General features: G+C 33.3%; 7 protein-coding genes across 10 annotated transcripts in view; 5 read left to right on the top strand and 2 right to left on the bottom strand.

The window, feature by feature from the left end:
* The first annotated feature begins 21,664 nt into the window (after positions 1–21,664).
* On the top strand, positions 21,665–25,870 carry LOC133202801 (uncharacterized). The gene is made up of 2 exons (XM_061338679.1): positions 21,665–21,856; positions 22,176–25,870. The coding sequence occupies exon 2, from the start codon at positions 22,223–22,225 to the stop codon at positions 24,197–24,199; it is 1,977 nt and encodes a 658-aa protein (XP_061194663.1). The 5' UTR covers positions 21,665–21,856; positions 22,176–22,222; the 3' UTR covers positions 24,200–25,870.
* An 11,312-nt stretch (positions 25,871–37,182) lies between these two features.
* LOC133202711 (phospholipid scramblase 1-like) lies at positions 37,183–49,095 on the bottom strand. Its single transcript, XM_061338572.1, has 7 exons — positions 48,793–49,095; positions 46,337–46,408; positions 44,428–44,632; positions 41,970–42,081; positions 38,325–38,430; positions 37,976–38,034; positions 37,183–37,442 (listed from the first exon to the last, which is right to left on the bottom strand). The coding sequence occupies exons 1-7, from the start codon at positions 49,091–49,093 to the stop codon at positions 37,416–37,418; spliced, it is 882 nt and encodes a 293-aa protein (XP_061194556.1). The 5' UTR covers positions 49,094–49,095; the 3' UTR covers positions 37,183–37,415.
* Positions 49,096–51,115: 2,020 nt separating this feature from the next.
* On the top strand, positions 51,116–79,849 carry LOC133202808 (serine/threonine-protein kinase PAK 3-like). Of its 2 annotated transcripts, XM_061338683.1 has the most exons (16): positions 51,116–51,233; positions 58,878–59,012; positions 60,917–60,993; positions 62,628–62,737; positions 63,888–64,053; positions 64,255–64,316; positions 64,430–64,522; positions 68,592–68,767; positions 69,341–69,527; positions 71,390–71,482; positions 72,170–72,269; positions 72,616–72,712; positions 72,818–72,917; positions 73,284–73,421; positions 77,159–77,282; positions 77,591–79,849. In XM_061338683.1, the coding sequence occupies exons 2-15, from the start codon at positions 58,945–58,947 to the stop codon at positions 77,240–77,242; spliced, it is 1,551 nt and encodes a 516-aa protein (XP_061194667.1). In that variant the 5' UTR covers positions 51,116–51,233; positions 58,878–58,944; the 3' UTR covers positions 77,243–77,282; positions 77,591–79,849. The 2 variants fall into 2 exon arrangements, with proteins under 2 accessions (XP_061194667.1, XP_061194668.1); XM_061338684.1 differs by lacking the exons at positions 51,116–51,233; positions 58,878–59,012; positions 60,917–60,993 and adding an exon at positions 62,340–62,439.
* Positions 79,850–80,269: 420 nt separating this feature from the next.
* LOC133202809 (uncharacterized) lies at positions 80,270–82,948 on the bottom strand. The gene is made up of 2 exons (XM_061338686.1): positions 82,929–82,948; positions 80,270–82,548 (listed from the first exon to the last, which is right to left on the bottom strand). The coding sequence occupies exons 1-2, from the start codon at positions 82,946–82,948 to the stop codon at positions 80,499–80,501; spliced, it is 2,070 nt and encodes a 689-aa protein (XP_061194670.1). The 3' UTR covers positions 80,270–80,498.
* Positions 82,949–83,913: 965 nt separating this feature from the next.
* On the top strand, positions 83,914–107,877 carry LOC133202458 (uncharacterized). Of its 3 annotated transcripts, XM_061338283.1 has the most exons (32): positions 83,914–84,001; positions 86,573–86,845; positions 86,987–87,062; positions 87,206–87,302; positions 87,976–88,058; positions 91,196–91,373; positions 91,632–91,731; positions 92,444–92,532; positions 92,631–92,730; positions 92,979–93,077; positions 93,537–93,637; positions 94,120–94,332; positions 94,606–94,638; positions 96,488–96,644; positions 97,158–97,266; positions 97,702–97,841; positions 98,166–98,319; positions 98,968–99,056; positions 99,307–99,438; positions 99,908–100,062; positions 100,531–100,627; positions 101,855–101,939; positions 102,084–102,151; positions 102,397–102,519; positions 103,322–103,409; positions 103,597–103,721; positions 104,096–104,222; positions 104,863–104,886; positions 105,838–105,944; positions 106,077–106,162; positions 106,857–107,079; positions 107,301–107,877. In XM_061338283.1, the coding sequence occupies exons 2-32, from the start codon at positions 86,618–86,620 to the stop codon at positions 107,331–107,333; spliced, it is 3,519 nt and encodes a 1,172-aa protein (XP_061194267.1). In that variant the 5' UTR covers positions 83,914–84,001; positions 86,573–86,617; the 3' UTR covers positions 107,334–107,877. The 3 variants fall into 3 exon arrangements, with proteins under 3 accessions (XP_061194267.1, XP_061194270.1, XP_061194269.1); XM_061338286.1 differs by lacking the exon at positions 94,606–94,638; XM_061338285.1 differs by lacking the exon at positions 104,863–104,886.
* A 4,981-nt stretch (positions 107,878–112,858) lies between these two features.
* On the top strand, positions 112,859–117,187 carry LOC133202591 (inactive pancreatic lipase-related protein 1-like). The gene is made up of 9 exons (XM_061338429.1): positions 112,859–113,086; positions 113,292–113,431; positions 113,662–113,890; positions 114,376–114,495; positions 114,619–114,741; positions 115,007–115,243; positions 115,352–115,469; positions 116,707–116,889; positions 117,070–117,187. Exons 1-9 carry the CDS (start codon positions 112,885–112,887, stop codon positions 117,146–117,148), a joined length of 1,431 nt encoding a protein of 476 aa, XP_061194413.1. The 5' UTR covers positions 112,859–112,884; the 3' UTR covers positions 117,149–117,187.
* A 2,626-nt stretch (positions 117,188–119,813) lies between these two features.
* LOC133202966 (pancreatic lipase-related protein 2-like) overlaps positions 119,814–130,010 on the top strand; it is a 12,604-nt gene continuing 2,407 nt past the window's right edge. The window contains exons 1-3 of the mRNA XM_061338817.1: positions 119,814–119,966; positions 120,616–120,817; positions 120,899–121,038. Coding sequence (XP_061194801.1) covers positions 119,814–119,966; positions 120,616–120,817; positions 120,899–121,038 — 495 coding nt within the window. The remainder of the gene's footprint in view (positions 119,967–120,615; positions 120,818–120,898; positions 121,039–130,010) is intronic.

The raw sequence follows: 130,010 nt of genomic DNA, 5'->3' as shown, positions 1-130,010 counted from the left end.
GTAGGATTTTTTGTAAAATGACAATGTAGCTTGCATTTAGAGTAATTTGTATTTTTACAAAATATTAAAGGATACTACCATCATTGAAATGGTCACAGAGCACAGAATATCATCATTTAAACTACCGGGAACATTTTTTGGGCACTCAATATCATTTGACAGAAATATTATATATCAAGTGACTAGAAATTTCATATAGGGAAAAATGGCACAACTGTTGTATAATATCATATCACAGAGCTAAAACAACTCCTAAATAGACAAAAACAAGAAAAAGCTTTAAACACACATATCTCAAACTAATTGGCAAAATCTACAATAGTATTACAAGTAGAGAATTATTACTCACAAATAGCGCAAATTGAATTATTTCATTAACATGTTCATTGAACATTTTCACTGCTTTCTTAAATTGACAAACAATTTGACATTTTCAATGCACATCAATATATTCCAATTCTCGTGATTAAGCCAGTCTTAAAATTCATATCTTTTACTTTCATTTAAATGTATATTACATAATTCAATTTTCTTGATTTAGTTACCATTGAAATTCAACTCCTTGTCTTTCAAAATTTACATGCACGTATTATAATTCAATTTCCTTGATTTAGCCACTCTTGATATTCAGCACCCTGTCTTTTATGATCATTGATATGCACAATAAATATTTTAATTATCTTGATATAGCTACTCTTGAAATTCAACTTCTTGACTTTTAACTGAAATGAGCATTTTAAATGTCATTTCGTTGGTTTAGTCACTCTTGAAATAAATATAACTGCTTGACTTTAATTGATATGCACATTTTATACATCATTTCTCTCGGTTTAGCCTTTCTTGAAATTCAACTACTTCACTTTCATTGATACATGTATGCACTTTTGATATTTCAATTCTTTCGGCTTTTCAACTGAAGACTTCAAATCCATTACAATGACATGATATTGACTATTTACATGATCTGTCTATACTCTTGAATTAATTTGATTTCTTAATCTCTTCACATTTATACATGTAAATATGCATTTCACATTTAATTTATCAGTAACACCCGCTTAATTTTTTTGATTTCGTTTTTTTTCATTGCTTTCACGGTACTAATTCACTTTATCACATGGTCACCATCTGATAGCAAAACACAGCTGCACATATTAAAGGAAACCACTTTCCGGTGTAATGCCGACAATTAATGAGATAAGAATCACAGGCGTAGTAAGTGACCATTGCTGTATTTAACAGGTTGGAGAGAATACTCGAAATCGGGTATTATCCGTGAAATCGCGTATAGTCCCCGAAATCGGGGTATCGTTGTATCCGCGAAATCGGGTATAGGCGGTGTAATCACCTTATAAAACTTAAACAATGGGATGGCGCATTTTGCCGAGTCAACTTTCACCTAGAGACAAATGTTATCTAAAGGTATCACTAGCCAAAAAACAATTTGGAAGTCTGAATTAATGCGCATAGGACAACAAATACCCGTGCAGCTTAGTACATTTCATGATCTGCACCCAAGCAAACGTTCGTTCTGCTTTTATATTTTATATAATATTAAAAGTATTTGCATCTTCTTCATGTTCATACCCAACACAACAGAACTATTAAATATAAGAAGTCTGGAATTTGTAATATTTCCACACCAATACGACAAACATGAACATTTTGTAAATAATTCAATTTATACGGAAACACATTTCACACACAAAATAATCTGACATTTAAATAGGGGGTTTTCTATCGTATTTATTTATGCGTCATTAATTGCTTTAACATTCATCTTGTGCTTAAAAATAATTCCTTACAAAATGTATAAACTATTTAATGGTTAAAATGTTTCAAATTACGGCAAAAACTAATATATCGCGTAGATTATTTAGTATTTTTTCGGAGGGGGGGGGGTGTTATGAATCTGTTTTCATCAGTTGATTTTTTTGTCGTTGAATAGCATTCCTTACATACATCTTGTACCAGTACATATGTTTTATAAACAGAAAATGACAATTAAAGCTAATCCCCAGAAGTTATAAAAGGCGACATACTCTTTCTTATTTTTTTTTTTAATTATTAAAATTTCCTTTGGATTCAACATGCCTCCAACGTTTTAGCAAAGACAATGATGTTCTCAGCAACATAGCTTGTGAGAGAAAATAACTGTTGATCATTTAATTTCGCTGAGTCGGCAATATTTTACCATTTTTCGGCGACTTCAGGGGACGAAAGTGAATAGCTATAACGGTTGTTACTAGCTGCTTACATTAATTATTCCTTGTCCGGACTATCTCGGTCAAGCGAAAATTAACCTCGGATGTGTTATGCATGTGTCCAAGAGAAACATCCCTCCCCTTTCAAAATAATCAAATTAAATGTAAAATGTTATTCTAGAGTTTTGTGCTAAACGTCATTGAATGGTATATATTCATTGCATGATAAAGAGAGATCTATTCATCTAATAAAAATCATATTGATTCCCTATTTTGCCCTCTTGAGTGAATAGAATTCTTCATATCTCCAAAACATTCATGCAATAATTGTTTATAAGCCGAAACAATATCAGGTTAGAAATCTGTTATTTTCTACCACATTCGAAAAGTTTTAAAAATAACTAAACTTCATGTTTATTTTTTAACACATTTTTCACCATAGATGAATAATAACAAAAAGTGATAACCATGAGTAATAAGTATCACAGATTACAGAAAAGACAGGAAATTATGAAGTTTTAGTTCCCTGTCACGTGACGTACTGTCTAGAATCAATCAGATAACGTATTTTAGCATATTATAATGAGGATTAAAGCGATATAACCTAAAATAAACTACAGACTCTGAAGGGAAAATCTACCCTGTCTATCCAATACTATAATAATAATAGTAAAAGAACGTGTCTCCAATCTGTATGGATGATTAATTAAAAACAATGCAGCTCAAGACTTAAGCTAAGACGCGATTGAACACTCCACTTCAGTTTGTTCATCTATACTACTACATGTATATTAAAATAATAGACTCGAATTTTTGGCCTTTAATACCGATGAATCGGAAGAGTACTGTCTTTTGTTATATATATCTTAAACATAATTGATACTTGAAGATTACCAATTTGTTTTTATTTTTTCTCAATTAGCCTTCGCTAATTAATAATCAACGAAAATTCCACAAAAAATTCCGGAAATCATCTGAATTTTTTGGATTTTACAATCTTGCGCGTGCGCATTACATTCACGCTAAATCACGGTGTTCAAATCAGAGAAGACAAAAGAAGTACTAAGTAGATAATTATATATTTGTTATTTTATAATTTCTCTAATAAGAAATAAGAAAATAAGAAATCATAAATATATATAAGAAATCATAAATATATATGAACAGAATATATAGCGAATTTCCAATGAAAATTTACACGTATTTGTATTATCTTTCTGAGTTTATCCATACAAATGTGATATTGTGGCCACGTGGGTAATCATTCGCCATCTCGGAGACACATTTATTATGTTATTTATGTCTCTGGCCATCTCAACGGGGGCAAAAAGCTCATGATCGTAGGAGCAATATTAATGTAACTACCCGATTTTATTTTATCCTTCCTTTTATGCTTTTTTGAGGGGAAGGGATGGGGGTGGGGTGGGGGGGGGTGTTACAACTCCAGCTAGAATCACATCTTAGTGAAGTAAGCATTCTTTTTCCGCCAAAAATTACAAGAACATTATTTTCATTTCTTAACTTTGAAATAAATCGAAGTAATTAAATAACGTCAATATAACCGATATTTTCAATTTGAAATGTATCTAAATGATTGCAACTTGAATTTGTTCGCCATGTTTACTATTACCTTCACTGCTGAAATTTATAACGCGGTAAATATGAAACATAAACTAAGGGCAAAGAAATATTTGATTCCATGCAAAAAATTCACATTATATTTCTTAGAAGTGCAGTGAAATCAATAGCATTATTGTAGGTTTATAGCTTTGTTATGTAAATACATGTAATGACCTTTGACCCTGGTCTGTCAACAATACGGTGAACACCCCCTGCAATGCTTGCGCCGTGCATTTCCCACGTGAACCATCAAAGAAAGCATTTTATTGTTTATATCTAACTTCACCTCTAAAAATTTCTTTAACTTAAAAAAAAAAACAGTTGATGAAATAGGTAAATTATTGTTATTGATCTTCAGTACGTTATGTAGAAGGGACAGCCTGTTCTTCTAAATATGTAAAGGTTGTCATGGTAACTACGCTTTATAGGTATCAGCAGTGCTGAACTCTTTGTTGTTGTCATATTTTCAATGAATATCCATAATTTCTTTTATTAAATTTGTTTGGAAAGGTGAAATTTATGTAAGCCCCGGCGTGATTCTAACTCATGACTTGATTTATAGCTAACTGGTGGTCAAAGCCATTCTGCGCTACGCCGTTACGCAACAATTTTGCAAAAAAAAAAACAAAACAAAACAAAACAAAACAAAAAAAAAAAAAAACAACAACAAACAAACAAAAACAAAAAACAAAACAAAACAAAAACAAAAAAATCCCAGAATTATATTCACATTCATTGTTTATCTCAAAAGTACCTTACAATATCAATGTGTCGATGTATCTATTTTGTAAATGTCCGATATGCACATGGATGCATTCATAACAATGTCAACCCGTGCACGCACGGGTCAAAGTCTAGTATGTATAAAAAGTAAAAACAGTATAATATGTGAAAACTTTAATATATAATTCATATTTGAATATTAGCTCTATATTGAGAATATATAATAAGCACACGAAAAGATGTGCGAATTGGATTTTTTTTTATTTATTTACATGAACCAAGCCCCCCCCCCCCCCCCACCCCAGCTAAACGAAAATCCTTTTAACAAGACATCTCGTTCCCAATTTCCACACAAACACACACAGGTAAAATAACGTCGCTTGCATCAATCAAAATGCAACCAAAACATTGGCGGGTTCTTTGAATGAAAATTTTCATGGTAAACTGACATTAAAATATTTTCTTTAAAATATACGCACCCTCCTCCCTTTCCCCGCGGGAATTGCAGGACTGTATACATACACCATAGGAGGATCTCATGATTTTACAAAAGGTTCTTTACCTTTATCAATATACACTGTGTTAATTTTTAAAAATGTATTTAAGTTTACATGCATGTACACATGTAGATATTAAATTTATCTCATTTTATATCATTTTTCAACCTGCTTTCCCTTTGTTGTTTTTTTTTATGTTTGTTTGTTTGTTTTTATTTTATTTTTTTTCCTTTACGAAAACGTTGCTATTCTATATCGATGAGAAAAACATGTACTTACCAACTGAGGAATAATTTAAATTCAACGTGAAAGGGACACCATACATTTTTAAGTAAAAAATACATAACACAGCGTTAGTCGTTAAATTTCTTCAAAGTTTTACATTTTGTGAATAATGCACAGGTTAAGAAATTAAGCTTGGGGAGTAATTTATAGGGAAATAAACACAGACGACATGTAGTTACATGTATTTGTTTTTAGAACTTGTACTGAAAAATAATGACGCCACCGTGCCTTCTTTGCTACCCCAGCAGTGTTTGTCGTGTGATTTTAAACTTGTCAGACAAGCATTTAAATTGAGTTCAATAAAAATAAACTCCCAAGATACTGATGTACAAGTGACACTAACTGACACAATGCGCCGTTGCTTTATTTTTCTGCTTTTACAGAAAGTTGCACGGTATACCCGATTTCGCGGATTCAACGATACCCTGATATCGAGGACTATACGCGATTTCACGGATAATACCCGATTTTGAGTATTCTCTCCAACCTGTTTAAAGCTTGCTGTGAAACAGATCTAGATTGTGGAAGACGGGAATTTTCAACACTGTTTTTAACAAGGAAAAGTAAATTGGAACACAAAGTTGTCTCCTGCTGAAAAAATCTAACCCTTTAAGCAATCGAAATCTTTTGTTGCTTGCACAAGAAATCAGAACTTTAATTTCAATTTTTTTTTCAACTGGTACAGCTCATTTCTTCCGTTTGAGATAAGTAATTGGTTTACTTCGATCTTCTTTACTGCAAACTCCTCGCTTTGTTTACAAACATAGGCAGTGTTCTCTGTGTTGAACGATTCATCACTAGCGCGGGAAAACTGCTCTGTTCATTAGCATAACAGCGCAAGAATATTAATTTATTTATATACCACCAGCACGTCAATCTTGTAAAAATAACCTGGTTTGTACAATGTTCAATTTTGTAAATTTTCTTTAAAAATCTGTTTTCAAAATACTTCTTATTATATTAAACATTTATTGATTTATAAATCAAAACTTTGTTTGCACGATATGTCACTTTTGTTGACCGCATGTCCCTAACACTATTTTCTCTAGCGGATAGACACAAATTCCATTAAAATCAATAATAAATATATAAGTTTATAAACATTTCAAAGCATATCAGGAAACATATTCTTGTTCTGTAGATTACGAAAACTGTAAATAAACCAATATTATACAAGAACCCGTACGCAAAGTACTCAAACGAAAATGTGATTAGTTTCGATACATTGGGGAATCCATTACAAGTCACATAACATGAGTTGATCCCATCAACTCGTAATAAAAAAAAATTACATGTATAAAACTTAATTAAGGCCTATGCTGATCTATACGCTACATGTACGTATTTACATATTTTAAAACAGATGCATACAGAATTTATATTGCAGGACGCTGTTTAATCGTAAATCGAGTCGAATTCAAAACCTTTAAAATTGGTTGACATTATAATAATGATTTCTTTTCAAATATTTAATATAACTAAATATATTTAAGTTTATTCAAAGATTCCACTACTGAAGAAAGTATTCCGGAAATTAGCTTTACACATTAGGCATGTATCAAAGTACTGAAAAATATCAATTAAAGTATGGCGCCATCCGTGAACCATCACAAAACAAATGTATTATGAATCAACGTGTATTTATTTAACTGTGTTTAAAGTTTCATCGTGGTTCAAGGTTGGCACCTACAAAAATTCATTTAAAAAAGTCCAGAATTTCTGTGAGAATCGGTATTTTTGCAATACCATATCCGGTTTTGACGTTTATTATAATGCACGTACGTGCCATTCCCTTTCCAAAAGTCGAAACGGAATTTATAAGTCCAACATCTAATAAAGATTTGACCAAAGATTCGCTGCATAATAATGAAGTTTGATTTTCAGGAATTTACAGGGCCGAATTATGCAGATTTTGGCTTTAGTTCTTTGTTTATTTAATAGCGATTCTCTGTAACCACTTAAACTTCTTTGCCACGCATGGTCACCGATTTTGATGAAACTTTGCCCATTATTACAATTTGACACCAGAAACATATATCAAATAAAATTTCGTTGCTATGTGTCTTGGTTGCCATGGTAACAGCCAGAAAAGTTGAAAAAATTGAGATTTTCACTTTCTTTGAATCTTTATTAAGCCTTAATAAAGACTAAGAAAAACAAACAAACCATTCTCACAAAAACATGACACCTTGTTGCCACTTATGCTATAAAGAAACTATTTAGAATTTATCTCTAAGTAAGTGGTAACCATGGGTACATTTGTAATACATTTTAGATGCTGAATAATGCTGAAAAACGCTCAATATTCACTAGATATAGATGTTACATGATCAAACTCAATCAACAACCAAAGAAAAAACAGTAAAACTATTTGACCTTAAGTAATTAGGTATTGGCAATATTATTCTAAAAATAACTTTCATGGTTGCCATGGTAACACAGTGTAACCATGCAAAATCTATTGCTAAGATTGGGTTAATGCTATTATCTTGAGGAAAAACAATAAAATTCATGACTGGCACATATACATCCTTAGGATCTTGCAACACTGACAACATAAGAAAAATTGGGATTAATTGTTACTTTGCAGTGTAACGTACCAGTTGTTTAAAGTGATATTATTTTTGCTGCTTTAGGAATTTACTTCCCTTTTAATCAAGAAACATATTATTTTACTCACCTTGAATAGTACTTATCTGGTAGAACTAAAGTTGAATATTATATATTGATTAAGTTTGTTGAAAAATACAACACTGTTGTTATGGTTACCAAGAAGGGAAAATGTTCGATTTTGTTAATTTTATATCAATATTAAATCCTATGTGCCAGCTTTTTGCATCCAGTTAGAGACTGGGTTGTAGTCAAAATTGAAAGTCAGGTTAGTTGTTCATATACCGGTATATCAATCATAAAAGTTTTGGGAATCTACATGCAAGGGTACGTATCCAAGGAAACAGAATATTTTTCAGATTTTTATGCATATTTTTTCGGCTAATTTCCATAGCAACGCTTTATTAAAAGAATTTAATTTGAATTTTTTGAAATGTGAAAATTAGGGTCACACCAACGCCTTTAAAAAATGATCATCAGTTATATAGAAATATGCTTTTTAAAAACATAGGATAAGATTAAAACACTAAGAGAGTAAATTAAAAACCCCTTTGTGGTATTAAAACCATGGCAACCATTGCCAACCTATAAGAAATATCATATTTCGTCCTTGGTATATGTTACATGGATCTCCTGTCTATTATTGGCTTGCATTTCAACCTATAATTGTTTTTATTCTTAAGTGTATGACTTTATAAAATTAAACGAACAAAATTATTACTTTTGAATTATTTGTTTCCATAGTAACGTATGTAATAGATGATTTACTAAACATGTTTATCATGCATTTAAAACATTAGGCCTTCAACTTTCAGAAACAGTCATTGCCACTTATTTGCTTTGCTGCAAACTTTAACTGTGGGACTCTGAACATGTTGAAAAATGCCATTTCTCAAACTTTAGGACACGTTGCTATGGTAACCATGACATGTAGCAACCAATTTTTGCCTGATTTGAGTTTACGGTATCAAAGACTTTAATCATAGAGAGTTTGGAGAAATTCTGAGACTATGCGTGCCACAGCTCCTATATAAAAGTTCAAGTCATTCAGAGAATGGCTCTTAATATTTGAAAATGACTTCCAGATACGCCAAGCCCCAACAAAAGTGTACCTTTTCATTTTAAAAAATATGTCTTAGAGGAAGGGGGTAACCCTCCAAGATCTCCCCCCCCCTTTATTAGAAACCTGGCGACGGACCTGTTTAACAACTGGTATTTTTCTCATAAATTATCAATCTCAAAATCCAAGAACCAAGCACATCTCTGATATACGTAATTTGATCCACAAAATAAAACCTTCCTATCTTGAAAACTAAAGGAGGAGTTATCCGGACGAATGAGATACATTATATGCAATATACCAGATACACCATAATCCAACTGGTATTTTTCTCATAAATTATCAAGTATCAAAATCCAAGAATCATGCACATCTCTAATATTTGTACATTTGATCTGCAAAATCAGGGCTGTCCAGAACAGGTTGGGAACAGTCGCCCAAATGGGATATAATAACCCGTCTGGGATATAATATCCTAAATGGGATATAAATTTACAGTGCAAAAAAATGAAAATTTTATTTTGGCTATAAATATCATAAATCCGCATCAAAATACTTTGAAAGGAATAACTTTTGGCAAGCAAGTTTATCTGCAACCCTACGGGTTGTTAGATTGATCCCCAAGAAGTTTACGAACTTCCGAGGGATCAATCTCTTAAACAGTGGTCATACAGAAAAACTTGTTAACCAAAAGTTATTCCTTCATAAGTACCTTGATTCGGATTTATGATATTTATAGCCAAGATAAAAAATTTCATTTTTTGCATTGTAAATTTATATCCCATCTGGGATATTATATGCCAAACGGGCTGTTATATCTCATTTGGGCGATATGTCCCAACCTGTAGAACCCATAGGATTTTCAGCTTTAGGACAGATGTTGGTATATATTTGATGCAACTGTCAATGTATAAAGAAGAACTTGTAGTAAAGCTCAATTGTTGTTAATATTTGAAAAAGATTTATGTGAAAAAAAATTACAATTAACATTTTACCTTGACGATGCCCACAGTCCTTGTTATTATAAATAGATCAGTAGTCGAAAATTAACCGTCAGACTCATGGAAAATGCGTGCTACCAGTGTTTAAACCAGAGATATGATAAACTTTAAACAGCAATTCTCTGACACTCATGATCACTGATTTTGACAAATCTTTGCTACAGGAAACATAAATCAATCAAAATTTGGTTGCTATATGCCCTGGTTGCCATGCCAACAGACGGACAATTTTCAAAAATTCAGATTTTCATTTACTTTGCATCTTTATTTAGCCTTAACAAGGACTAAGAAAACCAAATTGACGACTAACACAAAAACATTATACCTAGTTGCGGTTAATGATGAAAAGAAATTCATTGGAATACATCTCTAAGTACATGTAACTGATAATCATGGCTACATTCCGCATACATTTAATATGCTGATAAATGCTAGTATTTACTTATCATAAGAGTTACACGGCCAAACTCAATCGTCAGTGGTAGAGAAATTATATAAAAATAAACAATAAAAATAGTTGACCTTATGTTAATAGGTTACAACAATATTATTCTAATTATAAATACCATGGTTTCCATGGTAACACAATGTAGCAAAACAATATATATATATATATATATATATATATATATATATATATATATATATATATATATATATATATATATATATATATATATATATATATATATATATATATATATATATATATATATATATATATATATATATATATATATATATATATATATATATATATTTCTGCCATCCATATCAATTCAAATTCCAATAATATCACTGAAATCTGAGTATATGATTTTCACAATATTAGTAAATTAATGGATCATGACAAATAATGATAATGAAATCAATTTTTCTGTTAGTTGTCTAGGATTTACGATGATTGGAATGTATTTAATCCCCATCCTTCACGACTCAGGGTGTTTAATCCACAAAATTCATAAATTCTCAAGCATCATCGTGGAAATAGACACGAAAGACACGTGGACACGAAAATCCGTGGCTTGTGACAGTCTAGAGAAACATTAAGGTATCATTCACTGACAAAAATTAAATGAAATGTTTGTTTCGTGCTAAAATTGTAGTATAAGAAACGTCCACACGGCAGCCAGATGACCTGTCATTACAATATATGTTGAGATGCTCAGGTGAGCATCAAGGCCAATGGGCACCTTGTTTTCGCTTGAATTTTACTATTGACAAGTGTCAAAAAATTCTGTTGATGCATATTTTCCCCCTTATTTGTTCCGCTCCTCTCAAGTGGAATGCCTACATTGGAAACAGATGGGTGTAACGTTACTTTCGTCCCAATTTCCTTTAATTATATTCGTCTATCCGTTTTCCTACTTTTATGGGGGTGTCAAATTCATCTATTCAAAACCTACAAAAATGAATAAATTACTAGCACGCAAGACACTAGCATACTTTTGTTGTCCTTTATTTTCATCTCAGTGCTGAGACAGTTCACTATAAAACTAGGGAATTTACTTCCTTTAAAATTCCTTAGCAAAATCGAGGTAGTGTGTAATTTCCTTATTCAGAAGGACCATTGAATGACAAAGAACATTGAGACCCCCATCACTTGCTCGTATTTTCCTATTTCCTTATGGACTTCCTGCTTCAGTTTATGTGGATTTCATTTATTTAATGAAATAAAAAAACTGAATGGTCACTTCAGCGTTCTCTGTAAAGTGCATATACAAATAAATTGTATATCATTATGTGCAGTCATTCTCTCACTCGAGGGCGCGTTATGCAAGCTTTACTTATACGTGGAAGTGAAGCTTGCGTAGTGCGCCCTCTGGTGAGAGAATGTCTGTGCAGTATAGAATTTCGTTGTTTCTACTTCCTGGATTTGAATTTTTCTATAGATGTTGATTATAAAACTTTTAAAAATTTATTTCTTTTGTTAAATTAATTTAATTTTTTTGCCAATAAGTTGTGAATTTTTTTATGTTTGAAGTAGTTTTTGCTTTTACGTCTTGGAAATGATGAAGTTTTTCAAATTTGATACGTTTCAACTTCTTAGGAGAATTTTTCAGAGACAATGCTCAAAACATCTTTACAAAAATTAGATACTTCTGTGTGCTTTCTGCATTTCCTAAAGCAAAAATGTATGCAAAATATTATTTAAAAGATTCATTTGAAATACCGGTAGATTGATTTAAAAATAGTTTAAATATTTATACCACATGATGACCTATATGTGCGCTGTAGATCAAAAGCGACAGTGACATTGTGTTATGCCTTATTTCAGGTTTATGACTTTTTACTGTTTACACGGTTTAATGACAGATGATCCAAATAAAAAACGGATGCCTGGATTGGTATATATTTTTTTTAATCTATTTTGGTTGTAAATGATTAGAATAATATATTTCTAAAATATTAAGAAATTGCAAAACTCTACGATGTTTAAATTCCACCTTTCTGCAACCACCCTTATTAATCTATACAAGTTTTCGTCACTTAAAAACAAATATTGTGAAACTTTGAAAGAGAATTGAAAATCTATGCGGTTTAACTTATTCAATTTACTTATATAAACATGACTTAAGTTGTTATTTTCAAGATTTTTGATAAAAATTTGTTTGTTTTCCTTAATTGTGCTTTGATTTCTACTCTATAAACCGAGGTTCCATGTCGTAATAGACGTTAGCACAAAAAAGGTCCATTACTGCTCGATGACCATACGTGCTGGGTATAGGCTACCTCTGGCGTCCCAGCATGGGTGAAAAATTGTAGTAGGGGACGCAAAGCAAACAAACAAGAAAACAACTACAATGTACTATATACATGTAGTATATCAGATGAGGAGTCTGCAGATTAGGGCTTTATCACACCTTTCAGAAAACCAGTAAAAGGCACTTAATTAAATAATTGGCAAGTAATTATTAGGCCAAATAAAAAAAAATATATGTGTGGTTCCAGTTACCCGACCGTCCCTATTTTATACCCCCGACCCTAAACTTTTTTTTTGGCAATTTTCATATTTTTTCCGGAATTTTCCCCAATTTCCATCAATGGCTCCGGTTTAAGTTTTAGTTTCAGCAATGACGGCCCCCTTGCACAACAAAGTGCAAGTGTTTATTAGTGTTAAATCCAAAGCAAGCTAGCATGTAGGTGTCCCCTACCAATATTGACTAGTATATTATCACACCACATCTAAATGTCATTTGCAAAGTAGTGATAAGTATTATTTAGAAAAATTAAGAAAATCATTTTGTTTAAAAAAAAAAATCCCTACCTACCTACCCTAATTCTTTTGGAGGTGTAACCGGAACCACACATATTTTTTTGTTTGGCCTTATTCATACTGTGTTTATTTTCCTGCTCGATGATCGGTTCTGATGTTTTTTTTTTAACTGCAAATTCCAATTCGATGTACAGCCAGGGTTCCGATCTCTTGGATTTTCACAATATGAGTACAGGAAACATTAAACACGAAACGTAACAAAATCATTAGTCTTCCAACTGTTCAAGAATGATGAAGACTTTTGAGGGCTGCAATATTTATGGTTCCTCGTCCTCATGTTTCAGGAATTTGATTCCACAATATTATACATTACGATTTTTGGGAGTTGATTTTATCAACTCCTCATTGTCAGCGCGCCAGAGGCGCATCAATACATACAAATGACAAACAGCTACCAAGGGGGTGCCCTCGATTAAATGCAGGATGTTGTGAAAATGGGAGAAATGTTGAAATTAGAATTTAACCTACAAATTGAGCAGGGTGTGAAGATTTAAAAATGCAATGTATAATCTCAGTAAACGGCAGGCCTAAATATTTATGTAAGAAAATAGATTTACAGATATTGCGAATAAGAAAATAGTGCATATATTCTAATTTTAAGATAGGAAACTCGCTCCTAATAGCTTAGATACGTCATTTTCATCAGTTTAGGGAAAGGCTGAAGGTATCCTCGTGATTATAACAATGCATAAACACCATGCTTCGACAATATGAATCCCATAATAACGGGATTAATAATCAGACATACGTTTAAATGCATGTCAGTTTATACAGAGAACACAAAATCAGATTGATACAGGCAACTGATGTAAACCCTATAATGTTTATGTACATATGCGAGCAAGACTGATTATCACAGCGGGCATTATGTGCCTCCAGTATCTCTAACATGTGTAAAGTTCTAAATCTCCAAACTGCAGCAGACGTGACCTACTTGACAAACTTATTTAGCAGCCTTTACTTTTGTGCCTGGAATGATAATTATTGATAGTATACACAGGATTAATTTTTATTAGATGTGTAATTGAGATGCCTTGTTTAATATTTTTATTTTTGCAGGAATATTAATGCTGTGCATGCATAATTGTCTCAACAATTAGTTCACTGTTGATAGAACGGAATTCGGAGTGGATCCAGAATTTTGCTAATTTTGGGCACATTGAGTATATTTGGAGTGGAGTGGGGTGTTGAAATAGCCCATTTCCTTCTAAAACAAAATCGTGTGATTCGTATACATTTGCGAACAAAGACCAAATATGTTGCTTTGTGGTTTAATATACCTGTAATGAAATATTTCATCTCGCTGCAATCTTAGTTAGATTCCAGCGAAAAGTAAAAATAAAAAATAAAAATGATACATTTAAAAATGAATTGTGCCACGCAATAAGGTTTAATTTATAAACAAACGAAATTTATTTATATGTAAATACACTGTTATGTCATATAGTGTATCTAAAACAAATATATACCTAAGTGTATTATTTCTCATGCTCTTATCGTTTCCTCAAAGTATATTAACTTTATCAAAAATATAAATAAATTAATTAATTTAAAAAAAAAAAAAAGGAAGAAAAATTCATAGTTTCAATAAATTTAGACATTAAAACCACTGTTCACTTTTTTGATCATTCAATTAACTCTATTTTAATTATTGTATGCAAATGAAATTTGGGTTTATTTTAATCCATTTACTACAAAAAAAAAACCATCCCTGGCGGTGCAATAAACAGGATGTTATCCAAATCTTTCTGTGATAAACTGAAATTTTGCAAATTAATACTTGATGTACATAAATATGCAACTAGTTTTGCTGTACTATCTGAATTTGGTAGATTTCCCCTACACTTCGACATCTTAAGATCAAAAATAAGCTATTGGTATAGACTTGAAAATCTGGTAAGTCTTTTCCACCCTTACAAGACTGAAGATGTATATTGTGAATCCAAGTCACTGTGAAAAAGGTGAAGATAACAGACAGTGATTGATCTAATAAAATCTATCAAACAATACAAATCTGGAAAGAGGGCATAAATTTGAGAAGAATCTCTATTTCTGGTATACATGTTGCTCCATTAATTTTCTCATCACCAATAAAGATGGTATTTGTCGTGATTTAACTTTGGTCAGAGTACATCACATGTTTAAATGTTGTACACCTTATTCATGAATTAATGACAACGTGACCGTTGCAAATGAATATTCATTATTTTTGTGATTTAAAAAAAAAAATAATAATAATGAATTAGCAATCTTTTAATAATGAAATATAAGTAATTATTTGATCGTATCCCTCATCGTATGACAATAATGAAGTTCAATATTTTCTCAGGTAAAAAAAAAAAACTAACCAAAAAACCCCTGCATTTTCCCCACTGGGAGTGTTTGTTAGGTTTTTCTGAATTCTGTCTAAAACGGGATTTTCAGTTTAAAAGAAAACAACATCTGATTACATGTATCTTAGAAACTGAAATTGCAAGTTTGACAACTTCACGCAGGATGAGAATGAAGTCGGAAAATGACAAATATTTATAAATTTGCTAGATAAAGACCTTGTAAGCTTGCTCTTTCATCACATTTTTTCTACATGAATATCATTGTAATGAAGCTTCGCTTTAGATTTTCGAAATGAACTTTCAACTTTTCGTCATTTTGTAAACGAAAGATTGCATTCCGATACAGGACACAATAAAAGATAGAATCAAATGACGAAGAAATTATTCCGAATTGATATTTTTTAATCTATGTTTTTTTTTCTTTTATAATGCATTGAACAAAAATCTGCCATATTGAAAACAATATGGCGCCTATGCAAATTAGAAAACGTACTCCATTTCTCTATATGTAAATTCAAATGTACACTTAAAAATCATTTATTCTAAGATTTTATATATACATGTATAGGAGCGGAATCTACAACTTGAATCACATTCTGACGAAAAAAAAGTCGCTCTGGCACTTTTAAACAAATTTTTGGTAAGGAAAATACCTTAAATTACTGAAAAATTTTGAGCAATGAAGAAGTCTTACACGTGTTTGCATATCATTCAAAAGTTATGGTCAAATCAAAACAAGCCCTCCTTTTTTGACTCCTTAGAATCGTGACATTTTTTTAGTCTTTTGATACTCGCATACCAAATTAAGAAGCAATAATGTTGTACATAATTTGAAAAGCTGTAAACAAGGTTAAAAACATAAATCGTCCTTAAAATCAACTCCCATCAGTACCTTCAGTACTTTGATTGTTTTTATTGCTCAAGACATACATCTTATAGCACTACTCAATATAACTAACGTACAGAACATACATCGAAACCGATTAAGATTAGTTGAGTGATTAATAAGGTACTTTAAAATATATAGCTGATATATTTTAAGGGCACGTGCTATAAACAAAATATTGGATGCATGGACTGGTGTATATTTTTGGACTTGGATTTTTGTTCGTATTGTCAATTCGGACGGTTATTATATGTAGTAATGGAAACCCTGGGTAAAAAATGGAACTAAATTTATTTATTTTATTTTATAAACATAGATTTAGTTGTTATTTGTATGATTTTTGAAGAAAAAGAAATTGTATCAAATGTCCTTAATGTTAATGGAAGAGACATGGACCATGACGTAATAAGGAACAGGCTGGCTATTGACTCGGGTTATTGTGGCACTTTGGATGATAATGAAAATAGAATCTCTATTTTAATATGAAAATAATTATGCTAACAAATAACTTGTATTAGCCGAATTTCTTGGCCGATATATAAAATATTTATATGCCATTTACTCTAAACCACACACAATTTAACATTCGCGTAATATAAAACATTGACCAAAAAAAAAAAGAAGAGTTTCTTTACCATAAACTCCTTTTGCTACTTATATAGGTATTCTTTTTCAAATTCCTTCAGATAAATTTTGTTCCAATTTTGAGACAGTAACTTTTTACTTATTTAAATTCTAACTTCTTATTTTTCAATTTCACCCTAAAATGTTTTTCTCTAGTTTCTTGATTTTCCAAATTAATCTTAACTAGGCTACAGCGGCCAGTGCCACTATTATTAAGAACCAATCAACTTGCATTAATCAAAAAAAGAAAACACTCAGAAATGGTATGCTTTGTAAGTGTATGTTCTGGGAAAATCTTTAATTGCTTTTTTCAACTGTTCGCACAAGACTTCCGTGTACGTTCAATATGTACGGAAGCATATATATAGTGCCCTTTTTGTCTTAATTTTGTTAAAGTTTCATCCGGGATACCCATTCTTACTTGTTTATTTTAACATTCTTATTTTTACTTTCTCTTTCTAATTTTCTAATTTTTACTTTCTTTTTTCCATCTTCAGTCCAAGACAACAAAACTGGAAGAAAACTCGGCATAAGTTGGGTTGAAGCTGAATGCCAAGCAGTGCAAAGTGATGAAGATAAACAACAAGAGTGAAACTAGCCTGGCAGTCGGAAATAGTGAAGCTTCACTTACCTCGGCGCCTATGTCACCAAGGATGGAGGAGGTACTGTTGACATCAGGAAGAGGATAGCACTGGCCGGTGCATCCTTCAGGAGGCTAGCCAACATCTGGAATACTACAGGCATCAGTAGAAAGATAAAAGTCTCCCTCTTTAAGAGCCTGGTCCTCTCTGTTATACGGATGTGAGACTTGGAAGCTTACCAAGACTGAGGAAAAGAAGATTGACATCTTTCAGACCAAGTGCCTCAGAAGGATTCTTAAGGTTAGATGGCAGCAGCATATCCCAAACAAGACACAGGTAGTGTAGATTCAAATTTGTTTAAATCATGACCCCCGGGGGTAGGGTGGGGCCACAATAGACAATCAAATTTGTAAATTTGAATCTACACTTCCATGTCAATATGACTAATTGCCATCAGTGTTCTGAAAAGATTTTTCAAGATTTCAAAAGTTTAATCACATAGTATGAACCCATTCTAACCTTGGGGGTCATGATTTGAACAAATTTGAATCTACACTTCCTGGAGATGCCTCCATGTCAATATGACCAATCATGCCTAGCAGTTCTTGAGAAGATTTTTAAAGATTTTTTTCCTATAAAATCTTATTGTGGTACCATCCTACGCTCGGGGATCATGATTTAAACAAACTTGAATCCTCATTATGTAATGAAGCTTCAAATAAGTTTCAACTTCTCCAGTCCAATGGTTCTTGAGAAGAAGATTTTTACAGATTTTTTACTGTATTTTCCTATATTATACTTTGATCGCTTATTGTGGATCACCCTACCCCTGGGGGTCATGATTTTAACAAATTTGAATCTACGCCAGGCAAGGAAGCCCCCACATAAGTGTCAACTCATCTGGCATAGTGGTTCTTGAGAAGATCGATTTTTAAAAGATGCCATTAATTTTTCACTAATTATAATCTCCCCTTGAAAAAGGTGTGGCCCTTCATTTGAACAAACTTCACCCAAGGATGCATTGTGGCAAGTTTTATCGAATTTGTACAGTGATTCTTGAGAAGAAGAAAATGTGACAAGTTTACAGACAGTCAGACGGAGGCCGGACAAAATGTGATCAGAAAAGCTCAGGTGAGCTAAAAAGAATTGTGGCATCCTTTCATAAGTAAAGACCCTTCATAAGTAAAGACGTTTAGAGAAGAGATTATAGATGTACGGATATTTAATAATAAGTAACAGAGGATAACATTATACCAAATAGATACTGCATATACGTATATATCTCTTTAATTTTTTTTATGAAAATGACATTAGTAACCTGGGTTTAAATTTAAGGTTTTGCGTATGCAATACATGCATACAAAGATTTCCAAATACCGCCTTATACTTGTGACCCCCCCCCCCCCTAAAAAAAAAACAAAAACAAAAAACAAAAAAAAGTATTACGAGTATTTATTTACTTTTCATAACGCTTTGTATAATTCGAATTATAGATTTTTTCCTTCGCCATATGTGCACAGATCAGAGAGATGCCAAGCTGCAGTATTGATTTTTTCCCCTTATAACAGCTGGTCAAAGACTACCTAAAATCTAACAAACACAGAAAGCACCACATATTTTAACAAAAAAAGCTTTCTTTGGACGTTAGTATGAGCTGTTGCAGAAAAATACATAACCCGCGTAAGCGGATTACATAAATGTTATTTCCCATACTAACAAACAAAAGAAGACATTTTATTGTTTATATTTATGTCTGTATAAATAATCATACAAAGTATGCAGGATTAAGTATGTTAAATGTTATGTAATTGATATATACGTCATTGTATGTTTCTTTGATGGAAGAGCCACTGCTCAAGAAATCTCTACAGGCGGCTTGATTAGCGGCATTAACTTATTGATAAATAACCGTGGTTTTTCTTAGAAATTAAGGAGATTAATATTCAGTGTATCATGTTGTAAATTTTGAATTAACTATGGGGAGGTAAATAATTTTGCATTTACCTCTCCCTAGTAAATTCAAAATTTACTACATGATAAGTGGATGCATTTATCCCGCTTCAAACAAATTTGTAGAACGGTGATTGGCTAAAACAGATCACGTGACTCCCTGAAATGGTCTTATACATGTTTTATGTGTATTAAAAATCGGACTCGAGATTCTCAATCTGATTAAAATCAGCTGTTTGTTTGGCTACGTTTACTACATACTACGCCACATGTGGCGTAGTGGGTAGTAAACGTGGCCAAACAAACAGCTGATTTTATTCAAATTGCGAGATTCTGTTTTACGTAATCTCTCGTAAAAAAAAATGGCGGCAAAAAAATGGGTTTTTTTCCGTTAAAATTCATAGTTCGTATCTTTATCTGTGATGGTGTAATACTGAGAATATAATTATGTTTAATGATACTTTGAATTTTTATTTGATGTATTACTGAACTCTTAACAAATTCTATGAAGGTCTTCAGCTTCCCTCGCCCAGTACGGATTTCCATTTCACACCCATAGGTGCTCGGTTTCAGGATGGTGTGTGTTTTGTGTATTGTGTTTTCCTATGTCTGTCTAAATACACTAATTAAAAACAAAAATAGAAAATCTCTAAAATTAGCAATTTTAACTTGGAAAATATGATATATATCTATAATGAAACCTCCGCTTCCGGAAGTATCAACCGGCTTGACCTGTGTTACGAAACAATTGCGCGCCCACTGGTATCTTTATTCTGTAATTTTTAGCCCACCTGAGCTGAAGGCTCAAGTGAGCTTTTCTTTTCTGAAAGAGTTGCAATAACCATGCTGACAAGGGGAAAATTTTTATTGGTGCTATAAAGAAAATCTTCAAGGAGGCTTCATTTAATTATGTTTTTCTTCTACTGGCTCTTTCAAACCTGCTAGCTATTATCCCAGTCCATGGCTCAAATCCATTATTCACACAATGCCGTCTGTGCCTGATAAAATATTCTCCACGTGCGCGTGTGCACCAGATGCCTGCTGAGTTAGGCAAGAGTAATGTTGTGTGTGTTTTCTCATAGTTGTGCATCATTTTGATTGGTTTAGAACCTATACCGGATTGTGAGTATAAATAAAAAGGAAAAAAATGCTAAACGAAAATTTTAAAGAAAACTCGCGTTCACCATTTATGTAAAAGATTTTGCAATTGTAACGCGATGCTAGCTTTTTACAGAATGAAGATTATTCTTTAATGGGAACTTACGTTGCAACGGCTTTAAAACCTTTTGAATGAACTCAGAGAACAATTAAATGCTTAAAATACAAGTAAACAAAGTAGGAATTAAAAATAAAACATACAAGCAAACAAAAACTTATCTACTAACCGGGCATCTTAACTTAACAAATGCTAAGACATGGACGGAAAACTAGTAGAAACATCAGTCTGGCCTTCCCTACATTACAGGTAACAATTTAAGACAGGTGACAAAGCTGAATTAAAAGTCAGGTAAGACAGGAAAAGGCAACGTGTTCAGTTTTATGTTCATTATCATGTGCTGACGGACATTTTGAAAATAAATAATTTGCAGGTGAAATCCTCTTAATGAACATGCATATTATATATACTTTATGTCAGAACATTAAGTTCAATTCCTCGTAGAAAAACATTGAAATGAAATTTTTGAGTTGCCAGCAACAGGTCTTTCTTAAAACTGATATTCCTGAGTATGGATTAACAGATCTGTAGGGCAAAGTACTGACAAAGTAGTATGTACCCACCCAGTTCTTGCATAATATGATTAGCGTTGTCTCCCAGATGTCATTATATAGTTTCTGCATTATCTTAACGCAACAATCCATTGTAAACAGCTCTTATCTCAATGCAAGATAAAAATAGTTGCTATTTTATGACCTCAAGCCGTACTGCCACGACACGTTTTAAAATAATTATTTATGTCGTTGATTTTGGACATCGTTTTACGCTAAACCGTATATAATGTATATATAATGTATATATTGTACTTGGCTTACTAATTTTTAGTCTGTGAGTATATATGGTTAGTACCCATTATCGATCAAGGCTGGTTTTCGGGGAAGTGTGAAAGTGTGTGTATGTGCATATCCATCAGTCAGGAGGAAGGAGGCGCGCGCTAACAGCTTAAATATGAGTGATGGCAGTGAATGAAGGTTATTCTTAGAACAAAGGTACTGTCAAAGTTTTCTATATATATATTTTTTGGTGAATTTGTATTATGTACTCTTCAAAGGATCTACATGTGTATCTCATTTGAAATGATAATTATACATTCAGGATAAAAATTATCAAGTCACATGTGTACAATAGTTGTGAAGTATGAATCATGTGTAACTTGAACAAGGAAAAAAATAAAAAGCTACGTCATACAGGCACTTCAGATTTAGTAAATGATAATTCTTAAAAACCTACGATATTTAGGGAAATCTACTTGAGATAACGTAATACTCAGAGACAGACATAATGATGCAAATCGATTCTTCTTTGCAGTGACCAGATTCGTTCCTTCTTCTTGGTGGTGGTAATCACGCTATTCCATGGGGTTGTACAGATGGTGCTTTTCTCGAGGATGGAGGCAGATACGTTATATTTCCCTCATGATCATTGTTATTCTATGTGTGTACATTTCACTTTGGATGACCTTAAAACATACCGGCAATCTAAAACAAGGAACTTCTCAGAAGACCATACTTAGAGACAATGCAGTGTTAAACAGTGTGCTCAAAAACTACTCCCTCAGTCGTGATCAGGCCTGTAACCACCCCAACTTAGACCCGTATCACCCTTCGGTAATGAAGTATTTTTACGATGTTGGTCCTCTGAAATGCGACGAAAATGAAAACTGGATAGAAGTGAACAACGGATCGTTTTGGATAAAAGACAGCGCCAAATCAAAACATGAAAAAATTTCGTGTGATTATTACCCTATTTATCGTAAAGACGAGTATAGTTTTAAGGTGGGTGACAAACACACATTTACTGACGGTGTCATAAAGGCACCAACTGATGTTATCAAAATTGCTTGCCAGTCGGGGCTTTTTGGACCTAAATACTCAAATATACACACTACAGTTGCTTTTGATAAAACGGTACATGACAGAGTTAACAAAGCCTCTTATGACGACCTTTATATGCCTTTAAATGTGCTTATGTTTGGATTCGATTCAGTATCCAGAAACACGTGGTTAAGGACATTACCAAAAACCCATAAACACTTCACAGAAGTGTTAGGAGGAATTCTTCTCAAGGGATACAATATCGTAGGTGACGGGACACCTCAAGCTCTGCTTCCAATTTTGACGGGACAAACGGAAATCGAACTACCGGAAGCTCGCCGTGGTAAGCCCGGAGCAAAAGTTGTCGACGGCCATCCCTGGGTTTGGAAAGATTTTAAAAAGGCTGGTTATATGACCCAGTGGGGAGAGGATATGTGTTGGATTGGGACCTTTAATTTAAGAATGTTGGGCTTTGATAAACAACCAGTTGATCATTTTTGGCGACCGTATTGTCAGGCTACACAAGAAATACACAAATATAGTAAACCATTTTGTCTCGGTTCAGAAAGACGACACAAAGTTATGATGGACTGGGTAAAAGATGCATTTCAAATGTATCAAAATCGGTTAAAATTTATTTTTGCGTTTCATTCCGAATATAGCCATGAGGATTCCAGCAAACTGAATTGGGCTGATGATGATTTGTTGGGCATGTTGAAATTTTTAGAGAACAAAAACTACTTGAACAAAACTGTGTTGATTCTGATGAGCGATCATGGTGCTCGATTCCACGCAGTCAGGGAGAGCATCCAGGGAAAGTACGAAGAGAGAATGCCCTATTTTGCTTTTCGTTTTCCAGAGTGGTTTTCTAAGAAATATCCGTCCGAATTTAAAGCATTCAAAGAAAATGCAGGTAGATTAACAACACCATTTGATATACATGAAACATTCCTTGATATGATGAAATTTAAGAAGACAGATACTAAAGCAGAGAAATTACCAAGAGGGATGAGTCTTTTCAGACCAATACCAAAACACCGTACTTGTAGCGATGCTGATATATCACCTCATTGGTGCGCATGCTTAGGATGGAACGTCACTTCCTCAGATGATCTCATCACACAGAAAGCAGCAAATTCAATTGTGAAATTTATGAACAATTTGACTACAAATTTTAGATCTAAATGCCATGAATTGTCATTGAAATCTATCAAAAATGCTATGGTTTTACAATCAAATCCATACATAGCGCGTTATTTGGGTAGTGCTGACACCGATGGGAGAGTTCCGAAGGAATCGAAGGATGCCATAGACAAAAGTGCTTTGTATCAAATCACTTTACAAACATCACCCGGTGATGGAATTTTTGAAACCACCGTGAAATACATCGCAAATGAGGATAAATTTATCATCAGTGCTCATGAAATCAGTAGAATTAACAAATATGGAAATGCTGCAAATTGTGTTTACATGGACGCACCGCATCTACGACAGTACTGCTACTGCAAGACAGTGTAATATGCGTGTAGGTACTTAATGCAATTTTTTTATATGGTTTATTGAGTCAGTACATCTACAAACTTATACAATACATACAATACAGCCCATCCATATGGAAAATTAACATATATAACATAAACAGTAACTACAACAATTAGGACTCTAAAGGAATAAAAAAAAAAATGGGCACCCCTAATTAAGTGTTCCATTCTTTTAAACCGGCAACAATTATTATCTATGAGCTTTCAATGATTCAAAATACAAAGTTAAGATCAATCTACAAATGTACTGGATTTGTAGTATAAGTCAGTTTAGAAACTGTTCAGCACTTTCACATCCAGTGTACTTTCTTTGCCGACAGTCGCCATGCTTTATAGTGTAAATACTACTAGTCATTGATATTTTTAGAGGGTTATTCACCTTTTGGTATTTTGAATGTGTTCGGTATTTTGGATATGATCGGAATTTTCACTATTCTGGATGTGTTCGGTATTTTGGATGTGTTCAATATTTGGATGTGGTCGGTATTTTGGATGTGTGCAGTATTTTTGGTGTGTTCGGTATTTTGGATGCGTTCGGTATTTTGGATGTGTACAGTATTTTCGGTGTGTTCGGTATTTTGCATGTGATCACTATTTTCGATGTGTTCGATTCCTTGGATGTGTGAAGTAGTTTTGGTATGTTCGGTATTTTGGATGCTTGCGGTATTTTGAATGATTGCAGCATTTTTGGACGTGTTCTAGTTTCACATAAATTTATGAAAAGGATAGAGAATGTGAGTAGTTGTGAATGACTGACTGTCATAGTTGCTAGTGTCTGCTTTGACTCCAGTTTTACACGAAACTATAGGGAACTTGTGCCCATCCCCATCCCCACCCCAGAATCCATGAAGAAATAGAAACGGGAATAAATGTATATTTACTTTTGAATGGAGTTTTCTCAAACCTTTCAAAAATAATTTTACCATTGTTATTTTTTTTCCTTTTTCTTGGCTAAGTTAGATTGGGAAGAAAGTAAATGCATTTAGAAAGTTATATCCTTTTCTGTAAAGAAACATGACGAATCTGTTGAATAAGACGAAAACAATTACTATGGATCATTTTTAAACATGTCTTATCAGCATGTTTTTGTATATTAAATCCCATTTTGAAGACATTCAATTCACAAAATGGCATTGCCTTCAAGTATACGGGGCTTACCTGAGTATGAAACTTTTTAACAAATTCAAAATACATTTATAACCTCTTTTATACATGACATTTGTTTAAATCATTCCTAACATGATAAAGTTAAGTAAATGTGCAAATGTATATGATTAATGGAGATGAAAGGCTTTGTATATACATAATGACGTCTACGTAAATTGAATTTTTATCAAACTTGGCTTTATTATGCATGAAGAAAGAATAGATCCATATTGATTTTTTTTCTTTCAGGAAATGGTTTTCACATAAATTTGTACAAATGTGTATTTTTTAATCTTATTTTGTTATCATGCTTGAGTGTTTTTTTTTTTGTGTGTGAAAAATTGAGATATTGTAAACAGTTATACAAGCCAGTTATACAAAACACTTTAAAAATGATGATAATAAAGCTTCTATTGAAATGTTTTTCGTATAGTATCATGAATGCATGAATACGATATATATGATTCAGTTGTAAACTGTGGATTACATTCTGTACAAAATATTACTGTCTTCAAATCATTTTTTAAATATATTTTTTTTTAAATTTGGTTTTAAGGTAATTGGTTTTTAAAGAATAAACTTGTCTTAGATATGAAATATGAACATGATGAATTATTAAATTCAATTATGTTCAATGAGTATCTATTTTCTCTGATTTACTATCTTTGAAGTTGATAGAGTAGCTGATATTTAAATGCAGTATTAAATAGTGTGCTCAAAAACTACTTCCTCCGTCGTGATCAGGCCTGTAACCACCTTAACTTAGACCCGTATCACCCTTCGGTAATGAAAAATTTCCACGATGTTGGTCCTCTTAAAATGGGACGAAAATTAAAACTGGATAGAAGTGAACAACGGATCGATTTGGATAAAAGAGAGCGCCAAATCAAAACATGAAAAAATTTCATGTGATTATTACCCTATTTATCGTAAAGACGAGTATAGTTTTAAGGTGGGTGACAAGCACACATTTACTGAAGGTGTTATAAAGGCATCAACTGATGTTATCGGGGCTTTTTGGACCTAAATACTCAAATATACACACTACAATTGCTTTTGATAAAACGGTACATGACAGAGTTAACAAAGCCTCTTATGACGACCTTTATATGCCCTTAAATGTGCTTATGTTTGGATTCGATTCAGTATCCAGAAACACGTGGTTAAGGACATTACCAAAAACCCATAAATACTTCACAGAAGTGTTAGGAGGAATTCTTCTCAAGGGATACAATATCGTAGGTGACGGGACACCTCAAGCTCTGCTTCCAATTTTGAAAGGACAACAAACGGAAATCAAACTACGCGTACCGGAAGCTCGCCTTGGTAAATCCGGAGCAAACACGGACCTCAAAATTTAGAGGTGGGATCAGGTGCCATGGAGGAGTAGCATTCCCTGCCGACCGGTCACACCCGCCGTGTGCTCCTTGTCATGATCGGGTAATAACGGAGAAATCCGTAGAGAGTTAAGTTAATAAATAATGGCTTAATGATTAGTATGAAAAACGTCAGTCAGCATTTGACTCGATAGGTTGTATGTGCTGACAATGTCATTGTATCGACCGTAAAACTTGCGAAAAGATGACTTCGAACGAGACTGTTGATATCCTTGTTTTAGCAACTTGTTTGTCAATAGCTTGCCTCGTTTTAGAAATTGCTCATACGTAAAGCATGCTCTTGCGTATCGAATCAACTGAGAGACATAAACCCTATATGCAGATGATAAGGGTATATTGCTACATAAGTAAGGGAAGTTGACGATTGAAAAGTTGAAGTCATCACCTTTATCATAAAGCTTTGTTGTTAGGTTCTTTGTTGTAAACTATTGGTTACATTACATACAAAATATTACTTTCATCAAATCATTTTTTTTTCATTTAGTTGTAAAGTAATTGGTTTTTAAAGAGTTAAACTGTCTTTGATATGAAATATGAACATGATAAATTAAATTCAGTTATGTTCAATGAGTATCCATTTTCACTGATTTACACAGGCTGCAGTTAATTCTACGTTTAACTTCACTTGGAAACTTCAAAAGCTACGAGGGAGGGAGAAAAAAATTAAACAAACAAAAATTTCAAACAAATAAGTAAGTTTTGAAGTTTTAAGGTGACTTTCACGTACTTTTTTTCACTCAGGTGACCTATTGCTATCTCTTTTCGTCAGGCGTCGTGCGTCGTCTGTTAACATTTGAACATTTTCAGCAAATTTCAACCAATGTTGGCATATAGCATCTACGAGTGAAGGGGAAGTAAAATTCTGAATTTCATGGTACCTGTCCTCCTAGGGTCAAAGGGGTGGGGCTAAAAACATCAAAATCATTGCAATCTTAAGAAATTCTCTTTAATCCTCTAAATCAAGCAGTCAAACTGTTAGCATGATTGTAATTTTAAATAAGCTTGACCCCTCTACTAAAATTATGAAATTCTTGGCCCCAGGGTCAGGGGTTCTGGAGTTAGGATGGGACAGTACGTACAGGCAAGTAAATACATTTATTTTTGAGTATCTGCTGAATATTAGATTAGCTATTTAGTTGATTCCTGATATCCTATTTCTATTGTTTTTGAGCAACGTATTTTCATCTATCAGTTTATTTTGTTTTATTATAAAATTACATTCTTAGTATACATAGAGGGCGCGTAATCAAGCTAACACTGTTAATGTGGGTAGCACGTGACCTGTGTGTGCACATTAATATGATTAAATAATTCCTGTTTCTCTGATTGGCTGAGATTTAACAATATTAGAAAAATACTACATTATATTCACCTTCACATAACCTTCCAGGTGAATATAAGGATTTATTTTTCACATTATGCTAAAAATACTAGCAGATTGGGAAATTCTAAATTGATAAAAATAGTTTTGGAAAGATACTTCACTTGCACGTGACTGATAAGTTAGAAAGTAATCATTTTTTCCCCAAATTTTTTGTCGTATTCATCATCAGTGTGACTGTATTAAAAAATTTGGTGCTTACCATATTGCGCCGTTCCTGCGTTTGGCCACCAAATGCAAATAAAGCAAAAAGTAGGTAAAAATAGCTACCTGGAGTAGGTTTAAATACCTAGCTAGCTATAAGTAGCTACGTAGGTAGCAATAGTCTTTTGACTGGACCTGTTTTGTGCCTTTTGTATTGCTTCTTGAACATGATATTAATACATGTCGTTGTTTAAACTCTTGTGCTCTAATGTTTGATTGCGCTTATCAGTTGAAGAGGACGATTGCGCTAAATTTTGAGTACGCTAATTTATGTACGTTTGTAAAACTTTGATCCCCAATTGTTGCCTCACCTTATCCCGGGGGTGGGGGCTATAATTTGAAAATATTAGAATCAAAACTATTTCAAAAAGGTTTTAAACATTAAGTTTCATCTTTTCTGATCGTCTCAGTGGATCTTTAAAAGAAGACTTTTAAAAATATTTCCTCTGCATTTACATGTAAAATTTTTGACCTCCTATTGTGACCCCACTCTGTCCCCAGGGGGCAATGATTTGAACAATTAAGAATCTACATTATGTTAAATGCTTCTACACATGTTTCATTTTTAGCTCACCTGGCCACAATAAGGAATCCAAGTTTTACATTGAAATATGTAGTAAAAATCTTCTTCTCAAGAACCACTGGGCCAGAAAAGCTGAAACTTATAAGGAAGCATCCTGGGGTAGTGTAGATTCTAAATTGATCAAATCATGACCTCCGGGGGTAGGGCGGGGCCACAATAAGGAATCCAAGTTTTACATTGAAATATATAGGAAAAATCTTCTTCTCAAGAACCACTGGGCCAGAAAAGCTGAAACTTATGTGAACGCATCCTGCGGTAGTGTAGATTCTAAATTGTTCATATCATGACCCCGGGGGGTAGGGCGGGGCTACAATAGGTATTACACGGTAGGAAATCAGGTGAAGAACAGCAAGGCCAAAGTTACTCAGGTGAGCGTTGTGACCCATGTGCCTCTTGTTTCTAATCCAGTGGTTCTGGAAAAGAAGATCTCAAAGGATGTTTCCTATATATTCACATGAACTATCGTGGCCCAATCCTATCTCCAGGGACCATGATGTCAACAATTTAGAAAAAGGACACTACATTGTATGTCAAGAAGCTTTAACATAAGTTTCATTTTTTTGACCGACTGGTTTTGAAGAAGATTTTTAAAGATATTTTACATGTAAAAAATTTGATCTCTATTGTGGCTTCACCTATTTGAACAGTTTATAATTTACACAATGTCAGAAAGTTCCATATAAGTGCCTTATTTTCTAACCAAGTAGTTCATGAGAAGATTTTTTAAGACCCCACTCTATTTTTTACCCTTTGAGTATCTCCCCTTTGAAGGGGGCATGGCCCTTCATTTGAATATTAATTAAAAATCCCAATTACCTAAGAATACTATTAGCCAAGTTTGGATGAAATTTAAGTGGCTATTGAGAAGTTGAAAAATGTGTAAAGTTTACAGACAGATAAACGGACACCGAACATCGGGTGATCAGAAAAGCTCCTTGAAGCTTACAACTCAGGTGCTAAAATATGGATCAGTGGGTCATGATTAGAAGATAACTATATAAATATGGGCACGTCTTTGGTTTGGGGCTTGGTTTGAATCTCCAACTACAAAAGTTAAAGAAAGTCTTCATATGTCTTGTCATAAGTACCCATATGGTTCTAAGGAAAACTTAAAAACAAACAAACTTAAAAAACTTTAGAAGTGATATTAAAAAGTTCTAAAGGTAATTAGACCTGAAATTTGTAGCTTATCTATTTTGAAACTTTGAAAACTACCCTTTCACACACGTACTTTTATTACCCCCAAATGATTTGCAGCATTGCAGAGATCAGGTTATTGTGTTGCGATCATTTCCTGGTATAGTTTGAGGACAGATCTATTCTCATGCGAGATGTAAAAATTTCAAATTTAATTTTTCCGGGAAACTGAAAACAATAAAACCTTAATGGTAGATTTTTTTTAATTATTAAGGCAAATTACTACACTGCAACACAACACCTAAAATACAAAAGCGTTTCTGCAGAAACAGAGTACATGTATCCGGAAAGAATAATGCAATAGGTGCTATAATTACTAGCTTTTATGTCTTGGTCTTTTGATGATGAGCTTCCTGTTCTCTGTAATGATGATTAATTACCATTCTGTATGACAAGAAGTGGATCATCACTGATATTCACAGTGTGATTTTCCGGATAATGCAGAAAAAGTCGGAGGACGAGGTGGATCAATACATTTTGCTTGCTTTGTCTTGATTTACTAGACAGACAACGTGGGAGTGCCGGATGGTATGATATTAACTGGTTGATCTGATAGAAACAACATTAGGGATGACTCAAGATGAGTACTTTTGTACTCTTACATTTGCACAGAAATCTAACCATAGCATAATAAATAGTTAAATTTTACCACTAATTGAATCGGTACTATATATTTTTATTGTCTAAAATCCAAATAATAAATCTGTAAAATAATATTTCAAAAGTTACATGATGTTCTTCTTCCTTTAGGTAAACAATTTTCGAATACTAGTTATAGACTCGTTTTTTAAATAATTTTTTTGAATTTCTTTTAAAGTCTTTCAAAAACGCTGTAATTTTTTGTAATTTTTCTTGTTTTATTCCTTTTTTAATCTAACAAGGGCCAAAAATTGACAACTCCACGAAATGTTTGATTAGAATCTTCCTTTTGCAAGAAGATTTGATGAAAAATTGAACATAGTAAATTAACAAAATGCACCATGAAGACTGCCATTAAAGGTTAAAATTTTATAAAGACACAAAGATCTATATAGCAAAGGTTACATTTTATCACATTTTACACGCTGTTTCATTTAAATGATGAAAACCAGACAGTGAAAATATCCCATCTCTCATTTCAAACCGGAAATCTTTACTTCAGCTGTATAATAGAAAATACATTTTAATGAACACTAGCAACTTTTTATCCAGTAAGTTAATATTGTTTGTTTAGCATTTTCACTAGACCGTTTTGTGCAACATAAAAAAATTGTCGAAAAATCTATAAACAATCTTGCTTTTATTATAGTGTCTATGGTAGCTTACTTAGTTTTAAATTTGCACATTTTTGGGTGTTGATGAAAAAGGTTAAACAAGTTTTCCTTTTATACTTGACATTTTAATAAAGGAATAATACTCATTTTCAAACTGAGAGTTATTTCTCTTTTCAGTGGGTCCATGCACCTTAATGGAAACGATGGGAAGCATATTACGTATTTACTTCTTCTCAAGGTTTTTAAAATAACGAAATGGCGTTGAATGTACAGAATCGTCAATAACTTCCTACTAGATTAACTTTTCCATTAACACTTTTCTTCCCAAAAGGGAAATGTGTTTTCTTAGTAAATAAACAAAGAGAAAGCCACAGAACATATATTTTTATAAACTGCATTAATGTTTGTATCAAAATGTAAATGCAATAAAATGCGACGATATTTCGGCGAGTTTGCCCACGGGTGATGAGTAAAAGACGCCCATTTGGCTTCCTTGATTTATATGAAAAGTCCAAAAATCTTATCGCACAGATTTACAGGACACCACCAATCGTATTCTATAAGAAGATTTTGGCTACTGCATAAAATGTAAGAGTTCTGAAAACATGGTTTTGTAGAAACGTCGTTTTCGACCAAAATGGTCCCAAGGACGAAAATGAAATCCGAAATCTTCCTTTATCATTATCTTTCTGAATAGGAGACGTTTAACTGATTTCTTATTGAAATCCGCTGTGTGGTCGCCATACTTGTACATTGAATCATAGCAGATTTATGAGAATACCAAAGTAAAGCATAACCTTCCATACAAATAAAGTTATCAATGTTTTTTAAACCGTTAAAACAAAACAAAATCGAAATCTTTATTAAAGTCTACAGTCACTGTTAAGTTGCCTTTGGACTCACTTTAATACTTTTCTCTCTTAAAATTAAGCAATTTTAAAAAATGGTTGACATTTTCGTATCAGCACAATAATGGCGCATGCTTGGTACCAGGCACGTAGTATCGGTTGGCAGGGGTTGGCCCCCCACATTTTTTCAAACATAACCTTTTACTGTTGAAAATGTTCATTAAATGGCTGGTCACCCTTCCCCACCTTTTGTTGCACTAGTCAAATCAGGGCAAAGGGGTAATGTATTAATAAAATTTGGGTTGCAAAAAAAGTTGAAACCTACCCCCCTACTAAATAGGACTTTCGAATTCGGACACTTCCCCCCCCCTTTTTTTTTGGGCTGCCCATCCTTCAAAAACGATACTACGTGACTGGTATGTGTCACGATTAGTTCTCCCAGATGGTGCAGTTGCGGCAGTCAAATTTCAAGTTGGTATCAATATGAAAAAGGAGACATCTCCGTTTACCTAGTTAAGCTACAATGGCATTTACAAAGAAAAAAATATTTTCTTAAAAAACACTGTCTAGTAATGACGTTTTAGAACTAAGGAATTCATGTTATTTTGCCACATAATCTATGTTTACTAAAACTGCAACTCCAAGTTAAATATGATAAACTGCATGAGAGAATAAAAATATAATACAACAAATACAACTTTGATAAATGTAACGAGAATACTAGTTACAGAATTAACAGATATGTACATCTGATGCTCAGAAACGCCCCTTGCATCTTGCAATACATGTACACGGACCCTTGCATCTTGCAAAACACGGACTCCGAGTACATGACTACTTCCTTCGTCGAAATGATAGTATGAAATCGCTAATTTTCATGGGGGTTAATTTTCGTCGTTTTCGTAGTATGAAGAGACCCACGAATTCATGTCTTCCACGGAATGTAAAAATGTTCAAATATATAACAACTCAGCACTTCTTTACCAATGAAATCAAATTCCCACGAACCTAAAAAATATGACCCCACGAAAATATTTGGTTTTACAGTACCCTGTCTTCCTCTGCCAAAGAATGATGCTAAGAGTAAAGACTATGATCTAACAACAAGCCATCTTGTTAGCTATTATGATTATCGTTGTTTTAAATGCAGTCAATTTGAAAAAGTTTTTCTTAAAACTAAAAGATGAACAAATTTTGAAAAAAAAAGTTTTGATGTTGATTTGATAATACAAAATTCAGAAGAAAAACTCCAGTTATGACTCATGAATTAAAGATAGATAACTAGCGAAAATACCACAACTGTTGTCTTTTCGTGATAAAACACACTTTTTGTCCCCAGCTTTCGCGAAAGCGAGGGGACATTAAAACTCATTCGTCTGTCTGTCCGTCTGTCAGTCTGTCACAAAAACTTTAACCTCGGTCATAACTTTTGAATGAGAAGAGATTAGGCTTTCATATTTCACATGTACATTACCTGTGACAAGACCTTTCCAAACATACTATGGTTTTTGACCCCGTGACCTTGACCTTGAAGTTTGACCTACTTTTCAAAAATCTAAACATTACTTTAATTGGTCATAACTTTTGAATGAGAAAAGATGGGGCTTTCTTATTATATATGTATTTAACCTATGAAAAGACCTTTTCAAATATAGTATGATTTTTGACGCTGTGACCTTGACCTTAAAGTTTGACTTACTTTTAAAAAAAAAATTATCTTTGCTTATAACTTTGATTTGATTGAGAAAAGATAGGGCTTTTATATTTGACATGTGCATTACCTGTGACAAGAACTTTCCAAATATTCTATGATTGTTTACCCCTAGACCTTGACCTTCATGTTTGACCTAATTTTCAAAAATTTTAAATTTGGTGATTACTTTTGAATGACATATGATAGGGCTTTCATATTTGACAAGCGCATTACCTGTGTCAAAATGTTTCCGAACATGCTATATTTGACCCTGTGACCTTGGCCTTCAAGTTTGACCTATTTTTCAAACAATTAATCAGTGTTCCTAACTTTTAAAGGAGTAAAGATAGGGCAATCACATTTGACACGTACATTACCTGTGACAAGCATTTCCAAATGTACTATGATTTTTAATTACATAACCTTGACCTTGAATTTTGACCTATTTTTCAAAAAATTTAACATTGCTAATAACTTTTGATTAAGAATATATGGCATTTACATTTGACATGTGCATTACCTGTTTCAAGAACTTTCCGATTGTGTAATCTGGTTTTTGATATTTATTTCACATGTGCATTACTTGTGACAAAACCTTTCGGAATTTATTATGATATTTGACCTCATTACCTTGATTTTGAAGTTTGATTTTGTTTTTAGAAGCTATAATCTTTGCCATAACTGTTATTAAATCAATAATTTATATCTTTTTGAATAATGCACAGACAAGACAGGACACACAAACAAGACAATTACAATATGCAATATATAATGGCATCCCATTCACTAAGACACCGAGAGCGGGGGACCACAATTCTTTGAATTTGCTTGTTTTATCGAATACGTCACAATGATACTACACGGAAATAGATAGCCGAATTCCTTGTTACAATTGCGCAAGATAGGATAGTGCGCGCAAGATTAGATAATCGGATAATGCAACACCAAGCAAGGCCAGGTGAACTTTAGATTGATAAGTATGGTTTCAAAATGTAGGGGATATCAGCATGTAGACAATAAAGGGTTTTTTACACCTGCTGTATGAAATTCCTTGCCAAGCGTTATGTAGCGCTAGCTAGCCAGCTATTGATTTTTTCTGTGACAATCTATAATCGAAAAGTGAGTAGTGGTATTTCAAAGGTTATTCGCCCCTTCAACTTAATTTTCGCGGACACTAGTAGTATTCATCTACTCCTTTCTAGACTTGTAATCTTTGAATACTTCTTGAAATATATACAGAAATAAAAATAATAAAACCCGAGGGTTTTATGATGCGCTTTAGTAGACATATCAATACATTGATAAAGCATAGTCATTAAAAAAATCAAGACTAGAGGTACCCACTTGACAAGAAACAGACTATACACGAGGTGATGGAAAATGTGTATTCTTGGACAAAGATAAATCCAACAGATTTTAAAATAAATCCAGAAAAATGTAGGAACTAAGCTATTCCTTATCGTGTTTATACATGCATGTATCTTATAAGTACAAGCCGAACAAGTTTTCATCAAGAACATCTAGGTACTTATGTAAGCTGCAGCTTGAAAAAAAGCACTATGTGAGTGTCGTTCGTTCACTCTCATTCATCTGTTTTCGCATAAATACATTACAAGAAGGAGAAAGGCCAAAAACTGTCCATTCTGTGAGAGAAAGAAGTTTTAGGGCCGTGGTAAGCCCGAGATGTTTTTTTTTCTCACACTGACAGAATGGACATGCGGTTTGAGTTCTCCTTCGAATTGTGCTCAATACGGGGAGGACAGGTACTTTTGCATTACTTACTAACTTACTATTCGACATTTAGATATATATTATGGACGTTTTGTCAATTAACAATATTCATTTTGATTCCAACGTTGATTCGATATATCCCATTGAACTCGAAACAAAAGACAGTTCAGTCTGACACGTTTATTTCATATTTGGATGTTTTACTAGAGAAAGACCTTGATGGGAAAATAACTTTTCTATCGTTAACTTCCCTTATTTATGTAGCAATATACCATTATCATCCAAGATGATTCGATACGCAAGAGCATATTATACGTACGAATAACTTCTAAAACGAGGCAGGATACTGGCAAATAAGTTGCTGATACAAGGAAATCATTAATCTAATTTATAGTCAACATTTGGCAAATTCTTTGGTCGTTATAGAATGACCTTGTTTGCCCATACAATATACAGTTAGGTTGAATGTCGACTAATGTCTTTCATTTCTTTGTTAAACTTAGTTTCTTGGTACTGATCTTTAGTCCTAGCCTTTTCCCAGTCTCGTCCAACTCGTTGAGGGTTTATTCCCACCTAGCCAAAATTTTGAATTTCTTATTCCCATCTAGCCAAATTTGGGATTTCACACCTGGGTGGTCACCCGTGTATAGTAAGGGGTAGACCTTCATAGGAGAAACCAACAGCCGAAAGAAGCTATTGAAAAAAGTTCTTTGCATCATTTAACTTCAAGAGAAAGCCTGCAAGGTGATGGCAAGTTTTTACACATTTTTACAGTAGAAATATTTTTGCAATTGAGGCGAGTAAATTTGAAGAGAATTTGACGTGTCTCCATATTTGAACACTTCCGATCAAGTTATTTTAAGGAAGTTTCACAAAACGTCATCAACAGGTAGGTAATATGCCACATATTTGTCAATTGTGTGCAAGGAGATGTAAAGGAGGAAAATACTGAAATAGCTTATTTAAATTTATGAAATAAAATTTTTAATTTACATCATTAAATTAAATTAGAATTAGAACAAGATCCCTTGTGGAAACGACCTGGTCTCAAGAATTATTTTTCATTAAATCTACACTTCATTGTGAAGCTTTTTCATAAGTCATTGCTGGCCCTAGAACTCTAAGAATATTAATCTTGCAAACTTTATAATTTCTGAAGTTATATTTCATTACAAGTATATTTTTTAATTGTAAACATGACTATTTATACCAAATGTTTGATATTAATAATATATGTAAAAATGAAGTTTAGAAAATGTGCGATAGTTCAATTGAATTAGTTTACAAGAATTCGGTTTTATAATTAAAGGCTAATGGAACAGCAATGAATCTTTTAACAAAAATGAAAAATTAAGATGCGGCGCAGAACGACTCTACGCATGTCTACATATATTATTATCATATGACAGAAGAAAATCATTCTTGTAACAAAAGACAAACAAGATGTTCGAAACTTGAAAATTTAATTTATTAACTGTCGAGAAAGATAACTACAAACTTAATCTGAAGTAAATTACAAGTGCATTTATTAAAAGTCTGACACAAACGTGTTACACAAACTAAAAGAAATATAAATTTTGATTTTTTATGCAATGATCTACTTTAATTTCAAATAAATTCAACTTTCAAATTCATAACACTGTATTTATTACAGCCATTTAGAAAGGTCTACTCTCTCTCTCTCCACACTAAATGAACTACTATACTATTGTCGGTGTGTATACTTCCACGCGGGGACTGTAGATAGCCTCCCCATTTAGTTATGACATTTCAAAGTACATGTAATCCTACAAAACAAAAATAAATAAATAAAATGCACACGATACAGATAAATTTACACTGACATGCCATTTTCTCATTTTATATTTTTATTGCAACAATTAATTATATATAATTTGTAAACTAGTATGGGTTTTCCCAATCAATTGAAGCTTATAGCAAAGTAATTTTCTTTTCCCTTGGCTTCAAAATATATTGCTAACTTAACGAATATAACGAATAACGTTTATAACGAAGCAAAATCGTCAGTCCCTGGCACTTTGTTATATGCGTGTTTTACTGTAATTCGTTTGATTTCCAATGTGGGCACGTCTTCAAAGAAATTTGCACTACCAAAATAGTGGAAATTTTTCGAAGATACGCCCTATGATTTCATTCATCACATTGAGGAACAAAAGACCCTGATTACAAGTACCTATGTACAAGTGTTTAATAAAAATCTTAAATTACTATCAATAGTAAAATAAATAGTTCACGAGCCTTAACATGCTTATATGCATTCTCTTTTTGTAAAGTTCTTGAATTTTATCTATCTACTCACGATAAGAAATGCACCACCAATAATTAACATTTTCTCTATGGGATCCATTTTTTCTGGAACTGAAATAAAAAACAAGAAGTCGTTTGGATTTCTGGCATTCGGTTGTGCACAGTATGTCAGGTGAGTAATATATTTAATACAACTACCGAAATTCATATGCGTGCATCGAATAAAATTTTATTTTTCTCCCAAATAAATGAATAAGAAGGTTTTGAAGGTTATTTTGTTTCAGACACCATACTCATAACTTGCATGCATGTCGTACACTCCACCCATTAAACGTATAGGAAATACCAAGAGCTTTCAAGGGCATTGTTTGATGCACAAAATAGGAATTACATGTACTTACAATTAATATCAAAGTACTCGTGGTCTACGTTGACTCCGTCTTCTTGTTCGCCTTCCCATTTCTTGTTTATAGATCCTAATTTTTCCTCTCCTATCTTATCCCAAATCTTAAAAAAAGAAAGGTAAAAATAAAAGAAAATACAAACAAAAAGAAAATATGATAAAAACTTCTCCACTACCATCACACAACACCAGAGAAAAGTTGCATTTTGTTATGCAGATATTTGAAGTCAAATGAAGTGTATGTCGTTTTTTTTCTTTACAAAAAATTTCCATAAAGTGGGGCTGAAGTGTATACACTGATAATTTTAAGTGACCTCTAATACAAGCCCAGGAAAGCTTATAACAAGAATTTTAAAAAAAGGTACCATTTTAGTAAGTTCTGGTGCATTCGGAAGTTTTTTTTCTTCAAATATTTGAGAGACAAATTCTATAGCAGCATTACTTTTTAAAAAAAATGACATTTCTGAGGTGCAGCGATCGTACCCTTTGTGCACATGCAAAGAAAATTTTGAAATGGCAGCTAAAAATTTGCATGGAGATATAACTATGAAACAGTGCATTTTTTGCATGCAATAAATATACACCTTTTGAATGTATGGATCTGTATCTCTCTAGTCGCCCATTCTAACTTCTCTGGGGAGAGTCTGAAAGGAGTACCCATATTCTAAGGCCTAAGTCAGATTTTTTTACCAATTGAGTATCATTTTGGACATCGTAGCATGCCACCAGTTTTCTAATACATTCATTAGAAAAACAAAGTTAAGCAGTATTACTAAAACAGATGAATAAGGATCGTTTTGTTCAAAATTATATTTTCGAGGGTTTTTTTTAAGGATGTGGGATTGCACCCAACGCAACCCCCTTCGGACATGGCCTTGAGTATGTTAGGAACATTTTAAGGCGGCAGCTTAAGGTATTAGAGGTGTAATACGCCATTTCCGGTAAAAATGACGGCATTTACCGAGGTGTCTGACATCGGCAGTTTTCGGAACACTGTACTTCGTAAACAAAAATGGCGATTCGTCAAGACGGCCTAGGACGCTAACATAAAACATACACCAAAGAAAAGGAATATAACTTAGCGGAGGAGAGAATAAATATGATATTACGTAGAAAACACGTTAATATATTTTGTTAGACAAAATATGCAGTCAAAACGATGATACCTTCAAATACACACTTCATGGGTTTTTCCAACTTCTAAAAATAGCACCATTTTCGAAGAACGAACGAAGTATACCTTTCTTCAAAACTTTACATTCGCATCGCGATTACTTGTGATTCTGTCAATATCAGCAAACCGTTTGAGGGGAAAAAATGTACGTACATGTAATAGGTAGCATTGCGTGCATTGTAGAATCTGCAATTCATAAGTGACGTTCAATGTCCATACGTAAAATATCTGAGATGTTCAAAATATATCAGTAAAAAATAGAATGTAAATATGTTTACAACATTAAAGAAAATAAATTAATATTAGATATGGGAATAAATGATTTATTCTGGGTTGGGTTAGGGTGATTTTTGTTATTTTATTTACATTAATTAATTTTTTTTATTTTTACATAAGTTTACTGTTTAGAAGGGGGGGGGTGAATATTTTTTATTGATATTTTTTTATATACATGTGGGGAACAAATTAGTTTTTTTTTACCTTTTGGTTATGTTTCTGTCAGTATATATTTTAGTCTACATTGTATAGTAATGTTTTGATCTGTAAAGAACTTCATGCACATAGAAGCTGCAAAAATGTAGGTCATTTTGCAAATCTTTGTCTGGGTCAAGGTCACTGTGACGAGGTCAATCTTCTGAACAAATGAATCTGACTAAAGTGAAGTGTATTCAATATGACAACAACCTGTTGTTTATATATGCTCATCATTTCATTAATCATCACATATCCCATGACATTTACAAAAAACAAGCATTCTGAGAGTATTGCATGAGCAATACTAGTCCCCTACCGGCAGGTGTAATCTGGTTCTGTTCCCGTTAAGAATTGAAAATGCCATAATTCCGTCAAAAATTAATGAAGCGGGACGAAATGCAAACTTGACCTATAACTAATCAAGGTAAAGCCACATACCAAAAATCAGCTCAATATCTACAGGCGTTTAGAAGAAAATTGCGGAAAACCCGTAAAAATTGAAAAGGCCGTAATTCCGTCAAAAATCAATGAAGCGGAACGAAATGCAAACTTGGTCTGTAACTCATCAAGATACACTCACATACCAAAAATCAGCTCAATATCTGCAAGCGTTTAGGGAAAAAGTGCGGAAAACCAAGTGGGACAGACTGACAGACAGACAGAGGGACAGACAGACAGACAGACGGACAGACAGACAGACAGACAGACGGACGGACAGACGGACGGACAGACTCAGAGGAAACCTATAGTCCCCTCCGGTTTCACCGGTAGGGGACTAATAATATCTTAAAATTTTAGGGGTACATCGCTATGATACAGAATAAAGATAAATATTGTGGATGGAATAAATTTTTTTTTTTGTTATATTATCACTAACACACCTTACACAAAATTGATATTGTTCTTTTATTGATCTTTCCTACCATATTTTTCTTTGACAGAATATTACAAACGGTTTTATGAAAAAAAATCGCCAAAATTGTCACTAAAAGTAGACAAGTTCTCTCGATTACAAGTATTCATATATCATACCTGATGAATTTGAACTAAAAAGAATGCATATATGCAATCTGTACTGCTTAGTGCTGCAGCTGAATACATGAAACATTCAACTGTTTGCGACTAACTAGAGTAGAGGTAAAAATTACATCTGTACCTTTTGTCTATTAAAGGTGCACCAGTGGTTAGAGGGTACAGGCATGAAAATAAGTATAGAAAAATTATGTTTGGACAGAATTGCATGAAACTTTGGGAAATATTGCCTGAAGTGTTGTCCATTATAACTAAACTGAATTTAGTCATATTCAAGGTCATGACCATTACACCCCTAATACCTTAAAAATGCAGTCATATTAGCTCTTTTTGGTGCACAATGTATTTACACTCTTTTAATTTTTTGCAGATGTGGCTTTCTGTGGTCCTTTTCATAAAAATCTTACGACTGAGATAAAATTTTGACAACTTTATAAATTTTTGTTTAGAAAATTTTTTTCTTAAATATTATTTGTAATTGTAATCTAATGTAATAGAAATATAAGCTTTTTGTGATCTACTACAGCTTAGATACTTGTTAGAGCAAAGGAAAAATTTTGTCTCAGTCGCAAGATTTCTGTGAAAAGAACCAGTGGTTGTCTATCCCAATTTTTTCAGACAAGTGAGTACATTTAAGAGGGATTCCAAACACGTTAAGAAGTTTTTCGGGATACAAGCAAAACCATGCATGTACAGACGTACAAAGGCAGTGTTTATTGAATAAAATGTAAAAGCTGATTTTGAAAACTTTTTTTGAATATTTAGTTTAAACAGATTATTGCTTAAAAATGCATCATTTAAGCTGAATACATTAATTTAATCTTTTTTTTTAAGTTTTACTTCGATCATACTGATATAAAAACATTAAAAGTTCAAATAACTTTCAAATCAGTGAACAGTGTGGGCTGAGAATTCTATTGTTAGCTGGAAAATATTGACGGATTCTTCGTATTTTACACGAACCTCGAAAGTAATCTCTGTACAGCATCGAAAGATACAGCAAGGTCCAAATATTTTGGCGACGGTTTCACCATCATTGTCCAGAACTTCAAAATTTCCCTGACAAACTCCAAATCTGCAAATAAGACAGAAAGATTAAAAAGGACAGAATTCTATTTTTTTTTATTTTTGGTCAAATTAAAGTTGACTTCCTATGTGGTCTGTCCCACCTGAGCGCTTCGAACCTCATTTGATGGTAACAAATAAAATCTGACTTAACTTGAAAAATATATATCAATATACATAAAGTTTTGTCATTTCCAAATCATTTTTCACTCAAATGTAAAAGGTAAAGATAACGAACAGTGATCGATCTCAAAAAATCTACAGACAATACAAATATGTGAAGAGGGTATAAAACACGGACCCCTGGAAATTCCACAGGTGGGATCAGGTGCCTAGGAGGAGTAAACAATCCCTGTTGACCGGTCACTCCCGCCGTGAGCCGTATGTATTGATCAGGTAGACGGAACTATCCGTAGTCAATTCAGAACAAAAACAAAGGCCTAACAATTGGTATGAAACAAGTCAGCCAAAATACGACCCAATGATAGGTTAAATTTGTTAACAAGGTCATTATAACGACCATAAAATATACGAAATGCTTACTTTAAATGAGGCTGTTGAAATCCCTGTAACATCAACTTATCAGTGAGTAGTCTGCCTCGCTTTAAAGATTGATCGTACTCAGAGCAAGCTCTTGGGTAGCGAATAAGTTGGGAGACATAAACACCTTAAGCAGGTGATAGTGGAATATTACTACATAAATAAGGAAAGTTGACGATAGAGAAGCTAAAGTCATCTCATTTGTCATACAATTTAGTTGTTAATTGGCCTTTACCGTCTATAGTCAGTAAAATATTTAAATATGAAACAGATGTGGCAGACTCTGTGGTGTCTTTTATTTCAAGTTCACTGGGATATATCGAGTCGAAACATAAATGAAAATAACTTATTGTTAATTGATAAAACATCGTCGATATATCTGAATGTCGAATTGGCCACAGCTAGTGTTTTCCTCTTCTCGTGTAGAAGTTGCTAAATAAATTCTGCTTCATAGGAATATAAAAACAGGTCAGCTAATAAAGGAGCACAATTAGTGTCCATCGGAATTCCAACAGTTTGTTGGAAAACTTGGTCTCCGAAGACTATATAAATGTTGTCAATGAGGAACTCAATGGATATATACAACTTGAACCAAATCATTCAAAGCTTACGAAAGTTTTCAAAAATTAATTTCGGCCATGGCTAGGAAGTTACACGAGGAAGTAGTTAAAGGCGAGATTTTTTACCGGGTGGTAAATTCCACGTGAGGGAGGGGCTTATTTTGTACAGGTGTGAATGCCTTGAGGGCTAGCAGTCTACCTGTGGTCCTAATCCCTATACAAAGGAAGTGATTTAATACACAGTACGGTACCCAAGAAGTCAATCTTTACCTGTACGTGTTGGGATTTTGAGATGATTTTGAATTAGAAATAAAAAGTTGTAAATAAAGTTTAATCTCAATAATTTTTATTAATTTTAATTGAATGTGTGTCAAAGCATCCCCACCCAATAAAAAAAATATTATTCAAAGTATTTGTTCAGCTTTGACAAAAAATTATACCAAATTTTGATATATATTATCATAAAGAATATCCTAATTATTTCAAATACTAAAGGTGTGTGTATATATATCATCAAGCTAAAAATTCCATAGTAATCATGGTAATACATATTCTCTATTGTTTATACCATGTGTAGTAAATATCAAAGGATCAAAAGCTAATTTGAAGGTCACCACGAATGCCAAACAAGGTGTACAGGGTATACACAGGGACTGGTAAGTAAATGTCAATCAAGTTCTAGCACCCAGTGATGTACCTTAATGCACTTGATTGACAGGGGTACACAGACCAGGTATTTTTGAAGGCGGTGCTTAAAATCTCTGCCTTTAAGTTATTTTTAGAGATCATCTTCCATCTTAATCCCGAACGTGTTCTGGTTATTAAGTCATAAGAAACTCTTTGCAGACGGGAGGACTGTTATAGTGCCAAGACCGTTATGGACTTGCTTGGTATGTCATCTTGCAAGTTTTTGATCATTCGGAATTTAACAATCTACACGATAATTTTGATACATTCACGGCATTGAACGTGAAAATTACGGGATAATTCAAGTAAGGTCTCTAAAAGAGCTGGGGTCGGCGTGAAAACTGGAAAGCGTGAGATAACGAGAAATATATTGATTCACTAATAGTAATCACATCCATAAATGGTTTCGTCTCGGTATGGACGAATATTCCTCAAGGGACGTGAACCAAGACGTAATCAATTTATTATTCATTGGATAAATTCTCTGTTTTAATCATTCAGCATTTACAGTAATTAATAGGATTGTGGGAGCTGTTTACTATACAATCATTAAAGATCACCAAACGTACTTCTGTTTAATGGATCCCAGTGTTCTGTTAAGGCAGTCTACGACATAAACTTTGTGGTTACACAAAACACAGTCCAAGCAGCAGCACCAGTCACATCGACAGGACTTCCGGTACAGAGTGAAAACGAGGTCGTCCTGAGGTGTGAAGAAATCCAGTCGAAATTGTCGATTTGGACCACAAAACCAGCGACAAATACAACTGGCGTCTGATAAAAAGAATATTTATATAACTCTGATGCATGATCTAGAGATTTATGAAAGATAAAAAGATATCAAGAATAATAAGGTGAAAGACCTTGGGTCAAGGTCAAAATTAAACATTCAAAATTATCTGGCTAAAACTTTTATGATCGTAAAGATATTTAAACACGCGTGAAGTGTTCATAATTCGATGAATTTATTGCTGGAATACTTTTCAGGTCCAGTCATGCTGACCTGGGTCAATTTCAAATTTTAGCTCAGAAAACTGCAACGTTTGATTCATTTTTTAAGTCTAATATGAACTCTTAACCACTACATTGCAAGAAATTACTACAACTCATTATCGCTACTTTTCACCTAGATTTCAGGTGTGCATTACCGCTTCATTTCATCAATAAGATTGGTAATATCAACTCATTACCGCTACATACACAAATCTACCTGCGAGGTATATCATAAAAGGACCCATCACAAGTACACATGAAACAGAACATGAGTTCTGTTCAATATAATTCACTCACAATGTAGTCGAAGTAGAATTGAATATGACAAATATTCATTAAACTTGTAGTAGAATGTACAATTATTATATATAGAGTCGGTTGAACCAAATGGCTTACATTGAAAAGTTTGTTACAAATCGCGGAAATGCAGTTTAATCATTGAAGGTTATGAATTTTTGTATAAAACTGAGAAAAATTTATTAAGCCATGTACATGTGTAGAAAGTCGCTCCAAAACAGACTTACATGTACATATTGTGATATCTCTATATGCATAAGGAGCTGGCCAGCGGAGTTGCATAGTATCTGTAATGTTTACATATACATGTAAATGTAGCAGTAATGTATGAAATGTATGGAGAAAACGAACAGTATTAAAGCTCCGAAGTCCATTAAACAATACAAATTTTGGAGCATAGCAAACACGGACATCTAAAACATCAGAGGTGGGATCAGGTGCCATGGAGGAGTGAGCATCCCCTTCAAACCGGTCACAACCGCAGTGTGCTCCTTGTCATGATCGAGAAATAACTGAAAAATCGGTAGACAATTCAGTGGGTAAATAATTGATTAATAAGTAGTATGAAAAACATCATACAGCATTTGACTTAATGATAAATTGTATTTGCTGACAAGGTCATTGTATCGACCATAGAACATACGAAATGACGACTGCTGATATTCTTGTATCATTAACTTGTTTGTCAATAACTTACCTTGTTTTAGAAATTGTTCATCTTGCGTATCGAATCAACTGAGAGATATAAACCCCGTATACTGTTTTGTAGCGGTAACGAGTATAAAGCAGAAATGACAATTGTGAACATGTAATGCACCCGCTTATAAAGCCTGCAATTTGCCAGAGTGTATTAGTTTTGCTTTTTATAAGATACATATAATTTCCTTCGGAAAACTTCACACGGTGGACTCTGTTTTCGTATGACAGCTCTTGCTTGGCTTGCCTTGAATACTTCTTTCCTTACAATGGTAGTTTGTGTACATTCTTGTCTCAGAATAATAGTGTAAATACATTCAATATGCCTGATATTGTTATCTATATAATGTGAGCACACCTTTGCCTTTTAAGGAGATTGAACACAGTTTTACTTCATAGACAAATAAACACCACTCGGCACACCTCATCTAATGATGTAGGCGACGGAATCATCCAAGGTTTGCCGAATAAAATAAACACATGTATTCTAACCTTCCAGTACGTAGAATAATTCCTCCTCTCTTTCGTTCCAGATCTTGTATGTGTTTGTTGCCCCACAACCTCCTGACAAGGGGAAGAAAAAAACTTCAATATATATGATATTATTCGGATAGAAGGTTTACTTGACTGTTAATATGAACATGGTTGAAATTACTTTTACAGGAATTATCCTGAAACAAAAATTATTTGAATCTGTAAAGTCATCCTAACAACGTCAGGAGTCCTGAGTCCAAACGTGGCCGTGGGACCCACGTGTGCACTCAAGCACCCTGACGTAAAGTCAGGTTTCAAAAGTGGGAGGGGGGGGGTTCCAAAAAAAATCTGACAAGCAAAAAAAAAAAACCTAAACTGACCAAAGGGGGGGGGGGCAACTTCCCAAATTTATCTGACAAGAAAAAAAAAATATTTTACTGTCCAAATCCTGGAATTTGTCAGTGCTCGACCTTACAACAATAAAAAGTGGGGGTCCAACCAGCATGTAAAAGAAAATTTACTATAGCAAAATACAATACTCAGAAACAAGTGGGGGATGGGGGGGGGGGCTCCCCCGCGTTCTACGGGCCTGAAAGTTAAGTAAAATAATTGAAAACATGGTTTGCAAGAGCGGTTTTTGTCCATTAATTAATACTTCCGAATTGTGTTCGAACATTTTTCCTGGAGAAATATGAAGGACCCTTTTGATATTTACTGCACTTAAGTGATATCACCTATTCGAATATTCAGTTGTACATGTATTCAGTTGGTGATATCACATATTCAGCTTTTGAATATTTGATATCACCAATTTGATATGAATTGGTGATATCACCTACTAGTATTCGAATAGGTGATATTACTTATTTGATTTGAATTGGTGATATCTTCTATTCAAATCAAATAGGGGATATCACCAATTCGTAAAGGTGATCATCTATTCAAACTATTTATGAAATTACAACTGCTCCCAAGACTATACATGTACTGAATATACATTTACTCTTTACAGGAAGTACATGTATAAACATTTCAGTTCCTTTATACATTGACCGGTGTATACCCCGAATTTGTAAATTGAGTTGTTCTATGAACCCTTTTTTAATACCTTACGAACAGTGCCCCTCCCCTATTTTCTCCCTTTGTGCCCAAAATGTAATATCTTACAGCGCATCTTGAGTTTATTTGATGATTGCAATGCCGAAATAGTAGAGGATGTGGCTTAAATTAAGTTCAAAAAGTCAAGAGAAATTTTATAATATTTTTTTAAAAAGTTTGTTTAAGAGTAACGGAGTCAATATCATCAATTTTGAATCAATTCTAGGAAAATGAAATTGCTCATTTTTAATTTCATCCCATACTTTACATTGAAGCTAGATTGTCTTGAGGAAAGGATCGTCTATTATTAATGGTGTGAGAAATGGAATAGGTGATATCACCAGTTCGAACTGGTGATATCAGTTCGAACTGGTGATATCACGAAACGAATAGGTGATAATTATTTATTTCGAATAGGTGATATCACCAATTCGAGAAGGTGAAATCACTTTTTCGAATAAGTGACATCAACTATTCAATTTGAATATCACTAAATGGCAAGAAATACCAAAACGGTGTCTCATACAGGTATCCCAAGTTTAAAATGTATATATAATGAGTTTATCCAGTGCACTTTCGATTACTTCATCTTGGTCTAGAATAATATTAGGAATATTCTAATCTATTTCACATTATGTTCCCTTTATACATTATATATATTTGTACAATTTTTCTTCAGAGCAGATCACTCTATATGCATAAAACTCATGAATTTAAGTTGAACTCTTCATTGTATATACTGAGTTTATCCAGTGCACTTTCAATTACTTCATCTTGGTCTAGAATTCTAATCTATTTCAAATTATGTTCCCTTTATACTGTACAATTTTTCTTCGGAGCAGATCACTCTAACTGCATAAAAGTGATAAAACTATCATGAATTTGAACTCTTCATTGAGCAGTGTTTGGAGATCCTTTAAGTTACATTTAAAGACAATATTAAAACTGACGTGATTCGCGATATGATTTGTATCTCGTTGTCATTTCTCTTTGACCTTGGATTAAAACAAACTTGATTATTGTAAAACTCTAATATACTAGTAATTAGTATAGACCATGGGTATTAAAGGGTAGTTGCCGCGATTTTGAGACGTGAAATTTGCGGTGGCACTCAATTTTACAATACTAGTATGCTATTCATTGAAAATCCAAGATCTGTGATTTTGCAAAATTTTCATGAAACATGGTAATTTTGAAATAATAACGAATTAGAAAAGAAAAAATTTGGTTTTTTTTTTAAAGTATTATTACATTTAGATTTCGTTGCATAGTCATTCAAATTGATGTTGGCTATTTAACAAATGACGGATTGTCTTACAATAAAAATTCAATGCAGTCCTTAGAAGTGAGTGTAATTTAAGTATGAAAAGGTTCACCTCTTAAGTCGGACTCCATCTGTTGCCTTATATAAATGAAGCCCTTATCAGTAAGTCCCTCCAAACCGGGTGGCGGATCTAGACGGGGATTAATAGACTTCCTTCGGAGGGACTTGACAGACATCTTTCTCCTCTGCATCTCGGTTAGCGAGTCCGAGGATGGCGATACTCCCCGGGACGCGACGGACCCCCTGGGCTGCTGGAAAATCACCGACTGTCGAGCAGCCTGCTCAGTCATCAGCGACAGTCGACGTCTGTCCTGCTGCATTAAAGTCGACAGTCGAGATAATTCTGGTTCCATTTTCCCCAATTTGTTTAAGAGTAATTATTTCTTCGCTTGCGATTTTTGGATGTGTGGATATTTTGGACTATTTCCTACCAGCAGAATGTAGATAATGATACTGAGGCGACATCGCCAGGGTTTACGTAGTTGATGTTGAAAAATTCATTCAAGTTTATTGAACGAAGAATAATAAAATACAGATTATGCCTTTTCAAGCCTGAAGAATCCTTTATGGGGAGGATTTCCCACCATTAAAAAGAGCAAAATCTAATCTGACATATTACCTTTTGTGTCTAGATATTTTTATACTGGATTATTTTTTTTTTCATGGGCACCTTCTGCAGTTTTTACGGGGTTGGGGTGGTCACAGGCATTTGCTTCTGTAACACAAGTTTTAATAGTTACATTATTATACTAAGAGGTAAACCTTTATTGAAGAAACTATGGGCCTAGTGCCGTTCATGAAATTGGACATGTACATGACTTCGTTGTTCAAAGATCGATAACTCTTTAACAGTGCAACATTTTATTTATTGTTGCTTGTGATTATGTTATTGACATGCAATGAAAATAACTCCTTTAGGAAAAAAAAGGTGGGGGGAGGCTACACATTTCTATAGTACTGCCAGATTGAAATTTAGAACAATACATGTCTGTGCAATATATATTTGGGGGGGGGGCACAGCCATACATTTTCAGTTGGGGGGGGGGGGGCACTATCAAATACAAAAAATTCCTTGACAAGCAAAAAAATAAAAGGGTCATCAGACGTTTTTATTGAGGGGACACAATCTAGTAGTAGTATATTTTCTATAGTAACACAAGCTAGTAGTAGTATATTTTTTATAGTGATCTATATATCGGCAAAATTATTGGGGGGCACGCCCCCCACCCCGGTTCCTACGGCCGTGATCAAGAATTATCATATTAAATTAAACAAAAATTTTCCACCAACAAATCTGTCATTGTGCATAGTTACATGTTTATTTAAAAATAGACAACTAAACAAGAAACAAAATATTTTGTTGACTACATGCATATAAAAAGTATAGGGGCTTGTCTTCCGCATTGTTAAATGTAAAGTAATTTAAGTCACTATGCTTAAAAAGGGGGAAAAGGAAGAGAACTTTTAATTCTCTTTTTATTAATTCCTGTTATCATGTTATAAATTTTCATATATATGAACTTATTATTTTTTTTTTTAACTGAATTTCATTTTCGACCCTCGCATAAGTACAGCCTTTTATTTTACTACCTACACGTGTACTCCTTGAAAATATATTTATTTTACTACCTACAATTAATTCAATTCAATTCAATTAGTTTATTTACCAATTAAGGACCCTCATGGGGCAAAAAGAAAGTACATTGTAAATTGACATTTATATATAGTCATATACATGTAATACAATATACATACACACAAGAGAGAAAGAGTTGCATGATTGATATAAAAAGAAGGATTAAACCAGATAGTTTTTATACATACATGTATACATGTACATAAAATCTGCACAAATAATATCATACATCATATATATGGAAATTTACATATTTATATCATACAGATATTAAAGTACATATTTTTTTTTAATGTTTGGAATATCAAGAATTCTTAGTAATTTTTCTATTGAGGAATACGAAGTTGTTCTTTTGGCGAGATGGAGTTCCTTACTACATATGAATGCATCTTTTAATAAAGGAAAATCTGATGTTAAATTTTCTAGTCTGTAGCAGTATTTAAGTAATCTATTGACAATATCATAATGTAAAGGATATCTACCCAGTTCTGAAAGAGAAGCATGGCCGGTTCACACTTTTCCTATTCAGACCTAATGTAGTTTTACATGTACTCTTTGAAAATATATTTGATTTCATCAAATTTATGATCATATAACAAAAAAATGTAGTTTTTATTGATTTCTTTTTTTTAAAAAATATTAATTATATGTTTGTAAGACCTCATCAAGAATGGAAACAATTTCAGATTTTGACATTTTCCCTAAAAGCAGTTTTATTTATTCTGACACCTTCCCCCATATCGCGATCTCGCAGAAGCGAGACTTTGGTGCCATCTTGATTAAAGAAGAAAAGAGGCAGAGGAAATGTCGGTGAACTTGTTCAACTTCTAGTAATTAGTCATACACTTGAGAAGTAAGTAAGTACGATCTTGTTACTATTGATGTACGGTATTATGATGTTTTATTTGGTTTAGTAATATGACCAGAAAATCGTTATTTGAACACAGTGTCAGAAAGGAAGATGTTTAAAAATTTAACGTTTATAAATAGAAAGTATTCAGGTGTTTGTTTCCGTTAATTTGAAATGAGGTAGTTATATTTGATTTGTCTTTTGAGGAAATACCTAGAGCTCAGTGTGATTGAGTTGCAGTAGATTTTCAAATCTGACTGTGACAATGATTTGAATTTGGCATCTTTTGTGGGTGTGGATGAATCATGTGCACCCCACTGTCATTGGCTCGCTGAGCATGAAACAAAATAGATCTATAGTTTATAGCATTATATAGTTTATATATGTTGTTTATGGAAACAGAACATCTCACTTTCATTGTCATTGGAAGAAAAGCAATGATTTCTTTTCCAAACTTAAAAAATACAATACAGTTGTTTTAGTTTTTTAAAACTAATTAAAAGTTAATTGTTTCTAAAGTTGTAAGATTAAGGTAGATCTTAAGATTATCATAAGATATGAAAGTTTTGTGAAACACCTATTTTGCAATCTTACAATAATTTTTGGTCTTAAGACAGATCTTAGTCATAAGATTTGTGAAATGGGCCCCTGGTCAATACGCTAGTTTCGAGATTGTAACTCTCCTACAAAAAGTATCAATATCAGCATGGAAGTGGGACAGGTTGTTAATGTATACAAACGTGCATAAATAAATGAACGTTGGCTATGGCTTTTAAAGTTCATTAAATGTTATAGAAATTTGATATTGCTAAGCAATGATCATTTTGATGGTTTTATAAAGTTCTACTATACGTTTTTAGCTCACCTGAGCCGAAGGGGGTCGGTTGGGGCCACAATGGGCGATCAAAGTTTTAGATAGGAATATATAGGAAAAATCATTAAAAATCTTCTTCTCAAGAACAGCAAAGCCATGATTGGTCATATTTACATGGAAGCATCCTCAGATAGTGTAGATTCAAGTTTGTTCAAATCATGACCCCCGGGGTCAGGTGGGGCCACAATGGGTGATCAAAGTTTTAAATAGGAATATATAGGAAAAATCTTTAAAAATCTTCTTCTCAAGAACAGCAAAGCCATGATTGGTCATATTTATATGGAAGCATCCTCAGATAGTGTACATTCAAATTTGTTCAACTCATGACTCCCGGGGGTCAGGTGGGGCCACAATGGGTGATCAAAGTTTTACATAGGAATATATAGGAAAAATCAAGAACCACTGTGCTTGAAAATATGAAACTTATGTGGAAGCATCCTCAGGTAGTGTAGATTAAAGTTTGTTCAAATCATGACCCCCGGGGGTCGGGTGGGGCCACAACAGGCGATCAAAGTTTTATATAGGAATATATAGGAAAAATCTTTGAAAATCTTCTTCTCAAGAACAGCAAAGCCATGATTGGTCATATTTATATGGTAGCATCCTCAGATAGTGTAGATTCAAGTTTGTTCAAATCATGACCCCCGGGGGTCGGGTGGGGCCACAATGGGTGATCGAAGTTTTACATAGGAATATATAGGAAAAATCTTTAAAAATCTTCTTCTCAAGAACAGCAAAGCCATGATTGGTCATATTTATATGGTAGCATCCTCAGATAGTGTAGATTCAAGTTTGTTCAACTCATGACTCCCGGGGGTCGGGTGGGGCCACAATGGGTGATCAAAGTTTTAGATAGGAATATATAGGAAAAATCTTTAAAAATCTTCTTCTCAAGAACAGCAAAGCCATGATTGGTCATATTTATATGGTAGCATCCTCAGATAGTGTAAATTCAAGTTTGTTCAATTCATGACCCCCGGGGGTCGGGTGGGGCCACAATGGGCGATCAAAGTTTTAGATAGGAATATATAGGAAAAATCATTAAAAATCTTCTTCTCAAGAACAGCAAAGCCATGATTGGTCATATTTACATGGAAGCATCCTCAGATAGTGTAGATTCAAGTTTGTTCAAATCATGAACCCCGGGGGTCGGTTGGGGCCACAATGGGCGATCAAAGTTTTAGATAGGAATATATAGGAAAAATCATTAAAAATCTTCTTCTCAAGAACAGCAAAGCCATGATTGGTCATATTTACATGGAAGCATCCTCAGATAGTGTAGATTCAAGTTTGTTCAAATCATGACCCCCGGGGTCAGGTGGGGCCACAATGGGTGATCAAAGTTTTAAATAGGAATATATAGGAAAAATCTTTAAAAATCTTCTTCTCAAGAACAGCAAAGCCATGATTGGTCATATTTATATGGAAGCATCCTCAGATAGTGTACATTCAAATTTGTTCAACTCATGACTCCCGGGGGTCAGGTGGGGCCACAATGGGCGATCAAAGTTTTACATAGGAATATATAGGAAAAATCTTTAAAAATCTACTTCTCAAGAACAGCAAAGCCATGATTGGTCATATTTATATGGTAGCATCCTCAGATAGTGTAGATTCAAGTTTGTTCAACTCATGACCCCCGGGGGTCGGGTGGGGCCACAATGGGTGATCAAAGTTTTACATAGGAATATATAGGAAACATCTTTAAAAATCTTCTTCTCAAGAACAGCAAAGCCATGATTGGTCATATTTATATGGTAGCATCCTCAGATAGTGTAGATTCAAGTTTGTTCAATTTATGACCCCCGGGGGTCGGGTGGGGCCACAATGGGCGATCAAAGTTTTAAATAGGAATATATAGGAAAAATCATTAAAAATCTTCTTCTCAAGAACAACAAAGCCATGATTGGTCATATTTATATGGAAGCATCCTCAGATAGTGTACATTCAAATTTGTTCAACTCATGACTCCCGGGGGTCAGGTGGGGCCATAATGGGCGATCAAAGTTTTACATAGGAATATATAGGAAAAATCTTTAAAAATCTACTTTTCAAGAACAGCAAAGCCATGATTGGTCATATTTACATGGTAGCATCCTCAGATAGTGTAGATTCAAGTTTGTTCAAATCATGACTCCCGGGGGTCAGGTGGGGCCACAATGGGCGATCAAAGTTTTACATAGGAATATATAGGAAAAATCTTTAAAAATTCTTCTTCTCAAGAACAGCAAAGCCATGATTGGTCATATTAACATGGTAGCATCCTCAGGTAGTGTAGATTCAAGTTTGTTCAAATCATGACCCCCAAGGGTCAGGTGGGGCCACAATGGGTGATCAAAGTTTTACATAGGAATATATAGGAAAAATCTTTAAAAATTCTTCTTCTCAAGAACAGCAAAGCCATGATTGGTCATATTTACATGGTAGCATCCTCAGGTAGTGTAGATTCAAGTTTGTTCAAATCATGACCCCCGGGGGTCAGGTGGGGCCACAATGGGCGATCAAAGTTTTAGATAGGAATATATAGGAAAAATCTTTAAAAATTCTTCTTCTCAAGAACAGCAAAGCCATGATTGGTCATATTTACATGGTAGCATCCTCAGGTAGTGTAGATTCAAGTTTGTTCAAATCATGACCCCCGGGGGTCAGGTGGGGCCACAATGGGTGATCAAAGTTTTAGATAGGAATATATAGGAAAAATCTTTAAAAATTCTTCTTCTCAAGAACAGCAAAGCCATGATTGGTCATATTTAAATGGAAGCATCCTCAGATAATGTAGATTCCAATTTGTTCAATTCATAACCCCCCTCCCCCCCCCCACCCCCCACCCAACCACTTTTATATTTAAACTTTTCAACCTTTCAAGACTGAACTGATTTCTGCTTTACCTAGCCATAGTGCTCAGGTGAGCGATGTGGCCCCTGGGCCTCTTGTTACAAAATTTACTTTCATTTAAGATACTAGAAAACGAAAGAACCGTCATAGTCTTTGTAAGAAAAATAATTCTTTGATTGTACAAACCTTTTCTAAAAAGTTATTGGGATCTTTGAAGTTATTATAAGGGAAAGAGTCATTCAGAATGCCAACGTACAATGATCACATGCGTGTTTATTTATTAGAGATCCATATCTCTTCCCTCATTTGATAAGTTCTTATCCACTGATATTTTCTTTTGTTCCGATTTTTATTTTGTTTTGGTGCAATTTTTTGTTCATAGAAAAAATTGTCGCCTTACTTTAATTCGGTAATGTTCGAATTAAAGAGTGCATCCCGACAATCACTTATGATGGTATATTGATGATGTAATGTATACATAACTGTCCCACCTGCCTGCTTATGCAGGCACAAAACTCCCCTCCTTAATGAAAGAGCGCACCAAGGGAGATAATCTCGAAACTTGCGTATTGTCTCAAATTCAAGCATGCTCATTCAGTCTATCCCAAAAGCACCTGACTGTCAAATAAAATACAGAGAAGAACAATTTGATCCAATGTTCAAGTTAATGTATTCTGTGAACTTGGTCCAGATGTCTGAAGGCCGCTCGGTTCAGATATGGTTAGCCTTAGGGGTACATTGTAGTTATTATGGATCTTCGTAAAAATAATTAAAGTGATACATTCCCAAGAAACTTCCAGTATGTGTTCTAAGATTTCATCATTTATATTAAACAAGTTACTAGGTTAAGGATCAAATAATAATGAAAAAAATATTTGATGCAAATTATTATATGATAGCTAGCAAAATACCAGTGAATAACTTCATTTGGAAGTCTGCATTAAACCTTTAAAAACCCATAATTGTAATCATGTAATGTTTAATAAAAGTTTGAAGAATGTGATAACTTTAAGCTGTAGGTCATTGAGGTATCCCATTTTCAATCCCTCTTGTACAGTGCTATCTAGATATTTCACACATATTGTAATTAAAATTAATTTATTATACTATATTACCCATTTCATATTAGCAACTTTCACAACCCCAATAGCCATACTACTAGAAATTATCAGAATTATTTTATTACTTGGTAGTTCATCCAAACGGGAAAGGGGAAAGAACATCAACATAAGAACAGATGTTTTAATTATTTTTATTTAAAGTCTACATTGTTGTTCCCTTGAAATTATATTTAACATAACTTTTACCACACATCTGTTCTTTCATATTATTTTGTTAGACTTTGAAACATATGCTAGGAAAAACAGTAGGTTGCTGCTCACAACATATAGAGATCATTTAGATGTTTGATTAACTTGCATGATTTCAGAAGATGAAAGGCATGCATTTGATTGTACTGAGTGGAGATATTGTCAATAGCTAAATAAGCAAATACTGGTTTCAGTTTGATGTCACAATTCTAAGTAACCATTGAAGGGGAAATTGCCTGTTAAACATATTAGATCATAGATAGTGTGTACCACTTTGTTCCTGATGCAATTACCCTTACAATTTAGATATATTATATTCTAACTTTTTAATTAGTATTATCAAAGCAGAAATGATACACACGCAATAATGTAGCTTTACCTCTTGCCTAACAACTTATGTGAGTTTAATGGCTTAGAATTTAGCACATTTACAGGTAAATCATAAGTTATTGAAGGAAAAAAGGCTTTTCCTTATATGACATTAATTGCTTAAAATTTAGTAAAATACAGATAATTAAATCATAACTTATTGAAGGAAAAGAGATTATCCATGATAAAAAAGCAAAGATGAGAATTGATGAGAATTGCTTTTATTTTGAGTGAAAATATGAATAAATGCTGCATGTATGTAGTATATATACATTTACATGCCTGCTACTGCACCTGTTGTGATATATTTTCTGGAGATTGAAAGCAGAACTCCCCCCACCCCACATTTTAATCATCAGATTAGATTTTAGTATGTGGTGGTAATTTGTGTATTAGATGTTGATTTACACTCGTGCATGAGAAAAGAATCTGATATGTCTGTTTTTCCTAGATATACATGCATATATATACCCACCTGTTTCTTATACTTTTTGTATTTTTATTAAAATTACACTTTATGTGAATCATATGAAATACTTTTCTCCCTGTCTATTAAAAATTTAAATCTGTGCAACAGTGCTGCATGAATGGTGAAAAAAAAATATCTGTGACAGTGTATAGTTTACTACTTTGTAAGGGTTTAAACTTCTTAATTAAAGATGATATTCAAGATAATGAAAGAGAATGTTTGAGATTGTATCTAAAGATGCTTTCAATAAGATTCATGCAGAACTTTTCATATGTGTCCTTCATAGAGCAGTTTTTGTACACAATGCAGCATGTAATCTGGGGGTTTAGCTCAATGGCTTTCTGCAGAAGCAGAGATGAGTCATTTCTATTGATCAGATTTCCTTCGATTGGAAACTGTGCCATCAGACAAACGATAACCTCTATGTAGCTAATTACATAATAGGAGGGGAAATCTTCACTTCCTTTCTCGGTCTGTCATGTCATAAACGTCCGCATAGGGACTGTCATAAAATCCATTGAGATTTATGAGTTTGTTGAAAATGTCAAATATCAACATGAAATAAAAATCAATTAACCGTTTGATTATTTTATGAAAACTTTTTTAAAGCTTAAAGATCTGAATTTGTATTGGTGTTAAATTAAGCATACCACTTTAGCAAAATTGGTTTTATCTGTTGTCGTTGTAAAAGTATACAGTGTATATGGCTTTTAATTACAGATTATAAAAGTAAAAACAGGAATTAATATAGTCAGACAGCAAAAAAAATTAAATGTCATTCGTTAATGAGGTTTTCCTTTGACATCACTTGTTTACGTGGGATTGTGTCCTTTTGTTTTTTGGCCTAATCTCCACCTTCATCAAAATTTTTCTTAAGGATTTAGGGAGTAAATCCTGAAGCATGCTACCTCTACCAGATCAATGATAACAAGTCATCAATAATATGCACTGCTCCAGAGAGAGAGAGAGAGATGAGTCATTCTCTTAGCTTTTTTTATATAGAGCTGATCTTATTTACATTGGCAAAGAGCTTATAAAACTGCACACAAAAGTGAAGGAAGGAATGCCGGGTCAAGGGGTTTGACCAGGGGCATAGAAAACATTTAAGCTTGTTAATTCTACCTGTATTGTTGTAAGTCTTCCTGTTTTTTTCTGTGCATTGGAGTACAAGTGCATAAAATTCTTGATTTCAATACCTTGGAATTTTAACACCGTAGGTTTTTTTCCCTTGTGTGTATGGATGATATAAGGATGGGCAGTTATTGTGTAATGGTGCTCTAGACTCGTTAAAAGCAGAAAGGTCTAATTGACATTATTCCTGTGGTAGTCCATTAACATTCCAAAATTTTCCCCCAGTAGCAGACAAAACATTTCAGGTTTGTTTTTCTCCTCTTCCGATTAGCAGTGATTTGCTGTGTTGGGATACAATATGAGTTTTAACAAGAAAATTTTCTTTCAGAGCTGTGTGCTATAACAAATTGCCAATAATGGCAGTTTTGTTTGTTTTTTTTAGGATGTAAAACTTTCTGAATGTAGTAATGAGTGAGTGATCTGGTTAAAGACATGAATCATACTATTGATTCTTGTGTAGTAAAGTATTTAAGGCCTCATTATAAAGAACTATTTTTTTTAATGATTTTTTGGGGGATTTTTGTTTTTTTGGAGACAGTGTTTGACACAATATGGAATCAATATAAAAGATTGCATGGGGGATTGAATGTTGCCTGCTGGTTATTGAGGATGACATGTTGTCTGATAATTGGTCATTGAAACTGAGTCATGTTGATTTTTCAGAGGCCTGCATTCTGAGCCTGTTGATGACTAGCAAGTATTGATGAATGCTGAGTAAGCCAGCCTGACCATGTCGGACAGCTTTGATGAGGGGGAGAAACCCCCTGCCCCTCCCGTGAGGCATACTAGTACTATGAGGTGAGTAATTTTTATACACAGAAGTTTTTTGTACATGTAGACTAAGGAGGTATCACATTTTTATTACAGTAAATGACATAGGCTTCCATAATTAATTGTTACCCAGTGTGCACAACAAAAGTTTCAGTGTTCTTGAGAACAGTCATACCTCGTTATCTCGAACTCGATGGTACCAAGGAAAAACTTTGGGATATCCAAGGGTACAAGATATTGGGGTTAAAATACAAAGAGGAAAGGTGATAGGGACTTGATGACTTAACATATCCATAAGGTTTGAGATATCAGTGTTTGAGAAACTGAAATTCAGCTGTAATTTCTTTAGCCTAAGAGTGTAGGAAGAGGAAACAACAAAAGAATATCTATACTAGTGTTTAACCCCTCCTTAGTGTCATGATAATAAAGAAACTCCCTAGTGAACTGCCACTTATAGCTCTTCAATGGGGATACTCTCATATAAAGTTCATAAAACATCTCTTAGCATACATAGTAACTAGCCAATGAGGAATTCATAGTGGTTAACCTTGCTTGATGCCAACTAATGGTAAACATTGGCTCTCACAGATGTAATTATGTAGAACTTCTAGTTAGTACTTGTACAGAGTACTTGTTATTTGTGGATGTGTTGCTTTAAACTCGGTAACCTCCCCATGCAGACATGTAGATATTGACTCAAAATGAATCACTTCTTTTGGATTAACATTGTTAGTGAGGGTTAATGGGTTATTTTCAATTCATATTTCTCTATCGATAAACTAACACATATCTAGAAGGCCATGTCTAAAATATGCTGATTAACCTAGATTTAAAAAGATGGCAGACTTAAATGGGTACAAGGGGGCAGACATTGTTTGCTTTCTGTTGGAATATATAAAACATTTGTGAATGTTATCTGACCCAATGATCAACGGGCATGAAAGTTAAAGCAAGGAATTTCAGATTTAAGTTTACAAACATTATTTCAATGAGAAATTTTAAAGTGTAACACTAATAACAGCATGATGTGTTTATGTTTCAGCTGAATTGACTTTATAGGTCACTTGGTTTTATAATTTTTGAACATGATATGTATTACATAGATATATTATGTCATGTACAAAGAAAACATTGTACACCCAACAAGTGAAGGCGTTGTTTATCTCAACCAAGGAAATATGATTTTTTTTTTTTTTTTTTTTTTTAACAATTGCTTAATAGATACTGTCTTACTGGGGATTTCTAATGCAGCTATGTCAGGAATGCGGTGTGTTTAGAACAGATGCTGCACACTCAACAGTTAGGGAACCCCTACAGACATCTTGATAAAACTAATTGCTCAGAAAATCAAGTGCTGTCTTGAATTATGGGAAGTCATTTTCACTGCAGGCCGAGGCATTATTGTTCTGTGTTTTACAGATAATACTTCAGCTGTTGTATGAATGTACATAAATCTTCACCATATCTATATACTGTACCTTGCATGGAAATGAAACTGTACATACACACGTTATACCCACACCAATCACTTCTGTTACATGCCCTGATTAGCAACATTACATCCCAAATTTCTTTTTTTTAAAGACGTATATGCACAGTATCTCATCTTGAACTCGATTGGACTGAAAAAAAGATCAAGATATCCAAGGGTTTGAGATACTGAGGTTTAAATACATAAAGAAAAAGTGGAGGGGACTTCCAACTCGCTTCGGCATATATATATGGTTTTTGAGACATAGATGTTCAAGATACCAAAGTGTGACTGTATAATTATCTGGTGAAATAATGGTTTAGGAGAGAATGAAAACATCAGTGTATTAAAATATTTATGCCAGTTGAAGTATCTTTTTTGTCAGACAGCTCTGTTTGAAGTGGTTTGGTATTATTTATAAACATTAGGTGTTAATGGTGTGGTTTCGTTTGTTTTTCAGGGATGGAAATTTGCCACAAGAACATAAACCACTGCCAAAAGAACCCGACGAAAGGAAAAAGACAAAAACTCCCAAAAGTATGTCTTTGTCTTAATGTTTTATTTATATGTATTGTACTTCTACAGGTAATTTTTTAATGACTGTGCATTGGTTTCAGTGAAATAAATTTGCTGACTAAATACATGTACTAAGTTCAGGGATTGGGGGGGAGGGGGGTGTCCATAGATTAGATGAGATTTTGATTTCATTCTTTAATTGGATTTGAAAAATACAAGAAAATACTGTTAGATCTCCTTGTGTATATGCACAAATTGTACAGAATCAAAAATTCACATGGAATTACACCTGTCAATACTGCACAATACTGAATCATTTAATCTTGGCACGCGCAGGGTTTGTATTTTTTTTTTCCTGGATGTTTTTTTTTTGCTTTGGAACTATGATACATGTTTTTGCTGCATGTGAATGAACTTTACGGCTTTTTCTGATGTAGAGATATCAATTTGTACAGAGAACTTTGGCCTCTGCAAATCAGCAGCTGAAGTAAAACAGACATTTATACTGAATTTAAGTTTTTAAAGGGCAAAACTCAAGTACATATGTTTCATTCATATCTATTGCAAATTCCATTGCTTCATCCATTTTTCCTTAGATACAACAAAATGATTACTTTGAATACTTTATTAACATATCAGTCAAAGTTATAGGTTCAAGTCAGTCATGTGGGCAAAGGTTTTGATGTTTCTTGATATTTGTTTAATATGTAAAAAGGCTATCTTAATTATGTCACATACATCTGGGCATAGTACACTTTGCTAAGTCATGAGAAGCATTCTTTCCTCTTTGAGATGATTGATGCCATGTAAACACATATGAGAGTGCTGTGGGTGACAAATGTCTGTGCACCAGAAAAACAGGAACCAGAATCTTAGGAATGTTGAAGTGTTTGATATATTGTCTGCATCCAATATTGTTTACAATCCACAGTAAGAAGCAGTCATAGAAGTTTCAATATTAATGTATTTAGAAGTGTGTTGAAGATGTTTCTGTTTCTTTTCCTCCAAAAATTGATGGAAGACATAATTCAAGATTGAAACTTCGTGGAGAGTTTCAGAATGACCATGCAGGGGAAAAAAAAACCCTGATGAAGTGTGTTTTTATTTACACAATGTGATGCTGTCTGTTGACGTGTTCACAACACTCTTAATGGGATAATCATTGTATTGCGACAGTAATTCTGCCCCTGTCAATTGCTCCTCGTTTTCTGTAGTGCAGTAATCGCATAGTCCTCTTCCTGTAGTGCCGAGGTATATTTAGTGTTAACTTTGACGGTAGAAGGTGTGTTAGAGGAATTTTTTTGGAGATGTGATGCCAGTTTGTGAGCAATTCTGCTGATTTTTTTAATGTATATTTTTGGTTCTGTTGGATTTTATGTAATATGAGTGAGAAAAAGAGATCAAGTTGGTCCCATGTTTTTATTACTCTTCAGAGAAGAATGAGTGGAGGATCCAATAGGCTTTCAGGTTGGGAATTTTTAAGAAAGATGTACATGTATCCTCAGTATATTTACAGGGCATGCTTGAATGAAAATGAAATATATTTTAGTTCATATTGCATGGCATAGAGATATAGATCAAATTAGTTAAAGTTTTTTTTCTCATATATATGGTTAATAATGTCATAAACATCATATTTATATATTTATTTACAGGTTTAAATTCCAAAAAGTTGAAAGAAAATGAGAAGCCAATTATTTCAAATCCCTCCAACTTTGAGCACACAGTCCATGTGGGCTTCGATCCCCATACCGGAGAATTCACGGTGTGTAAAAGATGTCTTTCATTCGAAATAAAAAAGAGTTATACTCTTTAATATTTTAAGGAAAGTAAAGAATGTTATTTAAAATTCTGTCATGTAAACAAGGTAGTCCTCCACTTACTTTTCTTATGTTCCCGTAATATAGCTCTATAAGTATGAATCCTTGCCATATTATGTAACTATAAACTGTAGGTCCAATTTTAGAGCCATTTATACCACATAACATTCTTATGAAAGTACTCTTGCACTTCAAAAGATCAGAATGTCAATATATTAGCTGTTGTGGTTATAAGGAGGTGGGAGGGGTGTTACCCAAGTGTGGCAGAGTATGTGTGTCAAGAGCTGAAAACATGGTAGACTTGTGTCTTTGTTTTTCAAGAGGGATATCAGTGATTAGCTGATAAAGAGTTGGATTAAAGGCTAGAAGAATGTCATAATTGGCTTGGTAGTAAATGGGGGGCTCTTGATTAAAAAAAAAAGAAAAACATTGCATATACAATTATACATACAACATGTAATGTTGATGTTTGTGTTAAGAAATCCAACGTCTAATGTGTGAACTTGTCTCACTTGATTCATGACTTTTGGTTCCTTAATAATGTTTACATTTTCCTAATGAAATGCACGAAGCCTGCAAAATTTCCTTTCTGTTCTAAAAAAACAAGTATATCCTCATACACATGATGTGATGCAAAAAGAGTGTAACCAGTTTAAACATGATATAAATGCACCGAATTGATGTAGATACAAGCTGTAAATTACAAAGGTACATACTCATTTTTGAACTTGATATACAAATTTTTTTTTAAAATGTTTAATTTCCTTGTTTGTTTCTTCCCATTTCTATCATCTCCTGCCAAACACAGTCAATATAGGGAAAAAATGTATTATTTGTGACACTCATTTTTAAGTATAATTGGGAAGTTACTTCACCATATTCAGTAGAATAAAGAAAACCCAATCAGAACTCTTGACAAATGGGGATAGGGTAGGGTGGGGGACTCTTATAAATGGTGGGAAACCTCTTTCATGTTCAAAGAAAGAAATAAATTTGGCCTGGATGTGGGGAATAGTTGTTTGAAGATTTTCATAACCCTTCAGTGTGAGACCTTAAATTTCTTAAAAATAAATGTTCAATGGTTTTCTATCACAGGGGATGCCTGAGTCGTGGGCCAAACTTCTTTCTCAGTCTAACATCTCTAAGATGGAGCAGAAGAAGAATCCACAGGCTGTTCTGGATGTCCTCAATTATTATGATGCTACAAACAAAGAGCAGCAGGAACCCAAAATGAAGTATATGACCAATATCAAACCACCTAGTAAGTAGTCAGCCTTGTTTGGCCATAGCATAAATAATGTTAGCCCCTTGAAATATAATTCTGAAGCAACTGTTTTGTAAAATGCATTTTGATTGGCTAATGCACTGATGTTTGAGACATTTAAATGAGCAGTTAAGGAGAATTTTGTTTATTAATTAAGATATCAGTTTGACATAACTAATTTGGAGGTTTTGTACCTAGGTGCTGATTCCATGCGTCCCACACTCTCTGACAAATTCTCCAACAATGTTGTTATATCACCTGTAAGTATTTATTTTGGTGAAAATCAGAAATGATGGAATCATTTTTCATTAAAAATTGCTTTATTAAGTCAACAATTCACAGGTATATTCAATTTTATCATTACATTTGACAGCAAAAGGTTGAACAAGCAACACATGCCTCTGAAGAAGAGGAAGAAGAAGCTCCCCCTCCTGTTGCCACTCGACCCGACAAAACAAAGTCTATTGTAAGTTACCTGACAGCAAACCCAACAAAATAAAGTATTGTAAATTACAAAACAACAAACCCAACAAAACAAAGTCTGTTGTAAGTTACTTAACAGCAGACCCAACAAAACAAAGTCTATTGTAAGTGACTTAACAGCAAGACCAACAAAACAAAGTCTATTGTAAGTTACTTAACAGCAAGCCCAATAAAACAAAGTCTATTGTAAGTTACTTAACAGCAGACCCAACAAAACAAAGTATATTGTAAGTTACTTACAGACCCTAAAACGTGCTACTACACCTCAGAAACGAACCGTACCGTTCCGTGCAAGAAGTGTACTGTACCGTGCAAGAAGCGTACCGTACCGTACACAAAGCGAACCGTACCGTGCAAGAAGCGTACCGTACCGTGCACAAAGCGAACCGTACCGTACACAAAACGAACCGTTCCGTACAAGAAGCGTATCGTACCGTGCAAAGAGCGAACCGTACTGTTCATGAATAATTTTTGAAATAATTATGCAAGCCACGCCCCGATCTTACGATGACCAATTACAGTAAGTATTTTTTTTTTATTTCTTTCGACGCAGCGCCCGTTAAAGAAGGATGGAAAATAACTTAGAGATTCAAAATATTATTATTTAGTACCATGCATCTGGACTTACATCTTTTAATATAAGGAAACTACTCAAAACTAATTACGACTTCAAAACAACTCGACAGAGTGTGAGGCGATTCCTTATTCGCTATGCATGATCGGGTTGTGCTTGACTAACTTTTTTTCATATTAAATGCAGCATCGTAATATTTTCGTGTACAATTTATAATAAATAAAAGTGAATTAAGTACTTTATCATTTATTTCTATAGCTTTACTCTACCCTATTCTTGTCTCTATGGACGTTCTCGGAAACCAAGACAAATTGAAAAATGTATTAGGATTCTGTGCTATTTTCCGAAATCAAGCCCTTTGTTTCATTTTTTATTCATGTAAGTAATAGTTTTAGGGAGAAATGATTACAAAAAAAAAAAATTACGAAACTAAATTGTCAATTTGAAACCGGACATGTTCAAATGTAAACGCCTCTCAATCAATAGAAAAAAATAAAAGTGATGTATATATAAATAACTGTGTTGGTTTACACTCTTCTGACCAACCTAAGATGTTATCGCCAATATAACATACTGTCAAAAGGTTCGATCGCCACATTTTCGCATGGAATTTTCAGTTTAATACAGGTAATCAAAAAAAAAAAAAAAAAAAAAATGGATATATGTCAGAATTAATTTTTATTTAAAGTATTTTCCCATTTCATTTGCTTTATTCACTGAAACCTGCAGGTAAAATATGTTACCTGGAATTTACACGTAAAGCCAAGATTAATCTTTTTTTTTAATGATTCGTCCGTGCATGCATGTTCATCCATTTTTTTTTTTAAGAAACACTGTACATTTCTTGACATGGTATTGTTATCTAGACTGACGTCTTTCCATACTTTCGTTATTTACTCTAAAACATTTGAAAATTTCGATCAAGTACTGTCATCACACGTGCACAGGTAAAAACTTAAACTGTGTATATTGAACCGTATCTAATCCCGTTAGTCCAAATATGCCTACATTCACACGTGTATCAACAGTTTGCTGTCTTATACAGTAAGTCTACAACAATGAACCCACCAGTTTTAATCAGCAGATAAGTAGGATTTCATGTGCAGACAGCTTTTTTTCTAGATCTTCAATACAAAAGTTTGAGTTTGACAAGGAAACAAAGGGGGGGGGGGGGGTAGCACCCGGCATGGGCAAGTTATTCATTTTCAAAGTTTTTAAGGACATACATGGCTGCATATTATTTATTTTCTAGGTAATTAAAAACGGACTATTTATTTCTAACATTTTGACATATTATTTATTTCGGAAATCTTTCTTTGCAGTCAATATATATTAATATACATTTATACATTGTAGATGGAATTGAAGCTGTCTTAACCGTTTTCTCGATTGTAACTTCCCTTTAAAAAGCATTTTTACACATTGATGGAAAACTTATGTAAAAAGGAAAACAATTACGCGCGCAAAAATTAAGTTATATTTTGCACTAATTGTGTGCACTTCTACCGATTACTTTTCAATGTATTTTTCCTAGTGAGCCAAACACCTAAGCAATCTATGTAAAAAAAATGATAAAATAAAATTCCTCACAAATAAATATGAAAACAATAACTTATTTTTTAATTGTTTCTTTGATCATTCGGTCAAGAGAAAATTTTTGTTGTTGTTGTTGTTTTTTTTTTTTTAATGAAGCAACAGCGGCAAGAATGTAAAAAGAATGGTAGACGAAATGAGAGCATGAGGGATGTATAAAATCAAACTCATTTGTTTCAAAGTGTGATAAGTGAATATTTAAACTAATAACTGTATTCTATTAGGAAAATTGAAAGGAAATAAAAAATATATCTACGATTATTCTTAAAAAAAATTACAGAAAGGCCTTCATGGCGACGCAACCAAAATGTTTTTTTTCATCCTTGTTATGCAGTGTTTGTTGATATGTTCGATCTATTTCAAAGTTACTGAACCATAAGGAGATGGTGTACAAAATGATAATAACCTGACAGCTAAAATTATTCATTTCAAAAATTGAAAGTAGTTCGAATACAGAAAGTAAATTAAAAGAGATACAGTTAATAAGACGACTAGTTACATGTAATAATGAAAACACAGCTGTAAAAAGGAAATATTTATAACAGCTTTGACTAATTAAAAACAACTTATTAAAAATGCTTGCGATACCGTCCTTCCATTTATATAAAATAAAGAGATTATAATAAAGAAATAAACGACTTTATGAAGTAGCCAATCATAAACTAAAGCGTACAGGCTCCGCCCACTTAATTTACATACCGTTCACTAAAGCGTACCGTTCACAAAACGAACCGTTCCGTGCAAGAAGCGTACCGTACCGTGCACAAAACGAACCGTACCGTACACAAAACGAACCGTTCCGTACAAGAAGCGTACCGTACCGTGCACAAAGCGAACCGTACCGTTCACAAAGCGTACCGTTCCGTGCAAGAAGCGTACCGTACACAAATCGAAACGAACCAAACCGTGCAAGTGGTGTAGTAGCACGTTTTAGGGTCTGTAACAGCAAGCCCAATAAAACAAAGTCTATTGTAAGTTACTTAACAGCAGACCCAACAAAACAAAGTCTATTGTAAGTTACTTAACAGCAAGCCCAATAAAACAAAGGCTATTGTAAGTTACTTAACAGCAAGCCCAACAAAACAAAGTCTATTGTAAGTTTCTTAACAGCAAGCCCGACAAAACAAAGTTTGTTGTAAGTTACTTAAAAGCAGACCCAACAAAACAAAGTCTATTGTAAGTTACTTAACAGCAGACCCAACAAAACAAAGTCTATTGTAAATTACTTAACAGCAAGGCCAACAAAAAAAGTCTATTGTAAATTACCTAATAGCAGACCCAGTAAAACAAAGTCTGTTGTAAGTTACTTAAAAGCAGACCCCACAAAACAATGTCTATTGTAAGTTACTTAACAGCAGACCCAACAAAACAAAGTCTATTGTAAGTTACTTAACAGCAAGGCCAACAAAACAAAGTCTATTGTAAGTTACCTAATAGCAGACCCAGTAAAACAAAGTCTATTGTAAGTTACAAACAAAGTTTATTGTAAGTTAAAACAGTTGTTAGTTACAAAGTGAGATATAGTTCATAGTGATTGTAAGTTACATAACGGCAAATATGGCAAAATAAAGTCAATGATAAGTTGTATAATACCAAACTGAACAAAACAAAGTCTATTAACGTACAAAGCAACAGTCCTGACAGATCTATGTCTTTTATATCCTCACAGACAATGTTAGATTTTTTTAAGAGTATCATAACCTAGAGGGGAGAAAATTATGAAACCATATTCAGATATACAGATTTAAAAATAATTCTGGAAGTCTTTTGAAGCTAAAGGATCAGAAAAACAGAATAATGTTCTGTATTAAAGGTGACCAAATAATATATTAGATAAATATTACAATGAGAATAGTATTCGAATCATGTCTGGTTTATTTTCCAGTATACAAAGCCAATTGAACCTGAAGAAAAAGCTAATGGTGCTATCGCTACAAGTAAAAATGATAAACCCAAGAAACGTAAAATGACAGATGAAGAAATTCTAGAAAAATTACGCACAATTGTGACCATTGGTGATCCAAATAGGAAATATACAAAAATGGAAAAGATTGGCCAAGGGTAAGGATTAAGAATATATATATAAGAAGTTTTTTTTTTTAAGAAAACTGTACTCAGCTTAAAATTAAAAAACCATACCATTGATTACTACATGTATTTAAGAAAGAGAAATGTTAACGTAATCTGCACAAAAATCTCTTTTGAACAATGATATTCTTCAATAGATTTATATGTTGTGTGCTACTTTGAATCTGGGTCTCTTGAGTGTTCTTTTATGCCCCATGATGGAAAATCTGGTAAACCAAAAAACTTTTGAACTATTAATGAGAAGGCTTTCAGAGATCAAAGCATTATGCAATGTCAAGGTCATATTTCAAATGAACTTGCCACTGTTGAGGACATTGATCTTTGCAAACACATTCTACTTTGTGTAGAATCTACCCTACTTTAAATTCTTGAATTGGAGTCAAAATTTGATAGATTTCCAATAGATATTTTGATAACTTTTGTCATACATGTATTTTGCTACAGTTTTAAATTGGCATTTTTATTTTGATGTTCTGAAATTAGAACTATGAGTGTGTGCACATTTTTCAGAAGTTGTTAAATTTGTGCATTTTCTGACATTTTCAGTGCATCAGGAACTGTGTATATTGCAATAGAAGTGGCTACCGGAAGGGAGGTGGCCATTAAAACAATGAACTTGTCTCAACAACCAAAGAAAGAACTTATTATCAATGAAATTTTAGTGATGCGGGAAAATCAGAATCCCAATATTGTGAATTATCTGGATAGTTATTTGGTCGGGGAGGAATTATGGGTAAGTAAAAAACAACTGAGCTCAGGTTTCAATAAAAAAAAATTGTAGTACTGTGCTGTGTTCAAGATCGTGGCTTTGTAGTTCTAGATGGCACTATGAAGTTGAGCAAACATCTGCTAGCCCTATATAGAGATAACAAGCATTTATTCCTACTCTGCGTTCAGTAGATTGACATAGATATCTAATTTAACAGTAAGGCTAGTTGCTACTATCTTGAATGCAACCCATTTTAGGTCATTTTCACAAATTGGTCTACGATACCATTCAATAGTCATTAGTCAAGTCAAGATGAATTGTTGCTCAAAGTCTACAGAAAATTATCAGACTACCCAGTATACTGTGGTGGATTGTCAAGCTATAGGATGTACTGAATATAGTTCAGTGTGCACAGGTCATTTATTAAAAAGATAAGATTGCACTTAACGAGGTTGGATCCTGATATTTAAAGTCTTAAACTTTTTTTGTCAAGTATATTTTTAGTTTCTACATACATAGCTTAATTAAAATTCAAAACAAAAAATGGGGGTCAATATCCTTTTTTTGGCGCTACAGTACATTTAATATGACCTTTATGCACTGAAATTTGTGTCTTAATCAAGAATCACGTCTTCGACATTTTCCCTCCTAGATTTTTATCCAAATGAATCCTGGGATAAAGTAAACTATTAGTCTGTTTAAAAAAAGACACATTAAAATTGTGACTCGGAAAAGTTTCAAATTACCTCGCATAATCAATTATTTGACCTTTCTGCACTCACAAAATGTGATTTTTCTGGCATTAAAAATTCAACAAGCAAGAAAATTATTTTAAAGTCTTAAACTTTTGTTGAATTTAAGCAGATTGGTTAAAGTTATCTTATATGTTCAGAAAAGAAAATCAAAAGTGGGGGTCTATGATGTAAATTTTTAGATATTACTAAAAAGGTGTAAATTTTATGTTAAAATTGGCTCAATTTTTTCCTGGACTTTCAGAATATATTTACTATATTTGTCACAATATGATGAAAGAATTCATAAGAAATAATTTAACAGATATGTCAGAACCAGCATAAAACTTTTCACTGCAAAAAACAGCTCTGTGTCCAACCAGCATGGAAAATTAGGAATCTAAACTTAACAGTACTGTATATATTTCAAAAGGGAAAAATTGATCATTTTCTTCTAAAAAACCTTCCGCCACAAAATATAGTTCCTGGCTTAGTCCTATTTGAATGAAATTTAATCGCAGTTTTTTCATTGGATATAGTTTAATTTGCATTGTAGAATCCAGATTTAATGTTAGAACTTAAAAATGATGCAGAATTTTAGAAATAAAGGTCTAGACCAAAATCTGATCAGAAGCTCAGGATCGAACCTCCTTAAAATTAAGCCAATCCTTTGGAAACAGTGATTTTACTGATTTCAAAGCACATTTAATTTCTTGGTTACAAAGAAAAATGTTAATTTGAAAACTTTTTATTATTGAGAATATAAAGTGAATTTGAAATACTATGTAACTGCAATTTGAACAACAATGTTCTTGCTAAATTAAAGTACACATGGTTTTATTTTAAGTCCAGTATGTTTGCAAGACTGCTTAGGCACTGAAAACAAATCAAATGACATGTTCAAACAAACATGATGCACAAATTGCATGCAGTAATACAGTCAAACCTCGTTATCTGGAGGTGCACAGGACTGAAATTAAACTGAGAGATATCTGAGGATTCGAGATTATGAGGTTAAAAGATTAAGAAAAAGTGGGTGGGACTGCCAAATCACTTTGGCATATCCCAGGTATTCCAAATATCAGTGTTCAAGAATATTTTCCTATTTTATATATTATATATATATTATATTATATTTTTAATGTTTGTTTACAGGTTGTTATGGAATATTTAGCTGGAGGATCTCTTACTGATGTTGTCACAGAAACGTGTATGGATGAGGGACAGATAGCAGCTGTTTGTAGAGAGGTATCACTTGATGAAGTGTTTAATTTTTACCCGCACCCCCTTTCCCCTTACTCCTCTTTGGCCGACTTTGGCATCTGGAAGTTGATTCACCTGTCCCACGGTGGGGGTTTGGCATCCAGCAATTAATTTTCCATTAACCTTGGTAGCAGTTAAAAATTGACCCCTCAGACTGCGAGGATTTTTGTGTGGTGTAAAATCTAAAAGTGACGAAATTTCATTTAAGAGATGAAGCTACTGTAAATGTATTTTTTCATGAGGTCTTTGCTTAAATATTTTAAAACTTTTCTTTAATTACCGTTAAAGTGGAAATTTTAGCAAGACACAAATTTAGCAATTTATCTCCAAAAATTGGTATATATTTTTAGCAAGAAGTAATTTTAGCAATTTTACAATGCCAAGAGAGGTATCTATAACAACCGATATGGAATAAATTGTAAGTGATATTCAAATTTTAGCAATCTCAGAACCCTCGCTAATAATGCCAAAATTGAATCCTCACTAGTATATCAACTTCCAGAGAAAATTTTATTCCCCATTAATAAGCCTTATCTTGACAGCTATTTGACTGCACCAAGAAATCTTGTTTTCTGAATACCTATGGACAGTGCTTGAAAGAAGTATGATAAACATGAGGGAAATTTTTTATGTATTAGACTTCTAAATGTTGTTATGTTTTACCGTTTTCAGTGTTTACAAGCTCTAGAATTTTTACACGAGAACCAAGTAATTCATCGAGACATTAAGAGTGACAACATACTGCTGGGAATGGATGGAAGTGTCAAATTAAGTAAGGTTTCTTCTTAAGAACTTTACAACTTCCTTTTTTCTTTTAAAAAGAAAAGATTGCAGGGACTTTTCTATAATTTTGAATTTTTGTAGCATAATTAAACTATAGATATGATTGTTAAATGGAATTATAGATACATGAAATCTTTCTACTCCTACATGCACTGGGACACAAATTTTGTGTCAAAATAAACAAGATGTAAAGTACATGGAAAATGGTAAAGTGGGAATGAAAATAAAGAAACGAATTCATAGTGAAACTGATTGCACAGGTGTCAGATTTAACAATTTTTACTCTATTACATGTAGTAAAAGAGTTGCTAATTGAATTCATTTCCTCTTCACAGCTGACTTTGGCTTTTGTGCTCAGTTATCTCCAGAACAAAGTAAAAGGTCGACAATGGTGGGCACACCTTATTGGATGGCACCAGAGGTCGTCACTAGGTAAGGGTTATTGTCAAGGCAACGTTTAGTACTGTGATATGTATATTTCACGAACTCTGAATTTAAAACCCAGAATTGTAGTACATTCTAAATTCTGTGTTGCAGGAAACAATATGGTCCAAAAGTGGATATTTGGAGTTTAGGTGTGATGGCCATTGAAATGATTGAGGGAGAACCACCATATCTGAATGAAAATCCATTAAGGGTATGTTCAATAATAAAACTCTATTCAGCAACTTCTGTGTCTGTGTTGAAAAACTGTCTATATCTTGACAATAATTCTCTATGGTTCACAATCAAATTTTAGTAGGAGACTTATTCTTTCAAAACAATACTATTAGTTAGCTTTCTGTACCAGTAAAAATTCACTTGTATAAACTGTGATCACAGAATACTACCACAAATTGGCTGAGAGCCTACAAAATAATGAAAATTAGGTTTTACTCAAAAGAAAATTGTACTTTTAAAGATAAAATATTTACTCTTTGGCATACTTATATAATGTACAATTAAAGGGCAACAATTTGAAACAATGATTCAGGGATTGTTCATGTTATACTTTCTGCTGTAGGCTCTGTATCTAATAGCAACAAATGGTAAACCTGAAATCAAAGAGAAACACAAACTCTCCCCTGTCTTCCAAGATCTCCTAGATAAATGTTTGGAGGTTGATGTAGAAAAAAGAGCTTCAGCTTCAGAGCTTTTAAAGGTAATTTTATATTCTATTCAGATTTAAGGAAGACAGCATTGAAATACTGCATGTGCTTGTTTTAATGCCCCCGTAATGGAAGATTCGAGGGCATGTTGTTTTTGCTCTCTCTCTCTTTTTGTCTACAAAAACTTTAACCTTGCCCATAACCTTTGATTAGTTTGAGCTAAGGCTTGAATACTTTACATGTGTATTCCTTGTGACAAGACCTACCTTTTGGTACCAACATGTCTGACCTCTTAACCTTAACCTTGGAGTTTGACCAACTTTTACAAAATTTTATCAAACTTTAACCTTGGCCATAACATTTGTACAGTTGGTACTAGGGCTTTCATACTTCACATGTGTATTCCTTTTGATAAGACCTTTCCTTGGGTACATATATTTTTTTTACCTTTTGATCTTGACCTTGGAGTTTGACCTACTTTTGAAAAACTTTAACCTTGGCCATAAGTTTTGAGCTCTGGCTTCCACAATTCACATGTGTTCTTTGTGATAAGACCTTCCCTTGGATACCAACAATTTTGACCCTTTGATCTTGACTTTGGCGTTTGACCTAGTTTTGAAATACAGGTAAACTTCGTTATCTCAACATCGACGGGACCATCGGAAAATGTCGAGATATCCGAGGTGTCGAGATATCAGAGTTGACGTCCAAGATTTCACTGCATAACCAAACACATACATGTGTATAAGCTTATTATACGTACATGACTTCAATATAGACTGTAGGTCAACTTATTTCAGCAATCCCTCTATTTTTAATAAAAATCTAAGAAGTTGTTTTTTAAAATCCTTCTCTTTATCGAAATCGTTCTAAATTTTTCCATTCAGCATTCGCGTGTTACTTGCTTTTTTGTCAGAACAGGATACGAAATGCGCTCTATAAACTTCGAACCGAACCGTATAAACATGATAAAGTCGACATCCGAGATACGAAAACATATTAAATGCGTAATTATTTTTTTTTTCTTATTTCATTCAGGAAGAATGTGCATTAATATTAATTTTTTAAGAGATTTGTGTATCTAAACTAACGTAGTGATATTACAGATGCATGAATTACGGATGATTCGGTTAATCGTGTCGTTAATCGGATTATTTCCTGTTGAATGTTATTAGAACATCGTTTAATTCTTTAGTTTGAATTCATTCAATATGTTTATTATTCTTTGTAATTTAGTTATCTTTTTCAATTTTAAAAGTTATGTTAGGTTTCGACATAAATAAACACCTGTAAATTTAAGCAGAATCGTGTAGATTTATCAGCGATATTACCCAAGCTGAACATTAAGCAATTAACGTCTCAAAAACGCCGATGGGGCTTTGGATTCACCTACAAACACAGTCTATAGAATTGATTAAGCAGCGTGCAGTCAAAACATGGGTGTGAAAGGTGTGAATTTTTGACGACGTCGAGATACCCGGAGCCGTCCGTGCGTGACGAGCGACCCTATCTGACAAACAGTTCGGTTCAGTGGAGCAGAAAATTGCCGATGTCGACATATACCAGGTAATTTTTGCTCTTGGGACTGTGAATATACGTCGAGATAACCAGGGTTGTCGAGATTACCGAGGTCGACATATCAGAGTTTTTGCAAATCATTTATATAGTAAATACTGCCGGGACCGCGGACGGACGTCGACATATCCCAGGTTGTCGACATATCCGATGTCGAGATACCGAAGTTTACCTGTACTTTAACCTTGGCCATAACTTTTGAATGGTTGGTTCTAGGGCTTTCACATTCCATGTTTTTTTTCTTTTGACAAGAACTTTATTTTGAGTACCAACATTTTTAGCTCTACTGGTCAGAGACCAGAAGAGATTATGCGATAGTAAGGTGTCCGTCGTCGGTCCGTCTGTCTGTAAACAATTTTTCAAAACGCTACTCCTCCTACAGTTTTGGTCTGATTTCAATATAACTTGGCACACAAGTAGACTACACTAAGATACATAATTTAGTGCATCTATTTCTATGAACATTGTTGCCATGGTTACTAAAAATAGAAATATCTGTGAAATTCCTTGAAAACGCAACTCCTCTTTCAGTTCTAGTCTGATTTTAAGATAACTTAGCACACAAGTAAACTACACGTAGATACATGATTTTGTGCATCGGTTTTTGATTTGGATGAACGGTGTTGCCATGGTTACTAAAAATAGAAATTTCTGTAAAATTCCTTTAAAACGCTACTCCTCCTACAGGTTTGGTCTGATTTCAATATAACTTGGAACGCTAGTAGACTACATTAAGATACATAATTTAGTGCATCGGTTTTTTTTATTTTTATGAACAGTGTTGCCATGGTTACTAAAAATAGAAATTTCTGTAAAATTCATTTAAAATGCTACTCCTCCTACAGTTTTGTTCCGATTTCAATATAACTTGGCACACAAGTAGACTACACTAAGATACATAATTTAGTGCATCGGTTTTTGATTTCAATGAATGGTGTTGCCATGGTAACTAATAATAGAAATATCTGTGAAATTCCTTGAAAATGCAATTCCTCCTTCAGTTCTAGTCTGATTTTAATATAACTTAGCACACAAGTAGACTGCACTAAGATACGTAATTTGATGAATTGATTTTTGATTTTGAAGAATGGTTTTGCCATGGTTACTAAAAATAGAAATTTCTGTAAAATTCCTTTAATACATTACTCCTGCTACAGTTCAGTCTAATTTGGCACATGATTAGACTACACTACATGACATAATGGTGTATATTGGTTTTTGATTTCAGTGATTGGTGTTGCCATGGTAACTTAAAATAGAAATTTCTGTGAAATACTTTCAAAATGCTACTAGTCCTACAGTTTTTGTTTGATTTCAATATAACTTGGCACACAAGTAGACTACATTAAGATACATAATTCTATTTATTGCTGATGTTGCGAAGTTTCAAATCCAAGTGCTACTTTTCCTTTGTTATACGTACAGACCAGTAGAGCTACAGTCTCATCAGAGACTTCTGGTTTATCTCTTGAACTTGGAGATTGACTTGCATTTGAGAAACTTTTACCTTTGCCATGGGGGGTCTGGATCCTCTACCCCGAATTTGCAGAGTTATGAAAAGTATATACTGAAGCAAATAAAAAGTGACTTAGGACCCACCACCACCAAGAAATAGGTTTTTTTCATGTTTGAAAATGGACTTTACATTTATTTATTTATTTTTTTTGTCAAGAAATTTTCTGGGTTTGATATGTTTGGAAAAGGAGTTTAGTTTTTTGTTGTTTTTTTTTTTATTCAAGAAATTTCTTTATTGGAAATTATTTGACTGGGCTGGACCACCCACCCCACCCCCTTCCCTGGAAAAAATTTCTGGATCTGCACCTGATATTATACTGTACGTGTACATAAATTGGCGTATTCAAAATTTAGCGCAATCACTGGGTATGGAGTTGTTGGCGAAATCATGAATTAGTGCTATACATGTCCGTGCTGTATATTGTATTTATAAATGATTTAGTGGTATTCATGAATTAGTGCATCGTTGTCTACACCAAAGCTGCTAAAATATAAAGCCCACTTTTTTAAGTACACATACAGTATTTTGTTGATATAAAATTTCTTATGAAATATTTATGAGAGCTTTGATATTTTTTTTAGAATTAAAGAAAATGCTTTCTGTTTTACTGAAATGTAATATGTTCACTTGCTCGTTTTCAAATGCTATAAGACTTGGAAAGTTCACTAGTTTTACCGAAGCTTGTTTGCTCTTTTGCAGCATCCCTTCCTTCGGTTAGCAAAGCCACTGGCCAATCTACAGCCACTTATACTAGCTGCCAAAGAAGCTCAAAAAGGACATTGAACAAGTTCATCTTATGCAATAATCTCTCTGTGTCTAAAAGGTATATATTATGTTGTCATTCATGTGGACTTGTGCATTATGTCATAATAAAATCTTGCAGTTGACAAGTTGCATATTGAAAGAACCAAAAAAAATTGCCCAAGATAATAAAAACTGCAAGAACTGAAAAAATTCAAATAGATGTGGAAGTTAAAGATTTTGAATTGTTGGACAATTTTTACCATTTCTTCTTAATATTCTATTTCTCTTATAATTTTTTTTCCCATTTTTTTCTATAACATGTTTAGACATTTTCAAAAGTTGCTACTCTGTAGAAATTTTTATCATATCTCCATTTGTCTTTTTCAGGTTGTATGATTGATTTGTAGAAGTTTCAGGTGTGAATGCAAGAAGCAAAGAGAGACCTAGCTCTTTCTCTCAGAACTATAAAATGAAGGGAACTGTCTACTTGATGTCTTTCAGTGACACTGCTTCAGAATGAGTGATCTAAATGTCAGCTTTACATGTCATCATGCCTGCTGGGACTAGCTGAGGGAAATGACCCCTCCCCCCTCAACAGACTCAGCCAAATTGTGATATTGGTGACCTTTATGTCAAATTTTTAAGCATTTTTGTAATAAGATATGTACGTAAGAATAAAATGTCATCATGATTTTTCTCATACAAATATCAGTGATTTTATTGTTCATTCATAGCTTTAATGTTCATTTTGTTTTTGTTATTGGTTACTAATAGTACAACTGCCTCTTACTTAGAATTTTTAAGTTATTTTTTTTTTTTTTGTTATCTGTATTTGTTTTTAGCTCTACTGGTCAGAGACCAGAAGAGCTTATGCGATAGTAAGGTGTCTGGCGTTTGTCCGTCTGTCTGTCTGTCTGTCTGTCCGTCTGTCTGTAAACAATTTTTCAAAATGCTACTCCTCCTACAGTTTTGGTCTGATTTTAATATAACTTGGCACACAAGTAGACTACACTAAGATACATAATTTAGTGCATCGGTTTTTGATTTCGATGAACGGTGTTGCCATGGTTACTAAAAATAGAAATTTTTGTGAAATTCCTTTAAAATGCTACTCCTCCTACAGTTTTTGTTTGATTTCAGTATAACTTGGCACACAAGTAGACTACACTAAGATACATAATTTAGTGCATCGGTTTTTGATTTCGATGAACGGTGTTGCCATGGTTACTAAAAATAGAAATTTTTGTGAAATTCCTTTAAAACACTACTCCTCCTACAGTTTTTGTTTGATTTCATTATAACTTGGCATACAAGTAGACTACACTAAGATACATAATTTAGTGCATCGGTTTTTGATTTCGATGACCGTTGTTGCCATGGTTACTAAAAATAGAAATTTCTGTAAAATTCCTTTAAAATGCTACTCCTCCTACAGTTTTGGTCTGATTTCAATATAACTTGGCACACAAGTAGACTACACTAAGATACATAATTCAGTGCATCGGTTTTTGATTTCAATGAAAGGTGTTGCCATGGTTACTAAATATAGAAATTTCTGTGAAATTCCTTTAAAACGCTACTCCTCCTACAGGTTTGGTTTGATTTCAATATAACTTGGCACACAAGTGGACTACACTAAGATACATAATTTAGTGCATCGGTTTTTGATTTCAATGTAAGGTGTTGCCATGGTTACTAAAAATAGTAATTTCTTTAAAGTCCTTTAAAACGCTACTCCTCCTACAGTTTTTGTTTGATTTCAATATAACTTGGCATACAAGTAGACTACACTAAGATACATAATTTAGTGCATCGGTTTTTGATTTCGATGAATGGTGTTGCCATGGTTACTAAATATAGGAATTTCTATGAAATTCCTTTAAAACGCTACTCCCCCTACAGTTTTTTGTTTGATTTCAATATAACTTGGCACACAAGTAGACTACATTAAGATACATTATTCTATTTATTGCTACATTTTGCAAAGTTTCAAATCCAAGTGCTACGTTTCCTTTGTTATATGTACAGACCAGTAGAGCTACAGTCTCATCAGAGACTTCTGGTTTTACATTAACAATGATGTCCATTTCTGCAAATTGGAATTTTTAGTTTAAACATCTTTTGAGGAACAAGTCATAAGCCATAGTATATGTATGTACCAATATTTGAACGGAAAAAGAGAAATGAATGGTTGTATATATACCAAGCTAGTTGACAATTCCAGTAAGAACTATAGAATATCATACAATTTTGTAATTTTTTGTCCAATGGATAACTAATATGTTATGCTTGACAGTTCTTGGTCTGTCTTGGTTGTGAATATTTCAAAAGGTCATTCTATGCATTGAATTTATTTAAACTGTCAAATAGATGGCACACAACACACAAATAGGAATTAAGTAAGTAAAAATAGGGAAAAGTAGATATAGAAAATACAAAAAACTGAAATGTCAAAATTAAATAATCAATTAATCACTCATTTTTAAATGTGCAGATTTTATGAAATATGTGTACAAATATGGGTATACCCTAATAATACCATGTATTATGAAATGCTGAAATGAAATAACAGATCTTGATCTAATTATATAGTTCAAACTTTGTATATGTATTATATTATAGAATACAATGTTTGAAAAAACATAATTTGTTACATTCTTTATTGGACAGCATGTTATGGGGGTTGTGTTTTCAAAGTCATTGAGACATCATAATCTGAAAGATAATTGGTCAGATGAAAATGAATCTACCAGTATTTGAAACAGCTACATGTATTTAAGGAATGTTTTGTAAGTGTTAAGTTTTTGTTTGTTTGGTTTGTTTGATAGTTTATTTATTTATTGTTTTTTGTTGGGGTTTTTTTGTGCGAGATGTTTATGAACTGAAATCATGGAAACGAAGAAAAAACAATCAAGTGTTTTACAAACTTTACTAGTAAACCTATGACAAGGATTCCTTTATATAATACAGTAGGTTGTAAAGAAACAAAAGGCCTACAAAAGTTTGAAAATTGGTTCTACAGTGTCCTTTTTTTGAATTTTTTTTTTTTTTGAATAAAGATAATAACACTTCAATGTCATACCGGAAAGCAAAATTTTATACTTATATGGACCTTTTTCCTAAGTTGAGCAACTTAACACAATTATCAATTCATGGGGGGAAATGGGACAGTTGCTTTACTGGTGCTTCATACTTTTGTCAAAAAAAGAAGGTTTTGAATCGCTGAATTTGTGCCAAAAATCCAATTCTTAAAGGAAATTATTTACCAGGTACTCCATGTACCATTAATGTAATATTAGACTCTATGGATTAGTCCCATGATTTGCTGTATTCTCATTAATGTAGCATTTTGTATTTTGTGGGATACTATTTGTGTCAGAGATTGTTGGTAGGAATGCAGAGCAGCTTGGTTGTTCCCTGTAACCTGTTGACAGATCCCTAGGATCTCCCATGATATGTCTTTTTCATCTCCGAGTATGTGCGTCTCCAGATGATGGTGTACAAGAACCTGTAAATCATATAGAGCTCTTTGTGTCCTCACTGGGTCTACATGTCTGTAACACAAGATCTCCAACATGTGTAAAAGAACAAAGAGGGGGATACATAATCCAGGATATCTACACTGTAATCCAGACTGTTGTTCTGGCACTAATTCATTAATGTAACAGATTTCATTGTTCAGAGAAACATCCCATGTTACAGCCTTTCTCATCTTTGTAGACCAGGAATGTCTTCCTATAGCCTCGCTATATTTCTCTGCATTTACATGTACCCCATACACTACATATGGCTGTGCTAACTTGGCTTTTATCATCTCTATCACAATTGAAGCTCTCTGGTATCTGAACGTCTTGTAATAGTACATAGCAATGTACAACATGTCGGAAATGAACCCAAACTTGGCAGCTAATTTCAGCATGTAAAGGGACCTTTTGTCTGTTAAATATATCACTTTGTTCATGCTAGTATGCACCATGAGTGGTACAGAATCAGTTAAAAGGTTGAGTGAAATAAAAGCTGTGCTCTGGAGTATAGAAGCTGTACGCTTCTGTAATATGAGATTCTGATATTGAGTCAGGGGTAAAATGATCAACTTTCCTACAGAGTTGAGGAACTTCATACAGGGGTGTAGGTCATGCATGGTTAGATTATTGCGATATATCTCACTGAATAGATCTACTTCAAACATCACCTTGGAAATCAGAGTGTGTTCATCTGTACAAATAGATTGCCTGGGATTTTGGAGGACACTTATAACACAGGACCTGATGGATGGACTGTAAAGCAGTGATGCTAAACCCTTCTCATACAACTCATGAAGTCTTATGAACAATTTTTTTTGTGCTTCACCATGAATATTACTTAGAAACATGTTGTTTTCTGGAATAAAAAAATTGGGACAGGTGCCTTCATACACCCATTTCAGGATAAGTTTAAAACAGATCCAGAAACACTGCAGGAGATTTTGGGGACACCAATAAGGCATTATGTTTTGTTGAATTACCCAAAAAACAGCTGTCTTCATGTGATAAGAACACAGTAATTTATTCTCATCACTTAATCCACTGTTAATGCATTCTTTTAAGAATAACTTAAGCAGACCGTATGTTAAGAACTGGCAATGACTCATTGAGGAAACTAGATAGTGCTCTGCCACAGAGAAGGAAATTCTCCATTCTTTTTCAGCGTGATTTCCTAGTTTGTGTCCTACTGCTACAAAGTGGCATCCATTTCTGACTATTTTATCAATGATAGGAGGCAGGGGCCATGAGTGACATCTGTTTATCCATTTGGAGGCATGAGGGGGCCAAAAGTCACAGAAAAAACATAGGGCTGTGTCATATTCTGCCACCCCAATAGCACCATTACCACATGGACCATGTTCCCTAGAATCAGGCACAATAGCAGAATGTGTGATATGTCTGAATTCAGAACTTGATATATAGAGTCTGCCATTGATTCTTATACATGCATTCTTTATAAATTCCCAGTGACTCTGTGTCAATAATTCAAGTAAAGCAAATCCAGGTGGACTATCAGAACAATCACAGAGAATCAGTGTTTTTCTATTTAAGTCATAATTGTGAGCCTGGTCTAAGTCCCAAATTATATTATGGTCATTTGGCCAGAACATCATGTCTATATCAGATCCCTTTAGCCTGAATCCTTCTCTAAAACTTCCACTAGTCATCACTACCATTTCTTCACTTGTAAACATGACTTGATTTTTCATCCTCTCATCCATGTCTAGTAGTTCTCTTCTCATGGTCACCTGTTGTGAGGTCCCCACTATTTGACACAGTCTCACAAACACCGACTCTGATAAATGTTGTATACCCAAATCACTGTAAAAAAAAAAATAGATATAATACATTGATATTTGTGTGGGAAAAACTTAAATTTTGGTTATTTACTCGTTGGCTGTAATACCTTCAATGTAACGAGTCCAAATTAATATATCATGCTGGGTATTCAGATCGACACTCAAAACTGGGGTTGGACACTACTTACCAATAGATCCGGGTCAACAGATTTGAAATAACATTTTGGGCGAGTATAATATTGAGTTAATGTGTATCAAGGCCTAAGTATACAGGTCATTGTTAACATTTTTATTGTTCAACGCCTCAAGAATTACATCCTAGTGGTTTGTAGAATATATTAAGAAATATGTGCTTCTGATATATTCATAAATAGATATACAAATCTCATTTTTAATACTTACATCCAACTGTAGGAAGTCATTTTCAAATGATGTTCAGTAAAGAGGAAGATTCTATAAATAGAAGAGGAAACCCCCTGAGTTACTGAGACTACATGTTTCATATTGTAGATAAAGTAAGTAATTTCTACAACATTTTATCTTAAATTTAGTTGTTGTGCACATGCATCTTTGTTGATTAATTTCAATGAGCACAGCACTGAGCAGTTGTACATGTATTTAAAATTTAGATCTACACTATAATTTAGATCTACAGTATAATTAAGATCTATAATTTTATGAGCCCTCCTTTCAGGGTGACACTCGCACATATTAACTTACTCGGTACTGTAAATCTAGTTCCACATAATTATGTAGTTTAAATTTCATTGTTAAAATTCTGTATTCATGAGAAAAAGTTTAGTGACCAAAGTTATATATTTAGTAGGGTTGCATTAAAATCCTGTAAGTAAACATTCTGGTTTTAGCATTAGGAATTTTTTATTAAATGTAAAAATTACAAGAAAATTGACAAGAAATTTCCCGTTAATTTTCCAATTCCATCACCTTGATGGACAAAATTGATTTTTTTTTTTTAATAATATTTCAAAAGGATTTCCCATTTCATATTTCTTTATTGTACTTTCTTATTTATTTATTCATTCAATCATTAATTTATTCTTATACAATTGGATTAAAAGTCATGCAGATTAATCATGTTAATTGAAATGTGAAGGGAAAAAAATCATATCAAACAATAAAATTTTGTTGTAAGAGACCAGAAGTCGCTTAAGTGGCCATAGCTTGAGAATCTCGCGATACTCGGGTGATTGTCATGGCCCATGAGCCTCGCATTAAAAAGTTCTCAATTATAATTAGGATTATCCCCCTTTACGAGCTCTCGCCTTTCAAAAGAGAACGTTTGGTCATTTTGCCAAGGTGCAATATTTGTATAAATATGGCGGACCAAGTGCTTTCTTACGGCTAGTGTACAGCTCATGAATGAAAAACATTTCTTTTTGTGATCTAGGACAGTAGAACATATTAACTTGATAATGTAGGACAATATGTGATTCTCTTTTCACATTTCTTTAATGGTAAGTGTAACAACCTTTGAAAATGAGAGGATAATAGAATTGGTTTGTTCCCGTTTTGCACACATTTGAATTTCAGGTATTGAAAAAATGTGTGCAAAACGGGAATTTGTCTAGGTAAGATAATTACTTAATTGCTATAGTCTATACCATAGTTGTGAATTTGGAGTAAGAGATTCTACGGAAAGAATAGGAAGAAAAAATGTTAATTTTGCACTTGATATTTTGACTTATTTCTTGAAGAAATCATTTTAAAACATAAAAAAATAACACAAAACAATAATTATATTCACATGATACTAACTAGACAGGTTGATTTAAGATTGAATTCAGTTACTTATTCATTTTATCTTTATGAAATAAAGAAACATGGTGAAATGCGATAGGGACATTTGTCTAAACTACCAACTTCATCTTCGGTTGGATAAGTAAAATTCTCATAATGTATTCCCTTAAATATTTATTATAATGCATTGGTAAAATACAGGTAATTCCAGTTAAACAGGTCTAGGAAAATCACTAGCTATATAGCTAAATCTACCTATATAGCTTTATTTACCTATATAATATAGCTTTATTTAGCTATTTCAGAGTAAATTTCTGTTTTATGAAAAGCAGACAAAAAGTCACATAATGAGGCAGTATTAGTTTTCAACTTTGAAATGGACTGAAAACAATTCACCAAAAACCCACTTTTAAAAATGTTTCTCCTTTTGTGCAATTGCAATCAAAGATCTAAAAGTTTTGGGGCTATGTATAACAGTTAATCTGTGAATAAGCAGCTACTTTAACAAAGAAAAGCAGTTTTGGTCAACAAGATAATTGATTGGTAATAATTCAGCACAATGCAAGGCAATCCCACTTAGTCATGCCTCATAGCACTTCCAGTAATGGACAGCTATCCAAACAATAGAGATGCATTTTTTGGTTAAAAAGTGTTTAAAAGAGGCAATGTTTTTACTATCTATGCCCTAGGTTGTTTTTATCAAACCTTTTTAAAAAATATCAGCCATAATTTTCATGCGACTTTTTGTTTGCTTTTCATAAAACAGAAACTTATTCTAAAATAGCTAAATAAAGCTATATTATATAGGTAAATAAAGCTATATAGGTAAATTAAGCTATATAGCTAGATATAGTGATTTTCCTGCACCTGTTAAATCCTAGACGAAGATCAGACTATAGTTGCTATCAAAACATATTTCACACCTATTGTTCTATACCTAATTATCAAATGTGTGCAAAACGGGAACACACCATAGAATTATAGAATGTGTCAAGTGGTCTACTCTCAGCAGGTCCAGCACAACCTCTTGATTTAGCTATATAGCTTGATTTAGCCATATAGCTTTATTAAGCTATTCAGAATAGCTTGATTTAGCTATTTTATCACACTTTTTTTCTTAAATTTGTTATTTTCTCAGCATGAACAAAAAAGTCGCAACTTGGTGCAGTGATAATATTCAACCTTGAACTCTTCTGAAAATAATGCATGTAAAAATCACTCATCAAATTACGTCTCCTTAAGAGACTTTGTACTCAAAGTTCTAAAAGTTTTGGGGCTATATTAAGCAATTGATACCCTTATTTCTTCATTGAAATTATAAAAGAGGCCAATTATGGTCAACAAGATAATTGATTGGTAATAATTCAGTACAATGAGAAGCAATTATACTTATCCACGCCTCAACACACACAAGGTGGTGTACAGTTACTCAAACAATGGAAATTCATCTTTTGCTTAAAAGTATTCAAATGCTGCAATGTTAGAACTATCTTTGATTTCGGTTGTTGTTTTGATAGTCCATAGTACAAGGCTCGGGGATAAAAAAACACACAACTCGTTGGATAAAAATCATATCCAACTACAAATCATGGGAGATCCTATATTTATACACTTGCGAGAAATGTCCATGAGTTTCACAACCTTCTCTTTTCATGAATATTTCTTGCCATGAATCAATTATTTAAACATGATTGTATTGATGCAGAAGGTTTCCTCAGTCATGAAAATTAAAATTACCGGTAATTGTTATGGATGGATTTCTAACCGACAAATCACAAATAATGTTGCTGTATGGTATCCAAGCAGAGATTTCCAAATAATCCATTTAGGGAACTTTATAGTGAAATTGATGCTGGTTAGATAGAGAAGTTTCAAATGAATAGGCCATTTTATATAAATCAGGCTATAGCTTTACAGTGTTTACTTGACTGAACATTACTGAACAAATCACTAGAATTGTTCCAAAATGAAAGTGAAAAGCTAAGAATCAACATTCATAATATATATGTTATTATTGCAATAATATATGGCCAAGTCTACATACTGAAGTGATAAACCATATATTATATCAGACTTGCAACAGTTAAAAATAAGTTTGAGCTTCAAGCACTTGTTTGGTCCAATACCTGTATCTAGTGAGATGGTTCCTCACTGCCTAATGGAAGCTATGCCATTGAAAATTTTAGGACCAGTAAAATGCAATTGATTGCAGAACTAAAAGAATGATTTTTAATCAATTGGCAATCTCGGTAAATCACTTAAGTATTAAGCTACTATATATTTTTCAGATTCATAATGCCTCTTCAATCAACACTTCACTGATTTAAATCTGCATGAAGAAAATGTCACATCGCTATCAGCATGACTCAAGATCACCCAGTGCTGTGTTTGTCCCTATGCCAGTGGACAGAGAGGCACTGGGGGAAAAGAAGATGGAGGCATTACAACAAGAGATAGCAAGGCTGGAGAATGACCAGATGAAGAGGAAGGAACTAATAAACAAATTATCAAACATGCAGAGGACTCAGAATAGAAATAAGAAAGAACAAGACAGACTACTGGTAGGTTGTGACTCGTTTGAATGGAGTACACACTACACAACATTGACTCATGTCAAATGCAGGTTGAATAATTATTAATTTTTTCTTGCAGTTGAACATTTTTTTTAAGGTTTTGAATAATATTTTTCTTCTTTTTAACAGAAAAAATACAATAAGAAGAACATGCTGACAGATGAAATAGAACGCTTGTATGGAGAGGACACGGGAAGAAAATTTGGTGAGACAAATATCCATTATTTGGAAAAAAAAATCACACCTTGTGAAAACTTCTTGTTCATAAAACTCTAAAATCAGATTCAATTTTCAAAAGAAGTGAACAATTTTAGTGATTTTTATTGATCTCGCCCTCATTTTATTTAGCAAAATCTCCCGCTAGCCCTCGAGTGATAGATACGGTGATGGCACAGAGAACAAAAGAATTCTCGCTAAAACAACAGGAAAAAGAACTGGAAACACAGTAAGAACATTTCTCTTTGATTTTCTACTTGGATAAAGATTGGTCTCTGGAGCTAAGGTCAAAGTCAAAGGGGTAGTTTTTTCACAAAAAAGGAAATTTTCATCCTTAGGTGATATTGGTATGGTTGACACATCTGTGGAATTTGAGATCTTTATTCAAAGGTCAAAGTCATGATGGTTTATTTTCGCATGAATACACCTTTTTATGGGACAAAAAAGTGAAAAACATCAATATATTGCAACACACAGATTTCATATTCACCAGTCAATTAAAAAGATACCTATAGATTTAAGGCCACTTGTTCAAAAGTCAAGGTCAATTACAAGATAAACATTAATATAAAACCTATTGCAAGGCTCTGTATTATGACTTTTTGTGTTTTCTAGTTTTCATGTAATTTTCTATGATTCAATTTTTCTTTGAGGGAACACGGGAATGTTACATAATATAATACAATGAACTTAAGATTTGCAATAAAAATAAATGAAGTTTAAAAAAATATTCTTTATATTTAACAATAACTCTATAAAAAATGCTAAGCAACAGAATTTGGAAGTAGAGGACAGATAAATATGCTCATACTATGCATCTTAAATCTTTACTGTCATGGGGATAGTTTTTGAAAGATTTAAAGAACAAAATCGATTAACACTTTATCTTTCATATATTTTAGATACTTGTTGAAGGAAAGAGAGAGATTACAGATGGCCAGGGACAGAATTCGAGAGCAGCGCTATGCTCTCCTCGGCACTGCTGGTAAGGATCAACCTCAGCTTGATGTAATATCTTTTTTAAAGGGAATGGGTTTGTATCGTCGATACGAGCCACCCTCACTCACTCCTCTACCATGGCAACGTCCACGTTACAAAAATGGAAAACGGGTCAGATATGTTGCTGTTCCGTTGTTCAAGAGTTGGTAATAGATGTGTAGGGAGTCTTCTGGTGTTGGTGCTATGTTTTAATTTATAACAATGTTGCATGATAACACTGCATGTTGTCTGTTGTCTTTGTTACTACTGCATGTTATTTGTTGTGTTGGGATGCTAGTATGGGAGTAGGGTTAATTAGTGCTTGACTGTGAGAACATTGACATACTTCATAATTGAGGTTGTGTGGTGCATGTTAAAAGACATTTTCACTCATATGCTGTGTAATTGGTAATTTCTGGTATTGTCCAATTTTAGCACATAATTAGTATTCAGTCAAAATTACTATGAATACTATTACAAAATACTCAAAAATCATGTACGGTTGAACTTCGGTATCTTGAACACTGATATCTCAAATACCATGTATATGTCGAAGTGATTTGGAAGTCCCAATCATTTTTTTCTTTATGTATTTTAACCTCAAATCCTCAAAATTTCGGATATCTCAAGGTTTCATCTCAGTCCCATCAAGTTTGAGATAACGAGATTTGACTGTATCTTTGTTGTTCCTATTTGATAAGATTGCAAAAATTATAAATGCAAAAACCATATGCTAACTGTTGAAAGATCAAATCACAGAAAAATTGAAACACAGGAATTATCCATTATGCACATAAATGTGTTATAGATTTTCTTGCCATATCTTAGCTTCTTGAGTCCATTATACATGTAGTGAGGTTTTGATAAGCTGTAAACATTACACATATTTTATGATGTGCAGAATTTTAAAAATGCAATATCTTTTTACACCCATAATTCACACTTTGGTGACTGGAATTGATTTTCGGGACATTCATTATCCACTGAATTTAAATTTACAAAATTCATATGATAGAAGATATCAGTATGCTCCATTATGAAGTACAGTCACATGCATGTTTGCCTTTTTACATGTAGACGAATCTTAAGGCAACTAGACCTTTTCATTTCCATTACTTGTACCTATTCATTGTTGATTTACGCAATAAAGTGCTAGAATTCCTCGTGTCTTATTTTATTTGCCAAGGAGTAAATCATCAATTTTGTTATTTGTGTTGGGAAAATAAAATAATTTGAGCCATAACCTTTTCATTTTGAAATTGAGATATCTATACATGTAGGTTATTAAAAGAGGATATTCTTTTCTATAGCAGAATTCATAATAATCAATAAATAGCATTACCAAGGGTATGTAGTCCAATAAAATTTTAAGGAGACATTTTGGTTCATTGTGGAAATGGACATGAACCCAATTTTATTTTTTACCCCTTATATTGGCTACATGCAGTTGTCAGTTTGGAAAGTTTTAATGTGGTGATATAAAAATGGAAAATTCTCAACAAAATATTTCTATCCAAGGAAAAATTGTCAATAACTTGAAATAGAATATAGACTGTCTAGCAAGAAAAAAAAAATTACAGTGTGTTTCATTTATATGTATTAAAGGTGGTTTAAATTGCCTCATTTATTGGTAAATTCTAATACGACTTTTATGTCCTTTCACAAAGAACTATTTTTCTTGAACTACGAACAAAATACTTCTGAATTCAATAATTAAATCTCGACTGTTGAGTAGATGCAAAATTCAGTTATCAATTGTAAGGATACCTTATAGAGTCATTTTCAATGCTCATTGAGAAAATAAAATTAAATGCCTTTGGTAAGAAATTTTCTTTTATAGTTTTGAATTTAAATCCAAGATGTATATAGGTTAGCATGCTATTGACAGAATCATTTCAAACTAGAAAAATCAATGATGTTGTGATCTAGGTCACTTGACTTGGGCTTTTATGCTTCTTTAAATATTTTATGAAGCAAAACAAAATGAAAAGATCACAAGGTTCCAACAATGTCTTAAACTTTCCCCTACATACCTACTTAAATATATTAGACCTAGTTAGGCATATACATAAAATGGGCTTGAAAAATTGTTCCATATTGTGCAGGGTACTGTGGTACCATCATTGTTTGAGGAGACCAATGATTGTGGATTTGATGGGTCACCCTTACCAACAAATTTACATCCTCATGAACAATAACTGTCAGTGTATCAGTTCAATAAATTCTCATTATGTAACTGCGTTAACCAAGAAATTACATGTCCACAAACCAGAAAAAAATTGCTTGCCTTCCAACATTGACCATTAGGAATTAAAATGATTACACAGTACTTGAATTTAATGTTAAGTATGATAATGAAGAAATTGAAAATACGAATAAATAATTGATTAATTGTATGTTTAAAGAAATTCAACTAGAAAATATACTCAACGTATTAAAAATATCTTTGAACTCAACATGTCTATACAGTTGTAAAAATACCCAGTTTCCTTAGGTATTGGAAACAATTAATAAGCAAATTAATCAATACATGTCAGAAATCTAAACTTTCATTTTAAACTGTCATCTCAAAGAGATCACTTTCTTGCTGAAAAGATCTTAATCAATATAAATTTTCTAATTACCAAGGAAAAAGATAATTTCAAAAATTTTATCAGTCATATAAAATCCAGGGGTCTTCTAATTTCATATCTGATAGAAGTAACAATTTTTATGAAGAGTTTTTTATCTATATAAGATTACAACATATTGTGTAAGAAGATTTATTGATCTTCTGGATGACGTAGATTTTTTTCTTAGTTTGCAAGTTACACTTCTAAATGAAGTAAAAATTTAAGCAAGGTTTTTTTTTTATTTTCTTAGTGTACAAAATTTCATTAGAGTCGACGTCACTGTGGTATTTTTTAAAAATTCTAAAAGAAGTTAAATAATAAACATGTGTCACAAATCAATCTTTGACGGTCAAATTCATATACGTAGTACTTATAGTGTATGTGTACTCTGAAATTTTTTTTTGTATGTTAACATCTTCATTCAGTGTTTGAGTTAGCTACATTTACTTGTTTAATAGCCATATGATTTTTTTAAGCGAACAAAATTTGTTTTTTCTATGATACTTTATCAGTCGAGTTTTTTGTTTTACAGACAGTGCCATGAGTGAGCCTGACTATCACTACCGATCATCAAAGATGGCTGAGGACTCAAGCAGGATGAGTATGCGAACCCCAAGACAGGAGAGCAGCAAGGTCCATAGCGTGGACTCATACGTCCAGCAAACTATTAATACACTACCTCAGACCATGGACAGGATAGCACAGCTCAGGTCAGATTAGGCAGAGTTATGAAAAATATCAGGCTGTTTTGTGATCCCTCTATTTAGCCTACATGTATAAAAGAGACAGCTAGAGACTATTTTCTTCATCTTCCTTTAAAGTGCTGATACCATTTAATAAGTATTAAAGTATTAAGACAGACAGACAACGTTCCCTTTTATTGTAAGAGATACAATTATACAAACAGTAAAATTGTATTTGTTATACAGAACTTGGTGCTGACTTTTGTCAATTGTTTTTCCCCCCAGACAACAGGTACAACAGCATTATGTGTCCTATGAGAAGCCTTACCGTGGGGAACTAGGGATACAGACCTACCAACCTCATCAGATGAAGGATTACTTCATGGTATACACAGCTATTATACTTCTCTTATACAAACATAACCAAACAAAAGTCTCCATTGTGTGGATGCTATACCCTGGGCATTGGTGTCCTAGGTTAAGGTTTTTGGAGCAAATTTATTTCAGAGTAACTTTGTACACTCTTTATTGATCAGAGTTGCCTGGATGATGTATCTAGTATGTTTCATTGTATCATTAATTTTTCAGATGCTTTATTTTTAGCCAATATTTTCCAGAAGAAAGGCCAGACTTATGTTATTGGAGTAGGTTTGAGTTTTGGAGCAGGTTAAGGTTTTAGAGGTCTCATTCACAAGTATTACTACTGGTACATGCCCTATAGTGGCTAAACTTGTGTGGATGATGCATCTAAGGATGCACACTACCAGACTTGTTTTGGATGCTGGATCTGACCTACATTTTTTGGATAAGTGAACAGGTTAAAGTTTTCAGAGCAGGCCCATTCCCAAGTAACTACAAGCCTTACCTGAACCAAATTTATATGGGTAATGAAGCTGGATCTGACGTACATTTTCTGAATGATTGAACAGTTTGAGGTTTTGTAGCAGGTTCATTCCTAGGTAACTACAAGCCCTGCCAATGCCAGACTTGCATAGATGTTGTATATTGGGATACTTTACTTACATATAGATAACATTCATTAAGGAGATCGATATAGCTGTAATCTTTGATTACCTAAGTTTTATCCTAATTTTTAGGTAAGGGGTATTGTGGATGACCTAGTCAATGATTTCCTAGACGTGTACTTCCCAGAGGCAGTACCTATGGTTGAAAAAGAGGCTTACTTGTAAGTACCCATCCTGTTTTCATTTTACTTTAAGCATATTGTTTTACCTTAATTGAGTATCTGGGGAGTTAGATTAATGTTTTTGTTTGTACACACAGTGCCACTATTGAACAGAGGAAGAGAGAAAGACAACAGAAACTGCAGTCGGTTGCCGAGAGGAAGGCTGTACAACTAGTGATGGAGAATATTGTTCTGGATGTAAGGAAATTTTAATTCGATCTCGGTCTAATCAGCATGAAGACATGAATTAAAGCATAAGAGAAAATTTCATCTTTGTTAATAATTATGGAAGTGAGGTGATGTCAGTCTCATATTTTTATATCAGCATCCAATGAAAGGCACCTTCTTCTTATCATTTGTCAAATAGCAAATGGATATCGCAAAATCAGAGGAAGATGGTACTTGCAGTACAAGTACTTATGGTACTTTGATTTTTTTGCCTCTAGGTGACTGGAGAGATGTGTTTGGAGGTAGCCCAGGAAGACCAACATGCTGAGGGAACTATTAGGAACATTGTTGATATGACAATCATGAACAGAGCAGAGGTTTGTTTATTTATAAACACTCAACTGTTTTTTTTTTCTTTGGTAGTATTTTGGATTCTTTTTTCAGCAGTACACAGTTGAACTTTGGTATCTTGATCACAGATATCTCGAATACCATGGATATGTCGAAGTGATTTGGAAGTCCCACCTACTTATTCTTTAAGTATTTTACTCTGGATATCTCAAATCCTTGGATATCTCGAAGTTTTTTCTCGGCCCCATTGAGTTCAAGATAACTGGGTTTGACTGTAATTGAAAACAAATATGGGTAAATGATTTACATTTTATTTGTTAGGAGAGTCACAGTATTTTATTTGCTGATTTCAGTGAAACATAAAAGGGAAGAAAAAAAATCTGAGATGGATGGTTTTCTGATAATTACCTTACAATTCTTGTTTTCGGAACAGGCCTCAAAACTTTCAGAATACTAGCTACACAGTCTTAATTTTTTTTTTGCAGGCAGTGGCAATGCAGAATGAAGAAGGGCGACTTACTAATGATAAAGCTTATAATGTGGTGACAAAGCAGTACTACACAAGCCAGGACACAAGGAATGCTAGGTAGTATAGAGGAATCATAGTCTGTCATTAACTCCTACATATAAAATTGATTTAAGGTGTATCACCCCTCTGTTCACTCGTATAAAGTTTTGCTTTAATGTTTATGATTTTCCAGAAGAAATTCAATTCGTAAAAAAATTGCACACAATTTCAGCAAACTTTATGGGGGCAAATTTGACAGAAACGGTCTTTTAACTTGACAATTTTATAAAGGAATTAAAGTTAATAATCACATTGAGAGTTATCTCTCTTATCAGAGGGTCCGTGAACCTTAAGTCTGAGTAGGTGACTGTAACTTTCCATTGAATTTTTTTTCTGATTCAATGCCAAGACAAGCATGTAGGTACTGAATAATATTTTGATTCTGAATTATTTTCTTTTTGACAGTAAATGTAGAGTTATTTTTTTTCCTGCATTGCCAATGGCAACTGCAGCTTTAATCGTTTGTATAATTTGAAAAGAAATCTTCATTGCTCAATCAGGCATCCAGAGTTGTTCTACCACACCTCAAACCTGTCCATGAAACGCGAGGCTGACCCAGAGAGGAAAGCTAAGATCCCCAGAGGTCTTGCTGTTACCCCCGCAAAGGACGAGAAGGAAAAGAAGGTACCAGCCTCCCGAAAAGATGACAAGAAGGGCAAGAAAGAGAAGAGGCCCCCCACTGAACCCCCTCCCTCACAGCCAGCGTCTGTCAGGTAAATGTCAGGTTATTCTGAAATAATTAATGCCCTATGATTTTTTTTTTCTTTCTGGTAATGTCAATTGTAACTTTGTTAATAAATTTCACTCCACAATGGCTCGATTCATTATGGCTCTCTAGATTCTCATCAAATACAAATTTTCATCATATATTCAACATTATGACATCTGTCTCATATAATTTCATAAACTGTTTAAATGAAATATCTGTGCAGTTAAAAAAAATGTGCGTTTTTGAGTTATAATGCATTTCTGACACTTCTTCAAAGGATTCCAACCCCCGAGGAAATTGTGGTCGTTCTGTAAGTTCTTCTCAGTCTAAACACTGACAATACGTACTGACTGGTATTGAAGGGAACAATCTAATTCAATTAGATTTTAGTAACACTGGTGCATATTTTTGCATAATTGTGTAATTCATTAAGCCAATTTAAGGACACAGGCAACGTAGTTTGAACTTTATTGTCTTTTACCCTGGAGTTGAAGAGTTCCAATACTTAAAGGAACTGTGTGCTACATTTTAATATCTAAATATGCTGTTGTACACTTCTTCTAAAACAAGTTTGGATAATCAAAACATCTAGAATATATGTATAGTAATTTTTGTATATTTTTCTTTGAATTATACAAGAATTTTCATCAATTAATATCTTTTCAAAACCCCTGGTAATGCATGCTGATTTTTTGTATATGAACATCTGATGACACTATAATCTTAAATTAAGAATATCTTGAAAAATTGTCAGTAGGTAAGGTACGTTGCGTATGTCCTTAAGCTATTTTTAATGAAATTTAAAATGTTTATATTGTTTTGCAGCTTGTGTTCAGTAACATTATGTGTTCGATTCATATTTTGAATTTTACTGGCTTCAACTTACTATACATTGTTTACACTGAAATTGTGAGAAAATAATTTTCAGTAATTGTCCAAACTGCAGCTACTTGAAGTTCATAAATGTATTTCAGGTTACCTGGATATAAGCATTAAATAAGTAAAATAAAGGTCCTTAATTAAAGGTCATCATGGATTATTTTTTTTTATTAAACTTTGAAATGAATTACTAGTAACCAGTACAATGCACAATAATCATTTCAAAACATCTATCTGTAATTTACCTGATAAATATATGAATTTAAGCAGTCTTTCACTAAAATTAAAAATATTAAATTTAAAACAGGTCAGAGTTACAAAATAAGCCACATTGTCTGTCTAAAAAATATGTATTGTTTGGCAGGCTTATAGACAAAATCCTAAAATTGATATATAAGTGCAAAATTGACATGTAAAACATATATAATGTACAATTGCAAAGTTCTAACACTCATTTTCTCCAACCTCACTTTATCAGTGGGGAAAAAAATCAGAGGGAGAGAACTTGAAAAAAAATCAAAATGCACAAAATGTATATAGGCAGAGAAGAAATTGTTATGATAGTTATAGAAGAGAATTTTGATAAAGTTTTTATGTTCTCTATTTCTATTTCTTAAAACAGTGGGAGAAGGTGACAGGTAAAATAGTAGAAAGCAAAATGATTTTAAATATTTTATTTTACATAGCAGCAATTTTGGGTAGTAATATATTTTTATTTTATTTCTACACTTGTGTATTCTTTATGCAGCTGGCAAGATCATATGGTTTGGGAATGTGCTTATTCATGTGGTTTGCATATTATTTGTTTGCTTGCAGGATGGTCCAAGAAAATGTTTTTTAAATGTTTTTTGTGCTTTTAATTAATTATATAGTGCACTCCTCTATTTTAAGTGAAGCTACCAGCATATTAGGTTTAATTGGGTCATTCATTATACACATAGTTATAGACTTAACTCTGCTTTAGCTTTACAATATTTTGTTTTGATAGATATTTGAGCTAGATGTGATTTTGTGATTTATCGATATTATATGATATTATAAAGATCCTTATTTTCCTTCAGCTTTAGTCAAATTTTGTATATATACATATTTTTTAAATAGAGATTGGATCGAGGGTTAAAATTTTATTTAAAAACTACATGCTTTATAAAGATTTTTAATTTTTTCCTTTTTATTAAAAATTCCACAAGATTTATTCTTTTAATTTGAAACTGATGTATTAGGTAGTGAATACTATAATCAATTTTTTTTTATTAATTGATTTTTGTCCAATTTTTCAGTGAGCGAGAGGACCCCGACACCATAGTATTAGAGTATCACCCCATCACCCCTGTAGATATAAGGAAGTATGAATCACTCCCCAATGACATTCCTGAAGTCAAAATAATCAAAGAGAAATACAATTCTTATTCCAAAAAGGAAGTTCAGTATTGGAGGGTGAGTACTATGTAGAGGAAGCAGAAATCTGCTTCAATGACTAATATGCTTTATATACTTTAAAAGTGCAGTATATAAAACATTTTAGTGTTGAATTTTTTTTTAATTATTAAAAAAAAAGAATGAAAAACAATATTTTTTATAACTTTCATAGCTGTTGCTTATGTGAACAATTTGAATAGACTTTTGCTCATGAGCTTTCAAGTGAGCATAATTTTGCTCATGTGCATTTTTGTTAGAATTTTTCATCCCCAACAGAGACTAACAATCTGCGCATGAGAAAAATCAAATTCTACCTGTTAAATGTACATACATTTCTTACCAGATTCTCTCGTACTTCTCATGAGCTGCTCATGAGCATTTGTCAGAATGTTATATATTGGATTTAAAAGTTTGGCTGGACAAACCTTTAATGTTTCCTTGTGAAATGGCAACCACATGCCTATAGCATACTAGGACCATCAGCCTCTTATCATTAACTGAGTAATAAAAAAAAATTCTCTTTTTTTGCAGAAAATTGTTCCCTACATATCAGAACTAAGACTACCTAAAAGAGTCAAAGGCATTAATATAGTATCATGTTCTCCTAACAGTAAATATGTAGCCTTAGGAACTACACGTGGTAAGTTTTGATAATCATAATTGCTTAATCAGTTGAGAACACATTATAACTCAATGAATTTCACAAATGTGTCTGATTAGAAACAGAGAAAATAATGCATCCTTTTTTTTCTTTAATTTATACCCCAAATAAACTTGTGAGGCCCCAATAACAGCCTGAAGAAAAGAGATTGTAAAATATTTTATAGATACAAAATGTACTTCATAAAGTGATAATCAGGTTTTATGACTACAGATAAATTGGTTTCACAGTAAAAATGAAATTTGCAAATAGCTAAAGGGATGTATTATGGATATTGAAAGTATGTTTAGGCATATAGTCATGTAATATGGATCTCTTTTTAATCAGCTCTGATGTGGTGATTTAAAAGTGACATCACTTGTTGTGTCCAGTTTATAAATTTTACAAAGTATGTAAATTTGTGTGATATTTTAGGTGATGCCTTGATTTATGATACCGAATACGACCCTTGGCGTATGATCAAGGTCATCGTCAATGAAAACAGTGGAGACGACCCCATTGTTGACATGTCTTGGTCTATGGACTGTCAGAGAATCAATGCCATTAGTCATACTGTAAGTACTGTCTCATGATTGTCTGAAACTTTGTTACATCTTTTGGAAAAAAAATCAATTCTAAAGCAACTGTTATATTATCAATATTCAGTTAAAGCCTTGATATTTGAGCCAGATGGGTGTTATTACTTTGCAACATAGTAAAAAAAGACAGGATAAAAATTTCAATTTTACGAAGGATTTGATGAACAAAATTTCATATTTTATGAAGTCAAAAGTAAGGCCTTCAATAAGATTCTAGTTCTGTTACCTATTTTTGTGCTCCTTATTGATTTTCATGAAATTGTCTCCTTGATTCTGATTTTGCAATGCATTATATTGCAGGGAAGTTTGTTTGTATATTCCATGCTGGGTGGAGTAAAGAAATCAAATACTACCCGGATGGGTCTCGGTGCAGACGACACTGGAGTCTTCCCACAGCAGATGGGCTTGGTACTGGATATGGATCATTCACTCAAAGACTTCACATTCCAAGAAGGTAACAGCATTTACATAATAGTATTTTTCATTTTATGAAAAAGTATACATAGAGCTTCCATTACCAAAATCAGAAAATCATAGCTTTTCCCAATCTCCCTTGCAGAGTTGTCCTTCTGCAATGGGTTCTCATCAAGATTTTTGACATAATATACAAAACATATTGCAAAGATTTTTTCAAATTAAACTAATACTTCTACCTTAAAGACAAAAATTGGAGCAAGTACTTAATGAATTAAATCAAATACATTATTTCTTGTGCTCATCACTGTGATACATGCAAGCCAATGACAGAGGTGAATGTATGAATTAATGATAGAGTTTTTCCTTCATCCTTCTGTCAGTGTTCTGTCTAAAGTATTCCTATTTTTAACTTACTATAGATCACAAAATTTTCACAACACCTTATTTTTGCGAGAAAGGTATTTGGTATTTATGAGCGAGACAAAATTTTCAGGAATGCTGGTTATTGCTGTATATATCCTATGCTAATAAAAAAATACACGAGAGTGAAATTTTGTGAGCAGACTGTTTCGCATAATTACATGAAAATAAAGTTCTTGCAAATAAAAAGTGATTTACAGTATATCAACAAAGGTGAGGAGAGATTATGCTATATAATTTATAAGCTTGTATTTGTATATTACAGGTCAGTTAGCTGATGATGGAGTTCTATCAGAAGTTCATTTACCCACTGTTGCTTCATTCTTTCCATCCTTCTCATTCCTAGGAGTCCAGGTCAGAATTTTTTTTGTTCACTTCTTTTTAAATTGTAGAACTGCAACATCTGAAATGTTAATCTCTGTGGAACCTAATGGCTCTCTAGGGTAGAGATATGCATGCAAAAACTTTGTCTCCAGAAAATGCCAGATCCGAAAATTTAAAGTTATTATGGTCAACTGCCTAGTACAAATCACTATTATGGTTAACTACAGTACTGTTGCTTTAAAATTCATTCTTGGTCAAAATTTCTTCTTTTTTTATTCAGGATAGTTTTTGTGTTGGCCTAGAGAGTGGAGACATTCTAAAGTGTGACCTGGAATTTGTACTAAATGCTCCAGGTGATGAGGACACACATGAATATGTGGAATCCAAGAGAATTTACAATCCCATGTTGACAGTAAGGTTAACTTTTTATGGGAGTAACCTCATAATGATGAAAAAAAAAATCCATTGCTCTCAGAGACAAATACCTGTGTTGAGTGAATTTTGAAGTTGATACATTCCAGATACATAGTTTTTTAATTAATTAAAAAAAAATAAAAGACTCATGATAAGAAAATTTACATTGGAAACCAGACACCTGTTTAACAGAGCAGAATTTGTGAGAGTTTTTGTTAGAGAGTTTTGAAATTTTTAGTGAACTCTTGCATTGTTGAATATGACTCTGGTGCTTATTAAAGTAGCTTGCTGATCAAAGAAAATCTAGAAGATCATTGATTTTTTTTATCTGAAAAAAAAAACCCAAGATATTTAAATAAGGCTTGAATTCACAGGCCATAAGTTCAGATAGTTCCTTGCTTAGCAAAATTTTGTTGATGATTATGCATGCTAGTCTTGGAATTTTAAGTTTTTCCCTTTGATTCTAGTCCTCTAAGAGTCTAAATATAATAGGACGAGGGGTAGAGGCAGAGCTGTTCAAACAACACAAGACAAAGATCATCCTCCTCAGTTACATTGACCATATCAATGAACTCGTGTCAGTGGACGAGGACGGATACATCTTCATCTGGAAGTATACTAGGTGAGGACTGATTAAATTGTCATATTAATGGATGCCATGTACTGTTTATCCCCCCACTTTGCAGATAGAGGATTTTTTTTTTAATTTTATTTAATTTATTTCTTTAAGTAACAGAATTTGTTTTATAAATGGGAAATTGCCTATCAGTGTTGTATGTGAGACTATAAAATTGTAACCAAATCGTCTAAAATATTGACTATAGGTCATATTATAAATGAAAATACAAAATTCAAAACAGGAAATTATTTTTGGGATTAAGTACATGTATTTAGAATTAAATGCAGTGGTCATTCTTTCAATGCTAATGTACCTAGTATTTTAGTGTTTTCCTTCAAGTCAATTTCTGATGCCACTTGCTTCATATTTCAACTTCTATGAAGATTTTGAGCCCTTATGCATAGTTTTGATGTCATAGAGTATAAATGTCCATTTGTCTATAGAAAAATAAACTGAAAATTAAAATTTCAGAGAGTGGAAAGCTAGTGTAGGATGGTTCAAGCCAGCTAAAAAGTTCCGACTGTCTAAATCTAAGGATATGTATCAACCCACAGAGGGGAAGCCAAAGGTATGTTGCATATATACTTGACTGTACATGTAAAGTAAAACATGCTTATGGTGAATTGCCAGGGATGAACAAGTTTGATTCATTTCTTTGGGGAATGAAAATCCCTTCACTGTAAGAATAAAACTGTCTTTGCTGTACCTGTGTTTTACTGTATACATGTACCTGCCTCTGGATGGATCCAAATCTTCAGAAACCCTTTGAAAAAATATAATGGGATAAATTAATTTGTTAAAAAAATATGAATCCACTTTTGCTCACTTCAATTGATGTGAATGTGATGGGACTTAAAAATAGAAAACAAAACTTATTAAATAATGGGCCATCTTTGAAATTTCAATATGAAAAAAAAGACTCTCCATAAATCAAGTAGATTTTAAAGTACAATGTAAAACTGCCTTACTAAGTAAGAAGTTCTGAAAAAAAAAGACAGTTTCCAAAAATACAGAATCATGCAGGCAGGATGGGGAGATACATGTAATGAAATTTTTTTTTCTATTTGAGATTTATTTTACTTGCATGAAATGTGAAAAAAATTGCTTTCAGGATAAGAAATACAAGGTTTGCCAGCATATTAATTATCTTCTGTATCCTCTATATAGACATGTATATATATATCTGTCCATTATCTTTTCTCAATTCAATCCATTAATGGCCACCTTTCAAAATTCCTATACTTGGTTGAGGTCTTTATACCTATCTTATTTTGGGGATGGTTCCTTTTTATTGAGTTTTTATCCTTTTTTTCCACTTTTTGCTGTCCAAGATGTTTTCTCAGAGATATTACAGCCTTGAAGGCTAGCTTGCTTTCATTTTATGAACTGGAACGGTATGATAAAGTTGATTATATTGAATTTAATTAATCAGAAGTTCTCTTTCTAACATCTTTAGAAATGTTGTCCCAGGTCTTTCCTGCCTTCAACCTCAGCATTCACTCAGGAACATTTATTCATTATTATACCAATCTTTTTCTGGTTTAGTTGTCACAAAAATGAATATTTGTATTTAATACTGTATTAATAAAGGGTTTTGTGATAATGAAAATAAAATAACATGGCTATAATTTTTTTTTGTAATTACACTTTACATGTAAAAGTCTGCTCTGAGGAATACCACTCATGTATTGTATGTTGTAGAAGAACTAGGTTCTCCTAGAGTTTGTGTCAAATGCCCGCTGATTTTATATTCTGCAGCTGAAACTTACATAATCTATTTTTTTTTTTGCAATAGCTGGTCTTTACAGATGTTACGGCAACCATGCCAAACAAGAAACGACAGAGAACACGACAGGAAATCGCTCTTGACAGACAACAAAGTAAATACTTTTTTCATCCCTTAATTCTTTACAGATTCAATGCTTTATATAGCTATGAATATCAATCAAACACTTCATGTAAGTAATCACTTGTCCTAGCATGAAATTTAATTAATAAGAGCTTTTTAATTTTTTTCTTTTTAGACATGAATTTAATCCTCAATATGAACCTTGGAGATCCTTGGCATGTTGAGATCCATGGAGACAAACTGGTAATTAAAACTGTCACTCTGATCAAAAATAGGTGTCTGTACAGGTCAGATTGAATATGAATTCTTTTTTCTTAATCATTTACTAAATAATACATGTGATTTCTCTGACATTAAAAAGTCCTAATGTATGACTCGCTGTGATCAAGATTTTCATCCAAGTGACTCTTATAAAGAGACAAAATTTCGTCCACATTGTTTAGACGTCACATTTTTAGTACATGTATTTGATTATTGTTGTCTTGCAGACTGAAGTATACGCCCCTAAAGGCGGGGTAAAGGACACAGGAGCTGTGTTCCATATTGTTGTTAAACATCTCGCCACTGATCAGTTGTCATCATATGCCACCAGAGTGTACAAGCCAGTCAAGGTAGGCTTCAGTTTCATATGTCACAATACTGTAAATCAAAAAATATTCACATACATTTTATTTGTGAATCACTGATCAAAAAACCTTTTGCAGTGATTAATATTTAGAATTTAGCATTCTTAATAATTATACATGTACAGTCATGTACCTTTATCCAGAGAGAAAGACTGGTTCATGATATAAAATATTCTGGAGCATGTCATTCGTAAATAATGCTAATATTATTGGAATGTGAATAATAATTGGTTTACGGTAGTGTAGAATCTACTCAAGGGTCATTTTCATCTGTAAACATAATATGTGCAGGCCTTTTAAGTTAGACATCATTTTAATCTGTCCCAAGACTAAACAATCAAGCCAAGGTTATCACCATTTTCATACACACTCCATGCAGTCAATTCCTACCCACTTCCAGGCCCAAGACTATATATAGTAATTTTTCAGCAGGGCCCAAAAAAAACCCCATAATTATGTTAAGGAATATTTTATAGTAAGGTTCATTCACTCTGTATTGGATATTTTCTGCTGTTGATGATTCTTTTAAGTTGACAATCAAAATTATACACATCAATTTCTGTCTAATTTCATTCATTATCCTAAGACAATATTAAATAAGTAGGATTAAAGAATTTTACAATTTAATTTTGTTTTATAGTGATTTTGATTGAAAATTAAAAAATGAAATATGAAAGAAGATACCCATTAGATAGTACAATGATGAAAAAAAATAAGAATTTTCATTATACATCGATCTGCATCAGGTGATTTTGGAAAATTGACATCTTGCCTTTGTTCTTTACAGATCAAATATTCCAAAATGTCTGTAATTCCTACAGCCAAAGGAGATGCCCTTATTTTTATGTTACTTTTCCCATCCTACCCTCCTAAAGGTAACCAACCAATCAGCTACCAGTTTTATTTTCAGCTTTCAATAAAAAAGGATAATCAAATTTTAATGACATACAAAAAATATCAATGTGTCTAGGTATCATTACATAACATGTTTAGATATTTAATGTCAAAAATGTCATTTTCTTTTCTTTTTTTTTAAATCACTGAATTTCTTTTTTATTTTAGAGCCTCATGTGACCATAACCATTTTTGATTTGAAAACCTTAGAACTGCGAGATTTCCGACGAGACATTTATCTCTCTGAAGCTGAGCACACTGAGATGTCAAAGAATGATGTCTCATTTGCCGATGTATTCATCAAATTTACAACACTTTTAACTACTCATGTTGAATGAATATCAATAAAATTATTCATGTTTTATTTTTATATCAGTATACATGTATATATACATAAAGGACATTGCAAGTCAGATTAAAAGATGCTGTTACATGTATCTATGAACAAGATAAGTTTTGATAACCTTAACAAAAAATGATTAAGAAACTTTTTTATCTGCCAAAATGTTGGAATGTTTTCCAACAATATTTTAAATAATTTAAGGACAAAATATATGAGAATGCATGTTGTTCTTCTTAATCAAATATTGCAGAAATTAAGACTGTTGATGTATAAAAATATTTGTTTTTTCTAAAATTTATAATTGTTTGTTTTTTTTTTTTAAAGGTGACCAGAGTGTTTGGACCAACAGGTTCTGAGTATTTGTTCGTATGTCTTCTTGGAGATTTCAAGGTCATCTCATTGACAACAGGGCGACAAGTGGTTAAGATGGAGGACCGATCATTTAGATCTGGTATAATGATTAACCTTCATCTTAGTTTATGTTTAATTCATTTGAGTAATTGCTGATGTCTTTTGAATAGACTTTTATATATAATACAGTGAAACTTGTCTAGTCCGGATATTGTGTATTCCGAAATCTTGTCTAATACTGAAAAATCACATATTTTTGTGGGTGTCAAACTTTAGTGGTTAGAGGAAAAAATACTGGTTCATGGGGATTTGAATTCATGGTTGAAGAAGTATGTGATATTATATATTTAAAATTTTACATTTCATGTAGGTCATGAATTTGTGGGTCTCTTCATACCATGGGAAAAAAAAAAAATAAAACCCCACAAAAATTAGTGATTTCACAGTATGATGTAAATTCTAAGTCTCTCTTGATAAATTCAATTGTTGAATATGTCGTCTAATCTGGCTAATTTCTCTGGAACCAGTGGTGTCTGGATTAGGCAAGTTTAACTGTCGGAATATCTTTTAAGTTTAAAATTTTTTGAACATCATATGCATGTATATATATTACATATGCATGTATATATATCATTCATTTTTCTTTTGAATACACTTTAATACTTGAAATGATTTTGATTTTTTTTAAAGTTATTATTACATCAGAGATCACATGAAATAACTAACTTTGGCAATTTCAGACATATATCAATATGACGAAGAAGGTAAATGTTTGTCAGATCCCTTAATTAATCTGACATTTAATGAGTTCATTAAACTTTATTCTGATTGTAATATTGTACAGTCTTATTGACAAACTCTTCCATTTAATCATTATTTTAACTGCCTGAATACCTTCCAATATTATATTCCATCATGTATTTTTTTGTCTCTTGAATGTCTTGTGATCTTTATCAATATCTTTTCACTAAAATGTCATATTTTCTGACTATGATGAGAGATTAAATATTCTATATATGTACTCCCACAATTTTCAGTTTTTGTGTGTGAATTCTATCATATACATACATAATAATGCCTTTTTAAACCATATGTTACTATGTACATATGTTACTTCTAATAATTCCAATCTAAATTTAATTATCATTTTGTTTAGTAAAATTCAATCCAATATCTATGCTCTCTAATTAAAAGAACTTATCGTTTCCAGTTTTCCCTGCTAAATCTTGATATCTTGTAGAAGATAAAGATCTTTTTTTGTGTCATAATATACATGTAAGCCCAGCTTTATTTTGAACTTCAAGGTATAAAAATATTAAGATACACCAGTATTAATAGCTTGCTTTTGCAAAATAAAAAGAACTAGCTACATATGTATACCAGCAAGTGGTGGCTTGCTAATTTCCAACTGCTTCATCTTATGAATGATATTTTGGAGAAATCAACTTTAATTGCAGGATGGAAGTTGGAGGGGGGATCCAACTTTCTTTCAGAACCCAATTTTGTTAATACTTTACCAAATTACCATGATTTAACTACCAGTATGCTACAACAAAAAGTGGGTGGTGGTGGGACCAACCTTTCAATGAACATTTTCAGTAGTAAAAGGTTATGTTTGGAAAAAAGTGGGGGGGGGGGGGGGGGGGCAGGCCCCCCTGATACTATGTGCCCATATTTCACTTTTGTTTATCAGTATATATGAAATCTATCCTTAGGTTACAGAGGATGTGTCATTGATACTGATGAACTCAATTTGGAAGAAAACTCAAAGGTGGCAGTTTTATCAACTAATGGAAAGATGCATGCTATATTTTATTCTGCAGTAAGTTTGTATTCTAGACTTTTGAAATGCAGTGAAAGTGAAGTTTATAAATAATTTTATGAATCCAAAGGATTAAAATAGGCATTACATGTGTGATAACAAATCTATACATGAGGGTTTTCCACATTTCAGACTAATGGTCGTGTTCTCTATGTTGAATTTGAGGATGAGAATCTTGATGCCACCAGAAGGCAGATGTGGAAACTTTATGACAGACTGTAAGATCACATAAATTGTAAAAATATGTATCAAAAACTAGTTTTTGGTGAAATACTGGTTTGCAATAAATATCTGCCTTTTTCACTAGCTTTTTATGTTGTACTGAATGACTTACTTGGCTCTTAAGGTATTGCCTCACCCTTAATTATTGTTTCAAAAAGATTCAATCCATTTTAGGCAGCATCCATTTCTATAATTTATTTCTCACATTGTCTTATGCTGTCAGTATTTTGATGCCATTTTCTTTTATTCCAATTAGAACGCCAAAGCATTGACTGTGTACTGACATTTCTTTCTAGATTTGTCTACTGTGGAATCATTTTAATTCGTGGGGGTCAATGTTCGTGGACAAGCAAAATTTTACTTGTTCGAGGGGACGTAATTTCGTGGGTTACTCATTTATACGGTAGATTCAATTGATCAATATGTTTACACAGTAAACGTTCGTGGGGATGTAATTTCGTGGGTAAGGGTAACCCACGAAATCCACGAACATTGGTCCCCCACAAACAATGATGATTCCACAGTACTCTAACTTCATAAATGGAGCCATTTTCCTATAAAATATCACTATAAGTAAATGAGATTAATAATACTCACTTATTATGATACTACAATTAAAATAGCGTACTATTTATTGTCCTAATACATGTACAACTGAGTATTGATACACATTTTTCTTAATTTTTGAAGTGAACCTGAGAAGAAGCGTCTCATGCCTGCAGAACTAAGAGTTGACACACTGACGAGTGAACTGGGAGACACACAGCATCCCTCTGTTGTGATGATGTCCATGGTTATGGAATGCATGGACAAAGCCATCCAACTCTCTCACAAGGCCAAGTACAATGATGACCACAAGGACGATTTTATGATGTGGGACAAGGTCAACAATTACAAAGCTTTAGAAAAACCGGTAGGTCAAAGGTCAAGGTGAAACAATCATCAACATGAGAAAAGGAACTAAACCAATGAATGGAGAAATGCCAGTTTGTAAATTTTTTTTTTAGAACAGTGATACAATTTTAGTCAATAATATTGCAGTTTTTGGAGTTTATTGCACATTAAATCATTTTTCAAACTGGAAAATATCAATTCCTGTTTCTATTCGAAATTTCATATTTTTGTACTCTTCAGATAAGCAGTGGAAAGATTCTTACTGGAACTTAAGATCTGACTTGAGGAAATAATTTTGACCTTCACACTGTGAATGTGGATTTGATACCAAAGGGAAACAACCTGACAGTGAATTATATTACCACTTCAACCAAACTTCAGCATTCTTTATAATACCTGAATACCCATACTAGAAAGTTGTTCTTTTCTTTATCAATTATGAATTCAAAGGAAACTGAACCATTTTATTGTGGTTTTTGACCTTTATTGACAACTGTTCAACCTCCTACTGACTGCTTAGAATTGGGTCCTATTTACGAATTGTATCTGTGATATTTTGACTTCAGGATAAAATGAATTTTATAATGTGTGCCATTTTTTCACAACATGCACAAATTTCATTGTATGCAGATAATTTATTTTTAGTGCTATTTGTATACAGAACATGTTTGTCATGTTTAAGGTTATGATATTACAGATGTTTTGTCTGGGCTTACATGTACTTGACTGAATGGAGGCACAAAGGTTCTTGTAATATAGAATCTTTTCTCCAATCTGTGATATATGTAATGTGACACAAGTATGATTTTTTATGTCATTAGGGTACATCTTTATACTTCTAAAATACATGTATATATATATATATATATATATATATATATATATATATATATATATATATATATATATATATATATATATATATATATATATATTAGGGATGTCAATTTTGTCAAAAATTCATATTCGAATATTCAATGAAAGTATTCGAATATATTCGAATATTCGATAACATAAATAAATCTGGTGTATTTTAAATATGCATCATCCTACTCCCATGAAAGGTTTAGCGTTGGTATTCTTATATTGGAAGTAAAATTGTGTGAAGGCTTTTGTAGGTGTAAAATTAGGAATTCCATTTGATATTTGTCAATGATTGAAATAAATAATTGATTTAAATGTCGAAAAATATGATTTTAACAAATTTAATAATTTAATAAATTTATAGTAGCTCTAACTGAGGAACTAGTCTTCTTACCAAAGGCAGGATTGTCGTATACTGTTTAGTTTTCAATACGTGTTATTAATTACAATTATTGGCCTGATAAGAGATATGATTATAATCTTTAAAAGAATATTTTTAAAATATAAACAGAAATATTTCCATGGACAATTTTCCTAGGCAATCAATTAATTTACCGATATTGAATATAAAATTCAGGATTATGTACAACCCGAGATAATCAAGTAATTTACACATTTATTCTGAAATTAAGCCCTTTACAATATCAATTACAGACGAATTCTATCAGACACTCATTCAATGATCAATTGAATTTATTTTGATTAGTATACTCTTCACGTCTTTTAGACATTCCAAGAAGGTTTTCGTTTATTCAAAATTTATTAATCACAGTACTTCTTTTTATGAAATCTGTAAAACACCGAATATTCGAATCTTAAATTTATATTCGAATATCAACTCATCGAATGAATATTCGAATGTTCGAATATTCGTTGACATCCCTAATATATATATATATATATATATGGCTTCCAGCTGATATTAATATAAACAGTTATGTGGTAAACAAATTTTAGACTATTTCAAGAGAATTATTTTTTTTACATAGGCTTTATTTTACAAACTCTATATATGTCTATGATTACATTAACCATAAACTGTATTGTGATAAGCATATATTATCTCTCAGCTTATTGTGCCAAATGTGAGTCTTATCCAATAGTATTTAAAAATATTTCATATTTAATAAAACATTCATTCCATATATTATTAAAGTTAATTTTCCTGTGATGAGGCATTTAGCATTTATACATATCATATCCTTTTTCAATGGTCGATGAAATTCATCACTCACAAATATTTATCCATTCAACTCAAAATGCTTTTGAAAAAGTTCATTAAGATTATCAGAATTTCATCTGTTTATTCACTCCTCGTATTTTTCACTTGTTCATTTAAATAAGAATTAATCTCATCTTTTCACAGGTTCTAATTTAAGAGCTTGATTTACTTTATGCTATTTTATCACTGTATATCAAATTTCATACATCAGTATAAGGTAAAGATGTCATGCTTTCATTACATATCAAAAAGAGTTTAATATTGGGAAATAATCTTTGTGAAATTATATTGTTCCTGAATTTTACATTTGAGTACATTCAAAAAAAAAATTAAGATTAAAAAAAAATGAAATGTATATTATACCTTAGTAACAGTTCCATCAATATGCACTGATTTTTTTGGATCAAAGGTGTCCTCTTTCCCAAAGATTAAAAAAACAGTTTGAAATTTTGGTCATTTTGGAAGTGATTTTCATGCAATTTGAAGATTGGTGCAGTTCTTGACACCATATGAGGTAGACAATCCAGAAAATTAGTCATTTTTTATAAATGATTTTATGGTCAGCAAAATTCCCATTGATATTTAACACAGTGTCCAATAAAATTGTGATTTTTTTTTTATTCTTGGTGTTTTACAGGGCAAAATAAGGCCCCTAGTGAAATTTGCCCTTATACATGTACCTAAAATCTGTCATTAGAACCTGAAAAAAACTTTATAACAAAAATCTAGTTCACATGATAAATTATTTTTTTATATAGAGATATTATGCTTTACACAATTGTTCATATTTTTCTTGTTAGTTGTTTATGACATACAGATTAAAAACAACAAAAAAAACTTTGGTATTTTGTTTTCTTTCAGTAGCTAGTACAGTGTAGTTTGTTACAAAGAAACTAATGCATGTATGGATTTTGTATTGATTTGAACCTGAAAACTCATATATAGATGATGTTTATAGAAAAAAATGCTCCCCCTTTTCCCCAGCTGAATCCAAGGCAGTGACCTGATGATCTTGACCTGATGATCTTGATGTCATAACTTTAATACAAATGCATAAGGTGGACAAATTTTAGCAAATAATTTTACTAAATTTTGGGCCGTTGGTACATTTTGTTGCCCTGTAATATTGTCAGTGACAACACATGCGCCAAGACAAGCTTTTTACCCCCTTTAGTATGGGCGACAAAATGTACCAATCATATTATTCAATTCATTAGAATTATGTCTCATACCCTTCGTATCATCCTAAAGAGCCCTTTACAGATAGAGATTATTGAGAGAACTATTGGAACTTGTCCTCTCAGCGATCTCTGAAAGCCTTGAAATGTTTCTGTGCAAATCTTTAGGGAGATCATAAAGCGCTTGTTGTGCGATGAAATAATGCCACAACAATCTCTTACAGATCTCACAACAGTTTCCAAGAGCTCCCCAAGATCTCTCAAGCAGATGTCTTCAGTAGGTCTCTGATGCTATCTCCAGTAGCCTCAGCTAGACTCTCTGCGATCCCCAATACTCACTCTGCCTTTAGGTGTTTAACACATTTTGCTTTCTGTTAAAGACCTCAGGGAGATCTTTGTGAGATCTGAGAGATCGTTGGTCGTTCTTCTGACAATCCTTGGTGTCACGTCGTCTGAGAGACTGCTTACCTTTGCCATTGTTGGAAGACTGATTTGGGTAGAGCCATAACTTCGAAGATATCACGGAGACTATTGAGACCTCTGGTAGATCTGGTAGATCACTTGATGGATCAAGACAATATGTGGGCGATTGTTGAAAAGTCGTTGGGAGATTTGGTCAAATTTGCAACGCTCGGCAATCTCTCAACGGTCACCACCTCTATGTAAAGAGGTTTTAGCAACACTAGTCTTTTTCACCAGCTGTGAAAGATTTCACAAACGGATGCACATTTGGATCGTGATTTTCTCTTTTCATTATAACCAATCACTTTCCAATACGGATAGTTACTTAAATACATGTATGTTGTTTCTTAAATTTTTGTTCCCTTTCAGAATCATGTATTTCATTTATTCCTATATATTCTTTTTTACTCAGCAAACTAGTCATTAAGTCGTAATGTCATTTTAGTAGACCCTATCTCATTTTACGATAATTCGCAAATACATGTTCTGCATCATTTCTCTTTTGAGGGAATGTTAATTAGTTTTTTTCAATGAATATGATGCGATGTGACGATGTTCATCTATATGTATTAGGCCATCTTTAAAAAATTGATTGGTTTCCCTCTCCCGGCCAACGGGCTAAAAATGGTCCGACTCAAAACTTCTTTTAACCTTGAGGAAGCAATTATTTTTTGTGCATTTTGAAAAATAGACTTTGAAAATTGAAAATTTCGGGGGGGGGGGGGGGGAATTCCCACCTACCTACCGACCCAATTTTTTCATCCTGACTCGGGAGAGGGCAAACAAACATATTTTAAAGTTGGCCTTTTAATCATTTTATAACGGATCAATCAACACACAAAATATATATATTTCTATGGTGATTTTGTTGTTAATTTAACAGTCCACAACAAAATACTGGTAAATTTGATATCATTACCAGATTTAATGTATTGCAAATCACCTTTTATTTTCGCGTAATTTCGCGATCGGGGTAGTCTGCTCGCGATAATTTCATTCTCGCGTATAATTGTATTGAACAAAAACCAGAAATCGTGAAAATTTAGTCTTGCTTATAAATGCAATATAACTATCCCGCGACAATAAAGATCGCAAAAATATGGTGATTTACAGCTATTCTGAACTACAGAGGTTCGTATTTGAAAAAAAAAATGGATGAAAAATCGTCCATTTGGTGCAAATCTGCATTCAATATTTACGTTTGGATGCATTCAGTAAAATGAATGAAGCATAACTCTATGAAAACCATTCCTTGAAGAGATTTTGTAAACAGTTTGCAGACCGTGTTGCTCTATTGATAGTATCGATTTGATACATTTTCTTGAACAACTAAAATAAAGATTAAAACTTCAGTCAAAACCATACTCTGATAGTTTTAATGCTCCAGGTGAGCAAGTTGGCCATTTGCCTGTCGTTCTCTGTTTTCCCGTATGGTCCTAGATCAGGTCACCTGTGGTCTTAGGTTAAGATTTCCTTCCATGTCAAATTGCACTACTTTCGTGACCGTTTACAGAGATAACACATGATGATATTCATGTTATAAATAATTTTCCGTCAAGTACTAAAAAGAACATTGTTCTTTGTATCATTTTATCTTCCCTTTGCCTTTTAATTGAAAAAAAATCTTTCGATAGTCGGCACAAGTAACTGGGTATAGATATAATATTATGAAGACAGGAACCGCCCAAATCCTAGTTGAAGCCGAATCTTCAAACACTGTATTTGCTTATAAGGTACGATTTGCTAAAGAAAAATCCAGATGAAAAACGCTTTGTATATCTACTTTTAGGTTATGTAAGTACTCTTCCCTTTCCAGTACCTATCATCAGTGTATTTATGAACTAATTTTTGAATGATTTAACTGGAAGGATGTAAATATTGTCATTAAAAATTTAAGATAACACGAAAGATAATCGTTCCTTAAAGTCCTTTTTCATTAATTAAAGCGTGCGTGAGTACTGAACTTCACCTGACATGCTGATATGTAGTAGTACATGTATATATTTCGGTACTTTCATTATCTATAAACATGAAGCAACTGATAAAATTCCATTTGATCAAAGATAAGGACAGTTTGTTCCATCGACTTGTTCCTGCTATGAAATCGATCAGCTTCTGCTGCCTCTTTCTCGTGACGTCATCTTTTGCTTCCGTTGAAAAACGGAACACCGTCTGCTACCAAACATTCGGCTGCTTCTCTTCAGATGGTCTTCTCAAAGCTCCCCAAAGCCCCTCAGTTGTAAATACGTACTATAGACTGTATGTGCGAGGACATTCATCCCATATTAATGAAATTGGAGGTATGATACTGTTATTGTGGACTTTTTAATGTAATAGTCATTTTGTTCGTAAAGTTTGCATCCAATATACCAGCATCTTTGCCTTGCCGAACTAAAAACTAACAGTATAACAGTCATATGTATCAAATGAGTTTTGAATTGTACATGTCTCCATGATTTTACCGTTGTATTAAAATTCCCTCCTGATTGATGGCTTTTCTTTAAGGACCTTCTTGGCAGTCTGAGGTAACCCCCTTTACTCAACATGTCAGCGCGACCAGAAAAACGAAGGTTCTTATACACGGCTTTCTTGACAATGGAAGGTCACAATGGGTCATGCGTGCAAAAGATGAGTTATTAAAAAAGGTAAAAAAAAAATCTAACAGTCTTTTAGCCCAATAGAATTGTTCGTCAATCAGAACACTGCCTTACCCTTGTTTCCACTGTGGTCGCTGTCTTTTCATGTAGAACTTAGGTTCTACTGGGGGCAACCATTGCGGCATCTCGGGACTTTCGACGAGTTGAAAAACAACACGTTCTTCTTAGCTGTGCGACCGTCAGGCAAATTAACAAACGTTATTCTTGTTCAAATTCAGGGGGACTTTAACGTTATCACCGTAGACTGGGGTACGGGGGCAAAGTGGCCTTATGAACAAGCAGCAGGCAATGGGTACTTGGTTGCAGCCGAGGTGGCGTCCCTCTTTTCGTACCTTCACGATCATGCCCATATTAATTTTGCTGATGTCCACATCATTGGTCATAGTCTTGGTGCCCAGATTGCTGGCTTAGCTGGTCAAAGAATCAATAAAATTGGGCGAATCACAGGTTTGTTCAGTTATAATTAATATCAGTATTATTGTCAAGGTGTGATATTTCATTAAGCAACACGTGGTCTCGTTAAATATACAGTTTTTTAACCTGGTTGATAATTTTCTTTTCCTCCATGTGGAATCATTATTCGTTTCAACTAACTGACCAACATGTGGAATCATTATTCGTTTCAACTAACTGACCAAATAGTGAAGTTCTAAGAAACTATACACATTTTAGTAATGCTATATATTAAGGGTCTAAGAAACTATACACATTTTAGTAATGCTATATATTAAGGGTTTAATTTCCTTCATGAAATCAAAGAGCTACGTCGTAGACATAATCGTGGATTGTAATAAAAATGCTAATTTCACAATTAAATGTTACAACACATTTAATCGTTCTATCTCTTTTCACCTTCATCCATTTTATTGCATACAATGCATGTACAGACAATAGTCACTTAAATTCACATTATCGCTATTTTTGGACTATAGGTCTTGATCCTGCGGACCCTCTGTATTCTGGCAAACCTATGGACCGCCATCTTGACCCAAATGATGCAACTTTTGTCGATGTCATCCATACCGATTCTTCAAATTTTGCATACACACAAGGCAAGACAATTTTGTTGCAGTTTGTTTTCTTTTACCCAGATCCCCATGGTAAAGCTCATTAAATAGCGCCATGTCTTTGACCATGCACCAGTTCAGTTTCTTCGATAAAATGCAATTTTGCAGGATTTGGGACACACGATATTGAAGGAGACGTCGACTTTTTCCCCAACGGCGGTGAACATCAACCAGGCTGCCCCGAAGATCCGGGTCACAATGCTCTGTATACCCTGCTCCATGGTGGTTTAGGTAATCTACCTATAGATACCCGTACAAGCCTCTAATGCTCACTTCTTTCTGAATCCTTTACAATGGATCTTGACATTGAATCACTACTTCTTAGAGATTGACTATCTCTTCAGTTGTCAATACAGTTTGTAATCAATCTATAAACGTGCATGTATATATTGCCTTGCTCTTTAATTTACAGATACCAGGTCATTCTTAGCACATAATCTTTGCAGTTGTTAAAATGCAACTATTCAAACAAAATGGTGATATATCACAGCGCGAGGATCTCTCACCCATTCGATATCATGCAGTCATAGTAGGGCAACCGAGTACTTCATCGAATCCATCAAATCACACTGCAAGTTCTTTGCACACAAATGTTCAAACATAACGAACTTTGATGAAGGCAAGTGTATGGGGTGTCCTGACGGAGGCTGTGCTGTGATGGGATACGATGCAGACGACACTTCACTTCGTGGCGCCTTTTATTTGAGCACCTCCACTCAAGCACCTTATTGTGGTACGTCGTGTTCCTGTAACAATCCCCAATTTCGAAATGAGCCGTCTTTCATGTGCACATTCTGAAGAAAAAAAAAGGATTCTTTTCAATATTTTGTTTTTTCCTTAGGTTACGAATATTATGTAGAAATAGTAATTTCTCATTCGATGCATGGTCATTCTTATGGAGAGTTCTTTGTGAGACTACAAGGAACGAAAGGAGAAAGCGAGGAACTGAAATTCTCAAGGTAAGGAAAGGAAACAGCTTATATGAGACCTTTAATACCATTTCTCATCATTATAATTAGCCGTATAAATAAAAAAAATCAGTTCCCCAAGCTGGCAATTTGCTTTTGGAAGAACGTATTTTTATGCCCCGCCATGAATATGGCCGTGGCATATATTGTTTGTCTTGTTCGTCTTCCGTCCTTCCGTCTGTCCTTCCGTTGCGCTTTGCGTTTAGCTCAGTTCAAAGCTCAGTTTCAAAGAAACTATCCAAGATATTTTCATCAAACTTCATATTCTGATAGATATTGATGAGAGCTATGCAACTGCATCAATATTTTTTTTACCTTGACTATTCCTTTGACCTTGACCTCACTTTTCTTAAATTAGTGTTTAGCTCAGTTTTAAAGAAACCATTCAAGATATTTTTATCAAACTTCATGTACTGATACATACTGATGAGAGCTATTCAATTGCGTCAACATTTTTTTTTACCTTGATCTTTCCTTTGACCTTGACCTCACTTTTCTTAAATTGGTGTTTAGCTCAGTTTTAAAGAAACCATTTAGGATAGTGTTATCAAACTTCATATGCTGATACATACTTAAAGAGCTATTCAACTGCATCAACATTTTTGATCTTGACCTTTCATTTGAACTTGACCTCACTTTTATCAACTTGTGTTTAACTCAATTTTAAAGAAACCATTCATAATATTTTTATCAAGCTTCATAAGCTAATACATACTGATGTAAGCTTTACAACTGCATCAACATTTTTGACCTTGACCTTTCCTTTGACCTTAACTTCATTTATCTTCAATTAGTGTTTAGCTCAGTTTTAAATAAACCATTCAAAATATTTTTATCAAACTTAATATGCTGATACATATTTGTGTGAACTATTCAACTGCATCAAAAATTTCAACCTTGAACTTTCCTGTGACCTTGATCTCACTTTTCTTAAATTTGCATTTTGCTTAGTTTTAAAGAATTCATTTAAGATATATTTATGTAAGCTTATGCACTTGTACATAATTTTGTGAGAATTTATCATCTATATCCAACTTCTTAGATTTCAATTTTAAAGAAACTATTCAAGATATTCTCATCAAATTTCATACACTTATACAAATTTTCATGTTGCATTACTAATACTAGTATACCCTTGGCGGGGCATTCATGTCCTGTGGACATATTTCTAGTTTTTTTTTTATATTCCTACTTATGTATCGTATATTTTCAACACTACCCCAAACAGGAAAATGCAGTACTACATAACCGACTCGGCAGAGAGACACGTACTTGTCACACATACAGATATTGGTAATGTCACCGGTATCAAGGTCAAATTCGTACGTGGAGACGGTGTCAAGGCCACTGGCTCCCAACATGAAGTGATAGTACGATACGTTACCGTGGAACCGACGGAAAATGCAGACGGGTATGTTTTCAATTGATTTCATGAACTCTGAGTATTGGATAGTGATGTTGGCAATATCTTTATGCTGTTATAAGACAGAGTCATTAGATCTTTCTTGGTTCTCTTGTAACGTCAACAAAGATGGTCGTATGGTATGTAGTGTTCAACTTCTAATTGAAATTTTCGTTACAAATTTTGTAGCAAAGTCAAGTTATGTGGACATGATGCCCATATACATGAAAACCACGTGGCAGCCCTGCACTCCACCTCAGGTTGCTAGGAACCTCAATGACAGACATTTACAATGGGTGATTGGATGTAATTTACGATGTAAAATGACCACAGTATTCGTTTTAAGAGAATTAAAAGTTGTTTTGAAATGCCATGGATTTCATTATGTATCGTCCGATATATCGTGTTATGCCTAAGCATTGATACCATATTCGAATCAACACCGGCTAATAATATAGTGTTTTATTAATCAAAATATATTAGTAATATGAATAGTCAATGTCTAGTGCATGTACATGTATATGTTGTAATGTATATGTTGTTTATATGCAAACCTAAAAATGCCAGAACATTAATGAGTATCCTATAATGTGAAGAGAAGTTGATAAGAAATATGTAGGTTTTTGTTTTTGTGGGGGTTTTTTGTTGTTGTTGTTGTTGATTTTTTTTCTTAGCGTTCTCTTACTAATAGACTTTGTAAGATGCCCTGAGCATGACATAATGTTGCTGTGAGTAGTGTGATATTCTTCGATGGCCACCCTGGCATTCCATCAACTGAGCCACTCGTAGATTTTGTTACCGATCTTAGCATCTCTGCCGACATGTCCTGGACTTGTCCGGAAACGTATTTCTGTTGTATAGTTGTTGTGTAATTATCAACAAACAAAATTATTTTTATTGTCTCTAAGGTCCTGGGCTTTGTAAGAAAGTTACGTATTCAGGCTTTATATATTCAAATTTGTGGACTTTACTGTGGTGGACGTAAACATTAAATACAACAATCGGAAAATCACAACAGTTGAAAACAATCAGGAAATGACAACAGTCAACATCAGTCAGAACATGACAACAGTCGACAACAATCAGAACATGACAACAGTCGACAACAAACGGATCATGACAACAGTCGACAACAAACAGATCATGACAACAGTCGACAACAAACGGATCATGACAACAGTCAACAACAAACAGAACATGACAACAGTCGACAACAATCAGAACATGACAACAGTCGACAACAAACATCATGACAACAGTCGACAACAATCAGAACATGACAACAGTTGACAACAAACAGAACATGACAACAGTCAATAACAATCAGAACATGACAACAGTCGACAACAAGCAGACCATGGCAACAGTTGACACAATCAAGACATGACAGCAGTCGACAACAATATATGACAAGCGTTAACAACAATCAAAACATGACAACAGTTTACAACAATCACATCATGACAACAGTCAACAACAATCAAAATATGATGACAGCCAACAACAAACAGATCGTGACAACAGTCGACAACAAGCAGATCATAACAACAGTTGACAACACTCAAGACATAACAGCAGTCGACAACAATATATGATATCCGTTGACAACAATCAAAACATGACAATGGTCAACAACTATTAAACCATGATGACAGCTGACAACAAACAGATCATGATGACAGCTATCAACAAACAGATCATGACAACAGTCAACAACAATCAGAACATGACAACAGTCGACAACAAACAGAACATGACAACAGTTGACAACAATCAGAACATGACAACATGCAGATCATGACAACAGTCGACAACAAACAGATAATGACAACAATCGACTACAAACAGAACATGACAACAGTCGACAACAAACGGATCATGACAACAGTCAACAACAAACGGAACATGACAACAGTCGACAACAATCAGAACATGACAACAGTCGACAACAAACATCATGACAACAGTCGACAACAATCAGAACATGACAACAGTTGACAACAAACAGAACATGACAACAGTCAATAACAATCAGAACATGACAACAGTCGACAACAAGCAGACCATGGCAACAGTTGACACAATCAAGACATGACAGCAGTCGACAACAATATATGACAAGCGTTAACAACAATCAAAACATGACAACAGTTTACAACAATCACATCATGACAACAGTCAACAACAATCAAAATATGATGACAGCCAACAACAAACAGATCGTGACAACAGTCGACAACAAGCAGATCATAACAACAGTTGACAACACTCAAGACATAACAGCAGTCGACAACAATATATGATATCCGTTGGCAACAATCAAAACATGACAATGGTCAACAACTATTAAACCATGATGACAGCTGACAACAAACAGATCATGATGACAGCTATCAACAAACAGATCATGACAACAGTCAACAACAATCAGAACATGACAACAGTCGACAACAAACAGAACATGACAACAGTTGACAACAATCAGAACATGACAACAGCCGACAACATGCAGATCATGACAACAGTCGACAACAAACAGATAATGACAACAATCGACTACAAACAGAACATGACAACAGTTGACAACAATCAGAACATGACAACAGCCGACAGCAATCAGAACATGACAACAGTCAACAATCAGAACATGACAACAGTCAACAATCAGAACATGACAACAGTCGACAACAAACATCATGACAACAGTCGACAACAATCAGAACATGACAACAGTCGACAACAATCAGAACATGACAACAGTCGACAACAAACATCATGACAACAGTCGACAACAATCAGAACATGACAACAGTTGACAACAAACAGAACATGAAAACAGTCAAAAACAATCAGAACATGACCACAGTCAACAACAATCAGAACATGAGAACAGTCGACAACAATATATGATATCCATTGACAACAATCAAAACATGACAACGGTCAACAGCAATCAAACCATGATGACAGCTGACAACAAACAGATCATGATGACAGCTATCAACAAACAGATCATGACAACAGTCAACAACAATCAAAACATGACAACAGTTGACAACAGTTGGAACGTGACAACTGTCAACAATGTGAAACAAATAATCTTGTGAAATCTAGAAACCGAAATTCGGAAACTCAGCAAGAATATAGAAGTTGCCCTATTTTGGGATGAATGCTGTTTCTTTTTCTCTCTTTCTCTTCAGAATACTCATAAAATTTGGTCGGCCAAATCTATTAATTCTCATCTGTAGTGATTTTGACTAATTGATCATATACTCTATATCTCTATGAAACTGTATTTGTATTTTTTTTTTCTATAAATCCGATTTATTCATATAACGTTTAATTTGAAATGAAACTAAGAAAATTATTTAACATAAAGTGATTGCATCCCTCACACATATGAACAAATTATTGCAAAAGAGTACTCGGCCGGTATTCCGGTATAATGTCAAATGTTCATACAAGGTTCGTACTCTTGAAAATGCCAGATGCCCTTATACACATATTCTTATCCTCAGCAAAGTCCTTCAAGTTATCTTGTCATCTTTGCATAAATAAGATTATAGATTATAGAATACTAGCAGCCAAAATTTGAAGTGAATGTTCTAAATAACCCCAATGAACTATTTAGGCGATCCCAGACATTTATCAAGCATAGTAAATGTACTTTGAGATAAAACAGTGATTTCGTACCTGTATATATAGAACTGTCCCAGATGGTGAACTACTATGAAGGTTCCTGTTCTTTTATTATCGTGCCTCTTGGTTTTTGCTTCCACTTTTGCTTCGGTGGAGAAGCGGAGCTTCGTCTGCTACATTCCGTACGGCTGCTTCCACTCAGAGGGAAATCTTAAGACTCCGCAGAAACCGTCCATAGTCAACACTCGCTTCCGTCTGTACCAGAGAGCGCATGCATTTCATGTAGCCGAGACAGGAGGTACGCGATTATAGTTTTAGTTCTTTACTGAAGATCTTATTTGTAATAAAGAACATAACATCATTAATCTTCGTTTAAAAGGAGAGATATTTGCTCCTGACATTGCTCCCTTCACACATCATGTCAATGCAACCAAGAAAACCAAGATTCTTGTTCACGGCTTTTTGAACAGTGGAAGAACGGATTGGGTCATGAGAGCAAAGGACGAATTGTTAGTAAAGGTAATACATCCGCCTAAATGGTCCTTCTTATTTTTGTCCCCCGCTTTCACTGAAAGTGGGGGATATTAATTTGGGTCTGTCTGTCCGGCCGTCCGGCCGTCTGTATTTCGATCTGTCTGACTGTAACGCTTTCGTTTCCGCGCGATATCTCGAGAACCCTTTGAGCTTTGAAATTTTGCATAGCAACTCCCTGTGGCCTAAAGAAGAACCCTATTGATTTTGAGGTCAAAAAGTCAAAGGTCAAGGTCATAAATTCAGAAATTTTATCTGTTTTAACACTTTCGTTCCGCGCGATATCTCAAGATTCCTTTGAGCTTTTGCAATGAAATTTTACGTAACAACTCCCTGTGGCCTAAGAAAGACACCTATTGATTTTGAGGTCAAAAGGTCAAAGTTCAAGGTCGTAAATTCATACATTCCGTCTGTGTGTAACACTTTCGTTTCCGGGCGATATCTCAAGAAGCTTTTGAGCTTTTGCAATGAAATTTTATACCATAACTCAATCAATCAGTTTATTCACTCAAACCATACAACATGGTACATGAGGGACATAAAGTATAAATCATATCTATTAAATCGTCAGAGGTACATACAACATATATATACATAAATAAATATTTTACAACTGCATGTAAAAGAATAGATATATAGTATTAACAGAATGTATGTTCAATCCTGCAAAGAAAAACACCAGGAGGACAATTAAGGGGAACAGACAGTCTCGAAGATTTTTGAGGTTGTCGGCGGACTTTATATTCTAATTACATCTACATGTATAGAACTGTTTAGTAAAGGCTAAATAAGACACCATGTATTGTGTAAAATTTTGACAATAATGTGAATATAAACATTATACGTGACCTAATGTTTGCATTTAATTTGCTGTAAAATCAAGTGCCTCCGTGGTCTAGGGGTATGATTCTTGCTTATCAAGTGAGAGGTAACGATGTAACGACGAAAAGTGACCCCTGTAGAATATTGACCAGAGGGTCAAATTTCTACTAAGAAAAATGATCCTGGTCAATATTCCACGACAAGTTGGGTCATTTCAAACCCTTCCAGGCCGGTATTTCTACGACTCCTCTCACGCTGAAAAATGACCCCCATAGAAATCTGACCCCCTACTTTTTCACAATATTATATAATAAAACCTGTTAAAAAACCTTTAGAAATGAGATATGATACGCGGTAATTTTTCCCCAAGAAAATTTCAACATACATGTGGACGGGTGAGAAAAGAAAAAAATATTTTGTTTTCTGGAGGTAAAAAAAATTGAGTCGGGCCATTTTAGCCAGTCGGTCGGGAGAGGGTAAAACATTTTTTTAAAGATGGCCTTGGCTTGTCTACAAATCATGCACTGCAGTTATAGAATTTCTAACATGTTTTCTGCCTCCTCCCCCAGTCCTTTTCATAATTTAAAGAGGAATGCCACATCAAAATTTTATTTAATAGATCTTTAAGACATCCCTTTTAAACTATGGTTGTAGCACTGAAAGACTGATATTAGCTCTTAATTATTTAATACGATTTTGGGGTATTTTCTCTGAGAAAATGAAAAAAAAATTATTTGCAAAGATGCATATTAAAAAAGATCAAATTTGTTGTAAATCGGAAAACTCTTTCACTCGATCATGTACACAACCTTTCTTAGACCCCAATTAGAATATGCTTCCTTGGTGTGGGGTGGATGTAATGTAGGCGATAGCACAAAATTAGCTCTTAACTCTATTAGCTTCTAAAGATGCAGTATACTTTGAAACTGGATGGGAACCATTACATGAAAGAAGAAAAAATACCAGATTAACTACAATAACCAAGTTCCTGAATATCTAACTGATTATAACATACCTAAATGCAGATTGCAAACATATAAGTCATATCTTTCATCCCCCTTGTTATTGAAGAATTGAACTCATTACCTCTTATTGTAAGAAATTCTTCCTCATTGTCTATCTTTAAAAAGTCCATTTCTTACAGTAAACCTAAGCCACCCTCTTATTTCAGTTACGGGATTCGACGCTTAAATATATTACATACAACAACTTCGACACTACTGTGTGCTTAATAGCTATTTTTTTTTTTGATGTAATGTAATTTTGAGCCCCCTATGTTCTTGTGGAAGAGTGTAGGTTACTCATCATTATTTCTTTTCATGCAAAAAATATACAGAGGCCAGAAAAGAATTTTTGACTCATTTCTGCAAATGGGAAAATTACATACTGTTGATACTCAGACTTTACTGTGGGGAGATCGAACGTTTATAAACTATGTTGAAAATGAATACCTATTTTCTATTGTACAAACTTTTATTAAAAAGTCAGGTTGTTTTGGTTGATACAATTATTAATTTTTACGAATTCTATACAGCTTGTGTATTATATAAGAAATATATTAAATTGAATATTGTTCCTCTGATTATTATGTTTTTCTGTGTTTATTTATGTCAAACCCATATATGTAAATATGTTTGGTATAATTTATATGTAGGGAAAGAGCGTAATAATTTGCCCAATCCCATTTGTAAAGTTAATAGACAATAAAATATATTCAAATCAAAGATGCTTTATGGCTTAAAATTTGCTATTAATAAATGCATAATATGAATGTCTAATAAAATGTGTAAAGAGAGGTTGGACAGACATTTTAATTTTTTAAATTAAATATTATTTATGAATATAAAACACAAAATTTGTAAATATTTTTTGTACCTATGGATAAAATCTTCATAAAACTAGTCACAACTAGGGAGAATATTTTAGTCAATCATATTTTTGAAAGAAATTGAAATGAAATTGCTAAAGAAGCTAAGGGGATAACCCGAGCCATATGCCTACATAACGATCGATAAAAAATCAATAAATTCATTTTACAAAAATTTCACTTTTTGTTGTATTAATGTAATGCTTATTATCATTTGCATACAAATTTGACAAAACCTGAATACTGTAACAGCGAAAATGATTCTGATTAACACAACAAAATGGCATCACGTTCAATTTTCACAAAAACTGACATAAATTGGATGATATAACTACATTTTTTAAATAGAGTGGGTCATCGTACCATTTTTTTTTGAGAACGATTAATGAAAGGCAAAGGAAAGATGTTGTTTTTTACACTTGCAAAAATTTGGTATGAAGACCCACTCTACATAAAAAATTAAGTTAACTTACTTAAATTTTCACTCTGGTATTAAAAAATTCTAAGTCCAAATACGCTTGCTAAATATAGAGAACTGTATGCTATTTAAATGGGTATCTATGTGTGACTCCGTGGTCTAGTGGTTAGCCAAGTGCTATTAAAGGGCCCGTTTATTGAGGAAAGTGTTCGAATCATGCTCTGATTTTTTGATTTTTTAAAAATTTTGTTTAACTTTATAAAAAATGTCTATAGGAATAACATATAAAATATATGCATGTAGTAATGAACTCATTTACAGTAAATTATTTAAAATGCCAGATAAAAATTATAATAGATATTTGAATACTTTATTCCCGTTTTTATTTATTTTTAATACAAGCGCTTCTAGATCACCAATATCATTATATACAATGTTAACATTTTTATAATATCTCCATAATAAGTGTTAACACTCAAAATGCAGATTGAATAATAGAAGTCCCTACCCTTGTTAGACACTTGTGACAGTAAATGAAAGTCAACTGTAAACATTAAAATGCCTAAGTAAATTTTAAGGGAAAATAATTATTTTAATATACATGTAGCTGTATTTGGATCAATCCCGATCAAAATGAAACTGATCGCGATCAAAATTAACACAAAATAAATAAAATAATAATTATCGTCCTCTTTATGTATTTACCTCTAAGAAATCTATTTGATTGTCAACTATTTCCAATTATTATAAAATTCTGATTGGGATCAGTTTAAATTTCGATCGGGATTGGCCAAAATTTAAAAAAAAAATAATTTCTCTAAAATTTGGCATTTTCATTTCTTTTTAAAAAAATGATTGTCTAGCATGTTCATTGTAGCTGTGACTTGTTTTTTGAAATTATTCATAGGTTTCAAAAATATTCGCAAATACTGTGTTTTATTTTCATAAATTATTTTTTTAGAAAAAAAATTAAAATGTCCAGCTTGCCTTGTTTACATATTTTATTAGATATTCATTTTCTGCATTTATTAATAGCAAATTTTTAACTCTAAAACATCTTATTTGCAAATAAAATCTTTTTTTCCATTTTCTATGCTAATATCGGCCTTTTAATGCTGAAACCATAGTTTAAAGGGGATGTCTTAAAGATCTATGAAAAAAATGGTGTGGCATTCCTTCTTAAATTCTTCCATCAGACTTAGAATCAAATGCTTACTTCAAGTGTTTAACAATTTATAAACTTTATCTCTATAATGTTATGTATACAGTACATGTAGATTGAGGAGGGTTCCTACGCGCGACAGAGGCAACTTTGGTACAATTTTTTAAGCCCACAATTTGCTTGGCTTTCTTTCTTTTTTCTTTTTTTCTTTTTTTTTTTTTTGATTGAATGGCTCTATTACCTACGTGAATGATTTTAATTTTCCCAGAAGCTTTTCTAGGACCTGTAATAAGGTGAACATTTACTCAAATTACATTGATAGCCCAACGGTTAATCATTCAACACTGTCCATTCAAAACCGTTTAGTACATGTAGAAATCTATGGTTAGCAGAGTAGAACCCATGCAACAAGTAAAGATTATACATAGTTTTATTAAGAGTACATATTTGAACAAACGCCAAACGAACGTTTATATGCAACGACATGAACAAGATAAAAATTATGAAAATGTAGTAAACTGAAAGCTTACAAGGGAAAAGGATAGTGAATGTCAAACCCTTATTACATACTAGATCAAATAAAGGATATTTATAGACCTCCTCTCTGCATGTGGATAATTTAGGGCATTAGCCGCACATCTATTTTTCATAACGGTACAACAAATAATATCCAACTTAGATTTATCGCCCTTATAATTTTAAATTACATTCATGTTTTTGAAAAATAAACAAATTTGCCGAATCCAATTTAAAGTAAAAAGATCAAGAATAAACATTTTATAATTTCTTTTCTACTAACAGTAAGAATTTTGTCTTTATTCTGGAATAAGTATTTTTTCCATTAATTTCATTGTAAGTAACTTTGAAACATCTCTGTATTATGCATATATATTTTTTTTTCCCACAAGGCCTAATAACAAATGAGTCAGACGGACAAAAAAAATAAAGAGAGAGGGAGATAGTGGAGAGAGAGAGAGGGGAGAGAGAGAATGAGTATGGGGGAGAGAGTGGGAGTAGAGAGAGAGGGGAGGGGGAGAGAGAGTGGGGAGGGAGGGGATGAGAGAGAGAGTGGGGAAAAAGTGAGTGGGAGTGGAGAGAATGAGTGAGAGTGGGGAGAGATTGGGGAGGAGAGTGAGTGTGGGGAGAGAGAGGGAGAAAGAGTGAATGGAGCGAGAGTGGGGGAGAGAGGGAGTGGAGAGAAAGAGGGGAGAGAGTGAGGGGGAGAGAGAACGGGAGTGGAGAGAGAGTGGAGGGGAGAGAGGAGGTGGGAGTGGAGAGAGAGTGGGGAGAGGGAGAGAGAATGAGTGGGGGAGTGAAGAGAGTGAGTGGGGGAGAGAGAATGAGTGGAGGGAGAGAGTGAGTGGGATTTGAGAAAGAGTGGAGAGAGAGATGGTGTGTGAGGAGAGAGTGGGGAGAGAGGGAGAAAGTTAGAGAGAGAGTGGGGAGGAAGAGAGAGGGGAAGGACAGGAGGGAAGGAAGAAAGAGGGGAAGGAGAGGATGGAGAGAGGGGAGAGAAAGTGAGGGGGGAGAAGGAGAGAGAAAGAGAGGGGGGAGAAGGAGAGAGAGAGCATGGGGAGAGAGGATAGAGTGTGTGGAGGGGAGAGAGATGAGGTGTGAAGGGAGAGAAGTGGGGGTGGGAGAGAGAGGCGTGGGGAAGGAGTGGGGAGAGGGAGGGAGAAGGATAGATGATAGTACCGTGTATAGACTTGAGTTAAACACCTCTTTCTTTGTAAAAAGCCTCATTTTGTGAAGGCTTTGTTGACATTAGCAAACAACAAAAGACACTGGTAAAGGTTTTGAGCTAATCACGTTTTGTGCCCCTGATATCGAAGGTCAGAGGCATATTGATTCAGTCCTGTGTGATATTTTTAAGATTTATATATTTCACATATTTAATCTTCCCTATATTTCTATGAGAAGAAGTTTAAGACTTCATTCCACAGGCACTTGTTTCGTTTACGGGGCATCCCTACTTATTTTTACCACAAAGTACCTAATTCAATTTCAGGCACCCCCGCTTCGAGCTCGTTTTTTTATTCATATGTCAATCATTAACCTACTTTAAAATTATATCGTTCGCTTTAAGGAGGGATTCTTCTCTTATTCAACTCATACTTCTTGTATTTAAAAATTAATGAAATTTTCATAGATTTCAAGAAGACAATATCACTAAGTGATGGTATCAATTAGATTAAATTTGACCGTTTTATTTTAGAAACAAGGTCAGGTCAAGGTCATTATCTTTTTCCTTGACATTTAGAGTAAAAAATTACTGTTGCTAATCATGTGATGCCTACTTCTATTTTAAAAGATAAAATGTTTTTCTTTTTGCACGAAAAGATGTTACCATATCGGGTCTATCAGACGATTCTACCAGATTAATTGACATTATTTAACTTAAATAGATATTGGCTAATCCGGATTTCCTCTGTTTTTCTTAATTTTTAGGATATATTAGTTATTTTTATATACTTCTTATATTTAAATATTTCTCATTTTTACATATGGTAAAGTAGTCATTAAAAAATACAAAATGATACAAAAACAAAAAGCTTTGACCGTTTAGTAAGAGAGAAAAAACACTTTTTACTGGTTTTTTGCTCAAATCTGCTTAAAGGTTGGAGGCTTTCAAAAGCTAACAAGATTGTAGTTTGTTTAGAAAATCATTTTTATTTGCTATGTTTTAAAACTTTAGGGCATTATTTATAATTTTAGTTACATATCAAAATTTTTTAAAGTCTTTGAATTTAAAAAATCAACCACATGTAATGTTCTGTAAGCGATTTTGATAGGCAGAAAAGGAGATATTTTCATACGCCGCAGTTGCACCAAAAATATAGTCCCTTATGGATTTCACAATCAGTTTACCATTTCTATTTAAAATTGTACGATTATGATGAGTAAAGAAAAATATGATCTTTTAAATACATTACAGCTAAGTTTATAAGACATACAAGCATATATACTTGGATATTTCGTCTAGTCAGAAACCAGACAAGAATCCCTCCTTAAGAGACTTTTTTCTTGTCAAATAAATCCTTTCAGACGTCTCTGGTCGAGCCTCTTTATTGTAAACCACTCATTCATTCCTCGAAAATTTCCTCCATACATATGAAGACTCTTAGATGGGATACAAATTTCCGGTTGGGGTTATAAATGAAGGATAAAACCAGAGACCTCGGAATGGAATACTCGGAGGTCTCTCGTTTTATCCTACCCCCAACCGGAAGTTGTATCCCATCTAAATAACAATCGCTATTTTTAAAACTAATTGGGAAGAGTTTTCAAACGTTAATCTTTCTAATAACTTATGAAGAAGAAAGAAGACCTTATTTTGGATTTTTGCACATTTAGATAATTAAAACTGTGGAAACTGAAAATTTTTAAGTTATTATTATTAAGGTATTCCATCCCTAATAGCAAAAGATTCAATGAAATTAAATACATATCAGATGTGTAGGTGTTGAATACTCAGTATATTTAGACATAATTCCCATTTATTACTATAAGCATGGAAGGGTGGGATCCGTCCTAATTTATGATCTTGAATTTTGGTAAGAGTTATCTGTTTTTAATTAATAAAAAAAATTAATCTTAAAAACTTATCTGGTAAAAAAACCCCTTTTCAATTGTAATTCTAATTCTAATGTTTAATGCATCTTTCTACCACAATATTTATTGATATTATTATTTGAATTTTTAAAAAATTTCTTGTCCCCATAGACTTCAAAGCAATTTTTGTTAATTAATTACTGCTTAGTAAATTACATTTTTGAAACTCTCTCAGTAAATCCTTTTACTACTATAAAATGCTTTAAATTAATATCAAAGTATTATGTACATGATGAACATTAATTTAAGGATAGAGAATTTGGTACTATTAGGGAAGGAAAACCTCAAACGTGATAAAAGAAATCAAAGAAAGCGCGCATTCTTGTTCTAATAGTCAAAGAACATCATTATAGCCTCGTTATGTTTTCCTTTAGATGGATTAAACCACCTTGTATTATATTTATGTAAAGTATAGTAATACCTTTTAATTTTGTTATTTAAACTTTAAAGCTTTTAGAAATGAACACTTCATACAATAAGACTTTGTGATTTTAATGACCCTTATGTATTTGCCTAACAAAAAATTTCTTTACAAAACCATATTATATCAAAAAATGACAGAGGGTCATTTTTCTACAGTGTCATTTTTCTACAATCCACGCGGAGAAAAATGACACAAAGGCCATAATGTCTACGAAAACGTGGGTCATTTTTCTACGTAGAATATTGACAAGTGGGGGGGGGGGGCAAACTTCTACATAGAAAAATGATCCCCGGTCAATATTCTACGGGGGTCACTTTTCGTCGTTACACCGGGTTCAAATCCCGGACCATAATTTTTTTTTTGATTTTTTTTTTTTGGATTTACTAAATGATAGTATTCAACATGCACATGTGAAATAAAAAAGTTATCATAATGACATAATGATCATTATTACAGTGTGATAAATATTATATATAAATACACATATTAAAGAATAAGAAATCAAATCTTTATATCCATATTGGCATTTTTCCCCTTCAATATATATGTATACATTTAATAATTCTACATTTAATAATTCTACAAATCCCCCCCCCCCCCCCCGAACTGCGCATGCTCTTCTTTTTTCCCTAAGCGGGAGACACAAATTCTATGA

The sequence above is a fragment of the Saccostrea echinata genome, unplaced genomic scaffold (genome assembly GCF_033153115.1).
Source record: "Saccostrea echinata isolate AGI-Se365-2 ecotype Australia unplaced genomic scaffold, CSIRO_AGI_Sech_v1 ptg000047l, whole genome shotgun sequence".
NCBI classification, from domain to species: Eukaryota; Metazoa; Mollusca; class Bivalvia; order Ostreida; family Ostreidae; genus Saccostrea; species Saccostrea echinata.
Note: the sequence above shows the minus strand (reverse complement) of the source record. Positions and strands in the feature narration are given on the sequence as shown.

What these genes read in the sequence shown, in the direction of transcription:
- LOC133202801 (XM_061338679.1), top strand. Translation starts at nt 22,223, where the DNA reads ATGGGGTTGTACAGATGGTGCTTTTCTCGAGGATGGAGGCAGATACGT.
- LOC133202711 (XM_061338572.1), bottom strand. Translation starts at nt 49,093, where the DNA reads ATGGAACCAGAATTATCTCGACTGTCGACTTTAATGCAGCAGGACAGA. An exon ending in GATGGAGTCCGACTTAAGAG is followed by an intron (nt 46,409 to 48,792) that starts GTGAACCTTTTC and finishes TCCCCTTGTCAG; the next exon opens with GAGGTTGTGGGGCAACAAAC. An exon ending in CGAGTACTTTGATATTAATT is followed by an intron (nt 38,035 to 38,324) that starts GTAAGTACATGT and finishes TTTTTATTTCAG; the next exon opens with TTCCAGAAAAAATGGATCCC.
- LOC133202808 (XM_061338683.1), top strand. Translation starts at nt 58,945, where the DNA reads ATGTCGGACAGCTTTGATGAGGGGGAGAAACCCCCTGCCCCTCCCGTG. An exon ending in AGGCATACTAGTACTATGAG is followed by an intron (nt 59,013 to 60,916) that starts GTGAGTAATTTT and finishes TTTGTTTTTCAG; the next exon opens with GGATGGAAATTTGCCACAAG. An exon ending in CCGACAAAACAAAGTCTATT is followed by an intron (nt 64,523 to 68,591) that starts GTAAGTTACCTG and finishes TTTATTTTCCAG; the next exon opens with TATACAAAGCCAATTGAACC.
- LOC133202809 (XM_061338686.1), bottom strand. Translation starts at nt 82,948, where the DNA reads ATGACTTCCTACAGTTGGAT. An exon ending in ATGACTTCCTACAGTTGGAT is followed by an intron (nt 82,549 to 82,928) that starts GTAAGTATTAAA and finishes TTTTTTTTACAG; the next exon opens with TGATTTGGGTATACAACATT.
- LOC133202458 (XM_061338283.1), top strand. Translation starts at nt 86,618, where the DNA reads ATGAAGAAAATGTCACATCGCTATCAGCATGACTCAAGATCACCCAGT. An exon ending in GAGGAAATTGTGGTCGTTCT is followed by an intron (nt 94,639 to 96,487) that starts GTAAGTTCTTCT and finishes CCAATTTTTCAG; the next exon opens with TGAGCGAGAGGACCCCGACA. An exon ending in AGGAAGTTCAGTATTGGAGG is followed by an intron (nt 96,645 to 97,157) that starts GTGAGTACTATG and finishes CTTTTTTTGCAG; the next exon opens with AAAATTGTTCCCTACATATC.
- LOC133202591 (XM_061338429.1), top strand. Translation starts at nt 112,885, where the DNA reads ATGAAATCGATCAGCTTCTGCTGCCTCTTTCTCGTGACGTCATCTTTT. An exon ending in CCATATTAATGAAATTGGAG is followed by an intron (nt 113,087 to 113,291) that starts GTATGATACTGT and finishes CTTTTCTTTAAG; the next exon opens with GACCTTCTTGGCAGTCTGAG. An exon ending in AAATTTTGCATACACACAAG is followed by an intron (nt 114,496 to 114,618) that starts GCAAGACAATTT and finishes GCAATTTTGCAG; the next exon opens with GATTTGGGACACACGATATT.